Source organism: Sorghum bicolor, chromosome 1, assembly GCF_000003195.3.
Source record: "Sorghum bicolor cultivar BTx623 chromosome 1, Sorghum_bicolor_NCBIv3, whole genome shotgun sequence".
NCBI classification, from domain to species: Eukaryota; Viridiplantae; Streptophyta; class Magnoliopsida; order Poales; family Poaceae; genus Sorghum; species Sorghum bicolor.
Genome location: NC_012870.2, coordinates 9,220,736 through 9,334,911, shown reverse-complemented (window position 1 = coordinate 9,334,911; position 114,176 = coordinate 9,220,736). Strand labels below are relative to the sequence as shown.

Below are 114,176 nucleotides of genomic sequence, written 5' to 3'. Positions count from 1 at the left end.
TGAAAAATGCACTCCAGCTTACTATACACTTGTTCAAAGTAGCAGAGCCTGGGATCGGAAGAAATTAACATATTTGTCACGCCTGTATATGAGCTGAAAAATAGACTCCAGTTCACTATACCTGAAGAAGCATTTTTGGGCAAATGAGGTTGCGTAGTGTGGGCATTCCCGTGCAAGCCTATAGAATGCATTTGTGTGTTTTAAGCAGGATGTTGGATTTCCTAAACTGTTCATTATTAGGCCTTGTTTAGTTCCGAAAAATTTTGGGAAATCGACACTGTAGCACTTTCGTTTGTATTTGACAAATATTATCCAATTATAGACTAACTAGGCTCAAAAGATTCGTCTCGTCAATTTCGACCAAACTGTGCAATTAATTTTTATTTTCATCTATATTTAATACTTCATGCATGCGTCTAAAGATTCGATGTGACGGGGAATGTGAAAAATTTTGCAAAATTTTCTGGGAACTAAACAAGGCCTTATCTAGATGCGCGCAATGCCGAGTTATGACACAACTCTGTTGATTCGTCATGTTGGATACCTGATTTCTACTCCGCGATAATCGATGGTGAGATCGGCGTACGACTTGGAGTTGTCCTTGTGGGGAGAGTGCCTAGGAGCACACCACAGATTAACCTCTTGACGATGAAATCAACACCTGTAATGGCGTATATTTATTTAGACTAAGCTTAAGCAAAACAGATCTAAAGAATTGCTATAAACAAAAAAAAAATGTCTCCTCACTCTTTTTTTATCACCGACGGATTCACAGAAGAGAAAGGAGAGGGACCCTAAACAACGGCAGCGAGCAGCAAGAAGCGGCAACTGTTCTCTTAGCTCGGCGGCGGCTAGGGCCTCTGTGATTTTAGTTGACTTATTATATTACCCGTGATTTCATAAAATCAATGTGAGGCAAGTAGTAAGTTGATTTTTTGGACCATAGCATTTGAAAATTCGATGTTTGAACTAGACTCTGAATATTACTAGTTTTAAGTAATAAATAACCGCGTTGAAGAGTAACAATAACGAGATTCAAACAGAACCTTTTCCTCCCCACGCCTTTCGCTTTGGGCCAAGCATTTGCATAGCCGGCTCCGCAAGTATTCGCGGTCGCACAAGCTGGTCCAGTCCAACACCGGCCTCCCTGTCTCAATCCTAGCCACAAGCTCTCCCGGGGCTGAGGATGACTCCCCACTCCGGGCTCCTCCGGCGGCTCCGCATCGGCCGTCGACCAAAACCCGCCCTGCTAAATACTCGCTCGCTACAGCTCTCCTCGCAATTACTAAATTAACAGCTCCGTTAGCACGAGCTGCGGGGAGGGAGTTGGGAGGAGAAACAGAGGTGCCGGGGCGATGGGAACCGTGCTCGATTCGCACTTCCTGGCGCTCACCGCCATCGTTACTGTGAGTGCCCCCATTCGCCTCCTCGCTTCTCCCGGTCCTGCGCAAGGCTTCTTCGAGTTCTGACTGTTACGTTCCCTGTGGTTCCCGTAGGTGGGGTACCAGCTGCTGTTCTTCATCATCACAGCTCTCCTCCGGTTCGATAAGGTCACGGATTTCGCAGGTAACAACTAACTCAGCCTGCTCTTGATACCGGAATGAGTTGCCATGACTGCCCCTTGTGCAGTTGTACTAGTAGGGCGCAATTGATAGTAGTGAATGTGAATTTAGTTCATTCCTGCTAATTGCTTAGAGGATAAATTCTTGTCCTTGTTAGTTTTTTTTTTTCTGGAGTTCAGTTTAGGTAACGGTTAGCAAGATCGGTCATTGAGTTCTTTGACTCAGTTTGTGTGGCCGATTGGCCGTTGTTGCTTCAAGACTCCAACAACCCAACATCTCTCCTGAACTGTATTATACTCCCTCCATTCCAAATTATAATTTTTTTTGGCTTTTATAGATAAATGCTCCCTCCATTCCAAATTATAAGTTGCTTTAACTTTTCCATGTATTTAGATATAATAATATGTCTACATACATAGGAAAATAGATGAAGAAAAAAAAAGTCAAAGTGACTTATAATTTGGAACAAAGGGAGTAGTTTTTGATATGTAGTTAGATAATAGATATACATTAGAAACCCTTGCCTCCCCTTTGGTTGGGCCAGTGACAATGAACTGGGTACAAGAAAAACAAAAATAATGACACTCTAGAGTGATAGCATGTGGTGATTGATTAAAGTGGTTTGATAGATTCAGTATATCCAACTTGGGTAGAATTAGTTTCTTATATATAGATTATGTCTAGACATTGTAAAAACAATGTATCTCGAAAAGCCAAAACATCTTATAATTGAGGATTGGGGGAGTAGTTTTCTCGCTTGCTTTGGGGAATCCTCATGCATGGGCTTGCTTGATTACTCCCCAGGCAAGGTTGTCTGGTGCAGGGTGCTTCCTGCCCGATTTTTTTGGGCGCTTAGGAACGAGATCGATGCCTGGCAGGCATTGAACCAAACAATCTTCTTGTCTGTTATAAGATAATTATACACGTGAGCTTACATGCAAACCGCTCCTCATTCTTACAAGGCATCCATGTCTTCTGAACCCACAGTCTGAATGTTTGATAAAATTCCCTATCTGCGCACCAGCCTGTATACTAGCTTTGCTGTATTTTCTGCCCACAATTATTTATTTTATGCTCCTAATTTCAGGCAGTACAAATTTTGTCATAATCGCCATCCTAACATTAGTTTTGAAGGGAGCATGGCATTTTCGTCAGGTAACTAATTTTTTCATTTTAAATCTGTTCACTTTAATGTAAACATAGTCAATGGATTGACTGATGCTCCCTGTCTGTTCAGTGGAAACAAAAGGGTGGAATTTATCAGAACTACTGCTTTCTTTTCTTCTACGCTGGATTGTCAGCTTTTTTCCCGGTGCAAATACCTTAAAAAATCTGTTTGCCAACCGCCCACACCTTTGCTAACGGCAGTTGACTTTGTAGAGAACATAAAGTGGATTTACATTTTTCAGTCTAAGTGAAAATGTGAGTTACAGTTGCTGCAGCATGCTGGCAAGTTGTTTGTTTGAAATGTTGAGTTACATAGATCTCTGAATTTACCACGATTCATTGATTTTTAGTCTGGAAGATGGCATATACTGTGGTGTTGTAGCAATATAGCATGATTAAAACTACCTCTGTCACTTTAAAGCTCACAGAATTGTCTTGTCACTTACATTAATTTAGACACTGCAAATTTAATAATGTTTGTAAAGCTAATAGAATAGCTTCATCATTTACCTTAGACACTGCAAATTTAACAATGTAGAACTAGCAAAATTGCTTCATCACATACAATAAAATTAGACACCGTGAATGCGACCATATTGATCTGATTCCACTGACTACATTGTTATCTGATTCCATTTTCACAGGAAAGACAATTTAGGTATCTTTTTGATTTTTTGTCCCTGTGAAATCTAAAAAATGATAGGAAAGAGACAAGTATAGTCTCTTGAAAAAGGTTTGTTTCTTTTAAAAGGAAATGGAACAAAATGATAGTACCATTCCTTTGGCACTGCATTGATTTGATTTACTTGTGATATACTTTTATAGGAAGAAATCAAGGTTATTTAAAAATATGTGCATTTATAAAGGTCGATCTCTATTTCAGATTGTGCTGACAGTGCTTGTTACCATTTGGGGTCTTCGCCTAGGACTATTTTTATTGATGAGGTACGCTGTTAGCCTGTCACATGAAAAATCGTTAGCTTGACTGAAAATATGTCTATAGTTTTCAATAAATTGCTATTTTTTTTAATTTCTAGGATTCTGCAATGGGGTGAAGACCGACGGTTTGACGAAATGCGTGATAATTTGGGGAAATTAGCATTTTTCTGGATTTTCCAGGTACCTTTTGCAACTTGTGTCTGATATTAAGATCTGACCGTGCCTTTTCTGAAGAAATCCTCAGCAGGCTATCTTTTTCCATTTGGGCAGGCTGTTTGGGTTTGGACTGTCAGCTTGCCTGTCACTGTTGTGAATGCAAGTGACAGAAACCCCTCGATTGAAGCCAGGGACATAATCGGTTGGATAATGTGGTTGGTTGGGATATGTGTAGAAGCAACAGCTGATCAGCAGAAGCTTGTGTTCAAGAATTCTCCAAGTAATAGGGGAAAGTGGTGTAACGTTGGTCTTTGGAAGTATTCTCGCCACCCGAATTACTTTGGGGAGGTTAGTTAATTCAGTTTGTTACTTTGGTCATTGTTGGTAAATATGAAGATTAGCCTTCATGTATACTCGATTTGCTTAAATACTTATATTAGCTAGAGTGAGAACTCACAGTCCTTGAATAGTACCTGTCGCTACTAATTCGTATAGTGTTTTCAATGCATATGTTGTTTACATGCTTATGAGCTGTGATTGCAAGTACAGCATGTTCTACATACAATGTTTATGACACTGATCTGTATGTGAATTGAAATTGATGTAGATGTTCCTTTGGTGGGGAATATTTGTAGCATCAACCCCAGTTCTCTCAGATGCTGAATGGCTTGTGATTCTTGGACCTATATTCCTGACTCTTCTGCTTCTTTTTGTTAGTGGAATCCCACTCCTTGAGGTATGCAACTTTTCTAGTGCCCTCAAACCCAAGCTATATTACTTGCAAAATGCTAACATGCTCTACTCTTCATATTTATATCGTGAAGTCATCTGCTGATAAGCGCTATGGACGAATGGAGGAATACCGTGTATACAAGAACACTACAAGGTAGCATTCTTACACTGGTTATTTTCCTGATCTCTCCCCAGAGTCCAACCACTGGTTTTTACTTTTTAGCAACAAGAGTAAAGTGTTGATTGTTCTCTGCAGCCCTCTTATCCCATTGCCACCAGCCGTGTACGGTTCCCTGCCTGCATGGTTCAAGGTTGCCTTCCTCCTTGAGCTCCCCCTCTACAATCCTGGGCCAGGAGCTGATCCAATCAGTTGAGTGACGCTTGCAAAATTGTTCTGCTGCCCTTCAGTGATAAACATGTATAGAATAGCCCTGCGTATATTTACGGTTTGCTTTGTTTTGTTTTGACAGAACTACGGTGAGCCCATTGATGGGTCAGCCTGATATTTGTGTTGTTATTGTGTACTGGGCAATTGTTTCCCCTTCGATTCCAAGGGTTGACAATGGAGTCTGGCCCCTATTTATCACTCATGAGGCTCAAGCATGTATATTGTTGGTTAAAAGTTAGAATTTCTTTTGTTGCACTCCTTGTCTCCATGTGCAGATCAGTAGTCAGTAGATGATCATGCGAACTGAACTTTGAACCGATACTAGGAGTGTCTCAATTTGGTAGTATTCGTTATGCAGACACGGTATTTTTGTATCTTACATTCTTAGTTAGTACCAGGACTGAACCTTTTAAACTCTTTATCTATGTGCGTGTTAGTTGGGCAGGTGTTCAGGGAAACAAAAGGCAGTAAATTCGAAGAAACAAAATAATTAAGAAAAATGTTTCTGAGAAGCAGAACTCCCCCAAAACAGTCCAGTTCACGAGGTAGCAGTGTGGCAGTGTGCAAGCTCAAAACGAGCTGGGTTTGCAAGCTCCACAAATCTTCACTCCTTTGGGAAATCTTGCTTGAGAAAACGAGAAGAAACTTGTCCATGGCCATGGCCATGGGTCATGGCAACTATAACAACTGTGGTCACGCTACCGGGTGCCAGTATAGAAACATCAGTAGCTCCTCACGCCGGCGCGATGGACACCTTGTCGACCTGCACGACGTACTCGAGCGTGGCGCCGGGCGGGATCTGGACGTGTTCCTCCCCGAAGTCGGCGCCGTCGTCGCCGAACGCGAGGCCCGGCGGGACGACCACCCGCCGCTTGCCGCCGGCCCTCATGGAGCGCAGCACGTACTCGACGCCCTCGCACATGCCCCTGGTGTACGGCCGGGAGCCCATCACCAGCGCCAGCGGCCGCTTGCCGTCGCCGAACGTGTCCACGAACGCCTCCCCGCCGGCCACCCGGCCCTGCAGGTCGATCACCACCAGGTCGCCCGTCCGCGGGACGTCGCCGCCGCCGACGCGCATCTCGTAGTACCTGATCCCGTTGGGCAGGACGACCTCCTGCTCCTGCTCCACGTCCCTGCGGGCGCACACGAGAGACAGAGGAGCGGGCATTGCACGCACCAAAAATCAAGTAATGGCGGTTTTGTAACCGAAAGAATTAACGACCCGCGAGCATGGCGAGAGTGGCACTGACTTGGTGTTGGCCTGCTGCTGCGCGACCTCGAAGCGGGTCTTGAGCTGCTCGGACACGACGCCGACGGCCAGGAAGCCGGCCCACGCCAGCCCCGCGCCGATCCCGAACCGCCGCGTCAGCGACGAGGCCACCCAGTCCGTGGAGTCCGCGCCGCCCGCGCGCTTCGGCCTCGCCGGCGCCGCCACCGGCGCTTGCACGGACTGCTGCTGTGTCTGTGGTTGCGGCTGCTCGCTGGACGGCGGCTGGTTCTGGGCGCTTGGCGGGCGCGGGGTCTGCGTGCAGGAGACGTGCGGCTTGGCGATGGGACGGGCGAGGAGCGCCGGTGAGCTTCCCAGGAAGGTGGCCATTGTGGTTCGGTGCGTCGTGGATGAGCTACGACGAGTCCAGGACGACGGAAGTGGATATTTAGGTTGATTTTGTATGTTTCTGAGATATATTGTTTATTTCGTTCAATTCTCGTGCGCTTTTTGCGAGTGAAATGTGGCCACAGGTGTATGAGTGCTTGAAGGCTTATCCGACTGCACCACACTGGCTATCCACCGACCGTCCCCGCCGACTCTAACCATGTCTTCTCTTTTTTTTCATCGAGAAGAAAAAAGCGGAATAGGTGAAGGGGTATCCACAAAGAGGGGTATCAATCCAGATCACACAGCAAAGAGATTAATACCGTGAACATATAGCCGGTTAAAATGACACTCAAAGAGGGGCATCCACTATCCAAGTATCCAGATCACACAGCAAAGATATAGATACATGAACAAGCAGCCGGTAAAAATGACACTCAATTTCAGATTCCTCATACAAACAGTGCCCATCTTCTTACTATTGCTTGAGTTCACAGTTCGAAAATTGAATGATACCAAGTAGAACCGCTTAAAAAATTGAAATCAAAATACATATCCAACGTGCCGTAGAATTTATCCAAGATTGATAATGTACTTGATATACGAGTAAATTACAAAATAAAATAGAGGTGATTACAGCCCATGTTCAGATAAAGGTAAGTAATAGTAAGCAAGGTAACAGCTCAGACAAAAAAACAGATTCCTTACCACTTATCCACACCATACACAACCCCTGTCCAAGCGTATAGATTTTTTCTCTAAGATTTCAACAGTTGACAAGAATCAACAACCACAAACATACTTCACTACTTCAGCGAGATCTCAAAATCGGATTCATATAAACACAAATCAAACTGCAAATATAAAGAAGATCCCAGGGAACATATCAGTGCAAAATGAGTAAAATTATTTAATACAACACATTAACTGCAATCTGAAAAATGGGTATATCTGTGTGACACCATCCTTCCCTAAAATTCGGATGGCAGGTGTCTCAGACTATCAAAATATATTCCCTACCATCAATTATTCTGCCTAAAAGTTCTATGACTACAATGCCTGAGCTCCAATGCAACACCACAGATAAGATATACTTTCATAATGGTGTATTTTATTTTATAGTACAAGCATATGACCGACACACAGATCATCTAATTAGAAAAGCATAATAAACAGTTTAGACACTATGAACCTTAAACAGAATATGTGCGACACTATCTACAAATATCATATTAGGTTATTCTGCATTCCGTCTTGTTCAGTTCCCTAGAACAGATGACAAGTTGATGGTCAATTACTCACTGGCCAAAGCACAGCCCTCTAATTTTGAGTTCTGAAGAAAATGCACCTTTTTGCTACATGGTTCTACCGTAAGCCAGAATGAACTGTGACTAGTAATTCAAGTGCCTTTAGGCTTTAGCACCAACAACATTTTTTTTTTTGATCCAGCACCAACAACATTGACACTACTACTTTAGCACCAACAACACTGACACAACTTAAGCTCATAAGCTTAATGCACATAGCTTAACCATATTATTCTGAACACACAAGATCCATTTTAAGAAACCTAAACAATAGGGGGGCCCATGATACCAAACAAGATGAAGCTATAAAACCAAACATTAAACCACATAACAGGGACACAAAAGGTAATAATATGAAATTAAACAGCACCTCTTCGGACTAAAATGATAATGATATGTGAACCACAGTTGATAAATCTCCATAATGAAGATCTGATACAATATATGCCCTCTGCAAAAAATGATAAAAGAATGACTCTGGAGCAATATGCTACCAAATATAAAACAGCATTTATAGAACATGCACGAGATACTAAAATCCAGCCATGTCAAATATTGCAGAATAGCACAAAAATTATGATATGATACACATGTCCACAGCTAAGCCACCACCAAAACATACTAAGGTTACGACAATGAGGCCAGTTTCCAAACATAAATAAAACCAAGTCTAATGATCATAGTTTTTGCCTTTTTGGACCTCATAAGTACATATTTCTAACCATAAAAAGTTTTATACCTCATAAATACTAATCTAGATCCCTCCCTCTATGGTAGAAGTTGAGCTCAGTCCAAAAGATCTTCAGTCCCTTCTGAGGTAGATTGCTTCAATGATTTGCAAAGACTGTATCATTTCGCCTTGGAGGTCTATCAGGAATCGAGCCTGGCTTAAATTTTGATGCCTCATGCCTTGCAAGTTCAGGTGGCACAGGACTGTTGCTCTGTATAAGCATCTGTTTCAGATCAAAGAAAATATCAGTGTTCTCCAGAGTTAAAAATGAAGTTGCCACTCCCTTCTTTCCAGCACGACCTGTCCTTCCAATGCGATGTGTGTATGTGTCGACTGAACTAGGCATCTCATAGTTAATCACGTGTGCAACATCAGGAATATCAATACCACGCCCTGCAACATCAGTAGCCACAAGAACATTGAACCGACGGTTTCTAAATCCATCAAGGCTGATCTCTCTCTGGTCTTGTGACTTCCCACCATGCAGGGTTGTGACGCGGAAGCCTGCCTTGTCCAGATCCTTAGCGCGCATGTCCGCTGTCTTCTTAGTATTGCAGAACACAATGGCTGTCTTGTCTCCGAGATCTGTGAGTATCTTCTGGAGCCGTGGCATCTTCTCAGACTCCTTCACCATGATCACATTCTGGGTGATCAGATCAGTGGCCTTGCCAGCTGTACCAATTGTCACAACAACTGGGTTTCGGAGATACTTCCTAGCAAGACGCTCCACAGCAGGAGGCATGGTGGCACTGAACATATAAGTAGTCCTGTAAATCCTCTTCTCATCAAGTTCCTCATCCTCATTTTCAGGTTTCAAGTTACTCGATGGCATGGCGTCAAGGACACCAACAACTTGTGGCTCAAAACCCATATCAATCATCCTATCAGCCTCATCGAGCACAACATAGTTGCACTGGTTGAGAACAGCATACCTCCTTTCCAAGCAATCAAGAAGCCGACCAGGTGTAGCAATTACAATCTCACAGCCCTGCCTAATCTTGAAACCCTGCTCCTCAATTGACTGACCACCAACAATCGACACAACTTTAATGCCTAGATAGGTTGCAAATTTCACAGTCTCCTCCTCAATTTGTTGAGCAAGCTCACGAGTAGGTGCCATCACAACAGCATAGGGACCCTCGGCCTCATTCTCCTCGCTTATGGGTGGCAATCGGGTAATGTAAGACAACATGGGGAGTACAAAAGCTGCAGTCTTTCCGGAACCTGTCTCAGCAATACCAATAACATCACGCTGCTGTAGACCTAGCGGAATGGCAGCCATCTGGATTGGTGATGGTTTTTCATATCCAGCCTTGTCAATAGCGCGAAGCAACTCGGTGCCAAGCTTGCTTTCACTCCACTTCCGCATTGGCCGGGGTATGCGAGAACCCTTATAGGAGATATTGAAATCCTCACGGAAAATACGCCAATCTCGCTCAGTCATCTCCTCAAGCGCCTTCTCAGACCAGTGCCTGTCCACGCGCATATCAAAAGCATCATACATTTCAGCAGCAGCAGCCTTCTTCTTATCTACAGCATCATCCTCTGGACGGTCCTCCACACCGGCCTTGCGCCGCAGCTCTGCACGGGTCTCCTTCTCATGCGCAGCTGCCGCCTTCTTCTGCTCACGTCGGTCAATACCAGCAAGGAAGCCCCGGCCAAAGAGCAGCCTGGCCTCGTGCGGCGACTGGTAGAGCGCATTCATGTCGCGGCTGGTGTCCTCGGTGTTCTCCCAGTCAAAGGAGAAGCGGAACTTCTCCGAGGGCTTGATAACCCTCTTCTTGGGCTTCTTGGACCCAAGGTACTGCTCCTTGATCGCGTCGAGCTCCTTCTCTCGCTCCCGCTCCGCCATCTTCTCCAGCCGGTCCCTCTCCCGCTCCCCGCGATCCCCACGCTCCCTGTCACGGTCTCGCTCCCGCTCCCGCTCCCGCTCCCGCTCCCGATCCCTGTCACGGTCGCGGTCGCGGTCGCGACGGTCTCGGTCCCTGTCGCGGCGGGAGGAGTCATCTCGGTCGCGGTCCCTATCTCGATCCCGATCTCGGTCGCGGCGGGAGTCGTCGTCGCGGCGGCGTTCCCGGTCTCTGTCTCTGTCTCTGTCTCGGTCCCTGTCGGAGGAGTCACGATGGGAGTTGGAGGAGTCGCGAGGAGCGAGGTTGGAGCCGGACGGGGGAGCGCCGCCGGCAGGCGGCGGCGGAGGGGGCCGGGGCAGGGACTGGAGGAGGTCGAGCGCGGTGCGGCGCTGGTCGGAGACGGCGGCCTGGCGGCGCTCGAGCGCGAGGCGCTCCCGCTCCGCCTTGGTGAGGAACACAGGCTTCGCCGGCTCCGTCAGCGCGTCGGCCGAGCGCTTCATCGCGGCGGCGCGGGTGCTGCAAGGGGGGGAAGGAGGGTTTGCGCTTGTGGGGCGGACGACGGTTTGGGTGAACAGGGGCGCAGCGTCGCTATTCACCTCTGGAGCTACCGACTTGCTCCGGTTTGGGCCGTGTTTATCCGGGCCGGGAGAAGACATCGTCACCGACGTAGACATGGGCCTGATTTTGCGCTGGAAACGGAGATGCGCATAGGTCTGGCCTGACTTTGATACTAAAGTTGCTGTTTTCAGTTTCAGCGGAAGCGAAGCAGGGAAAAAAAATCTCTCTCCGTTCTTAATTTAAGACGCTTTGTTTTTTTGTTTAGATTCGTATAGTGATGTATAGTAAAAACAATTGTATCTACAAGAGGCAAAATATTTTTTTAATTTAGAATGGGGAAGTAATTTATTTTCAAAAATAAAGATTATAATATACGGAGTAGCCAGAGCTAGAGGTAAAACTCAAAATGATTGATCTCCCTCGAACAGGACGACAGGTTCTAATAGCTGCGTCGGAGCCCTCTAAAGAAACTCTAACGGATAGGGTCATAGGGATGAAACATGAAAATACATAGCTAAGATGTCTTCTAGATAAGCTTCGTTTACATTCCTACCTATTTTAACTATGTGTCTTGGTATTTTAGTCCATTTAGAAAGTGTTGGATCGAATTAAACTGAAAACAGTTGATCTTTTAACGCTACATACACGTCATAACTTTTTTTTATTTTTTTTACATAAAAAAAACTTGTGACCTACTAAGCATTAAGAGAAATGACAACCAAAACTGCCGGCAATCCTAAACAGCAAACAGCATGAGACCTAAGCGCAGTCCACCGTCCGAAATGAGCACAAGTGAGCTCTTTGATTCATTGTTTGGTTCGGCAAAACACACACAGTAAATACCCAAAGTAGATCTGATCAAACGTCTGCTTGATCGAAAATCATGGCATGAACCCAACCCAACGTACTGTCGGGTCAGATTTTTTTTTTCGAGCAGGTCAAATCGGGTTGGTCAGGTCAATTGGCTCATGAACAGGTCTAAACCAGAGCCACCAATATATTCTACAGTCAGTACCAATAGCCAAATTAGCAACTCCAAGACCAATCCTTCCTAGTCCCTCCCAGAAGAAACGATTGTGATCTCTAGCAAATAGAATCGGATCGGAACTCGAATAGTACTATCACAAAAGTCTATTTGCTAGGCTGATAAGTCATGACTGAAAATACTGTTCGTTAATTTATTGTGAGAGAAAAATAGTGTTGAATGGCCGACAGATTCGGTGGATAATGTCAAGTGAACAAGCTGAAAATCATAACTATTAGAATTGTAAAATTGTAGGTTCTACTTAACAGAACCGTAGAATCAATTTGATAAACTGTAATCACAAAGTCATTCAAAATAACACCATATAATCATGATTTTAACAACTATGCTAACAGCATCAGCACGTGGCACTTGCTTTCCCACACTGAAGAAGCATTACAACACTACCGCTGGAGAAGGGACAGGAGGCAACCGAGCTTGATGCAGTCGGGCGTGCGCGAGCCGGCGACTGTGTCCCTGTCACATCTCACATCCCAATAGGTGAACATAACCCTTCTGCCTGATCCATGCTTAGAGGTAAAGCAATCGTCATCTTTGCACCTTCACTCACTGGATGCAATCAGGGCATCTCGCGGGCTTCTCCCTCACCTCGCGCCCCGGTCCAAACCGGTACGGCTACTGACTGCTCTACTCCACAGTCCACACTCTCTGCACTAGCTGAGCCGAGCTTGTCAACAAAGCAGAGCTAGGAGGTCGATCAGAGCTTCAATTAAGGAGGCAAGGAGCAACAGGACCGATCACCCCTACTAGCTTGTCGACAGATCAAGATCGGCTGTTGCTGACAGCTTACAACCTAGTAGGGGTAGTACCAGTACTGGAACAGAGAAGATATTGCATGCACAGGACCAACGAGCTCATGCGTTGCATTGGTGATGAGCAGCACTAGAACATGGTAGGGGCAGGTCCACCCCACCCAACAGACTGTTTGGTGACCTGCATCCATGCTCTGGCGACCAACTGGGTCATCTCATGATTCTTGACAGCTAAACCAATCATACATACATCGGTGCATGACGCCGGTTCCTTTCAGAGTTTAATAACTAAACAGCACTTGCATCAAAAAAGATTGTATGCCCAAAATAAAAAAAAGAGCGAAAAGAACAAAAGGGAAAGACTGTCACGGCGATGCGCTCCATCAAACAACAGTCATGCTATGCACACACCCAACACCTCATCATTCCAGAAGCCGAAAGCACATTACATACAGCTAGAAGATTTACAGGAAAAGAATTTATAGAAAAAAGAAAACAAAAACTAGTGAAGCCCACTCGTACTACCCTCTTTTTATACTCACTCACTCTATCTGGCAGCAAAGCTGGCATCGGCATGTTTTCAGGTTAATGAATTCTAAAGCTTGCACAAGGCCATGACCATGATTGCCGCCACAACCCACAAACACACCCCACGGGCGGCTCACCAACCAACCCTCTTGCCCTTGGGCAAAAGTTTGGAACCCCCCCGGGAAAACTAAACCAACACAAAAAGAGAACGTGGGAAGTGGTCCACAAAAATCCTGGACCTTGGAAGGCAGAATTGCTCCATGATCTGCCCTCCAAATGCCATTGCCGAACCGACTGTGACGTGTTCCAGGAGGAGCTCCTTCCTCTCCGGGAACCAACAAAACTTCTCCAATGACAATACTAGTTAGTCGGCAATCCTTTTTTTTCCTTATCATTATTGGCTGGACATAGGCACCAGGCTTTGCAGCTGATCTGGAACCAACAAGCAAGAATTAGTTTCTCTCAAATCATTTAGAATAGAACGTGGTATTTTAGGTAGTACTGTGCGAAGGACATGTGGGGATGCATGACTTCTTTAGGAAAGTAGAATTTTGTTTATTCATCGTGTATGTAACGGATAGAAGATAGAGAACAATCATCCTGTCACCATCCATGTTGAGAAAAAAAAATCAGCAAACTATCAATACTAGTTGTAGCATGTTACCTTCAGTCCGTGTAAAGATGTAGGTAATGAGGCGAAAGCTCCCCAGAGTTCCTTGCACGCTGCTCAATCCTTCTTAGGTCCCGGAGATGCTGTAATATCTCCTGAAGAAGATCAAACCCTTTGCCTCCTTTTTTCAAAGTCCTCACACACTGTTTTATATATTCCTTATCTGTCTCAAGAGCGTGCAGCCTCTCATTTACTTGATCGATTTCATTGGCAATTGCAAGCTTATGTTGCTCTCTAGCAAGGTCCAGTGTTACCTCTGTTGAATGATGTGCCTCATCACCTTGGGGGATGTTGCCAGCTTCCACAGTAGCATCGTCAAACAATGGAAGGAGCTTCTTTCCTCTGTAGGTTACACTTTTTCTTTTGTCATGAAGTTTAAAGCAGCTATCATCATCAGAGAAACCATTTGAGGCTCCACTTAAATGGTTTTCTTCTGACAAATGCTTCATGCTATCGGATTCTTCATCATCAAGATCAAAAAGTTTATCCTCTAGCACTTTAAGCTGTTCCAGTATGGAGAGTCTCTCTTCCTCAAAATCAGGTAGTGAACCATCAAGGGTAACAAGATGCCTGGCAGTTTCTTGTAGCACAACATCTGTAGGAATACTCCCATTGCTTCCATTAAGACCATGGGACGATTCATCACCTTCATAGAAACTTTGCGAAAGGTCATCACTGTCCTCAGCACTCGATGAAGTTGACGATGATCCATTCTGGTCATCAGCCTTGTGCCTTGACATTTTCCTCATCTTTACCTCATAGAGATGAACCTTGTGGCGATACAGCTCCAGTTCTCTCTCCAGATCTTGCTTCTCCTTCTCTCTCTTAACAACTAGTTCATTCAGCCTCTGCAGTGCTTCTTGGTCATACTCTGACTGTTCCTCCATAAGCCGCTGGTACTGGATCGCCTCCATCTGCATTGCAGCTTTCTGTTCTTGCAAGCGGTTTATCATTGCCATGGTTTCATCAGCAGCTATAGCAGCAGCGTTCCTCTCATTTTCAAGTTCAGAATATAGGGTCTTCAATGACTTGCGGGTGGAAGCCAAAGCAGATTTTAGTTGATCGACGCTCACCAATTCAGTGCTTTCCAGATCAGTAGACAAAGTAGCAACACTTGAATCTACAGATTTAGCATCAGAAGCAGCTGCTTTAGAATCCAACAGTTCCTGTGAATCACATATACCTTCAATATGAGTCGGTGTATCAGGCTCTCTGTCTTCTTCAGAGACACTATGATCCGGAGAGAACTTGTCTAAGCTTGTCAAAGGTTCATAAGAAATTTGATGTATGGCCGTTAGAGCAGCTTCAGTTGGATCCTCTTCAATATCTTCTGTTTAATATTTAATAATCAGTTTCAAAGTTTACACAATAATAATAGAAGTAACAATCTTGGGAAATAAACAAAGCGTTCTTGTGATCTCAGCATCTTACCTTTCCATGTGTTTGTGTTAACATTAAAATTGTCTGCTGCATACTGTAGAACATCTGCTGTTACAGAAGTGACTTTCTGCTTCACCTCAGCTTGCTCATCATCAGTATGAGCATATGAAGTTAGGCAACCATGTTCCCCAGAATCAATTGGCACAGAGTCACACTCTTGTTCCAACCCAGCCTGTGCGGTTCTCTCTCCTTCAAGTTCTTCATCAACATCCTCCCCGGAATGTACTGGTATTGAATCCAACTCCTGATTTACCTCAGCTTGTTGAACCTGCTTCTCCTCAGTCTTAGTTACAGCAACATGCTCAGAGGCTTCCACTGGCATAGAGTTCATTTTATCCTTTGACTCAGCCCGTGGAAAATGCTCCAACTCGATACTTCTTTCTAACCTCTCAACAAATTCATGGTCACTAGGATCTGTTGGCATGGCACACAATTCTTGTTGTGGAGTAGCCTGTTCAGCTTGCTCATCCTCAGATATCTCATCTTCAAATGATATTTTCTGATCCTTCTCCTCGATCTGAGTTACAGTGACATGCTCAGAAGCTTCCATTGGCATAGAGTTCATTTTATGCTTTGACTCAGCCCATGGAAAACGCTCCAACTCAATACTTCTGTCTAACCTCTCAACAAATTCATGGTCACTAGGATCTGTTGGCATGGCACACAATTCCTGTTGTGGAGTAGCTTGTTCAGCTTGCTCATCCTCAGATATCTCATCTTCAAATGATATTTTCTGATCCTTATCTTTCAATCCACTGTCATCCTCAGGAGCTGCATTTAATATTTTGAAAATAAGGTGTATGACTAACTAGCTTGAAAGAATCAGAAAAACATCACGGAACAACTTCAAGGACAGTAAATTATATGTTTTGTCTTCTATTCTGTTGAGAGGTCCATTTCATCCTATCAATTTTTTTTCTTAGGTTACTTTGCCTTCTTTTTTTTTTCCTTCCAGTTCAAGTGTTCAGCTATAGGTTCACCAGATATGCCCAGTGCTATTCAAAATATAGAATGACTAAAGGGGTACAACTACAATAGCACAGCCCAGTGAAAACACGAGCAGAACCATGACTTGATTTGGTAGATAGAAATAACTAAATTCTGATTCAGCACTAAAGGTGAGCAGAATAAACAGAAATGCATTAAAAGCACAAAACACAATAAAAGTGATATTCAGAGCTATAGTCAGCATGGCTAAACTAGAATAACAGAAAAGGTAATTTATCAAAGGAGGAATGACTTACACTGATGATCAGCAAAGGCCTCCGTGGTTTTGCCTGCATTTATCCCATCATCAAGTGTAGCTTCTATACAAGCTGGCGCAAAGACTAGGGCAGCAATCTGTTCATCAATCAGCCGATCAACCACACCATCAACCTTGTCATCATCAGATGTCATGACAATTTTCTCCTCATTGGTACTAACTGTGTTCTCCATGTCCACGTTGCTCTGCCTTACATCACCATGATCAACTGCTTCCTTTCCTTTACCACCAGATTGAGATGACACAGTGCCCATAGTGACCACCAAGGAATCATCAATTGATTCAAGAGGCACCATCCGCTCAACATTGGCAGCAACCTCGGCACCATAAGCCAAGACGCCAATTGAGTCATCCTCAACAAATGGCTTCTCGTCGAAGAGCTCGATCACAGGGCCTTTCTCGGAGACAAAGACCACGTTTTCATTTGGCCTCGCTGCCTCTTCCTCTTCCTTGTGCGCACAATCCGAGCCACGCGGCGCCGACGCGGTGAGCAAGAACGGCGGCGAGTAGAAGCCGCTCTCGAGCGCGACGCCGCAGCAGGCACAGGCGAGGTCCCGCTCTCCAAGCTCGCTCCGGCCCATCCACGACAGCATCGCCTTCTCAGGCGCCGCCGCGGCGGCGCAGTCCTCGCACATGTCCCCGGCATCCGCGAGCCGGCGGTGCGCGCTGCAGTAGCCGAGTCGCGACAGCTCGGCGGCGTGCACGTCGCACAGCAGGCGGCGCAGGGGCTCGGCGCCCCCGCCCCGGTGGTGCGGGTGCGGGTGGGAGTGGGCCTCGAAGAGGCTGTCGACGCCGAGGCGGGAGCAGAGCGCACACGGCGGCGCGAGGCCGAAGAAGGCGGCGAACCGGGAGATGAGGTAGGAGAAGACGCCGTTGGCGAGGAGCAGCGCGATGAGGATCCACTCGAGCAGCGCGTACGCGAGCACCCGCGCCACGCGGTTGCTCCTCTTGCACAGCGCCGCGGTGAGGGTGGCGCCCACGCCCGCCCCCGCCCCCGCCATGGGAGCCTGCGACACCATCGTCCCCGCAGCAAGGTTACTTGGGAACCCGCCGGAATGCGATGGATGCAGACGACGCCGACCTCGCAGCCCGGGGTTTGCCGTGGAATCCAAGGAAGCACAAAAACTAGTGCCTTCCTTCCCGAATCCTTCCCAGGCGGCCCCGAATTAGATTGGAGCGGAACGGAGCGGAGGACGCAATCCGAACGTGATTCGTTAGTGGCAAGCAACCACTGACGGACTCGGCTTCTCCGGATCAAAAAAAAAAGAGAAGAAAAAAGAAAAGAAGGAAAGGGAACTCTGCACAAACTCCTCCCTGCTACTGCTACTTATTGCAGCAAAGACGAGATTTTTCACAGGTGGAATCGGGGACGGAGAACGAGATCAGAAATCCGAGAGACGAACGAACGAAATCTTTACAGGGAGAGGAGCTGGGGCGGGACTAGGGCCTAGTGATAGTGACAGGAATGCGAACAGGCAGGAGAAGGAGAAGAGAGGGAGAAGGGGAAAGAGGCCGTTTGGTCGGAAGCGGATGGCCTAATAGAGAGGGGAATGACGGATGATGCGCGACCTGGAAGCCGAGAAATATCGCGAAAAAGAAGAAAAGTTGGGCGCTTTGAGCCAGTAATTCGCATTAGTGGGGCCTAATGACCGTGATTAAGTCGCTCTAACTACGTACCGGAGGTGAACGTTGGGGGTGAGTCGGCGGTAATTAGCCCGCCGGTGAGGCGGTGACTGAAGAAAGGGTCAGTAAAAGCAAGCAGAGCCTCGAGGCTAGTAGACTGGCAGTAGTATGGCAGGCTGCAGGACTCGGCCGGCGTAGGAACAACGGCATGATTTGTTATTGAGCACGTAATTACGGTTCCTTTTTTCTTCCCGTTGGAAAGGCTAGTGAGTTCCGATGAATACGCGGCGGCAGCATATAGATGAGTCGCGTCACTGGCCGATCGAGCATCTCTGAAGGTGAACACGAAAGCGACGATGATGTCTACGGCGTCAGTACTCAGTAGTAGGACAGTACGTGTGGCCAGTAGTACCACAGTACTACGCACTACGCAGTGTCCAGTAGCGAGCAGCAGGGCCGTTCTGGCTCGTTCCGTTTCCGCAGCAGTGGTGGGTTTCTTTCTACGCGCCGGTCGTTTTCCGTGGACCGGCGTTGCGTTGCGTTGCGTTGCGTCACCTGGACGGCGAGCCGGCGAGGCTTTGGTCGGTCGGTCACCGTCGCGTTGCGGCTTGGACATTGGACGGACGGGCTCGTTTCTTCCCCCGAATCCGCGACGCAACCGCGGGCAGCAGAGCGGAGAGGAAATCGGCACGGCAAAGTGGACGGACCCGGCAGTCCTGTCACTTTTGTTTATTTCGTGCCGCGGAGACGAGACGACTGGATCAGAGACATATTCATACGGGACGGGGACCGTTGGTGGTTGGGTTCGGGTCTCGCCAGCGCCGCCGCCGCCGCCAACGCCTCACGATCTGGAACGGGGAACCGGAGCAAACGTGGCGGCACTGTTTGATCCAGAACCTGGTGCTGTGCTGGTGGCGCCTTTGACCCGGCCAAGTTTCGCCAGCTTTTTTTGTTTGCTCACAGTCGCAGACTGTGCGTGTCGTCGGCGCGTGCGATGAATGAGGCCATGAGGGGCTGCGCTGCGCTGCGCGGCGTGTTCTCAAACGGCAGGCGTTCAGCAACTGTGTGCCGTGAGTCGACCAATGGAGAGATTTGGACTCTTTACTCGTGTATTAGATGCATATATAGGATATGATGGATTAGGCCTTGTTTAACAAAAACTTTTCAAAATTCTCCGTCACATCAAATCTTGGAGCACATGCATAAAACATTAGATATAGACAAAAATAAAAACTAATTGCACAGTTTGCCTATAAATCATGAGATGAATCTTTTGAGCATAGTTAGTCTATAATTGGATAATATTTGTCAAATAAAAAAGAAAATACTACATTGCCGAAATCCGAAATTTTTTCAGCACGCTTCTTTTTTGTATATCAGTATATCCTATCTATCTATATACTCCATCGTGCCGGTTTATAAGACATCTTCTGATATGACACAACCTTTTACATTATATTTTATTTTGTAATTTTTATTATGAGTATAAGCCTAGATAGTATATTTAATTACAAATATACCGTGTTCATATGAGTTAGGGTGTGTTTAGATCCATTTTTTTAATTTTTACATTGTACCATTTCGTTTTTATTTGGTAATCATTGTCCAATCATGAACTAACTAGGCTCAAAAAATTTGTCTTGCGATTTACAGATAAATTATACAAATAATTATTTTTTTATGTATATTTAATACTCTATGCATGTGCCGCAAGATTCTATGTGACGGATAAATTTGAAATTTTTTAGGAACTAAACAAGGCCTAAATAGGCCCTTAGAATCACAGGCATTCATATGTCCAACAACAGTGTGGAGTCTTATTCCATATATTAGAATATATGACACAACCGCTACATAAATCTCTAAGCCACAAGTTGTTCAAGTGATCGTGTAATGAGGTTTGTGTTTACTTTCACAATGTTTAGTTGCTTTCACAATACTTCATCCATACCTGCGTATGCAATAATCCTATGAATATGTTTGGTGTCTGTATGGATGGATAAGAATGTAGACCAACACACGAGGCACCGCATCCATGAATCCACTAGTCAGGATGGCCAATGAAACTCATTGTCATTGTGTGTCTTTCCATTTGGTCAGCATGAGGATGTAATTTTGTATCCGCTTATACTGATGCTATTTATACTCAGTAGGCAACTAAATAGGGTTCTCTCATATTATACACTCAGTTAAAATAAGGGTCTTGTTTAGTTGTAAATTTTTTTGTAAAATAGTTACGTTCATATTTGAATCTTTTCGGTCTTGAATAGTGTTTCGGATTTTTCTGATGGCGAGACGAATGTTGGCTTGTTTGTTGGTCGTCAGATATTGTAAGCATGCGTGCCTGGTTACACGAGGAGGAGCATAGGGAATTATTATTTTTCTGCAAAACTAACGTTATATTCAAGCATCAACAACATGGTACTACAAACAAACTCAGGGCACCCCTGTTTGGATCAGTTTGTGTATGGTTTTCGGTTGCCAATACCCGTTTGCTGAACTGAAGTAGTACTGAACTGCCGAAAGATTCCCTCGCGTGTGCCCAAGGAGGATGAGCAAATACGATATACCCGTTTGCAGATGGCAGTGCTGATAGAATAGATGCCCTGGGCATTGTCTGCAATTGCACGCTTAGGGCGACGTAGCTAACTGATATCACTATTCATTCAATGTGCACTACACCACAACCTTTAAACAGCGACTAACTTGGGGTTGCTAAAAAGGGTCTAAAGCAATGGACAGTCCGTTGCTATAAGTTACAGCAACGGACCCCTGCAGATGCTAATGAAGCCGTTGTTGTATATATACAGCAACGGATCTGACATTTAGCAACGGACAGTTCGATGAAGCAATTTTTAGCAACGAACAAGCTGTAAGTGCTTTCAGCAACAGACAGTTCATTGCAATAATAACTTTTAGCAACTGATAGTCTATCGAGCTAAATTTAATAGGTACAAAAAAATGCATATGTAATTAACACTGAAGCACATTAAGTTCCAATACAATATTAAATTGCAACACACAAATGGCCACATTAATCATGTCATTTATGTCAAAGGAGTACATCCATAATCATGTCACAGTTTAAGCTTGTTGCCATCAAGCCAAAATACAAAGACATTGTAGCTGACAGCAGCCAGTAGCACCATCAGGTTTGTGTACAGCTAGTTGTTTTATCAAAAGCCATCAAGCAAAAGATAGCACCATCAGGTTCAAGTCCAAAACAAGCACTACAGTAGTGTAGCCCAAAAGAAATCATATTTGCTCTAAATTAACAGCCAATAGCCTAGCAGCCTAGCTCCATTTATCATCTCTGAGATGATCCGACAGCCGCTTGAGATCTTTGAGAACCAGCAGCACCATGAGAAGATCTTGGTTGCTGACTGCAAACCTTCAGCTGTCAAGTACCATACCATTAGTTAGAAACTGTAGATACCAACCACATATCAATTAAAATAGAATAGCTAGAAGTGGACATTACTCGATTAAATGGCCAAGCAATCGGCATCTGTACAGCATCGCCTAGTGTCTTAATTTTAGCATAAGGGCGTGGCACTAATGTTTCACGTCTAAGAACAACATTCACAACAACTTCACAAAATTTTGTTCCAAGAGCCACACCTGCTAGCTTGTTGTTTGGATTAACTGAAACAACAGTTGCCTTACCCACTTTTTCGTTACTCAACATGGCAAATAAGATGACCTCACTTCCAGCCTGTAGTAGATGATGAACAAATGAGAAATTTATAAATGGTAGGTTGAGCAGCTATTAACTCACAAGTAGAAATTTGCACAAGGTTGAGAAGATTACAAGTCCATCATGTGTAAACTTTTGGACATTGTTCCTTGGTGGTGATGTTGTCTTGTTCATGGCAGCTGAGGCTGCATGGACTGCAGCATGCTGATTGGCTTCATGTTCAGGTTCCTCATCATAAGGTTCCTCATTGCAGTTGCCACCCCCTATGTAGTCATCATCTTCTTCACCTTCAACATATTGATTGGCCTCATCGAATCCCTCACATCTTGGGCTCTACATCAAGCATAAGAACATATTAGTATATGGCAAACATTTAGATTTGTATATTAGAGCCATGCTGTGAAAAGTCATTTTGAAGTACTTCACCATTTGTTGTCTTGAGTTAGAACCATGCTGTGAGAGTGTTTCGACATTTCAAAGTTCTAGCGCCATCCTTTGCGCTTCCCTTTCTTGCATTTCCAAGATACGTTGTTCTAGCACTCTAAGGTCACTTTCAGCCTTTTGACGTGCCAAAACTTGTATTTGGAGCTTTGTCGATGTGTATGCCTTAAGTCCTGGGGTACCAATGTCTTGAGGAGTTGGTCCCAAACCCAAACAACGGACTCGCCCCCTTGGCTCCTTTACTCCACAAACAGCAACAAAAGCATCACCTTGCTGAATCGTTCTATCCATCAACTCCGGACGGGCTTGAACAACTTCTTTCAGCTCGTTCTAAGAATATATAACAAGAATATATAACACAATAAGAGAAGTACAGGTGGAGAAAGATAAAGGCTTTTTGTGGCTGTGAAATTGGAACATTTCATTTCATAAGTGCAACAGGCACTGCAACTTGAGAATATGATTGTCACTACAATATGATTGACTAGGAAGAGAGACTTTGAAAATGGAATACATACAAGTGCTTATCTAATAGTGTGAAAAACATCTAAAGACCACTATGTCTTTATTTATTTCAAATAGTGTAAAAAACTACTCACAATTGCTGCATAAACTTACAATTGTTGTTGCTGCTTGGCTTAAAGGCACACCGTTTTTTCTTGTATGTGTTTTTGTATAGACTTCATATCTTCGAGGAGGGCGCCCAAGTTGCTGACCCTACAAGATATTAAATTTGCACATGTCAAAATAACCCAAAAATGATCCATTCAAATGAGACGAGAATGATATGTTTCTGTACCAGTTTATATGCAGCAGAAGCGTAGCTCACACTACCAGACGTGTGCATAAACTTCACCTTTGCACGATTGTCTTTTCCTCTTGCCGCTAGAGCCTATGACAAAAAGTGTTACATTACATATGCATGTTGTTGAAAAAAAACAAGTCCAATTGGTAATTGACAAAACAGATATATATTACTTAGTGCTTACTTGAGACTCGGGAGACCTCCAATATTTGAGAAGAGATTCCAATTCATGATCATCTATTCTATGACCATGTAAGTTCTTGAGTTCCTCATCAGTCAATGTTTCATCAAAAATTTGTTGCTTAAGTTTTGCCTTAAACTGCTTCCATTTCGCTCCAGCACTAGACATAACCCAGTCCAAGGCTTTGTCATCTATATCAAATCGTTTCTAGGAAGTAAAGAATAATATGTCAATCAGCAGAGAAGCTCATCAATTTTCAAGCCTACTCTGTGAATCTGCAAGGTTGTGTTTACAAAAGAGAAACAACAATATATATTCAATATCCAATTACTGCTGAAATACAATAACGAGAAACACAGCAAGCTACTTCTAATGCTGACGAAATGAATAGCAGAAGCTCCTAACTATTGGTGGTGGGGCAATCCAGGGCAATCTGGTGTACCACAGTTCCTATTCATCTCAGTGCAAAGAATTAATCTAGACATTAGTTGTACTGCAGTTAATCTAGACATTTAAAGCATAACCTGGACAAGTAATTAATCAAGACAGTACCTTGATTTCTTTCCAAAGTGTTATTTTCTTTTCACCATCCACAAGCCTCCAATCAGAGCATCCAAGTGGCAACGTTTTCCTAGCTTGAACTCCAATAACACTAGAAAGCTTCCTATAATTTTCTCCAATAGGCTGCCCTTTGTCATTTAGTTCTATTTTAATTTTAGACATGCTGCCAGGTTCCTTTGATAATATATCATCCATTCTAGTGATACTCCTTCCTCCTTTCCTCTTCTTTTTTGTACTACTATGCATATCTGCAACTCTAAGGGTCATTAGGAATCACAACTAAAAGATCTCAAATAGGGTTAGTTACAATACATACCTTCATTCTCACTTAAGAAGTCTCCAGTTACTCCATAGCTAGCATTTTCCTCATTTGTAATTGCAATATCAGAATTTGGTCTTTCAGGCCTTGGCCGCAAATTATGATTGGTAGCTGTTGCTTCCCTTGTCTCCTGAGTTTTCTGCACAACATCATGTGAACATGAACTAACCATCTACAAATCTATACCATGATAATTCATTGCAGCAAGATTAGGCTGACCTTCAATCTTTTCCTTGGTTGAATTGGCTGTTGTAAGGCCCTTGTACATTGTCCAAGTTTCAACTCAGTGAACTTCTTTTGGTTCCTTGCACATTGTGCCATTCTCTGCAGCTCATATGGATTGATAAAAGCTTCCCTATTGTTTCCTCTTGCGCTTGACATTTGTACTCCTAAAAAGGAACAAACAAGTTAGCCAAATTTGTTTATACAAACATAAATGCAAGTATTTTGCAAGTAAATAATAACAAAAACATGATAGCCACATTGTGCCAACAAGACTTACTTCTTTCTAGACTTTTTTCGATCAACAATTATACCATCTATATCTGTCCTAACAGCAGGGATAATCCCATTAACAACATCCACAGTAACACCAACATTTAAATCAGGTAATGGCACAACTAGTCCATTGCCATTTTCGATATGCTCAATCTCCAAATTATCAAGGTCATAGTAGTCTCTTGGTTTTGATTGAGAAACAGAAAACCAGTCTGAATCGGTTCCCTCAGGAACATAGAAGACCTGAATGGCTTGTGATGCTAGAATGAAAGGCTCATCTGAAATTTTTTCACCGGTATTGAATAAATGCTTAAAGTTGACAATGGTGACCCCGAATTGATCGGTCTTAACCCACTTATCTTCCACACGGTTGTCAACCCAATCACATTTGAAAAGAACAACATTACCTTCGTGTGCATAGTTCAGTTCAACAATATCCTTTACAACTCCATAATAAGTTTTCTTTCCCATGATAAAGTTATTGTTATTTCCACTTTCAAAGCATGTTGTCTCTGCAACTAGAGCAACCCCACTATTTTGAATAGACCTGCCTACATCATAGGAATATGTGTGGAAATCAAATCCATTTATTCTATAGCTACTGTACTTTCGTGCAACCATCATTGGCATCTTAGCTAAAATTTTAATCTCATTCGGTGCTTCCTCAAACATTTCTTCTACCTGGAGTTAAACAAAATACTTTGGTTAATTACTAAGCTTGACATGAAGTAGGTTATAACATGTGTCAAGTTTTTTTCCTACTTACATGTGATTTAAACCACTCATGGAAGCATTCATGCTTCATGCGGCTGATATCTCGTTGATTTCGAACTCCAATTGAGGTTAGATAATGAGTATACTTGCTGCAAATGTTAGTTGGTAAGTTTACTGTCCATGGGAAAGTAAACATGTGTTACCAAGTGAATTAGGAAACTTACTCCAAGTAAGGTTCTATATTAGCATAGTTGAATAGGACATATCTATGAGCTTGAAGCCATGTCTTGTGCTCTAAAGTCACCGTGCTCTTCCCAGCCAGACCATGCCCAGTACTATGAAATATAGTTGTACTTGATGGTTCTATGTGCAGCCCCTCATTAGTTGTAACTTGTCGGTAAAATTGATTCGATCCATGTAAATAATGAGCACAAAGTGTAAGGCTGTTGTAAAACAAAGAACCCTCCATGATTGATCCCTCAGGATGGCTTTTTGTTCGAACACTAACCTTAAGTCTCATTATAAACCTATAAAGACATATAATAGCCTCATCATGCTGTAAATTAATATGTATTTAGTTTGTTTCTAAGTTCAAATATGCCAAAGAAAGTACCTCTCAACAGGCCACATGCTACGAAAATGTACTGGACCAGCCATTCTTGCTTGGGCAGGAAGATGGACCATCAAATGTACCATCATGTCAAAGAAGGACGGAAGAAATATGGTCTCCAGAAGGCTCAAGGTTTCAGATATATCAGCCTCTAGATTATTCATGTCACTTTCTCTAAAAACAGGTGCAGAAATTTTCTTAAAAAAATGACTAACACGAGCAACAGCAGCACTAACTACCTCTGGCAATATTTTTCGTACAGCCAGCGGTAGTAAGTCTTGTAGAACAATGTGGCACTCATGACTCTTTAACCCAAACACTTTTTTCTCATTGACATGAACGTTGTGTCGAATATCAGACGCGTAACCAGCAGGGAACTTTACCCCTTTTAGTATTTCACAAAATAATTTCTTCTCATCAGGACTCATTGAATATGGTGCAGGTGGTATATAAAATTGATCTTCAATTTCAATAGTGTGAAGGTCACTTCTAATACCAAGAGCTTGAAGGTCCAAGCGAGAATTCAGATTGTCCTTAGATTTCCCATCGGTGCCCAGGAATGTATTAACCAAGTTCTCATAAACATTTTTCCCTATGTGCATGACATCAAAGTTATGGCGCATCATCAAATCTTTCCAATATGGAAGTTTGAACCAAATTGATCTCCTCTTGAAAATGACCAGCGGCTCCCCTTCTTTGCGTCTCTTGGTAGCTGGTTTCTTATCCTTGCCATAAACTGTGACAAGATCTTTAGTACACTCTAAAATTTCCTCTCCAGAAAGTAGAGTTGGTGCCAATCTAAGCTCGGTTGAACCAAATTTCTGCTCATCATACCTAAATGGGTGCTCTCCATGTAAGAACCTACGATGACCCATATAGCAAGTCTTGCTGCCATTACCAAGTCTAAATGAGCATATATAAGAGTGACAATCAGGACATGCTGCTTCACCAGATGTAACACAACCAGACACATATCCTAAACCTGGGAAATCTGTAATAGTCCACAGTACTGCAGCACGCAACTGGAAATATTCTCCCTTAGAAGGATCATAAGTTCTAACTCCTTTGACAAACAGATCTAACAAATCCTCAATAAGTGGCTGAAAATACACATCCATATTATGACCAGGAGCACGCTTCCCAGGAATCAAAAAGGAAAGGATGAAGTTTGATTGCTTCATGCACATTGAAGGTGGAAAATTTAATGGTATACATATACCCGGCCAAATGCTATAACTAACATTCTGGCTCCTATACGGATTAAATCCATCTATGGCAAATGCCAAACGGATATTGCGGTTCTCCTTAGCAAACTCTGGATGTTTGTCATCAAAGTCTTTCCAAAGAGGAGAATCTGCAGGATGCCTAAGAAAATCATTTCTTGTTCGCTCCTCATCATGCCATCTTGTAAGAGCCGCTGTTTTTGATGATAGAAACAGCCTTTGGAGACACTTCTTTATTGGAAAATAGCGAAGAATCTTCTTAGCAACTTTATAAACATGCTTCCCATCTAGACTGTTTCTAACTGATTTCCACCGTGAAACCTCACACTTTGGACATGAATTAGAATCCTTATGGTCCTTCCAGTAGAGAATACAATCGTTTTCACAGGAATGGATACTAATGTACCCAAGACCTATGGATTTAATCAATTTTTTAGATTCATGGAAGTTTCTAGGTAGTGCTGAACCCTCTGGTAATGCATCATTAAGAAGATCTAGTAGTAGGTCAAAACTTCTATCAGTCCATCCTCCGAGAAGTTTTATGTGAAGCAATCTGATCAAGAAACGTAGTTTCTTATATTTCTTGCAAGTAGGGTACAACTCTTGGCTATTGGCTTCTACCAATTTCTGGAGGGCTTGTAGGTCATCACTAGGATTGAAATCAGAATTATCATCTTCAAAATCCCCTCCATCATCTAGACCACCAGCTATGTCCCTAAGCAACTCAGATATTTCATCATCTTCAATCTCTTCAATAGGGACAGCACCATCAGTGTTCCCAGAATTCACATCGGATGAACTAGCTTTTCCATGGAAGTTCCAAGTTGTGTACCCCCTTAAAAACCCGTCACATATCAAGTGTTCACGTACATCATACGCCTCTCTCCAAAATGAATTAGCACACTTTCTGCAAGGGCATAATATCTTGTTTCCTATCGCTGAATTTCTAAACGCATAAGCTATGAAACCATTCACACCCTGTATATATACCTTGCTGTGCCTACATGGGATTCATTATGTCAAATTCCATGTTAACTACATTAAGTCTAAAAAGTTAAGAAATGGTTCTTGTGTGTACCTAGGCTCATTCTCAATCCATGTTTTATCCATAGACCTTGGTGGGGAGATCAAGGGGTTTTCTTTATGTATATTTGGACACTACAACATCACACATCAACAGAAAAACCACAAGACAATTTGTAGCTTAGAACAAGGCAATCTGGTAGTGATGCATAGAACAAGGCAATCTGGTAGTAATCAACGAGATCGAAAACTAGATAAATAGAACCTTACCGTTTCACAGAAGCTCCTTCAACCAACAATTTCTCAGCAATGAAGGTCGGCTGCTATGATTGTTCTGAAAATATAGAAATCCTTGCAAGGTATTCACCACCTCCTTTACCCAAAAAAACAAGGAAATATAAAATGCACTGTTGGTATGTGCAAGAGCATAGGAAAATTCGAATTCGAGTAGTGCAGGCAGCTACAACTACTAATTTGAGCATATATTCACTGAGACTATAAACAAGCTCACATGCTCAAACTACTGATGTCGGAAATAAAGATAATATCATTGGAGCTAATTTTCTGAAATAAAGATGAGATCTGAGATTGTTTTCATTCCTTCTGAGCATCTGTACCATGTTTCCTACTACGAGCAAGTCTGCAACTGAGGATACTACATATAGAAACTATAAAATAAACAAAATTGCAGAAGTAGTTTGAGCATGTGAGCTATCGACACACAATATGCAGGTTACATTTTCTACCAAATTTGCTCATTCTCAACCAAATTTGCATCAGCAGGCGATCAGATTGTACTACTAAACAGCACACACGATTCACCAATTGAAGCAATGCGACAAAGGTAAATGCTCACTGGTTTTAGTACCTCGACACCAAGAATTTGGCAACCAGCTCCTCCAAGTTCACCTGCAATGAACCTCACGCACCGGCCTGGAACCAGAAATTCCCCAATCCAGCACCTCAGCGACAGGGCACCAAAGCGGAAACACAGCAAACGTACGGGGAAGAGGGTAATGACTGCAGTTACCTCAAGGCCGACCTCGGACTGGAGGGCGACGAGCGTGCGCGGACTCGAGGAAGGTGGCGACGGAGGCAACCACCAGCCAGCGAGAGGGCAAGGGTGTGGAGGCGGCGGCAGCAGTCCCCGGCAGCGGCGGCGGCAATCCCTGGCAGCGGCGGCGGCAGTCCCTGGCGGCGTCCGTGGGCGGGTGGCAGCGAGGATGATGGGGGCGGAGCTGAGGAGGCGAGGATGATGGGGGCGGGGCTGAGAGGCGAGGATGGGGGTGCGGTGGTGGCGGCGCGGCAGTGAAGAGCGTGAGCGCGGGAGCTGAGCGCGAGCGGCGGCAGGAAAAGTGACGGCGGTGGGTTGGGGCTGGGGTGACTTAGGGTTTCATATTACTTTGGGCCAAAATTTTTGTGGGACGGGCCGAAAACATGTCATCACTAGAAATTTTATTCAGCAACGGACGATCCAACTCAAATGTTACTATATAGCGACGGACCATCCAATACAAAATTAAAATAATTATAGCAACGGACCATCCATTGAAGTACACAAATTTAGCAACGGAGGATCCATAAAGAACCTTCAGCAACTGACCGTTCAATGCTAAATTTCGTCTTTAGCAACTGACATCCGATGCTATTTAAGTGTTGTGGTGTAGTGGTGGAAGAAAAATACTTATCAGCCACTACTTTAAATCATTATTTTTCAGCTATAGAATAATATTTTTCTCTCAAAATAAATATCAACGTAAGCAGGAGCCACAGATTCTCATGCGCTCGTAGCCAGCATTCACGACACTCATCGGTATGCATGCTCAGCTTTTGATTTTTTTTTTTTATCTTTTCATGGTGCCATGTCAGTCGATGAAATCGTCGGTCCGTTCGGTACGCGCTTACATTAGCATTAAGAAACATCAACGTCCGCCTAAGCGCAATTAACATGAACATTTTTTTCATTTACTTATACATACGCGGTCGTTTCAGATCATATTTTTTAGTTTCCATGTGCTGCACAATCAGCTTGGAAAATATAATCACGAAACAAACCGTTGCCGATGGATCACATATTCTTTTCTATCGTTTTCTTCTAGTTTCTAGCTCTAATTTTCTATTGCTGCAAACTTTTACAGGGGTTATGTATTATATTCCCAGCATCAGTAGGAAGTCTCTATCTCCATGCGATGTAGAAACTTGAAAGTTGAAAGTACTAGAACAACAATGGGACAGTTGCGATCCATCTCATCAACTTTCAACGATATGTTCGAATATAAAAATCGCTTTAAAACCCTTGTTCATCAACACGCGGCCGTGCCGTGCACACGACGTGCTATGTAAATTTGCTCGGTCGCTATCAGGCTCGATCGGCGTGTAATTACGGATCATCTCATCTGGGATATTCTCTAGTATTTATTATGAAAAACAAAATCAACCGAATCGCAAACATCGCATGCATTTTCATATATACATGACGATATTGACAGTCAGATACCTTCAAAATCTTCAATTCCAGTGCCTATTTAGTTGGCCAGTTCTGGCTGAAAGGTTCCAGAGAATTTTCCAATATAATGCAACGCAGACAGCTCAAGGAGCCACTGGTCAGGCGGCGTATGCGGCCGAAAGGCAACTAAAAAGTAGGTTGGCAGCTGGAATCAAACGGCCTTTTTTCTTTCTTGAATGAACCGGCACGGGACAGTGTCAATTTCTATTAATAAAGAAAAGGGGAATCAAACAAACAGCAGATGCAAACAGATTAGATACGATGTCATATTATTTTTTTTTCTTCAGATTCAGATTCTAATACGAATAGCTGTCAGATATATGTATGAATATGGCTTATCTCGGATTTATGAATAGAAATAAATACATATCAAATACGGGATAAGTCAGACGCGAAAAGTGTCGGTTATGAATATTTCTTTGGATATTTGAGTAAAAGCGACATATATATAATATAATAACATGTTCTGCAGCCATTTAACCACTCTATGAGTCCTAATTACAACTAGATTGTACGTGTAGAATCAAAGCAAATTATCAATAGTTCATTTGCAGATCACATTGTCATATTCGATATCTGGTGGATCGTCAAGATATTGATGAAATTGTATTTGTATGTGTCGTTCGTGTAAAGTATTCAGATATCCGATATCAAAGCAGATATTGATAAGAAGATATTTGTATTCATCATCCGCGGTACCGCGTAAAGTATCCAAATTTGTATTCAGATGTCCAAGAAATCATCAAGATATTTAAATAAAATGACTGTATCAATATTTGAGTCCCGGACTAAAGTACGGTCGGATAATATTCGTGTCATTGCATCGTGTTGGGTGTCGGCACAAACAAAAACAGCGGGAAAATGTTGTGGGGCCTGGATTTTGTGCAAGGTACACGCATCCTATATTCATCGGATGCTTTTGTCCCTTTTATTTCCTTTTTTTTCTTTTGGCTCTACCTTGCTTATTACTCCTAAGTATGCTCCTTAAAATAAAGTGGAACTTATTCTGTATAATTTGGTTAGCAAAAGTATTAGACACAAGAAAATCTTATGATACCACCCTTCGGAACGTAGAAATTTCGCACGAATTACATAAGAATTTCATAGGATTTAATTTATTTTCATGTAAAAAAACTAAGAAAACAGGATTTTTTTTCTCTATTTTATAAAGGAGCCTAGCTAAATGGGAAATATTAGTACACAAATAATTGGTCAGAGAGACAGAGCCAGACTTGCACGAAACGGATGTTTGTGCGCGCGCGCGTGAGCCTGAATGAGCTCAGCTTCTCCTTTCGGCTATTCATCTAGGTGGGCACGACGAGTGTTTATATACTATATACGTGGCTTATAAGTTGTAGCTGTGCAATTGCAACGTTAAAAAACTTTCTAAAGCTCATTTTTCCTTTGGTCGCACGTACCACGGCTTTAAACAGAATGATCAAAGCATGATCACAGAAGAATCTTGTATTAACTTGCATATTCTTTTGGTTTTTTTACGGGCAGATTCGGAGAAAGATGTCGTGATACATGATTACAACGGTAGTGCACGTGTTGGGCCAAACATAAAGGACGTCTAATATTAAAAAAAGGTATGATTCCAACAAACAATCATGTCAAAACCCGCATCAGTCTAACCAAGCCACCCAGATTTTTTTTTGTTTTATTATTGGCTCAACCTATCATGTCAAAACCCGCGTCACCCCTTTAGACATCGATTCGGTCCTTTCATTAACCTTGTTCTATTTTGATTTTTTTTCGTTATTTAACCTTTGATCTGCATGCCTCACTTCTTTTAACACCCAATTTTTGCCTTTTAAAATATAACTCTTGAGGCTATCAAATATTTTAATTTGAGGTTTTCCTCTCCCTTTTCTCTTTTCCTCATTCTTTCTCCTCCTTTTCTTTTACAAGGCATTTGGGGAGAACAAAATACCTCTAGCCATAATTATCCACCTTTCCTTGACTCCACCTTTGATCCTCGACACCGGCGCCATGTCTACCGATGCCATCTACCCCGACTTTGATCTGGCGCCTCACACTCGAGTCTAGCATCACCTGCCTGACTTGGCTGCCTGTTCTGCACATGTGGTGGGCTGGCGGCATTGGGCATGGGACGCCATCGCGCCAGACAACCAGAGTTCGGTGTAGGGCTCCTGGCTCCTGAGGGCTTCCCCAACGCAGGGACGTGGCGTGTTGCACATGAATCAGCCAATAACATAACAATAGGAAACCATGCGAACAACAATGCTAATGAAGTAATCGTAGGACTGCTCAATTTATAATACTCAACAATAATAGCCCAAGGCAGATATAGTAGTCTCTGTAGACCAAAAAGCGAAAAGGCAAGAGCAAAACTGAGGAAGACATTACAAAGCATAGCACACAGCAACCTGGGCAAAGGAGACTTCTCAAAAAAAAAAAAGGCGAAGGGTGGCAGCACATCACCAAAAACTCTTCTTCATTGCCCAGCCCCTGCAGCATCCTCGACTAGATGACGAGCAACCTCGGCCTCCTGCTTAAGATATCAAGATCATCCATCCTCGACGACCTCAACCTCCGGCTTAAGACGTCAAGATCATCCATCATTTGCACTCTTCACTGCTTGGCAAGCTCGCTTTCCTCAGCACCTCCATCCACATCGCTTCCACTGATAATCCTGTTAACCTTCCTCAGGCACTCCTCGAACACATCCAGCACAACATTTGCCATGTGGTACCATTGCTGCATGGAACCACCATTTTACAGTCCACATTCATCTCATTGCCAATTCCATTGTTCCAATTGGGGAGAGCAGCCACGGCCTCAGGTTGCTCCTGCAACACCAAATCTGATGTGTTATAAGAGCTGTACCTTCGTGATCGCCCAGTTGCCTGCTTTCCTGTTCAAGGTAGAACATATTAGTGAAAACAAGCTGGGAGCAGAGGAGCTAATCACATTTTAGTCATAGGACAAATTGCATTTCTTCTCAATTTTCTTGATATGTTTCCTCAGAGCACGAGGGACAAAATTCTGCTATGCTGTGCTTGCCCCTTTACAAAAATGTCAAAATTTTCATCTTTAGATAGGCTCTTAAAGTCCATTGCCAACAGTGCAGCTGTGCTAAATTAGATTGGCATATCTTACTACTTGCACAAATTATTGTTTAACCAACAATGAATAGTGGAATGCTACTTTTTCCTTTCCCTGATCTTATATATACTGTAAACATTGTATGAAAAAACAATTAAAACTCCAATTCTGAAATGAACATGTCATTATTTTCACCTTTTGCAAGTACGAAAAATTGATATTGGTCTCAACCATAGCAACTCAGCCAGTGAATGCATTTGCATGGTACTCCTACCAGTACAATTATCACACTTTTTTTTTGACAACACACGTTTCATGGTTGATTATATATAGAAACATACAAGTGCCTGCAGTCTTAATCTTAATCTGTAGAACATGCATCGTATCCTTCTACATTGGCTCTGTGGAGCTCAACTCTCAAGGCTAGTGTACTCGATCAAACAACACTGGTATTGATCGGTTGGACTCCCAAGCAAAATCCACAAGCTGCAATAATCCCATCCATTCCAAGAAACAGATTGAAACTTCGAGTGCAATCTGGATCTAAGTGAACACTACCAAACTGAACATACTCTCACCTCAGGTGGTAGCGATGTCCACGGTTTCTCTTCAGCTCCCAATGTTACGTCAGGGACGTCTCACGCTCCAGCATCTCATTCTGGATATCTACCAAGCCACACCTGCAGCCTGCCTCTTCCTATCACAGCATAAATGGGTATGAACAAAACAGAGAGAACAAAACTAATTGGATGAAAACTATCGCAGTGGCGGCAGGTTAGAGATACTGCCATACCAGCGAAATGGACAGAGATGGAGGTGGTGATGATCTTGCCTCTCCCGCGCTAGGTGATGCCACACCTGCTCCTCCATGGATTCCTAGGGCCAATGCCGTGGTGACACTAAGCCCGCACAACCAAAACCTTGTATTGCATGCAAGGAGGAGACCAGCCCTGGCAGCATCGCGTAGAGGAGACCCGAGACTGTCACCTCCTTGGAGCTTGCTCCCACATGCAGCCGCCAGGAGAAAGGGGAAGGGCGCTATGCCACCACTCATATCTGCCAGCCCAAGCAGATCCATCGTCCTCTGGCAGAGCTCTGTTGAGCCTGGAGGGAAGGCGGCTGCAGACAGTCAGAGTGAGGGGAAGCCATTGGAGCAGGCAGGCGCTGCGGGTGGGCGTGGTAGGGTGGAAGCATGGATGCGCTGCTAACATGGGAGCAATGGCTTGCAAATAATTCATGCTCAGTGTAGCAGGCCAAATGTAGACATTGTAGTGAAGCTATAAGATAAGCAATAAGAGATAACAAGCGGTTAACTAGGAAACATAATATTATTCTCTCACTGCTTACAAGTTACAAGTACAACAGCTTCTAATTGGAATGCGAAAGCCTGAAGCTACATTAACAGAGCTATCATCTATATCAACAGCAGGAAGCCATGCGAATAACAGTGAGAGAATTATGCTGCTCAAATTATTAAACTCGAGGGTACATAGGCAAATATAGTAGGCTTTCTAAAGGCAAGGGTCCAGCTGAGGAAGACATTACAAAGCATAGCACAATAACCTAGCTTCTATACAGATGGGGCAAAGGGTGGGAGGCACATCACCAAAACCACCAAAATCTCTGCTTCACTGCCCAGTCGCTGCAGCATACTCAACGAGCAACCTCAGCCTCCGGCTTAAGACATCAAGCTCATCCATCCTCTGCGCTCTCCACCGCTTGGCAAGCTCAGTTTCCTCAGCTCTCCCGTCCACATTCCCACCATTAATAATCCCGTTACTCTTTGCCTCCCTCAGGCATTCCTCAAACACATCTAGGACAGCATTTGCCATTCGATGCTCATTGCTGCACGGCACCACCATTTTACACTCCACATTCATCTCATTGCCAACTCCATTGTTTCCATTGGGAAGAGTAACCACGGCCTCAGGCTGCTGCTCCTGCACAACAACACCAAATCTGCTATCTGCTACCAGAGCAGCACCTTCATGGTCGCCTAGGTGCCCGCTTTCTTGCTCAAGGTAAAACATATACTCGCCATTGGAACCATCCGGAAACAAGCCGGGAGCAGAGGAACCAACCCCATTGTAGTCATGGGAGTTGCTATCCCCAGACGCATCTGGGGGCAGGAGCGGCGTGCCCCGCGGGTTGGCGCGGCGGCGCTTGTTCCCGGACGCTCCGGCGCTGGCCGCGAAGGGCGACGTGGCGGCGTTGGCGGGGTCCCACAGCCTGGAGCAGAGGTGGAGCACGTCGCGGTCGTGCGGCGCGAGGCGGGCCGGGTCTAGGCCCCCCGCGACGCGCGCGGACATGCTGCGGAACTTGTTCTTGAGGCGGCGGAGCTTCTCGGAGAGCTGGGCGCGGGTGTAGGGCTGGGGCATGGACTCGGAGAAGCGGTCGTAGAAGACGTTGAGGTCGCGCGGGAAGACGAGGCCCTGCGCGCCGCAGCCGAGGAGGCCCTGCAGGAAGCGGAGCTCGTCGGACTCGGACCAGATGCGCTGGAACTTGAAGGGCGGCTGCTGCTGGTCGGATCCGCCGCCGCCGCCGCCGCCGCCGGGCGCGGGCGCGCGGAGCGGGTCGGAGGAGGTCGGGGAGGAGGAGGATGGGGGCGAGGACGACGGCCGCGGGGAGCGGCGCTTGATGGGGAGCTTGCGCGCGGCGGAGGCCGAGGGCGGGGTCGGGTCGGCTGGTGCGGTCGGGTTAGGGTTGGGCGGGACGGGGACCGGGACCGGGACCGGGAGGGCCTGTTGGTCCGAGGCCATGGCGCTGGCTGGCGCGCACGGATCGAGCGAGCGCGCGCCCCCTCTCTCTGCGGTCTGCGGGCGGGGCGAGGTGCGACGAGAACGAGACTGGACGGGAGGGAAGTGGCGTGGTGGATTGGGTCGCGCACGGCGCGGCCGGACGGACGGACGGGGGGAGAGAGGTGGTGGGATGGAGACGGCTAGGGCGAGACGGGACGGGGATAGGGGCGGGAGAGGGCGGCCGATTGGGGTTAGGTTTGGGGGGATTGGTTGGCTCGCCCGGAAACCGTGGGCTCTGTCTGTCGCCTCCTCTGGGGCTCTGGCCGTGTGGCCGGTGGGCGATGCCGTGCCGCCGGGCGTGCTTGCGAGTCGTTTGGTGCGGCGCGGGGAGCGTTGCGCGGTGGGAGTCTTTGCGCGCGTACAGTACAGCGGTTGATGAGCCGGGTCCTCGGTGGTGGTAAACTGACTGGAACGCCTGATTTTTTTTTTGCTGACCTGTATTGTCCCCGTAAAAAAACTAATTTCGATGAAACTTTTGCATTGTTGTGAAATTCCTGCGTTCAAAACAGATCGTGAATGATAGTGAGGCTGTTTAGGCAACGTTTGGTTTGGCTGGAAAGTGCTTCTACCGGTAAAAGTCGAACGTTAATTAAATCAGTAGAACATGAACCTATTCTTTAGTATAATTTACATAGCATTTTGGACACTGCTTTTGCCTTTTGGTTTCAGTTTTTTTTTTCAAATAGGTGGAAATAGAGAGTTTATTTATAATGGCTCCAAGAGAGATAAAGAGAGATATTAGATTTTATAGTTGTGTTTAACCAAATACTATGTTACAACTTTTTCACAATACACGAGTCACAACTGTCTTTTCATGGCTCACAACCGAACCATTTTGTTGAGACTTGCTTCACCTTGGATTGGAAGTCATATGAGAAACTATTTGGATTCTAGACAAACTTGCATAAGGCAATTCTGCTCACACGCGTTGGCAAGGCTGGTCTTGCTTGGTTAAGCGAGGTGAGCAAGTTAGGCAAACATACGAAACTACTCTCTCTATTCCAATTTATATAAGTTATTTTAACTTTTTAGATATACATATCTCGTTATTATATATCTAGATATATATTATATCTAGATACATGACAAAATCAATATACTTATAAAAAAATTTCATATAGGAAAAACTCTAAACAAAAAAGTTGTAGATCTCGTCGGGATCTACAATTATCATATAAAATTTATTTTTATTCAATATCACAAAAAATATGTTTTTTCTAAGATATATATTAACCATATCAAAACATATTTTTTTGCGAAATTAAATGAAAATATTTTTTATATGAAAAATTGTAGATCTCGATGAGATCTACAACTTTATAGTCCTGAGTTTTTTCATTTGAAGTCGTTAAGATGCTCAAAAAAATTAATAGCATATTTACACCTAAAGAGTATTTTTGACTTTTCACACCCACAGTTTGACACCGTCAAAGCCTAATTTATTTAACGGTAGTGGCATGAAAGGCAAAAAAAAAAAGAATAATAGCTTTGAAATCCGTTGAACTTTTTCAATGACTCACCAGGAATCACGATTTTTATAGTATCTCACAAGAAATTCTCTTTTTTTTTTTGACGAGGCAGTATCTTTGGCACTGTTTTTTCGTCGATTGAGATTGTCAAAGAGGGTTAGCAACGATCAGTAAGCCACAGAGTCTCAAAACCTCTTAAACCCTAATCCTCTCCATCCATTCCCCTGCCCCCTACATGTTCGCCTGACCTTCACGGCCGCCGCTTCTCGTCCGCCATGACTGCCTCCTCCTCCAGGCTCCTAAAGCTCACTCTGAGCTCCTATTTCCTCCGCTCCTGCCGCATCGCTTCCAGCTCCCTACTCCCCACCACCTTCCGCGGCCACCCGGGGCCGCTCCACTCCCTCCGCTTCTGCTCCGCGGTCCCCGCGGTTGTCGATGTCGCCGCCGACCCTGCCGTGGCGGCTGTATCCGCCGGCCACCCGTGGCCGGAGTGGGGCGACTTCCTCGATAAGCTGCGGGCCAAGGGGTACTTCGAGCAAGGCGTGCCCTCCTCCGGCGTGAGTTCTGGCGAGGGAGCCGCCGGAGTTAGGGATGCTGCGGTTGCAGCTGCATCTGAGGACGCAGCAGCGGCTGCTTCCGGTAACACTGTGGTGGCTGCGGTGGATAGCGCGGTGTCCTTGGAAGACATTTATCGTTTCAGGGACGAGAACAGGGTGAAGAATGCTTGCCTCAAATTTGCGCGCGATCGCTTCGATCTCCTCAGGTGGAAGAAACCTTGCGACTCTTTTGCCCTTTGCATCTATGCAGGAATCAAATCTCCAAATTTCTTTATGTCGCGTACTTATGTAGTAATTAGGATACATGGATCTCGGAATTCAGTTTTTCGGATGCTGCACAAATAATCATGCCACTGATTTAGTGGGGATGCAGCCGCAAATTACTAATTGGGCCTTTTGGTGTGCTTATGAAACATGATCGAAAGAGTGATAACCAATAAATCTCCACTTGCATGCGTTGCATTAAATCAATGCTTCCTGCATTTGTTTGTTAGTAGGCTGAAGAATATCTACTAATTGTTGCATGCCTTCCATTAAATCAACGCGGCCTGCATTTGTTAGTTAGTCGGCTGAAGAATATCTACTAAATTTCATCCGTACATATGAGCATGTTTGGTAGAGTACTCACTGACTATGCCCTCAAATAACTGCCAACCCTCTGATTAACATGGGATTAAAAGTTACGCATATAAACTGTGACATTATTTAAAATATAAACATTGGGGTCATGGTTGTCATCAGTGCTTCTGTCAGGAACCGAGTCTTCACGCCCATGACCTGGCAGCAAACATTATATATCTTCTGGCTAAACTGAATTTTTATTTGAGTGCTTTACCGCTGCAGCTCGCTTCCGAAGCAGGATATTCAAGCTATTGTCAAGTGTGGCTGTCCTAATAAAAATCGGAAGCCCGTCAATTCTGCAAAAAGGTTGAGAGAGTTTGTGCAGGTCAAAGAAGAAGATGTAAGCTTAGTTGTCATTTCTAAATATATAATAGCTTTCCCACTTCAGTTTTTATTTTGACTACACAATTATCATTGTATTGTGCCCTAATACCAGGCATGCAGCATTTGCAAATTTCGTGAATCCTGTGATAAAGCTTTTATCACTCCAGATGCCGAGGCTGAAGTTAAGACTGTTGATGTTGTTCGCATACTGCTAAGTTATGCAATGGATAAAAACCTTTCAGGAGAAAACTCAGTTATCGAAAGCGTGCAAGAATCTGCAAAAAAGCTTCTCTCAAAGCTTACTGAACTTAGCGACACAAAAATCGACGAGTCTCTTCCGAAACCTGCATCTCAAGCTCCTAGGAAGGCTCAGGGCTCAGATGGGAAGGGGAGAGAAACGACGGCAGTTGAAATGAAGAAGGGCGACTGGTTGTGCACTAAGTAAGTTATTTATGCTACGCGAGTCTTATGACACATTCATGGGAGGGAAGGAATGAGGGTTTATTTTTATAATGTTTATGATTTCTCTCGGCCTATAGAAAGTAAAAGCTAGCACCATGGGCACGAGTTATTTTTGCATGGATTAAATCTGTTGTTGAGCTGTTGTTGTGCACTATGTGTCTGCAATAGTTAGAACTTAGAAGATCATGGCATTTTACTTCACCACAGCATTCTTCAGAAGGCCATCTTTATAGCCATCATTTTTTACGTTGGTCATTGACTACTGATTTCCATCGGGATTTCTCCAAGATGCATTAAAACTATTAGTTTCATCTTCCATGGAAGTGGTTTGACTGGTTTATATGCTTATTCATTACTTCATCACTTGCAATGTTTTAGATTGTTGATATCCATGACTCCATAAGGAAGTGTTGACCATTTTAATGGCTGTGGCTAATCCAATCAAGATTGATTCACCCAGTTTTTTTAGCATTCTCATCGTTCTTTTCTGTTGGTTCCTATATCTTTCCTTTTGGTTTCGAAAAAAAGGAGAGCATACCTTTGGTGACAGATTTTGCACAGCTGAAATGCACACTAACATATTGATGTGTTGGACCTTTTCATTAACGGCATAAGCTATTTCTAGGTCATCTTATATAATTTCATCCTGAAGCATTCTGGCACAGCATTCTTAGATATTTTGCTGAACATCACTTTCACCAAATTATGTTTTCTTGTAAGGTAACTGTATATGTGTAGAGGTTTGAACCAAGTTTTGGAAGTTTCATCCATGTTGGAATTATGTGTGCTAACCATGTCTAGTATGAGAGAATTTTTGACCTCCTAATGTCCATAGATGATGCGGAAATCTCAGGAGGTGAAGTACATAACCAAAACTGTTTCCAGTCAACTTAAAATCCGTGTGCGATATCTTGATGTGTAAATCCTCATTGTACATGATGACAGTATCTTCGAAACCAATCTTTATGTTACTTTTTTGTATGATCATTCTACATACTTTTCTTTAATACTGTCATACCATTAGTTCACATCAGTAAGATGGTTGTGCCATTTGTGGGCTGTTGTCATGTTCACTTCATTGTTTCTCTTTTCATTTGTTCATTCTATATTCTTTGGAACAACTGTTGATAGCATTATGTTCTTAAACTCCCCTCATCTTTGGCAGCTGTAACTTCTTAAATTTTGCTCGCAATGTTCGCTGTCGTGAATGCAAAGCAGATGGACCAAAGAAGATAGAAGTAGCCATGGCTGAAATGAAAATGGGCGATTGGATCTGCACACAGTAACTTCCATCTTACATTATTACCTTTTTCTTCCATTTCTTTCCAGCACCGATTCATTTGCATCACCCTGTCTGTGCCTCCTAGGTGTCAGTTTATGAACTTCTCTCGCAACAATATTTGTTTTAAATGTGAAGAACCTCGCCCGAAGAGGCAACTCAATCCTGGAGAGTGGGAGTGCCCCTCGTATGTGGCAGTTTAATCTTCTCTGTCACTTTCTCAACATTTTGCAGGCTAATCAGACATTGCCTCCCTTTACAGATGTGACTATGTTAACTTCCGACGCAACATTTTGTGCAAGAAGTGCAATCAGGACCGGCCTGAGGATGATACCCAGGATAGTCAGCTGGGATTGAGAAAAACGAGAGGGGCTGGCAAGAGTAGAAGATTCGACTATATTGATCAGAAGAGTGACAATGATTATGATGCCTCTCCCTATGAAGGGTTCCGCAAGCGTGGGGCAAGCATGAGGAAACCGGACCAGAGAAGAACCACTGCCAGGAGCAGAGGCTTTGACGATCTGGAGGATGATTACAATGCCTCTCCCTATGAAGGGTTCCGCAAGCGTGGGGCAAGCATGAGGAAACCGGACCAGAGAAGAACCACTGCCAAGAGCAGTGGCTTTGACGATCTGGAGGATGGTCTCCTTACTGCCAAGAGTAGAAGGGCTAAGGAAGACGAGGATGACGAAGTCTTGCCGTACGAAGGTGTGCGCAAGCATGTTGTGAGCAGAAGGGCAACGCCTTCTCAGAGGAGGTTCACGGCTGCCCGTAACCAGTAATAATACCCGAACTTGGAGCTTTGATGACTCCGTTCTGTAACATATTTCACGGTTGCATACTTGGTTGAGCAACCATAATTTCATTATTCAGGCCATTACCATAACAATTGGATATATCTTTCTCAGAAGTATGACATTTGTAATCTAGAAAGAATTTTGACAGCGTCGCTCGCTCTGCTGTGGTGCAGATGAGGGACACAAGCATGTTCGATTTGTAGTGTTATTATACAGATTATTAGGGAAACCACATTGATACAACTAGCTTTTTACAAGGATTTGTTTGTCGTCACTTCTGTGTGACGAGATATATGATGATCATGTTGAACTTGTTTTGCTTTACACAGTTGAAATTTCCGCAGATTCTTGGCATCAGCTATGCACAAAAAGTGTTACTCACTCCATACTTATCTAGAAAACACAAAACGTCTTACTATTTGGAATGGAACGGATAGAATTCAGTTAAGAGCATCTCCAACAGTTTTGCATATCGCTTTTGCGTTCTTCATTTTTGTCAAAATTCACAAAAACATCTCTTCAACAATTTTGCATATTGGTTTTGCATTTTTGAAAACTTGGCAAATTCTAGGGGAGACTGTTAGAGATGTCAGATTTGGTAAACTCGTGCCCAATATGCAAAACTGTTTTGGTAAATGGCAAGTCAGATTTGCAAAACTCTTAGAGATATCTTATTTTTCTCCTTTCCATTTGCTTTCTAGAGTTAGCAAACTCCAACAAATGGCAAAGAAAAAATGCCAAACTGTTGGATATGCTCAGAGAAAAAAATAGAAACGTTGCAGATGGTAAGAGGAACTAGGATCATGTATTTATGGCAGAACAGATGTAGACAGGCATCACTTTCTTTTAACACTGATACTAAAGAAAATAACATTCGTGGTACAATCCTTCACAGTGAAAGCAGGAATGAACTTTTTTATTTTATTTTGGTAAAGCAAGAATGAACTTTATTCCATAAGAGAAGATAACTAGGAACAGGAACTGTATAATCCACTACTGTCCACATGCGTGAAGCCCCCTTGAACTACTCCAGAGTCCAGCCCACAAAGATCTTGAAGCTTGAGAGAATTCAGAGCATCTCCCTGACGATCAGGTTGATGCCGAACAATGCCGTGCAGATGATCAGCCCACCCCCCGCCGGAATGATCAGCCTCCTGCAGTGTGCACCACCAACGTTATGGGCTTTATGGCTTTATGCAATCTCACGGATCACGGCGAGCTTTTTTTTTTTCCTAAGGTCTTGTTAAGGCCTTGTTTAGTTCTCGAAAAATTTTGTAAAATTTTTCAGCCTGTCACATCGAATCTTTAGACGTATGCATAGAGTATTAAATATGGATGAAAATAAAAACTAATTACACAGTTTGGTCGGAATTGACGAGACGAATCTTTTGAGTCTAGTTAGTCCATAATTGGACAATATTTGTCAAATACAAACGAAAGTGCTACTATTCTTATTTTGTAAAATTTTTTGGAAGTAAACAAGATGTGAATTTTTTTTGGATTTCGCTATTGTAGCACTTTCGTTTGTTTGTGATAAATATTGTTCAATCATAGACTAACTAGGGTCAAAAGATTCGTCTCGTGATTTACCGTCAAACTGTGTGATTAGTTTTTGTTTTCGTCTATATTTAATGCTTCATACATGTGTCGCAAGATTCGATGTGACAGAGAATCTTGAAAACTTTTTGAATTTTGGGGGTGAACTAAGGCCACTCTCAATGCATAGTTTCATGACATAGTTATCAAGACTATAAAATAGGTAACCGAGCCATAAGAGTTTCATAAGAATGAAACTTCTCTCTCATCTGATGAAACTCCTTCATTTAATGACTCTGCCAAGTCAGCAATTTTGACACCCTATTTAACGTGCATGCATTAACACTCGCCTAACAAGCCTTGTACGCACGCACCCAATCTTCGTCCGGTTAGCCGGCACGCCGGTGGCATATCCCGTGAAGTAGAAGAACCTCGCCACCGTGTAGAGGGCCCCGAGCCCGGCGGCGACGACCGGGTGCTGCAGGCCGCCCAGCAGCAGCACGACGAAGAAGAGCGGCATCATCTCCAGCGAGTTCTGGTGCCCTCTCTGCTCTCACAAGCAGTCAGGCACGCAGGAAAATAGACAGGAAATTCGATGAGGATTGGCCGGACCGGACAGCGGAGTGCTGGGCGCACGAAGACGAAGCAAACCTGCACGCAGTTGAAGAGCTTGGCGTCCTTGTTCTCCGACTCGACGGCGTACATGGTCGGGTAGAACACCTTGTACTTCCTGCGGGCCTTGCCCACCTGGAAGCTCATCCAGAAGTTGAGCACGGCGTACGCCACGAGCACCAGCACCACGTAGCCGTACTCGTTGTTCACCTCGATCGACGCCGCCATGGCTACTTCCTCCCACTGTTCTGCTTCTCCTGCTATCCTTTTATCTTTTTTTTGGTTGCTGCTTGAACAAGAGGTTTGACTCCGAGAAGTTGCTGGGTAGATGTGAAATTTGCTAGAGTCAAAGTCAACGATAGAAATTAATACTAGGCCTTTTAGTTCGCTCTAAAATCCAAAAACTCTTCAAGATTTTCTATCGTATCAAATCTTATGTCACATGCATTGAACATTAAATATAAATAAAAAATAACTAATTACACAGTTTGCTTGTAATTTGCGAGATGAATCTTTTAAGCCTAGTTAGTCCATGGTTGAACAATAATTGCCAAATAAAACAAAAATATACAATACCTAATTTTTTTATCTCCTCAACCAAACAAGGCCTAAGCTTCGTGGATTTGTACATCGTCATGCGTGATGTCTGCCAAGTGTCAACCACTCTCCCCGGGAAAAAAAGTGTCAACCACTCTACCTAGACTATTCAGAGCGCCATACAAAGTTATTTCAGAGACCATTTCGCCATTGAACCTTCAGAGACCATTTCGCCATTGAAATTTTGTTCGGTTCGAAGAGACCAAGGCCATAGAGAAGTCGATGTCGTTTGTTTGGAAATCGTTGGTAGTGTTCTCATGGGTTCCTCCTCAAGTTGCCTTTAGGAATTTCGTGAGCATAGGAATTCTCTAAAACAATGCACCAGCTCAGAATTTATAAAACAACCTTTTCAACTATTTTAACTTTTAGCACATACTCCCTCTATCCTAAAAAGAAAGTTGTTATAGAATACGTGTAGATCAAACTTTCTCAACTTTGATTAGGTTTGTAAAAATTGTATGTAACATTTATATCTTCAAATAAATTTGTTATAAAAGTATATTCAATGATCTATCTAATGATAGAGTTGGTCATTTATATCCTCAAATATATAGTTGGTTAAAGTTTTAAAAAGTTGACTTTTCAGGAAGCGAGAATGACTCTATTTTAAGACTGAAGAAGTAATTTGTAATGTAAATAGCCTCACGTGATACATGAGACTAAGGGGTGTTTGATTAGGGTGATAAAATTTAACAAACACGGTAGCATTTTCATTTTATTTGACAATTAGTGTCCAACTATGGACTAATTAGGTTCAAAAGATTCGTCTCGCAAATTATCCTCTAACTTTTATTTTAGTTTTGCAAATAGTATATATTTCATGCATGTGTCCAAACATTAGATGTGCTGGGTGATAAAAAATAACATGGAACTAATAAATAAATAATTTAATGATATTTTTATTTAGTATCTTAACTATTAATATTTTCATATAAATTTAATTAAATTCAATATATTTTAAATTAGGATAAATTAGAATGACTCCTCTATAGGATGGAGTTTATCATAAATGTTAGTGGGCCCGTGGAACTGCACTTCAACATAGTGCTGCTACACCTGTTGTGACTTGTGAGCGTAACAATGTAGGATAGCTGACGCTGATTGCAGCCTCCAGTATTTTTTTTAGATTTATTTGATCTTCAATTTTAGAAAGCGATAAGTGTTCATTTTAGAGTAACTTTAAGAGACTCTCTAAATTCTTGCTAAATGTTAGGAATAGAGATTTTGGTAAAAAATTATCCTCCAACAGCTTGTCTAAATGATTATATACATATAACCATTTTCTATTCTGGTTTTTGGCTAGCCAAAATTAAAAGACAAGATAGCTCTCTAGAGTGCACACCAGAAATAGAAAACCTGTTGGAGAGTGAAGAAATATAGAATATGATTTTTACAAAAATAATTCTCTAAATAATGATTTAGAGAATAAGATTTACAAAAGACTCTTGGATCCTTATGGCGTTTTCTCGAAAATCTTATTCGCATACGGCATAGCCGGTCGGCGGTTGCTCCCCTAGTAATCTTTGTATATAAAGAAGTCCAAGAACTGTTACCAGCCGATTAGGGTTGCTGTGCCGTTAATGCAGAACGGTTGGCAGCCGGTACCCCGCATACAGTGGATAAACATAATCCCAACCAGAGTAATTGAGTATCAGGATGAAGGAGAAGGATCAGGAGCTCTTCCTCCAGGTAAAGTCTACAATCATGAACTGGCTAAAGGACTTCAAGCCTTCTGACATTCTGATGTTTGATATGTATGAGATTCGCTGTTTTTAGTCTCTTAGCGAATGAGAGTTTTGGCACTTTAAGAGTCTATTCGCTGATCTAAAAAGTTATGACTAAAAGTACTGTTTACTGATTTATTGTGACAGAAAAACAATGCTGACTGATAAAAAAAAGTACATACTATAAGACAAGAAAGGATTCTAAATCTGTTCACTGGTTTCCCCAGTTTTTTAGTCTATAGGGTGGGAGAGTTCTGGCTCTAAATCCTGTACACTGGTATCCCAAGTTTTATGTTCTGACTGTTGCTTTCAATAAAAGCAGAGGTTTCTCGTTTTTTCTTTAAAAAAATCAGACTGTTACAGGCCAGTTTTAGATCGGTAAAAATTAAGGATCGTGCCTCAAACACAAACCATCAACAACCATCTCATCTACAACGAAACCAGAGAGTGACAAGCAGCAAGAACTGTAGGATTCATGCTTCAAGCCATCTGTCTCCTCTTATTCCGGCACAGCCAAAAGTGAGACGCAGACGCAGTCACTACTTTGCTAATCAACACACACACACAAAGAAAGAAACGAGCATACGACTATGCAAACCCAACTGACTCATGTCACACAAAGTTACGTTGCTCAGGCCTCAAGTAACTTGTTCCATTAATCAAGTCTGCAGCAGCTCACACGTAAACCTGAAGTTTAGAGTGTCTCCCTGATGACCAAGTTTATGCCGAAAGATGCCGTGCAGATGATCAGCCCAATCACCGCCAAGAAGTTGAGCCCCCTGCAGCACGCACCACAAGCAACTCAATCAAGTAAGAACATGTAACCACTACTAATAATAGATGGCATGAATTACTAGCAACAATGTGAGCTTTGATCTAACAGATGTCATTTGATACAACTTCAGATAACAATCTCGTTCAAATGATCCTTCATGCTGCCCATATATCAGAGGGCATCGTGATAGTCGCTAATAAAGGCTGTCAGGTGGAATTAGAATTTGCAATGCCTAACCATGGCCAACTCCACAGAAAATTATGAGCAAAACTTAAAAATCAAGGTCGTTGACACTGGGCAGAAAGTAAGCAGTGTGTTAGTACAAATGATGAAATTAATACTCCAGAGAAAGGGACTACCATAACATAGACCAGTGTCAACAAACTAGACCTACCAACCAAGGTTTATGCTATTGGTAGTTAATTATTTTGCAATGCCTAACCATGGCCGACTCCACAGAAAATTGTGAGCAAAACTTAACAACCCAAGGTCTTTGACACTGGGCAGAAAGTAAGCAGTGTGTTAGCTACAAATGATGAAATTAATACTCCAGAGCAAGGGACTACCATAACATAAACCAGTGTGAACAAACCAGGCCTGCCAACCAAGGTCTATGCTAATGGTAGTTAATTATTTTGCAATGCCTAATCATGGCCGACTCCACAGAAAATTGTGAGCAAAACTTAACAATCAAGGTATTTGATACTAGGCCGAAAGTAAGCGGTCGGTTAGGTACAAATGATGAAATTAATACTCCAGAGCAAGGGACTACTATTAACATAGACCAGTGTGAATAACCAGACCTGCCAACCAAGGTCTATGCTTATGGTAGTCAATTATTTGAACACTAGAAATTTTGGTCAAAGTTGTGCGGAAGGTAGCTGATGGTGTAGCTACAGAGACTCAACTTGGAAGTGCAAGTGTGCAATAAATTCAACGAACACTTAGTTAAGGCTACTCCACGCCATTAGGTGAGAGCCAACCACAAGCTTTCAGAGGAACCTTTAGCACTTTATTACTCATTTTGAGAACATTCTATTCTAAACCAAAAGTGGTTAGGATCAGAACAAACCACTACAGGACTACAATTTGTCATTCCTACTGACCATGCTGAACAGCAGTTGACTGACCCCATAGCAAATCTGCTGTGATCCAAACAATGACTTGTGTGAACATTGAGAAGGTGGACGATTTGGGAAAAAAAAAGGTCGCTGTGGTGCAGAAATCCAGCTAAAAGCCTCATTTAAAATCCTAAAAAGCATGCACCATTTCAACAGTCACTTGACTCGATAAAGTAAGGCCTTGTTTGGTTCACGCTAAAAACCAAAAACTTTTCAAGATTCCGCATCATATCAAATCTTATGGCACATGGATGGAGGATTAAATATAGATAAAAACAAAAATTAATTGCACAATTTGCCTGTAAATCGCGAGATGAATCTTTTAAGCTTAGTTAGTCCATAATTGGATAATATTTGCTAAATAAAAATAAAAGTGCTACGGTACCCAAAAACAAAAAATGATCCGGCTTCATCCCTTACAAACGCACCAACAAATGCACTTCATAAACCTTAGGCCCTGTTTAGTTCCCCACCAAAAAATTTTTCATCCATACCATCGAATCTTTGGACACATGCATGGAACATTAAATGTAGATAAAAAAATAAACTAATTACACAGTTTAGTTGAGAATCGCGAGACGAATCTTTTAAGCCTAGTTACTCCATAATTAGCCTTAAGTGCTACAGTAACCCACATATGCTAATGACAGATTAATTATGCTTAATAAATTTGTCTTGCAGTTTCGTGACGAGCTATGTAATTTGTTTTTTTATTAGTTTCTAAAAATCCCTCCCGACATCCTTCCGACACATCCGATGTGACATCTAAAAAATTTTCGTTCCCGATCTAAACAGACCCTTAACGGGGTTAGGCTATCCTTGACTACTGTTGCCGACAACCGAGCACTGGCTACCTACGGCCTACCCACTACCAGCATTCAGGAATCCATAGAATATAGCAGAAGCTTTGAACCACATAAATAAAGCAGATAAAAAAAATCTGTGATATCGTGGCTCAATTTTAAAGATGTGGAGCATTTATTGCAATTGGTGGGGATCACTTGTACGAGTATACGACTACGTAAAGTTTCATGGAGACTGATAAACCGAAACATAGAAATCAAGTTGAACTCTGCTAATTCTCCCTTATATGATTTATGTTTTCTGTAAGTGCGTGGAAATTTCATCATTTTATAAGCGTCTTCTGCATCTGACGCAAGCCTCACTGGTCACTACGGAAGCAAACTTACCCAATCTTGAGACGGTTGTCCGGAACGCCGGTAGCGTATCCCTTGAAGTAGAAGAACCTCGCGACGACGTAGAGGACGCCCAGCCCGGCGGCGATGGTCGGGTGCTGCAGGCCGCCCAGCAGCAGCATGACGAAGAACAGGGGCATCATCTCCAGAGAGTTCTGGTGCCCCCTCTGCACTCAAAACAACACAAGAACCAGCAGGAATTCAGATGCCACTCGTCCTCTACTCCTCTCCCTCCCTCCCTCACGAGCAATTGTTAATCACACGGGGAGAGGATGGCTGAATCTTGGCGCACCTGCACGCAGTTGAAGAGCTTGGCGTCTTTGTTCTCCGACTCGATGGCGTACATGGTGGGGTAGAACACCTTGTACCTAAAGAAGAATCACCGCGGAAACCATCAAATATTCCGCTGACGAAATGGGCGGAGACGAACAAAGACAGCAATGGCGACGAGCGATTCAGATTTCGGAAGGCTTACTTCTTGCGGGCCTTGCCGACCTGGAAGCTCATCCAGAAGTTGAGGAAGGCATAGGCCACCAGCACCAGCACGACGTAGCCGTACTCCTTGGTGAGCTCGATCGACACCGCCATGTCTGCCGCCTCGGTTTCTTCTCCTTCGTTCTATTGGAAATGGAGATCGGGAACGAGTCGAGGATGGAGGGCGGCTGCAGGCTATGGTCTGAAGACTTGCTCATAGTGGATAGACACGTCTTATAGGGGCTGGAGGCGTCTAGAAGGTTCTAGAATCTACACTTGCCCCCGGCCCAAGAAAGCTTTGACCCAGCTGGGCCGCTTTACTCTATTCCGCTGCCAGGAACTAGAAACTGTAGGAGTAACCCAAGGTTTATTCAGCTGTCATGCGCAAAGAAAAGAATCGTTTTTCTTCAAGAAAAAGAAACAGAGAGGACTCGACGAATTGCTGGTAGAGATGTAAAAGTTTAGAAAAGTCAACGTTAGAGATTCATTAGCTAAATACGTCATGCGTGATGCCAGTCTACTGGTCCTTAATATTGACATTGTCAATAGAAAAAAAGAAGTCTGGAAAGTACACATGGGATGTTATACAGAAGATACAAATTGGAGAAACAAACAATATGAGAGCCACTAATGTTACAACTTTCTTTCGTGCTTTGTGGACTGTGGTCTGTTGAGCATACAATCGGTAAGCTGTTAGCAGGCTCTCCTAGGGTGAAATCTCCTAGGGTACACTTATGATTCTCCTAGGGTACACTCATGCTTATATCCCGAGAACCTCGATGTCACCCTCGGTGAGGAACATCTTCCCTCTGTTTGCGTTGTTGGCTCTTCGTTGGGCAGGCGGTTGCCCTCGCTGTGAAAGGAGAATGTGTTAGCCAAAAATTGGCATCCAGTTCTGATGCTAACAGAATAAAAAACACATGAGTTGTGCAGTACCTTCCGCAGGACAAATGCAAGATAGAGATAGGAAACCTCCCACTCATCTTGTGACAGTGTACCTGCATTTTATGTGTCATAGCTTTGAGGTGAGGGAAAGCTGACGGCATTCAGGGGTACAAAATCTATAATGTTGGCAGGGACATTACTTTGGTCCTGCCTTCCATCACCAAGGGCACCAAGCCTACGCATCAGCTCGGTAAACTCTGGTTTTTGCAGGTACTCGTGTACAAATTCATGGAAGTTCTTCATCAGAACCAGCTCGAGATCATACTGCGAAACGTTGGCAAACAATATGTAACAAGCATTGTTGAAGCATAGGTTGCACAGAAGACTGTTAAAAAAAGAGAACCCTCCAATACCTCCTCTGCCAATAATTTGAAGAGATGGAATGGAACAACCCATTCTGGGCAATCAACAGCATCCTGCATGTCGCAGAAGAATTTCATTCAGCACTTTTTTTCTTTCTTTCAGAATTTATAAATACAAAAGAAACTCCAAAGGACGCCAATCTGGGAAACTACTAGTTTGAGACAACAGAAACAACTTCAGTACATACCCAAACTAGGCTATAGATATTTAAGTCCAAAAGACTATTCAGAAATTAGTGCCAAGATCAACAATCCTTAGAAGCATGTTGAACTAAAAGAAATATGAGAAATATATTAACGAAGAACTAGTCCCACTGTTACCTCTAAGTGAAACTTGTACTTGATACCAAAGGGTCTGGATGCAGGGAATTTCTACACCATCATCAAAACAAACAAATGGATCAGTTACTGTACAAAAAAAAGGGAAGCTACTATAAATATCTTACCAAAATTTACCTTTTCAGCATACTCCTCACCAAAGCTAATCCAGTAAACACTGTTTCCAAATTCCAACCCTTCAGCTGACCATAGCAGAAGAGTTTATATACTTGTCACACAGCTTCCAGCAAATACAGTGACAAAGTTAACCAATGTAAAAGATGACAATGGTTGTTTACAGCAACATACATTCTCGAAGCCTTTTGATAATGACATTGGCATCAGGCATTGTCCCAATAAAAATGCCTCCAGGACGAAGTAATGCAGACACATTTGCCAAGGCTTGTCTAGCGCGTGCTTCAGTTGACCATGAATAATGTAAAGCGAACTGAAATATACAGAGAGTGATTGAAAATGGAGCATGTATGATCAAATAGAAGTCCTTGTTCTGACATAAGGAAAGATTTTTTACAACTTTACTCATTAGTAACTACTACATAAATTAGAAGATTTGATGATGCATTACCAATTAAAAGGGCATTTTAGACATCCTAGACACATTTTGTTTTAGGAACATCAGAGTTGCATTTCTTTTCTTGTGCAAAGCGATGATACAAAATGTTTAACTACCTTGTTACGAAACATTTTTACAACTTTCATGATAACTGTCTACCATGCATTCATGACCATTTAGATCTAGACAAGGTTCAAAAATACAAAGCTGCACTAACAAGAAGGAAGGATACAGTTGGACCCACATAACAACAACAGTGGACCAATGAAAGCTCAAGGGATAGAAGTACAAGGGAAGATGACTCACCTGACAGCTACATATATCAAATGGAGCATCCTCATATAAATATTCATCCAGACGAGCCTAAGGAAGAAAGAAAAGAAATTGATCGGTCATGTAATTCATTCATCATTCTCATCTGAACTAGTAATGTGTGGTGGGTTGTTTTTCTTTCATTTGGGCAGTTAGGCTTCATATTTGACATGGTAATGTCTGCATGCACTATACTATGAGGTACACTTGGTATTTTTTGTGCCAAGGGTGCAGCTGTACTCCCATGCACCTACAGTAGATCCGCCCCTTATAAGCATGTGATATTTTCACAGGCAATGAAACTATGAGGTGCACTATATTCTGCTTAGTGATGTGAAGAATAAGACAATACTATCATCTTTTCAGTAGAGTATGAATAAGTCCAGGAGTGCTCTATGCAAGGTGCCATGCTAGCATATGATCTGACATAACAACGGTTCGAAACAGCCTGTGGCTCTATGCCTAGTAACATGTTCATTCTATTAGTGGGTTTGCGAATGCAAAAGCAAACCATCAAGTTAGTCATGGCTAATCAAGTAGCTTCCATCTCTTTACCTCATAGCAATCAGTACAAATAAGCCGTGCAGGGAAACTGAACTTTTTCCTTCTTTGTTGATCTGTGTCACCATTATAGCGAGTCATGCAATCTTTTATCTGAAAGTCAGAAAGTGTAAGGCCATTATATGTCCGTGCTCAAAAGTGATGCAGAAACACAAAATATATTGCACATCGGATAATATTACAACATAAACTGTTCAATTGATTAGTTCATACTGAGAATCCATAAGTCATCAATGATAAGAATTCAAAAATGGTGAAGCTAATGCATAACAATTCCTGGTGTACTTGTGCAAATGTACACACAGAATAAAAATAATCTCATGTGACAGGAAACTAACCGAGCCTTCAGCAATATCAACTCCTACATAGTAGCCAACCTTGGCTTTATCCCACTTTATCAAATCACCTCCCTGCATTACAAACAAATAAGCATAGCTTAATGGTTAATGCTACCTTCGAGCCCAGGAACCATTTCTCTTTCTACTATGCAAAACAACCATAACATGCCGCTAACCTTCCCGCAAGCAAGATCAAGAACACAGTCGCCCGGGCGTGCATACAGCTGGATTAAAACACTCTTGATCTGCCCAAACACACAGATTAAACAGTTACTTGGTCGGCGTGGTTACTGGCAGTCATGGGTTCCCCATTTTATCAAGAATCCAGGGATGGCCAGGTAGGGCAGTAAACTGAATTGAGACCCACCCAGTTGTTAAGCTTCTTGAGGTGGATGATGGGGCTGTTCTCGCGTTCCTCGAGCGTCTGGTTGGACCTCGCGCTGTAGTGGTCGGCCACCCGCCGCGCGCTGTTCCGCTCCTCCGAGTACCCCTGCTGCGCGCCATACCCTCCGCCTGCCACCCAAGCCCCAAACCCTAGTTAGCCACCCAACCCGACCGCGGCAGCTAGCCTCCGCCCCGACGCTGACCGGGGCAGCTGGTGAGCAAGAGAGGAAGGGGATGAGACGGAGAGGGGATACCTGCGCCGTACTGGCGCTTGGGCGCGGAGGCGAAGGAGGAGTGGTCGTCGCGGGGCCGCTTATTCATGCCGCCGCCAACGGATGTTTTCCCGGCGATTCACAATTCTACTGCACGTCCACGTCGTCGTGCTTTCCTTACCACGGATCTTTGTGCGGCCTGGACGAAAAAAACCGAATCTGGGGTTAGGAGAGAAAATTGCTTTGTGGATTGAGCTAGAGAGAAGGGGTGTGTAAGAGCTCACCGGCGATGAGGCGGCTTATGGTCGTCGGCGCAGACAGTTGCGCGCGGGGAGGGACGGGCCGGGCGAGCAGACGAGGCGGTCGAGTCTTCGAGCGGAGGCGGCGGCGGACCGGCGGTATGATAGTCGGTAGTCAGGGTGGATCAGCCCTCAATCGGCTGCTATTTTTTTTTCCCCTTTCCTCTTAACAATCCGATCCCTCTCGCGCTCTCTTTCGATGAAAACAATTCACAGCTCCATTGAGCACATGCATCTAGCCAGATCGCCATAAGCCAGATCGCTTATGTTACATTTTTTAGTAAAATGGATTCTTCGTAAGTTTCATAAAAAAAATTCTAGGTTTTATTCCATCATTTACATAAGGAAATTAAACACCATATAATTTTTTTTACAAAATAGTTGTCATTCTTCATTTTGAATTTTGACTTCAAGAGTAAAAAAACCAAAAAAGCCTTAAAAGGCCATAATAAGAACAATAAATTATGTATTTTAGACGAAACTAAACATCACTATGAAATTTTTGGTATTTTGCATTTTATTATTCTAAAGTAGTTGGTATTTTATATTTTGCATTCCATAGAAAACTAAACAGGCCCTAAAAACATTTTACATCATTTTCTCTAAGATCGTTTCTCTATCGAATTAAAGTTACTTCATAAAAACCAGTTGGCTAGTTTACTAGTTCTTGATGTTAATTAAAACTAAAACAAAGAGAAACCAGCTCTAAATTGCGGGTGCAAACCACTTGCTAGTCCTTCGTTTTCTAAAAAATTTTTGGTAAAATAAGCACTGTAGCACTTTCGTTTGTATGTGATAAATATTGTCTAATCATAGACTAACTAGGCTCAAAAGGTTTGTCTCGCAAATTATAGGTAAATTGTGTAATTAGTTATTTCTTTTATCTATATTTAATAATTCATGCATATACCGCAAGATTCGATGTGACGAGAATCTGAAAAATTTTGCAATATTTTTTGAGAACCAAAGAAGGGTCTACACTGCAATGCATCAATAGTACCTTAGGACACTAAGATGGAGGGCATGATAAGGGGGTAGTGCTTGTCAAGACTCAAGACAGATTTAACAAGCTGCTTTTAACCACTTAGAGTGAGAAACTTCCGCCACCATGATACACAGTGAGCTACAAGTCATGGGTGAAGCTTGTGGACAGTTCGAGGAACAGGAGGAGGGCAAGTAGTTCTTAAAGTAGGTGAAAATTTAGCATATGAAGATAGCAGCACGAGAAACAACATTCGAATGATACGTGCTCATAGGAACAAATGTATTTTTGTCGAAGTTGATGTGGAACCGTGTTATTGTTGAAAACATATCCAACACTTGCTTGAGCTCTTTCCGGTTAGTCTTGACAATGTTTAGTGTGCCATTCGCGTACTGTAAAATAGGGACAAGCTCGGTTAGGCCAGTCTCAGTGGCCCGTTTCAATGCACTATTTCCAAAACAAATCTGCTGACAGAGCATCAATGAAACCAGCAATGAAACAACCTCCACAATGCATGAGTTTCACCTTGAAGTTTCCTAGGCTGTGCAAAGCATTTAATTACTGCAAAATGATTGGATCATATGCAAGATGGTGAAACGATTTAGTCCTCAGTGGGGATTTCATCCCGTTTCACCGTGTGGGAAACAACGCCCGTGGAGTTTCACCATGGTGAAACTACTTCCTTCTCTCTCCTCTTCGTTTCATGTAAAAAGTGCAGTTTTGCTGACATGGCGCTCTAATAAATGTGCATGACATCCTGGTGAAACCCCCACTAAGACTGGCCTTATGCTGAGAGTGTCTTGGAGGTCACCTTCAAAAGTTTCAAGATAGAGGGGGGGGGGGTTTCTCCCTAGCGAAGGCCTTTTTTTCATTCAATGCTCGCATCTTGTGGGAGTGATGGATAAGTTCAGCCACATAAATGAAGTTTTGAAAGATACATCTTCCTTATGACTTTGTTTAGTTGAGCCTTGTTTACTTTCAAAAAATTTTGCAAAATAGGAATAGTAGCACTTTCGTTTGTATTTGACAAATATTGTCCAATTATGGACTAATTAGGCTCAAAAGATTTGTCTCGTCAATTTCGACCAAACTGTGCAATTAGTTTTTATTTTTATCTATATTTAATACTCCATGCATACGTCTAAAGATTCGATGTGACGGGGAATCTGAAAAATTTTGCAAAATTTTTAGGGAAAAATTTAGGTTTGCCTACTGTAGCACTTTCATTTGTATTTGACAATTATTGTCCAATTATAGACTAACTAGGCTCAAAAGATTTATCTCGCAAATTGCGGACAAACTATACAATTAGTTACTTTTTTGTTTATATTTAATATTTCACACATGCGTCTAAAGATTTGATGTGACGGAGAAATTTTTTTCCAACTAAACAGGACCTTAGAGAAGCCATTTTGGGCGAGTTGAACAATTAGAAATAAGGCCTTGTTTAGTTTTAATTTTTTTTTGGTTTTCGGTACTGTAGCATTTTAGTTTTTACTTGACAACTATTATCGAATCATAGACTAACTAAACTCAAAAGATTCATCTCATGATTTATAGGCAAACTGTGGAATTATTTTTTGTTTTCGTTTATATTTAATACTTCATGCATGTGCCACAAGATTTAATGTGACGAGAAATCTTGAAAAGTTTTTGGTTTTAGGATGAACTAAACAATGCATGAACCTAAAGTTCCTTAAAGGGTCTGGGTTTGGTAAGACCGTAACAGCTGGCATTTCTATTAGTCTTGTTGATTACATGGACAAACTAATTATCCAATAATTCCTAAATAAAACTAATGATCCAATATTGTACACCTGCTAATAGTACTTTAGCAATACTTTTCAATAAACAGACAATATTTTTCTCGCATATCATTTTAGTGTAAGCATTAGCATAAGTCAAATTTTAGCAACATGAAATAATTTTTGTGGCACCAGCCGATTTTATCACGCACAAAAGAAAAGGTATGGGTCTGCATAAGCCGAAACCTCGCAGTCCACACACAAAATGTCCTTTCTGATAAACAAGCTGCAAGAAAGCAGAGAAATGAAACGTGGGCCTTGTTTAGTTTCAAAAAATTTTGCAAAATTTTCCAGATTCTCCGTCACATTGAATCTTTAGACGTATGCATGGAGTATTAAATATAGATAAAAATAAAAACTAATTGCACAGTTTGGTCGGAATTGACGAGACGAATCTTTTGAGACTAGTTAGTCTATAATTGGATAATATTTGTCAAATACAAACGAAATAGCTACAGTGCTCATTTTGCCAAAAATTTTGGAACTAAACAAGGCCGTGGTGGTTCGCCCTCGACCGATACATATCTCAAACGATTTGTCATGGAAAGCAAATGTTCAAACACGCGCCCATTAACAACGGTTCTTACATGAAATAGCAGAAATCAAATCAACTAGCTCACTCCAGAGCAAGCACCTGCACATCCACGCCCACAGTCAGTCAACACAGACAGAGTGACACCAAACCTCCTAGCCAAGAACCGAAGAAACACCCACCCAACTGAACTGGCTCCCCAATTTTAATGGAAGGCAGGCAAACGATCGAATATGCTACTAGTCGCTAGCTTTGACAGATCATGGCCGCCGCCGCCGCCGCCGCCGCCGCGGCTGTGCTCACGCGGCATAGACGACGAGCTTCATGCCGAGGTTGCAGTGGCCAAACCGGGTGCAGATGAAGAAGTTGTCCCCCTTGGCGAGCGTGACGCTGTCGGCGCCGGACGTGTAGGTCCGCGACCCCGGCGGCGTCGTGCAGCCGTTGTACCCGTCCTCGCTCACGGCCACCACGTTGTGGATCCAGGGGATGTACCTGAACACTGCAGCCAGTACATACGCGCACCCCGAAAAAAGAAAGCATGAGCCATTTTCAGTGGTGAACAGCCGGCCAATTGGCCAAATGCAGCATTGCGCACGGGGGCATGAAGAGTGCTGGTTTTATGGAGACGTACCGAGAGTGTCTCCGGCGCGGAAGTGCTTGCCGTTGGGCCAGCTGGGGCTGCTGAAGGACCAGCCGTTGCTGTCCCCGACGTAGTAGGTGGTGGCTGCGTCGGCGATGACGACGCAGCAGCAGCAGGCAACGGCGGCGAACGCCATGGCGCCGATGGCTCGCCCTGCGCTTGCACCGCCTCTTCCCTGAGCCATCTCGGTATCTCACGGACGCACTCGTCGGCCGGCTCGCTGCACTCAAGGGGAGAAATGCCCGCACCTGCTAGCTGGTGGTGGCTCAATGGGCTCGGGGAACGGCAGTGTGGAACTAGTGAAATGCAGATCGGCTGGCAAGGAGAGTGTAGTGCACTCGGAAAGGAGTAGCTCCTAGCTGGCTGCTGGATGGTTGCTTGGGGTCGGGGAGCACGGTGTCCGAGGAAATCAATACTGCGCAGAAAGGCAGAGGCAGTGACGAGCAGAGCGAGAGGGACCGCTAAGACTGTGCTGCTTCAATGCTGCATGAGACGCCAGTCCGTGATCACATGACGGGCCACTAGGCCAGACGAGAGCATCACGGTGCAGGCCAGGCAACAGATTCTACTAGGACAATACTGAACTAACGTTTAGGAGTATTTAGGCCTTGTTTAGTTCATCCCGAAAATAAAAAAGTTTTCAAGATTCCCTATCACATCGAATCTTTCAACATATGCATGAAGCATTAAATATAGATGAAAAATAAAAACTAATTGCGCAGTTTACCTGTAAATCACGAGACGAATTTTTTGATCCTAATTAGTCTATAATTAGATAATATTTGCCACAAACAAACGAAAGTTCTACAGTAGCGAAATCTAAAATCTTTTCGCGTTTAAACAAGGCCTTATCAAAGTAAATCACAGAAGTTCAGAACTACAGGAAGATGGTTGAAGGCTCGGCCTTCTTCAATGCTCACTCCTCATTCATACGACCATGATCTTGTTGGCTTGTGGCTTGCCTCTGTCTATGGTGACTGGCGAGGCGAATTCCCTCTCGCAAGGAGAAACCTTGCCAGCGTAAACACCAAGATTAAGCTCGTTTGGCATCCATCTAACCGCTCACTTCGGTTTCATTTCTAGTCGAGCAAGGTTGAGCGAGCGCTCGCCTAGAAACGAAATCAATCTCCGATCTAATTTATGCTCATTAGCAACTGCTTTACCTATTGGAACATAGAGCAAGGAAGGCACCGATTTCATGACGGTGAAATCAGTACAATGGTAGTGAAGGCCCAAAATTCAGCTGTGGCAACTGGCAAGCAATACTACGCCGGCTGCTATGAGTAGCAGAGGAGTAGGACATCTAGGAATTCAATCCTCTGCCATTGCTGCCATCCCACGCATCACTTGGCAGACCATCGCTGTAGGCTGTAGCAGGTTAGCAGTGAGCAGTGGCGCATCCCAGGGTACCCTGCTGTAGAGCTGGTGCTGTATCTTCCTCTTCTCGCTGGAAAAAAAAAAGTCCAGCAATAACTAGATGGTCCATGGACACACACATCTGCCGCCTTCAGTTCAGAATTCATGTTTCTTGGTCCTCTGATTCTCTTCTCGTACTCGCTCAAGATCAACGCAGCTGGCAAAGGAACAAAGATTCACCGTATTGGCCTTGGCAAAGTTCAGCTATTGCCTCTTGTATCTCATGATGAAACGAGGGAAGAGGCGAAGAGCCATGCAGGGGCCAGAGCCGCAGAGGTGGTGTTTGTGCATGTTTCGCCTCTTCGTCTTCCCTCGTGTTGGGCTGCTCTGCTTCTCTTGCAGCGGAGGAAACCAGCAAAACGGGAGGTAACCACGGGCCGACCGCCCGCCTGCGCTTATTACTTACAGCCCTGATTCCTCAGCGCGAGAGAACCTGGGCCGAAATGATGAAATGGGCTCCCAAACAAGCACCTGCTGACTGACGCATACACATCGACTGAATGCAGGATGCAGCTGAAACTAACGCAGCTGTATATGCCTTCTTATTCGGTTGCATACATATACATCAACATTCAACACACACGCCAGTACATAACATTGCTCTATATGTAGTCCCAATCCGACAACACGACATTATTGAACAACGACGAGCTACTACGTACACACACGCTTTACTTTGGATTTGGAGAAGAAAAAATAATAGAGCCAGAAGATAGCCGCCGGCCGATCGGTGGCGGCCTCATCACGCGGCGGTGACGGCGACCTTCATGCCGGCCTGGCAGTGGCCGGGGAAGCTGCAGATGAAGTAGTTGGTGCCGCGCTTGAGCGTGACGCGGTCGTTGCCGGTGGTGAGCGCCCTGACGCCCCTGGGCGCGCTGCACGAGTTGTACCCCGCCGCGCTCACGGGCACCACGTTGTGCGCCTTGGGGTTGTACTTGAACACTGCATGCATATATATGGACATGATGGAGGAGTACTCGTGCATTAGTAGTATATTTCAGTGAGGGATTCATTCATACGCGGAAGTAATTAAAGAGCCTGACCTAGCACGTCGCCGGCGCGGAAGCGCTTGCCCTTGGGCCAGTTGGCGGTGTTGAAGCTCCACCCACCACGGTCGCCGACGGTGTACACCGCCGACTCGGCGAACTCGCCGTGGAGGAGCACGCAGAGGAGGACCAGCGCCAGCACGGTGGCGCCGCTGCTGCCACGAGCACTGCCCATTCCCTTAGCCATATATATGTTTTGCCGCTCTCAAACAAGACGATGAGCTCAGGAAAAGGGGAAGTGCTCGAGCGAAGGCGAGTGATGATGAGTGTGAGTTGAGATGCCGTTCTCGGTGCACCCGGGGGCTCGTTTTATAGGCAAACGAACCGAGTTGGCAGTCGAATTTGTGGCTACCGTACGTTGCCATTACACGGTCAGATGGTCTACGCTGCCATGCATGTGATGAACTCAGTGCGCGGCAAACTTTCTCCAGGACCAGCGGCGGTGGCAATGGGAGAGAAAGAGATCGAAGTGGCGCACCATGGCGATGTGGAAGCTCGCACTGGCCGTCGCAGACGAGTTATTTCGTGGAGGTACCCTTTCTAGAAAGAATTACTGCTCCTAGTACGCAAACGCATGGAATGGCTAGAGACGCCATAACTTTTGGACCCTGACCCGCGGCGGGGCGCGTGTGTGCGAAGCGAGTCAGCGGCGAGCGGAAAGCGACGAGTGGGCACCGCCGAGACCCCGAGATGGGAACACCAGCTGTGTGAGCTGTGGATGGATGCGGGAGCAAGAGGCTGCGGGGCTGCTTCGCTGTCTGCCGGAGCCCGGCGGTCGGCGGCGTTTGGTGTGTGCCCATTTCAGAGTCGGTTTATCGGCCACTGAGGGACCGGTTCAAAGTGCGTGCAGCGCCAAACCCGGCCGCCAACTGGGTCAAAGACGGATGTTTCTTGCATTGATGACTGATGAGCCGATGCAAGTTGGGGGCTATTTAGTTGGTGAAAATTTTTAATTTTAGCTATTGTTGTATTTTTGTTTGTTTTTATTTTATAATTATTATTTAATTATAGATTAACTAGGATCAGAAGATTCATCTCATAAATTACAGTCGAACTATGCAATTAGTTATTTTTATCTATATTTAACCCCTGGTCACTAAGCCTCACATCATCATCCATGCCTTGTTTGTTCGGGGGTTGATCTATAGTTTTCCAAATGGGCCAAGTCGGCTGGACTGACACGGACACGGGACGATTTGGCCCGGTACGAAAACGGTCTGGCCTGGCCCGGCCTCTCCCGTGCCAATGCCAAGCACAGCACGACCCCGTGCCAGTGCCTGGGCCACGATGCCAGCACGATGGCACGGCACGGGCACGACCTGCTCCAGCGGCCGGCACAGAGGCGACACGACTTATAGCCGTTGTATCGGCCTCCACTTGCTCATGACCGTTGGATCTGCGCGATGGGAGGGGGGCTATATAAGCCGGCCGTCGCTCGTCACTCCCCGAGACCTAGAACCCTAGCTCATTCGCGTCTTCACCCTCTCTCTCCTCACTCGCTGCGACTCCTCAGCTCCTACGCTCTCTGTTCTCAAGTGGAAACCCTAGCTCCTCTCCACTCTTCTCGCTTTTCGGCGAACAACACGGGCACACAGCACAACCTACTTCTTGGTAGCCGTCGAGGGACCGGAGGCGAGCGACAGCGAGATGTCAGATGAGCAAGAGAACATCGATCACTCCATGACTCTTAACAATGAGCTGTACCTCTGCGGGATGGAAGACGACGAGGACGATGTTCTTTTGATTCTGATCTTTTGAAGTGGTGATGTGGTTTTAGTGCCAAGGCACGGCACGGCACGGCCACTGTGTCTGATAGTGTCGTGCATAATAGTGTTGTGCCGTATAGTGCTAGTGTGTTTAGTGTCAATGCCGCTCGTTTAAAAAATTATAGGTCGATCGAGTGCTGTAGCCGCCATTGGGCAAAGCAGAGCTTGCCAAGAATGGGTCTTTGGGTTTGGGCAGCACGAACACATAAGTGTGAATTGGGTCGTTGATATTGATATCTTATATCTCTTTGATTAATTAGAGCTAATAGGAAAAAAAAGTTGAAACAAGAAAAAAAATCTAGTTGGTTCAAACCGTATGGTTCACTAGTTTTTTTTTCTGAATATATAAAAAATTTACATATCATTGCACTAAACAAAAGGATGAGTTACAATACGTTGCCACCACATAACACACACATAGAGAGAGAGAGCTGAAATAAACGATCTAGAGGTGAGCTTACACTCTCCTGATCATATTACTCGCCAAAATAAGCAACCTAAGCAAAATGGTGGCGTAACTTTATATCCATGGTGGGATATGATAACACACTTATTTGACGCTACGATTCAAGTGCGTGCCATGTGGCTACTCTGTGTGAATCCACACACTTCTTGGCGTTCCACTTCGATGCAAATAACTCTTTGATCGCCCTGGCATGGTTGGGCTTGAACACCTCGCCATAGATGTCGTCATAGCAATCCTTCAATGTTCATGCACCCAGCGCCGTGATGTCCCTATGCAAAGTTCCCATGCTGCATAGGAGAAGCACTTCCCCATGGGCAATGCTCTGCGGTGGCCAGGCACCTAGGGTAACAACCAACTAGATACGAGTTTACTCCCTCTATTCCAAAATAAATTAACTTTTGGCTTATATTAGTGAATGGAGGGAGTAGTAGCTAGCTTCCTGTGGCTCTACACAATTTAAATGAGTTGGTTTAGAACTTGTTTGAATCCGTGCAGCTTTTTAAGCTGTAAATTTAAGAGTAGCCAAAGGAGCTTTTTATAAGACGCATGTTTGGAAACTATAATTCGTATAGTTAGACAACCGGCTCTTCTATGTAACCTTTTGCCATTCTATTGGGTTATTATTTGTCTGCCTGAGGTTGTCTCATGATTTAGCACGTACCACCGCCCTTTGTGACACCACCGCCCTATATTTTTCTTTATTATTTTGTACGTAGCTCAAACAAGCACGCCCAGCCAGTGGCGAAGCTAGAGTAAATTCGAGAGGGGTGTGGCTGTCTTATAGATGCATAGATTTGAATCATAACTATAGTGGAATTTCAATCCTATTCAGTGATATTCAAAATTTTTGTGGGTGCATCCGCATCCACGAGCATACACGTAGCTTCGCCACTGCGCTCAGCATATATCACTCATCAATTCTCAATACAGGATATACATAGCACACAAACGCCGTATGCCTTTATTGTTCTTCACATAAACACACAAATACACGCATCAGTAGTACATCACTCGATCTGACCCTTCTCTATAGTGCCAGTCTCCAAACACCTAACAACACTCCTAACACGCAGGTTAAGTACGCGACGACACGACACGGGTATTATTGAACAACAGAGATACAGAGCGGCACCGTCTAGTTAGCTACGTGCTTTACTTTGAAGAGAGGAAATTAATAGTAGTAGTAAGCTGGCCACCGATCGAGCCCGTGTCCATGCGCGCGGCGCGGCGCGGTCGCCGGCCGCCGGCTGACCTGATCGGCCGGCCGCGTGCCTCGATCACCACGCCTCACGCGGCGGTGACGGCGATCTTCATGCCGCCCTGGCAGTGGCCTGGGAAGCTGCAGATGAAGTAGTTGGCGCCGCGCTTAAGCGTGACGCGGTCGTTGCCTGTGGTGAGCGCCCTCACGCCCCTCGGCGCGCTGCACGACCTGTACCCCGCCGCGCTCACGGGCACCACGTTGTGCGCCTTGGCGTTGTACTTGAACACTGCACGAACGCGTAAACGAACACCGTTAAATAACCCAGCAAGGAGAGATTAAGCTGAGGTACTGACCGCCGATAACATGAAAGTATTATTCACTGATTCGTCGTCAGACAAAAACCCTTGTGAATGGGTGGCAGATTCAGCAGATAATAATCTTAGTAGTAGCACTGACCGAGCACGTCGCCGGCGCGGAAGCGCTTGCCCTTGGGCCAGTTGGCGGTGTTGAAGCTCCACCCGCTGCGGTCGCCGACGGTGTACACCGCCGACTCGGCGAACTCGCCGTGGAGGAGCACGCAGAGGAGGACCAGCGCCAGCACGACGGCGTTGCTGCCACGAGCACTGCCCCTTCCCTGAGCCATGGCAGTTCTACTGTACTGTCTCTCTCACAAGCAAGGGGAAAGGAGGCTAGCTAGCACTGGCTTGGAGTGTGAAGTGATGAGAGCGAGTGAGTTGGCTGTAGTGCTCAGTGCACCAAGAACCCCTTTTTATAGGCAACCCACACAAGCTGCCCGAGTACCCGGCACACGCCAATAAGGCAATAATCAAACTCGTGTCTAGCGTGTAGTGACATTGACACGGTCAAATGGCCCAGGGGCAAGCACTTACGCCGTGTAAACTACGCTTAACGCTACTGAATACTGATGTTCTACTAGCTAGCCCGTGCGTAAGAGGAGTCCGGAGCCACCGACCCACTGACCCACAAGGACGAGAAGACGGGGGTGCCGCCGGAGTGGGGAGGCACAGCCTTTGGAACCGTCCGAGATGGGAAATGGAGAAACCCTTGGTCCGGCAGAGGGTCAGGGCCCTCACCACCGGCAAAGTGGTGAAATTACTGAAGAACGTGGACTGCAATAAACACAACAAGAGCAAGTTTTTCCACGTCCACCAACTGACTGTCTTTGAAGACATGTCCGTTCCAGGAAATTTACTACATGTTCTTTATGCATACTGCACATAGCGTAGGACTTGTGCTATTTATCTCCTCTGAGGGCAAATACTACATTCGTCCAAAAAGAATGACATTCTAATTTTGCAATAAGTTAAACTATTTTAAGTTTGGTAAATTTTGTAGAGAACATCATAAGCATTTACGACACCAAATACATATCTTATGATAAGTCTAATGTTAATTATTTAGTGTGTGACATGGCTTCCCCATCGGCTCTTGCACCTGTTTATCCATAAGCCTTGCCTAACGTATGGTCTCGTCGGCTTCTAAAGGCAAAATGCATGAAAGCAAAAGTTGTTTCAAGGTACAAGTATGTAATTTAAGAACATATATGCCGTACTTTACATTATGTATATAGGAGTTATTTTAAATTATTTTTTATAATGACATAAGGAGTAGTTTAGATACAACTTTAGGGATTGTTTCATGCATTTTATATAATGCAGATGTGGCTAATTTTTTAGAATGGATCCATTGGCTATTATTGGTGATTTCTGATTTGATAGGCCGTCAGAGACACCTCTAAGTAGTAAGATTAACACTGAAATTAAAGTGTCTGGTGTATGTACAATGCCAAGGTGACCGAAGAAAGCTGGTCAACTCGAGCCCCCAAAGTCTAATCTTTTGGAGTGCTGCAATCTTCCAAATCTCATTGAAGACAAACGGTTGCCGGTTGGGCGCGCTTCCATTGTAGGAGTGTACTCCGTATTACTCAAGTTGATTGGTCCAACCTTGACAAAAGTTTGGCTATCTTGAAAAAAAAACAGATAGAAAAACTCGGCCATGTCCGAACTTTTGGAGCCCTATCCCCTGCTATCATGCGCAAGAACCGAACCACTTCATTTTCAAAAGGAACCCGTATAATTATTTCCGTATATAGAGAGCTGATAGTGAGAACAAGACCAGACGCGGAGTCGTCGTCGGTCATCGCGGTGAGACGTACACGGCCGGTCGTTTCAGGCGGCAACGAAAATCTTACAAGGTCTTGTTTAGTTGGCAAAAATTTTGAATTTTAGGCACTGTAGCATTTTCGTTTGTTTATGTTAAATATTATCCAATCATAGACTAATTAGAATTAAAAGATTCATCTCGCGATTTACAGAGAAACTGTGTAATTAGTTTTTATTTTTATCTAAATTTAATACTCTATGCATGTGCCGTAAGATTCGATGTGACGAGAAATCTTAAAATTTTTTGGAACTAAACAAGGCTCAAGTTTAACTTGTCCGGGGCCGGCCTACCTGGCTACCAATTTCAAAGACAGGCATATTATCACTGTGTTTGAATATCTCTACTTTCTTCTATTAGTGCTAAATTTAGGTTGACCAGTGTGTTAGAGAGGCTTCCACTTGCACGTACGTACGGCTCAAGCAGATGAATCCAAAAATTTCACCAGCGAGATGTGTGTTTTGGAATTCAAAACTGGTCGACGCTGAAGAAATGCACTGCACATCGGCATGTCGTCTGCCTGATGAATCATCAGTACATGAAATCAGGTAGGCAGGCAGGACATGCTCCTGTATGCAACTATATATGCATGCCCACTACCCAAATGAATTCCAGATGTATGGCTACAATGTTCTAGACATTTTTTTCGTGGGTTATTGAACTCATTATCAAAGCTCCAATCTACATTATTATACGTGTATGCTCGTCTATAATTTGATCCACAAGCTAAAGTACTGTAAATATGAGAGGCTACACTCATGGTCGTGGACCTAACTCCCAAAGCAATAAGGCACTCATTAGCGTCCCTGACACTGTGATCCTTATGTAGGCAGTATTTAGTAGCCTGTGTACAAGTGTGGATAAGATAAGCCCATGAGGGCATTCCTTGTTTTGTAAAATCACATAGCCCCCAGCGGCCCTACAGTATTTCCTACTACACCTGCTCCCAGCTAGCTGCAAACCAAGCGCGGCTCAATTCCTCGAGCCCAACCCCAACTTACTTGACCTCTGCGTAGCTAAGATGTGATTCGACGGGGCTCACCTACCGCCGCACGTCCAGCAGCGGCAACGCGATGTGTAGACGCTTCCTGACGTGCCGGCGTGGGCGTGCCGGCCCCCTGATGAGTGATGATCGAGACGTGCCTTCGCCGCACTAGCCAGCATGCTGGAAAGTATGCAATGGAACGAGCTCGCGCGCCACGCCGGACGCCCGCGCGCGCTGCCGGTGCCGGACACGTTGAGGCTCGCTCGACGACGCTAATGTGCATGGGAATGGGACGCCGCCGAAACGTCAAAACCTCACCGAACACCACGTGATCTCCCGGACCCGGAGCAAGTACATGCGCCACTGTCCACACTCTGACCCGTGGCTGTATGTGCCCCCCGCGCACTACCCGGAAGAGGAACTCCCGGTGGCTGTCGTCGTCGTCGTCATCAGCTACTACTTTGCCCCTGAGGAAACGGAGAAAAAGGCGCGGGCGTAGTGAAAGCCTGCCCATTGTTAATTTCGTGCGTGCACTGCAGCGCAATGGCAACGCCGCGCGCCGAGACATGCATGTGGCGTGCACGTTGGGTCGCCATGGCAGTGGCAGGAGGCGGGCGCCGGGCGAGCGTTCGTGATGATGGCCGCCATGCGTCATGATCACGTGCGCGACCCAAACGCGAGACGTACGTGGAAATTAAAATAAAAATAAAAATAAAACACACACGACTATAGTAGGGCCTTATTTAGTTCCGAAAAGTGAAAACTTTTCGAAACTGTAGCACTTTCGTTTGTTTGTGACAAATATTATCCAATCATGTACTAACTAGGATCAAAAGATTTGTCTCGTGATTTCCAGCTAAACTGTGTAATTAGTTTTTGTTTTCGTCTATATTTAATATTTCATGCATGTGTCACAAGATTCGATGTGACGGGAAATCTTGAAAACTTTTTGGTTTTCAGAGTGAACTAAACAAGGCCTAGGTCCAGCAACATCCTCACAAAAGAAGGCAGGTTCAGCAAAATGCGCCATGCACGCACAGATGAGAAAGAATTCTTGCAGGAGAAATATAATGCATGGAACTCAGCCTGTAATGGGATTCTATTATATTCGATCGCTAGTAAGGTAAAGAAGGAAAGGAAGTAGAGCTCGGGATTATGTATGGTACTGTTCATGGTGGTGGTTCAGGTTTTCAGCCCCAAATGCAGGCGTTTTTTTTTTTTTGACAACAGGACGCAGGCGCTTTGGTCCGAGCCCTCTCGAGTCTCAACGTGATGCGTGGTTTGGTCACACAGGAGCCCAGAAGAAATTCCTATGGAAAACGAACGACGATGCGCCCGGCTGGTGCTACAAGCATGCAATGGATTTAGCCCATTTTGAACAGTAGCGAACAACCCAGTGAAGCCCTTTTTGAGTGACCGGACTGAGGGCCGCACAGCCTGAATTTAACCCATAGGGGCAAAGAGACCCCTTCTGTACTTGTAAAATCCGTCCTTGAGGTCATTCCTTCCATTTTTTTTCTCTAGAGTGAAACATTCCGGTACCTGTTCATACCGAGAATGAGCCATTTCAGAATTTATTAAATTTATTATATGAATAAATAATCATTGTAATATCATGTTTAAGATAGCATAGTTTAACAAATTCATAGAATTGCACATCAAATGATATATTATTTGAATTTTATCCAATATCGGTATGACCGGTATTGGCTGGAATGACCTGTATTTATCGGTATCCGTTGCTATCGACTACTGATGTAGGATACTGTTATGAAACTGGTACATTTTTTTTAATCGAGGAGGAATTGTTCCAAGTCTATCAAAATATGTTACAGTTTCGACAAAAAAAATAATCATAAAAATGTTGTAGCTTCATGATAATTTTTCCAAGAAAAAAATGTTCCATATTCAGGGCCCCTGCTTAGCTATGATCTGGGCTGCGAAACATCTTGGTATGCGCAAGACTGTGTCATCTCATGGGCTACAAAATAAAAAGGATATATATGGGCCGGGCTGCATATACTGAAATAAATGCACCACAGCTGGTGATGAAGTTTGCCGCACCAAATTAGGCCTTGTTTAGATACACCCAAAAATCCAAAACTTTACAAGATTCCCCATCACATCTAATCTTACGACACATGAATAGAACATTAAATATAGATAAAAAAGATAACTAATTACACAGTTTACCTGTAAATCACGATACAAATCTTTTAAGCCTAGTTACTCCATGATTGGACAATGTTTGTCAAATAAAAACGAAAGTGCTACAGTGTCAAAATTCAAAATGTTTTTGGATCTAAACAAGGCCTTAGAGTCACTCTCTAAATTCTCATTTTTATTAAATGTCACTTGAATAAAAAGATTGCTCTCTATATTTTTTATCACCCTTTAATATTTTTATATCTTTGTGCATACTTTGGAGAGCTGGCCTCATTCTATATTTTTGGCTAACGAGAAATTAGGAATAGAGGGCGACAATATCTAGAGTTCTCATTGAAGAAGTTGTTGGAGAGCTTTTTCCACCAAAAATCTCTATTTCTATTAATATATAAGGATAATAAGAGATTTTTGGAGTTATTCTAACCATCCCTCGTTTGCTCTCAAGAGAAAAAAGAGGAAAACAAAAAGGTATAAGCAAGTATTTTTTTAAAGGAAGTATAAGCAAGTTGATGACCACATCTGAATGTATTATTGTAGAATGCAGCCCTAGAAAAAGGAAAAGGAACAGAAAGATTGTGCCTCAAAGAAATGATCTGAGGAAAAAAAAGGATTGCATTATTGTCTCTTCGTGAACCCATGCAATTTTCTAACAACCATTGTAAAAAATCTCTATTTGCTATACTTTGCATAAACAAACTATGAACTTCCTACACTTTTTCCCTCTTGAAGTAATCAACTTTCCCTTTTGATTTTACCTTTAATTCTACCCTGTCTATTTTTGCAGTGGGTCTCGCAGTCTCGCTTCGTATACCTTCGCATGGTTGGTTGTCCATAGTAGTATATACTGTAATATTTATGCTAGTTCAGGTGGATCTTTAACCGAAGGCACACGGATTAGTACTGCCAATTAGTACTCCACAACGATCAATTCGCCCATTAGCTGGCAGCAACTGATTTTCAGGAGACGTCCAAGGCACAAAAGGTACGCCGAGCTCTGACCGCGCAATCACTGGTTTGCCACTTTGCCCGTTCCCGCAGGTAGCTTGCGAGCGCGAATGCGTGCACCGCGGTCCGCAGGAATGCAGGAGGTTCTAATAGAAAAAAAAAAACGCAGGAGGTGATCGTCATAGTCATAGTCATAGACCGCCATTTCCCAAAGTGTCACGTACGCAGCCGCGCTGGATATACACATGCTACACGCAGTTGACGTACTAAAGCGACGCGTTCAGGAACAGGCGACAGCCCGGGCCGGCGGCGTTGAGCGATGAATCTCACAGTAGTCTACGCAAGTCTTGTCTTGCGCTGACTCTGGACCGTCACCTTGGGCAAATGGCGAACGATCACGTCCGTACGTCCAGATGAACAGAGGGAGAAAAAACGCAAACGATTCTGTCAGTGGTTTTCTGCCACTGCCCACTGCATTTGGGGTACTTTGAACCGATTTTACGCGGAAAAATCTTATTTTGCTAGGAGTAGTTTCCTCCAATAATACAAATTCAGAAATTTGGCCTCCTCAATTTTGAATCTGTTATTTTTTCTTCGTTCTAATTCAACTTTGGTTTTGACTGCGTGGCATTTTGTTTGATGTGCTAGTGATATGGTAGTAGTTTAACTAATATTTTTATATAGGTATCCATAGATTCTCTTGTTAATCACGTGTTTTTCACATGTTCTGTTTGAATTCTCTAGTCTAAAGTTTTTTGTTTGTCTAATCTAAATTTAAGGACTAAAACTTTGGTTTAGACTATGTGGCGTTTTGTCTTATATGCTGGTGATGGTAGTAGTTCAACCGATGTTTTTATAGGTAGCCATGGATTCTCTTGTTAGTCATGTGTTTTCGCATGTTCTGTTTGAATTCTCTAGTGTCTAAAGTATTTTTGTTGAATGTTTGTCTAAAGCTAAGGACTAAAATTTTAGACCGTTTTAACTCACTTTTGTAGTCTAAATTTTTTATGAAGTTGTATAAACTTTATATATCATATTTGGAGCTTCAAAGGCTAAAGTGGTCTAAAGTTTAGCTACTAAATTTTAGACCATAAAATCCAAACAGGACCTTTCTATTTGCTATCTTACACATACGTTTGGGAACATTCTCAAATAAGTCAATGTACACTAGAATTGTCCATAAGGACATCATTGACAACCGTATGGTGTTGTGCCGAGGCACGTAGGTTCTACTCCTAGTGCTTTGACCTACTCCTAGGGATGGCACTGGATACGAAATCTGGCCTAAAGTTGCACACACAAAAGATAAACACAAGAGTGACGAAGAGGTGCAATTGAGCGCATTGACCTACTCCACCACCACCACCTCCCGCACCTTGGCAAGGGCAATCAACCGACCAAACACAAGAGCAGTGAAGAGGGGGCAACAACAGTTGCGCACGGGTAGTTGGAGTGAGCAAGCGATACACAAGAGCGACGAAGAGGTGCAACGGAGCGCATTGACCTACTCCAGCACCACCACCTCCCGCACCTTGGCAAGGGCAATCAACCGATCAAACACAAGAGCAGTGAAGAGGGGGCAACAACAGTTGTGCATGGGTAGTTGGAGTGAGCAAGCGATACACAAGAGCGACAAAGAGGTGCAATTGAGCGCATATATTGACCTACTCCACCACCACCACACCTCCCGCACCTTGGCAAGGGCAATCAACCGACCAAACACAAGAGCAGTGAAGAGGGGGCAACAACAATTGCGCACGGGTAGTTGGAGTGAGCAAGCGATAGCGCGACAACAATGGGTGGTCAAAGTGAGCAAGGATGAGAAGGGCACCCAAGGAAAATTTGGTCGTGGTGGGAAAACATGAGCCAAGCTTGCGATATATGATTCACCCCTTCCACTTGCTCGAGGCGAACGAGGAGTCTGACACTTGGTGGGGCTCACTTGTGTGGATTCTTGTGCTAGCTGCTATCATCACAATTAGCGATGATCTTTTCTTTCCTTTCTCTCTTGCATGGACTTATTATAGAGAGCTTGTTAATATCGTTGCGGTTGTCCTTAGGATGACTAACCTAAGTAGTCAGACTAGCCACAATGGTGTGTATTGACATTCAGAGTCATTCAGTATCGATGGGGCAAGATGTAGTGGATGAACAGAAAAGAAAACAACGATATCGGGCTTTCCTCTCTCTTCGGGGTCAATGCAGCTAGACTAGATTGAGGCCTTGTTTAGTTCGCAAAAATTTTCAAGATTCCGTGTCACATCGAATCTTTGATCGCATGCATAGAGCATTAAATATAGACAAAAATAAAAACTAATTGCATAGTTTACTTGTAATTTGTGAGATAAATCTTTTGAGCCTACGTGATTGAACAATGTTTGTCAAATAAAAAACGAAAGTGCTACAGTTACCAAAAAGTAAAATTTTTGCAAACTAAACAAGGGCCTTGTTTAGTTCCGAAAACTTTTTGGTTTTCGGGACTGTAGCACTTTCGTTTTTATTTGACAAACATTATTCAATCATGGAGTAACTAGGCTTAAAAGATTCATCTCATGATTTACAGGTAAACTGTGTAATTAGTTTTTATTTTCGTCTATATTTAGTGCCTTATGTATTGCCGCAAGATTCGATGTGACAGGGAATCTTGAAAAGTTTTTGGTTTTTGGAGGGAACTAAACAAGGCCAAGGCCTGAGCATTGAGGAATCAATAGTCACTGATGGGATGCCGACATATTCTAAATATCGATATTTTGCCATGGTGGGGCTAGTGAAGAAGGTAAATACACCTTCCATACCTAGATTAGATGACGGTTAGGACAAGATTGTGCTTACCAAGAAGTTATTGATTAGAGGGTATTTTTTCACTGTTTGCCCCTACTAAATAGGGTTGCAGATGCATTATATATATGAGAAAGTTCTCTAGTTTAGACGGCTAGTGCATCACGACATTGGCCATGAGGAACAAATGTGAAAACAGCTTAACATGTTAGAACGTCATCTAATATAGGTATGGAGGGAGTATTTCCTATCTAAGCTGAAGTGATTGTGCGGAGGCTAATGGCTAAATTAGCGCACCCTGGTCCCCATGGTGTGCACGGTTTAAGAGCAACATCAATGTGCTGCAAAAATGGTCCATAAGCCTTTAAATATTCTCTATAGACTAGTTGATACACTGTGGGAGTAGTCAATAGGGTAGTCCATAGCATCAACTATCCATACGTTTATGGGTTGGCCATAGGAATAGAAAAACAACTCTCTCTCTCTTGTCTCCTACTTTGCTGTATCCGCCGGTCGGACGGTTGGTTGTCTTTTTTTTTATGTGTTAATGGACTTCATCTTATGGTTGAACATTGTGATAAGAGGAGATAGTTATGGACTACAGATGCTAGATTTATTGTAAAAAAAAACACTACTAAATGACTGGCTGATTCGGCTGATAAACACAAGCGAACAATTGCCATATATATTGAGCTTGCTCTACGGTTGGGCTGGACCAGGAGTGGTGCATGCGCATCGCGAGCCTGCCACTGCCAGTGCCAGGTGCCCAGGTCGGCAACTCGGCGAGCGTGGTCCGGGATGCGCACGAGACAAGCTGACCTGTACTCGGAATCTCATCAGATGCCGTGCCCGTGCAAATCGTTTGACGCGTCCAGCCTTGAACGCCGTTTTCCAAGTCGCGCCGCTGGAAGCGTAGCAGAACCTTCCTGAGATATTATGCCTGGTGGAGGCTCGGCCATTCTTGTATCGTGTGGTGCACGGATCCGCGATCCATATCGACATATCGTGCCTTGGGTGCTCTCGTCTTGACGTACGTACGTACTAGTATCAATCAATCCCTAGCAAAATGTTAATTCACCACTCCAAGTCGCATTCAACGTTATGTTGTTGGTTCGGTTTTCTTCTTCGAAGGTGACTTGAAGCAGTCTTTCGCTGTTCGTTCTCTTAGTGCAGGAGAAGCAGGTCGTTATTATCCGTACATCTAATGCAGTTTTCCGTTCGTTTTTTTCTTCACATAAAAGGCCACGGTTGAAGTTCCTATCTTTGTCTATTATTATTACTCCTAGTTACTCCTAGACAACAAATTGGACACAATCACATACTCCCTCCATATCATAGACGTTTTAAGCTTTAGTGTTGATTTCACATTAGCTGGCGTTCTGAGTGCTCGAGGTAAAAACCGGACTTGTTTGCCTCTGGAGGTTCGAACTGGGAACACCAGCCTCAGGCTGCACAGTGCAGGACAACTAAGCTAGGATAGTTTACTGTTTAGATAGCACGCACACTGCGGGTTCGAACTGGGAACACCAGCCTCAGGCTGCACAATGCAGGACAACTAAGCTAGGATAGTTTGCTGTTTAGATAGCACGCACACTGCTATTTAATAAGAGTAAAGATGGAAAGTTAACCTCTAATTAATCATTCCTTGGTTACCACAATAATATCTTAAATATCTACCTTCATGATATGGAGGGAGTAAGTGGTGCAGTAGTTACTTTGCTTTTCGCCATGCCAAGCAAGGATAATGCGTGAGTCTAGGCGTTTGGTTGTTTTCCCTAAGTGACTAGCTTAGGGAGCTGTATAAGCGAGATTTAGCTTGCTCGTACGAGAGAGTGAAATTGGTTCGCTGAGCTGGGTAAGCTCCTTGTTCAAAAATAGTGTCACGGACGTGGCTAGAACTAAAAGGTATCCTTCACCTAAGAATATCTTCCACCATTCAAGAAACCCAAGAAATGGCACAAACGTTCCAACAGGGATTTAGTACATCTTATATTAGGTCAAGTTAGTAGATGAACTATTCGCATTTCGTGAGTTCCCGGCCGGTCCTCAAACTTGTAGCGATATGTCATCCCGGTCCATAAACTAAAAAAGTGTGTTATTACAGTCCTTGAATTTTGTTTGGGTCTCATATTCATCAAACGGGTATAGATTCACGTGTCAGATGTATCTTCCATCCCGCATCGGGAGCCGGCAGCACAGAACGGCGAAAGGAAGGGGAAGGAACCGGTGGCAGCGTGGTTGCAGCGGCGTAGCTGCATCCTCCCCCTCGGGCCTCGGCGGCACGCCTCAGTCGCTCGGCGCTGCGCGAGCATGACCTGCGCTCAGCCCCAGGCCCCAGCGACCGGCAACCGGCCCCGACGGTGGCGGCGACGCAGCGAGCCCAGCGCCCCGGCAGCGCAAGGCCGCGAGTCCGCGACGGCCACGGTTCGAGAGCCGGGTCGCCTGCTGCGTGGCTAAGGAGGCGGCGCGTGCTTGTGCCCTGTGCGGCTGCTCATGCATGCTGCTCGCCCGTGACCATGTGCATGCTGCTCGTCCGTAGCCCGTGCGGCTGCTCGTGCATGCTGCTCGCTGCGAGGTGGCTGATCGTGCATGCTGCTCGCTCGTGGTCCTGTGGGGCGATGGCAGCGGCTCGCTTGCGGCCTGTGTGCAGCGCCGGCGGCCGTGATGAGGAACAAGACGAGTGTTTTCAAAATAGTCCCTAATGAAGTTTGTAAATATTATGTAATTTATGTGTTTGAGCGATTTTGTTATTAAACCCGCTAATCTACTAATTTAAACAATTAGGTCTCGTCTATGCTTGCGGGTATAAATCTGAATCCATTTGGATAAATATGAGACCCAGACAGAGTTTAAGGACCTGAATGACACACTTTTTAAGTTTAAGGACCGGAATGACACAACCTCACAAGTTCGAGGACCGGCCATGCACTTTACTCTATCATATATATACTCCGACATACTTGATGAAGATTGTAGAAGAACATGTTTCAGTTAACAAATGTCCTTTTACGTTAAAAAGAATAGTGTAAGGCACTAAAAACAAAAAAAATATATTATATTCAGTCTCGAGTGTTGCTCGACCAAGTGTCTGGTCAAGCGTGTGTGCTTAGACAATTTGTTGTGAACACTTCCTATTGAAGCGTAGGTTTTCAAGGAAAAGAAATCAGATCTAGAGTAATCGACACTCGCAAATGACAAAAATGTCACCCGAGGTACTGTGGTAGAAAAGGGGAAGGCGCGTTTGACACAGTAAGCGAGCCTCTGTCGCTACCAGGACGAACCCCTCATCACTCCATCGTGACAGCATCGATGGCGACAGAACGAGCCACAGTCATGTAGACCAGGCCGTACGAAATGCGGTTACACACGGACGCACATTTCCGCAAACGAGGTTGCTAGTAGACACTCTCACCCAACCTACCACAGAGAGTCCGCGGCCGCAGGGGCCCGGCGCCGGCAGCACGGCACGGCACAGATATTTGGCGCGACTGTTCCCTCCTCGTCCCCGGCTCACCGCGCCGCTGCACCATCGTTTTCGACCCCCTCAAATAAAAGTCTCCCAACCAGGCACCCACCCCGTGAAACCACCCCCGCTTGCCCAGTCAAAGCGAAGACGAAGAAAACCGGCGCCACCACTCGCCGACGTGGCGATCAGCACTCCCGACTTCCCGAGTCCCGACGCCGTAGCCACCCGCGCGCCCACGACCCGGTTCGGCCCCCAGCAGCCAGCCGCGAGGACAACCCCAGTCGGGCGGGCAAAACCCGCGTGCCGCGCCCGCGCGGCTTGTACTGCCCGGCCGGAACGCGAGCCGGCTGAACCCGCCACACGGCCTACTCAGCGGCGGCTCGGCCCACCACGCGTCCGCGGTCCGCTCAGACGTTTAAAAGCCCGTCGCCCTCGCTCGCCTTCGCCACAAAGCAAACCCACCACCACAAGGAAAGGGAAGCGTATCACCAGTCACCACCCTCGGATCCTTCGCCTTAATTGCCCGCGTCGTCCATCTCACGCTCGCTCTCCCAAAAACTTCCCATTTTCACACCCCAAGCGCACGACCCCGGCCCCGGCCTGGTATAAAACACCAGGGCGAAACCGCGCCACGACTCGATCGGCACGGCAGTCGGCGCAGCAGCCAGAGGGCTCGGGAGAGCGAGCGCGCGGTTGCTAGCTAGCTACTGTACGAGCTCGGTGCTGCCGTGTGCGAGGCGAGGCGATGGGGAGGAGGCTGGACGTGCTGCTGGGGCGGACGACGAAGCAGACGGCGCGGCTCAAGTCGCTGCTGGGGCTGGCGGTGACGCGCCTCGGCGTGGTGCGGGGCCACCGCCAGGTGCGGTGCGGGCAGGCGCGCGGGGACGTGGAGCAGCTGCTCCGCCTCGGCCACACGGACCGCGCGCTGGCGCGCGCCGAGCACGTCGTCCGGGAGCAGAACGCGCTCGACGTGCTCGCCGAGCTCGAGGCCTACTGCGCCCTCATCGTCGAGAGGGCCGCGCTCGTCGACGCGCACAGGGAGTGTCCCGAGGAGCTGCGGGAGGCGGCGGCGGGGATCGTCTACGCCGCCGCCAGGTGCGGGGACCTCCCGGAGCTGCAGGAGGTCCGGGGCATCCTCGCCGCCAAGTTCGGCAGGGAGTTCGTCTCCGCCGCCTCCAACCTCCGCAGCGGATGCGGGATCAACGCCAAGGTGAGTGCCGCCGCCGGCGACCCGCGCATGCACTCTGGCTGGCCGACTTCTGATTCTGAACCTTCGAATTCTAACTAGACTTGTGTTCTGAACAGATCGTGCAGAAGCTGTCGACCAAGCAGCCGAGCCTGGAGAGCCGACAGTTGGTGCTACAGGAGATCGCCGCCGAGAAAGGGATCACCGTGCGCATCTACGAGCCTCCCTGCGATGACTCGGGGCGTTCCAACCACAACCACAGGAAGACGAAGCACGGTGACGAGAGGATCAGCAGGACGGCACCAGTTGATGACCGGGACGAGGACATTTCCGGCGACTCGGCGCAGAGGTACAAGGACGTGGAAGCGGCAGCTCAGGCCGCGTTCGAGTCGGCCGCCTCGGCAGCCGCCGCCGCGAAGGCCGCCATGGAGCTCTCGCGAGGGGAGCCCAGGGGGCCCGGTGACAGGAGGAGGATGCAGATGGATCCTGAGATCGAGAAACAAGATGAGGTGCTTGATGGAAGGAGATCTGAGAAGATTGGGCTTGATCGGAATTGCAGCTCAGAGGTTGAGATCGTGCCGGAGGACGAGGCAAATCATGGCAACGTTGCAGTGAACGAACTGAAACAGCAGGAGCCTGCAAAGGGAAAGCCGGCATCGGTCAGAACGAAGTGGGGATTTTAGCGGCATCCAGATGGCAACACAGGAGATGGTTTTCTTGATTGATTTTGTCAGTATATATTGGAAGTTAATTTTTCACTGATGCATGTAGTTAGATCTTATGGTATATGCTCATACCATATAGGAGTATATAGTTAATGGTGGCCAAAAAGGAAAAAAAAAAGATTTGAGATTTGATTTATTTCCTATATTATTCCTATACTATGTCGTTGAGGACATATGTCCTCCTCTTATTCATTGGATTCACATTAAGAACACACTTCTCAATGCGAACCCAATAGACACGAAGATAAGAGCATTTGCCCTTAAGAGTAGAAAAAACTTTACTATACGTTAATATGCAACGTTACTTGTAGTGCATGTTTTTATACAAAGATAACATGTTTTTGATAATAAATGCAAATCAAATAATCTGTTTGGGCAGGATGGGATTGTTTTAATATAAGGAAGTAGCAACAATGAAGCAAGGGCCTTGTTTAGTTCCAAAATTTTTTGGAAAATCGACACTGTAGCACTTTCGTTTGTATTTGACAAATATTATCCGATCATGGACTAACTAGGCTCAAAAGATTCGTCTCGTCAATTCCGACCAAACTGTGCAATTAGTTTTTATTTTCGTCTATATTTAATACTTCATGCATACGTCTAAAGATTCGATGTGACGAGGAATCTGAAAAAATTTGCAAATTTTTTTGGAAACTAAACAAGGCCATGTATCCTTGCTAGAATTCTTGACTGAAACCAAACCCTAGCCGCTCGCCGCGCTGCGTGAAGGGAAATGAGGGAGGGGGGGGGGGAGCGCTAGGGGTCGGGTGGGGTGGGGGAGCTTAATACCAGCCGAACGGTTGGGCTGAGAAGCCTAGCCTAGCCAGCCAATTCAGGCCTGCCGAATAGGGTGTTTATTGTCTAGTTCCAAACTCTGATTGCTTTCGTTTGTTGGTGCGCAAGGATCTTTTGATCCTCCTTCACTAGACCAATTTCACAAATCTGCCTTGCTGTTTTTTCGCTGTTTAACGCCATGTATAGTGGCTGTAGTATCTCTGCCTTGCTCTTGTTTCGCTGAGATTTTGGTTATGCTGATTCGTTATGAGAAAAAATTAATTTTGCTTATAATATTGCTGCTTAGCACTACTTCAACAATACTTTTCAGCAAACAAATAATATTTTTCTCTCACAACAAATTAGTATAAGCAAAATTGTTTTGCTTGCCTCCAGAGCCCAAAAGACTTAGATGGTGATTTTAATATTCTCCCAGCCATCCACGGACTCTTTGAGCATGATTTCACGACCCCAAGTCTTCTCAATCTGTCTCTTCTCTGGGATCACCGATTATCACTTTTTTATTAGTAGATTCGGCTTGATTAAGCCGAACCAAAACAGTCGGATTCTTCAACTCCAAAGCATTAACCTGGAAAGGCATTGTATCTACCTGCATCTCAGATAAACTCACTCGACCTTCATTAATAACAGATTAGACTTGCTGCCAAAAGATATTGCAATCATTAGTAGCATGGAAAGCCGAATTATGCCATTTACAATATGCACAACGCTTCAATTTATCAAGTGGTGGCAATGGATGTGACAATTTAATGTATCCATTCTCAACATCTCATCAAAAAATGCGATCACACGTGGACACATCAAATGTAAATTTTCATCTCCTCTTGTCGATTTTTGTGAATCGGCTTGAGGGAAGAGCAAGGAACTGATCTAGCTTGTGCTGACCAAATAAATTTAGCAATAAAACAATTTAAAGTTTCATTGTTCGAGCCTAAATGGCATTCAATAGTGTGCATGTTGGGACAATATGACTTCTTAGGCTAGTCTCAATACATGTTTTATGAGAGTGTCATACACATTAAATAGGGCGTCACATAACCAAAATTGCTGACATGGCAGGGTCATTAAATGAAGGAGTTTCATCAGATGAGAGAGGAGTTTCATCCCCATAAAACTCATATGGATCGATTACCTAGTTTATAGTCTTAGTAACTGTGCCATGAAACTATGCATTGAGACTAACCCTAGGTTCTACAAAATCACTTTGGCTCTCAACCGCTGAAGCTTTTTTACAACAATTGATTAATAAAGACAAACTCAAAGTACTCTAACTTTTCTTTAATATCAGAGCGTAAGCCAACAAAAACTAAATCAGCAAGATTTTTTTTCTGAAATTATCAAATTAGAACATCGACTTTTAATCTCTCTAAATCTTTTAACAAAATCAAGGACCGATATCAAATTAGATAATTTAAGGTCATTAATTCTATTAAAAAAAGTGTTCATGCAACTTTTCTTCTAGTTGTGCCCAAGAACCAACAGAGCAAGATTGTAGTGACAAATACCATGAAAAAGCAATACCAGTAAGAGATAACGATAAGTTACAAATCCTCATATGTTCCATGATACCATGTTCACCCAATTGAGCAATAAACATGCTAATCTTTACGACTAAATTTATAAAAGTCTAGCACTTCCCAACCATGGGGAGCTTTCATATAATCAAATATGGGATATGGTTTAGTATAGCTTTTGGTTACTTTAAGGGCTTGTTTGGTAGCTCACAACAACAACTTCATGAGTTATTATGAGTTGTTTTTTTTTTGCTAAACACTTATTTCTAAAATGGTTTCATAGGTAAAGCTATGAAGCTGTTTTTTTTTTCTCTTCTCAGAAAGACATGAGTTAAGATGAAGTTAAGAAAAATAGCTTGTTGCAGCTTTCTCACTCATTTCTCACTCCCATCTATGCAAGAAGTAGTTGGTGAAGATATTTTACCTAATATTTTTTTTTTCAAAACAGCTCAGTTTTACATAGAAATTTTGCTTATAAAGCTATTTTCTAAAAAAATAACTTTAAGTTGAGCTATGCCAAACAAATCCCTAAAATGCACGCCCAGACTGTATCTGGTTGGTTCTGTTCCCGTGCGCCGTTTCCCTCTTGCTTCCCGCGTGCGGCACAACATTCGGAGACGTCGGAGTCATAGAAGTGTGGGAAAAAACTGATGATGCCAAGAAACGAAGTGATCCACAGCACAACAGAGCTCTGATGATCATAAATCTCTTCATTTGGATCCACATGCAAGATGCAACAAGCTCGTGCAATTGTGAATTTGTGATCAGCAGCTTGTGCGATAAGAAATTGAAGGGGCATAAAAAGTTTGGCACAAATTTCAAAATTGTTGCTCCAAAAAATTTCGAAATTACAGATGATGCCACCCACCTCTAGTTAAATTAAATTTGATTAGTGCAACAACGTAAGGAATTAATTGACCGAGTACTCAAATAAAGGGAATGTGATTAGCGGCTAACAACTGTGGAAGGTATAGCTCAAAGCTGGAGAGTGAAAGGCCATCACCCATCAGAGGCGACTCAGGCAAGTATAGTGCAAGGCCATCAGATGTGAAGACAGTGCAAGGCCACGGCGCGAGAAAAACGCTGACATTCAGCAGTGTTTTAACTTATCAGCCAAACGAATAAGGCGTGCACATAGTGAAGATTGAATATTTTAGAGTGCACTTCTCACGAGATTATAATTGTAGCAGGTCCAGGTGCATAGGATGGCATGCACATAGTGAAGATTGAATATTTTAGAGTGCACTTCTCCTTTAGAGTGAGGACATATTTTGGTGGCCATAGCAACAAAAAAAAAAACAGTACAATATATAGCAGTATACAGAACTATAGATACAATGAAGAGGACGCAGGATTTGCTGTAACTCAACAGTTACAAAGCTTATATTAAACTCACTGCTGCCAGGGTAAACTCACTCGCTATGGTCTGAACCTACCGACTAGAATACTCATTAGCCAATAAATATTAACAGAAGACAAGATTATCTATCTGGAACATCTCAGCTACAGAAAGCGTAGGAACCAGTAGAACCACGAATGCATAGCTGGTGAAAGTGTGAAAGGGTTGTAGCCTACTTTCAACTTGAGATGCTCATGCTACATCAGCGGGAAATTTTTCGCCTTTTGTTTAGACTTGCTAGCATATCAGAGTAAGACTGCAGGTTCACATCAACATCTTCGTCATACTCGAGACCAAGTTCTTCCTGCAGTACATATTGTTCATCAGCGTATCAGCGTCATGTGGTCGTCACAAACAGAAAACAATAGAAAATGAAAATGAAAATGAAAAGAAACGGTGACAGCTAAAAGAACTAGTAGCAGTTAAAGTCTACCATCGATGTGGTAAATGCTTGATCAAAGCATATACTAGGTCTTAAGTGCAGTCAAAAGCATTTGTGTGTGTGTGTTGGGGTCGGGGTGTGGGGGTAGTGGTGGGGGCATGCAGTAAAAACCTTAAATTCCTTCTGATCCTTTGGGCTATTCTCAGTAATATTATCCCAAAGCTCCTTGAACATCCTCTTCCGCTTTTTCCATTGGTTAACTTTCTCAGCAAAGGAATTCTCAATGATCTTCCTGTCTTCAGGTTTCACCAAGGTAACACCACTCCGCAATTTATTTAGTTTCTCTTCCATTTCCTGGACCTGAACAAACATGGGTCCTGCAATTAAAACCAGTCCAAAGGAACAAAGACACACAATAATGTGCAGAAGGGAACAAATTTTTAAACAAGATGAGTCTGCTTATATTGAAAACAAATAAGCTTCGTTGAAGAGAACATTTTTTATGCACCTACTTCGCTTTGTAATTTAGTCTCCTTTGACGTAATCTCTGCCAGCGTCAAGTTTGACTGCAGACCTCGTACCTCTGTAGAAGATTTATATTTAGATGTTTTTGAAATACGATCTTGTATACTGCATTTGGTAGACCACTATAGCAAGACCATGGTACCAGTTTGAAGTTTGGAACTCACCAGATTCAACCTCACTAATTGCTTTCTTTTGATCCGCGAGTTCTTCCTGTAACTTGGCATTTCTTTTCTTCATCTCCTCAAGTTCTTCACCATTTGGAATCTCAAATTGATCTTGCCGAGCAATGTAAATTTTCTGCTTGCCATACTCCTTGAAGGAAATCTGTCCACTGTCAGCCAATGCATCCAGTGCCTTTTGTACTGCAGTCTTCTTAAGATTAAACTTCTGTAGTGCATCAGCTGCATTCTGTGAATTCAATGGCCTGTTTTGCTGCAGAGTCATGGTAAAGTCAACTATATGTTGTACAATAGAACAAAATACTCAAAGCTGAGCAAACAGTGTGGTACTTCCCCCAATTCCAAAATGTAATATATTAGTTTTGCACAAGTCAAACTTCTCTAGCTTTGACCTAATTTATTGAAACCGTATTAACCTATACAAACCAAACAACCGCAATATCAGGTATTTCTTGGTGGATTTAATGAAGCTAATTTCATGCTGTAGATATTGGTTCATTTTTCTATAAACTTGGTCAAAGTTAGATAAGTTTGACAAAGGATAAAACTAAAACATTTTATATTTTGGAATAGAGGGAGTAAATTTTTTTATCCAGCATAAAGTTGAAGAACTGTGTACAAAACCCTTTCTGAATAACCTCATTTCATAGTGACAGTCACATATACTATTTAGGTACATCAGTATACTGAGTTAAAATTTCACCTAAATTCAGTATCTGAAGGAAAAAGATAGTATACTTCCTCCCCATCTTATTGGAATTCAGAAGGAGACTGCACTTAGTTAACTGGGAAATTCATGTCCTAGAAACATAAATAAAACTCTTAAAGGGGAAAAAACAACCTGCAGTAATATCTCTGGCAGGGAAGCAAATACTACACTGAACAGAAAAAGCCAAAACTGCTCTGCAAAAGCATTGTACTTTATGCATTTGTAAGCTCTTGTGCATCATAAACTCTTAGCTCAGAGAGTACAGTTGAAATAGAGCCTGATTAATTATCTTACACAAAGAGCAGACTCAAACGGTAGTTAAAGTAGCACCGAGAGGAGTCAACATTCAACTGAAATTAATCTAAACTTTTGTTCTATTCTAGGGATTAGCCTACAGTTCTTATTCTGGCCAGATAATGGACTGCAATTACGATCATTCAGAATAATGATCCAACACAAAGTGATGCCAGTTGCAACTAACATACACCGATTAATCAGAATGGTGACCAGGGTTTTCATATGATACTAATTAACTCCACCTGAACCTACAGAAAGGCAGTATGGAAAATGGCCAGTGTTCATCAAACAGCATGATGCCATCAAGCACAATCAATACACCTTGCCTATTTACTCCAGTCAATTTTGTCGCATCCATACAATCCTAACGATTTCTGAATAATTCTTATACAGCGCAACACTCCATAAGTACCACACGGAGGGAGAATCGAATCCTAATCGCGCAAGCAGGGGTTTAGGGTTTAGGGTAGGATTTAGGGGAGAGAGACACCGCACCTCATTGACGAAACCCAGGACGATTCCTGCAAAAAAAAAAAGAAGAAACGGCACCGTAAAATCATCAGAAACACTGAGTACACCGAGCTAAGGATTGAATCGGTAAGTTTTTCAGACAAAAAAGTAAAACAAAAAAGAAGAAGAAAAAAGGGGACCATTTCGGTTCGGAGGCGTAGAAGTGAATACCTTCAACGCTATCGGATTTAGGCGGCATGCCTCCTCAACCACCCGCCACGCCGGCGCGGCTTTGCTTGCTGCTGCTCGGCCTTGGCGATTTGAACGAGACGAAGGGGAAAAGTTGGGGCGGAGGCGAGCGCCGGCGGGTAGATGGATTGTTCGGGAAGCGGAAGGGGGCAGCTGTCTTGGGCTTGGCGTGGCCTCTCTGTGTGCGAGTCACTGACAACGCGGGACCGCCTTGGTTGGTGACGCGGGAGATTTCCCGCCCAAACCGACCACGCGTGGCATAAGCGCGCACGACCCTCTTGGGCTAGCTGATGAAGCCCATGGAAGCCCATTGATGCGGAGAATTTGAACCCAGGCACGTTCGTGAAAAAAAGCTAGAATTCTAGTGCAGGACAATATGTTGTGCTCATGCTGGCAACTGCGCTCAACTATAATAACGTACTAGGCCTTTCAAAAAAATTAATATAACATTATTAGAAGGAGGCAGTTCGCCAGCCACCAGCTCACCACACTTTAACACGAAAAACAGCTCAAAATGCTATGTAAGCTTTTTTACAAGCAGGCAAACCGAGGAGATTCAAATTTTGTGTAAACAAATCATAAATATGTTTATTTTTTTCTCGAATTCAAATTCAGGTACAAACATCATAGATATCAATTTTGATTAAGGCCTTGTTTAGATACACTCAAAAACCCAAAACTTTACAAGATTCCCCATCACATCAAATCTTACGGCACATGCATGGAACATTAAATATATATATAAAAAAGATAACTAATTACACAGTTTATCCGTAAATCACAAGACGAATCTTTTAAGTCTAGTTGCTCCATGATTGGATAATGTTTGTCAAATAAAAACGAAAGTGCTACAATATCAAAATCCAAAAAGTTTTTGCATCTAAACAAGGCCTAAGGAAGGCCTAAGGGTATTGAACGGTCAAATTCCGATACGGATTAAAAATTTACTACATGTGTCTCTTCAGTCAGACAGTCGGTCAAAAGGTATCCGTACCATTTAAACAACTTTAAAATCCTTGGGACAGAAACATTCATGGTAGAGGAAGAGGTCAGAGCTCACAACAAAACTCTCATCCATTACAAACACGAGTGCAACTTTATTCATGACCATACTTCATTCTTCGTGACAATTATTCATGGTGTCAGGTTTACAAATATATGTTTCGTGGGCTTTTCAAATCAAACCTTATAGAAAGAAAACAACCATTCGGCACCGAACCAACTGAATTCGAAATAGTTATATATTAATTATATATACTAGCCCACGGCTGAAAAACTCACTAGTCACTACTAAGCCAAAACTCTGACAGGAAGAAATGCTGTCGCCTCGTGTACAGAATACACAAGTGTCAGCCTAAGTGATGCCGGAACAGAGAGGCCATCTCAATCTGCAGGGAATTTGAGCTTGTCACATGATAATAAATCTATGTTTATTTGAAATTAAGATTGCCGACGGAAGGTTTACTTACGGCAGTAAGAGCAGCTTCAGCACCCTTGTTTCCAGCCTTGCCACCAGCACGGTTTAGCGCCTGCAGTATTCGATTTAGCATTCTCAGCAGGAGTTTCATGAGGAAAACAGTGCACATGTTTTGAAAAGTAGTCAGATAATCAACAAAACTGGGTCACACTATTAACATGAAACTTTCTCATCACAAGGGAATACTTGAGTGAAACCTCTGTTTTGCTAATGTGACCAATCTGGATTAAAGATGTCACTACTTTACAGGTCATGGAAATGTAATGATAGCGCCTGTAGCATGCACAAATAGTGGGCACTCAAAATAAGTTAGCATATGGCTTGGGAACTTGAACAAAAGCATTTTGTCCAGCAACAAAAATGACTCTTGGCTGTTTACAGGTTTCTACTGGTCGGAATCTTTCAAACTAGAAAATATTCAAAAAGGCATCAAATGAACATAACTCAAACAGCAATTCATTTTTCAAAATAAAACTCTGAACTACCCCAGAAACTGATTGATTTCTACACATATGGGATGTGGGCCAGAAATCCAGTAACAATCGAGAACTACCCCTGCTTTGGGTTGCCAAACAGGCAAACATGATCAGGTGGCATGTAACAATTGATAGGATGTATACATGTACATAATCAAATCACACGAAATACCTGATCCATGTCTTCACACGTTAGAACACCAAATACACAAGGAACACCTGCATCACCATTAAAATTCAAATAATCTGAATGCCTCATTATTAACTGAATTAACCACCATAAAGAAAAAACAAGCCGAGCACACTGCAAAGTTTCACTTAATGTTGCAAAGTACTTTTATAGCACCAACTATACAGCTATCTCATATTATCATATAACCAAAACCATCCAGTCCCACACTAGTTGCTCACATTAACTATTGTAGATGTCTGTAAGCTGTACTTGCCTCTGAGTCACTTGACATGCAAAAATTTAGTCTACGCCAACTTGATTTGCTTGGGACTTTTTTTTGGTACTTATATATGCATATTCGCTGAGAAACAATTAAACATATAAAAAAAGTCTCAATACCTGCAGAACATGTTTAAGAGCTCAATATTTCAACTTGCTAGCTAGACAACCTTTTTAACACCAAAAAGCTAGATGAAAAATAATATACTTAGAATTACCCCAGATGAGACAGGAAGCACTCTACTGCATGACACATGAGAGGAAGAACTGAAAACAACATACCAGCAGATAATCCAGCATTGAGTACACCTGATGCAGCTGAGTTTGCAACAGCATCATAATGGGTTGTGTCACCTCTAATCTGCAAACCATTTTTAGGAACACTTCCAAAATTAAAATGAACCAGCTACTGCTAAATGTTGATCTTGTAAAGTATAGGTTCAATTTGATATTACTACACGAGCATCATGATAAGTGCGAATAAAAGGGGCCACATAATAATACAATTAGGTAGACAATATTGTTATTGTTACCTAAACCTATGCTATTTGATACAACCATTCACAGATGTTATAAACTTCATATGGATAAGACATGTTAAGAACAAGATATCCCCAGAAGCCATGCACTATCAAAGGGTTTCACAAGTAAAAAAAGATTGAAACATTAAATGGCTTCTAGAGTTCCTTGTTTTTTTCTCAGTTCTAATTGACAGGTGCATGTAACATTTCGTAGCTCAATGTAAAATTAAAGATTGATCAGTTCCAAAAAGATGTTCAGAGGATAGTTTACAAAAGCACAGACCCATTAATCTTCTTTGTAATTCCTCATGTGCACGATTCATGGGGACGCATAATGTAACATGTGAGACGATATATCTAAATTTTTATATTATTAGGAAATTAACCCTTAAATGGTCAATACTCAACATGCTAAAACATCAAATGAGAAGTAGAAAGCGATAAAAATTCAAATGTGTAATGTAGAAGTGCCATTAAACTAATCAAGCAATCAACTCACCACAGCTCCAATGCACAGAATCGCATCAAATTTTCCAGATTTCCCAAGCTTTTGTGCTGTTATAGGAACTTCAAAGCTTCCAGGAACAATAACAACCTAAAGAAGAATTTGAATCCGAGTAAAATTGCGTTTTCCAGAAGTTTCTGAAACATTTTAGAAGTGTATAGAACTGTGTAGCTCATCACTGACGTTGTTTGAAGTCATGCTTGCAGATGAAGAGTAAAATTCTACATGGTGCAGTTTTCTTTATGCTTTTTGTAACAAAGATTTTATATGGTAGCAGCTTTCCTATTCAAGTGCATATTATGCTACAGATTTTAAGACATTTTTTAATAATTCAAGGAAATTAATACTACTAGTGATTACCTAACATTAAATATACAATTCTATATGTCATTCATCAAATGTAAATAAGAATAATTCAGAGACAAAATCATGAAATGAACTAGATATCTGTCAGTCATTATCATAGCGGCAATAAGAATTGAGGTTGGTAGTAAGGAAATAACTAAAGATATGTATTGGCCCTGACAAACTACATTTCCTACTATTCCAGAATATTTAGTGTGCACAATTGAATAAACAAAGGACAAGGCTTTAGAAGTTAAAAAATCAACCCTATCAAGTACATTAACCATTCAAAGATAGTTCTTTGTATGGCTCATGGGTCCTTATAAAAAAGAACCATCAGGATGGAGCGTAAGTATACAAGTATACTCAATAGGCCCACTAGTTTTTCAAAGTTGTGATAAAGCAATGAGGTCAAAATTACTTGCAAGAAATTCCTTAACATCAGTATGACACTGGACAACTTCAACCAACCAGAAGAAAGAAGATGCATACTGTTATATTTTCTGCTTTAACAGAGTATCGCTCAAAAGTTTCAAGGGCACCCTGCAGTAACAAGTTTGTCACAACCTCGTTGAACCGTGCCACAACCTACAATTAGATAAGGAACCAAACAGTCATTGGATTGTGCATTCAGAATCAGAGGTAAAAGGTATGAAAGTGCAGGAAAGCACTGTTTTTCCAAAGAAAAGCATATCAGTAAGTAATGGTTTTTGTTCACTAAGGTTCCATCGATTCCATCAATTCTATAGCAAAGGATAGGTGCTTTTCGGTTAAGTAATGCTCAACAAACCACCCCAAACCTGAGGCCCTCGTTGCTGGTCAAAGATCCCATCAACTTCTGGTGCCCTGCGGCGGCAACCACGTCAGAGCGCCGCAACAATCCAGTGCATGAGGTTAGTGCGGCTGACCATGCTGCACGAAGCAAAAACAAGAGGAATAAATTAAAATAAGTAGAGCAGAGATGGTTAAGGAATTGAGGCAAGAATGGACGCGTACAACGAGAGGGGAAGGAGATGGTGGCCGGTGCAAGCCTCAGGGGCATGCTAGGCAACCGCATGCAAGCAGAGTTCGCGGTAGCGGAGGATGTCACAGGAGCAGTTGCCATCACCGGCCTGTGGGTTCAGACGGCTGCTCTACTGAACTACTGTGGTGCAGGTGGATATGTCAGCGAAGTTTCCCAGCCTGAGAAAACAAGATAACCAGCAGGAGTCACATCTCAAGGTTCGTTCCAGCCTTTCAGGTTGCACACAAAGTACTAATTGACCAAAATATGGAAAAACAAAAAACAAAAAACTTCAAAATTTAAGAATTCATTTGGAACACAGGAATTTTGTTTTAGTCATATTGCATCAAATTATTTCCTGTAAATGCCCGCATTCCTAATAGGAATTCAGTTTTTGGTCTGAGAGTTTCAGAAACGTTGTTCATTCAGTGTTGTTTTTGGATTCACGACAGTGAAACTGTAACCCGTATTCTTGGACAACTTCATCTTTTGCGATTTAACTGCTCTGATGATCGATCAAACGAGTAGCTTTCTGAAGCAGGGAGCGGATCCAGTAAAGGGACATGGTCACATGTACACCCAATATTTTACATTTCCAGATAGCTAAATAGCTTTAGGTTAGCGTTTCGGTGCTCAGCTTCGCACAGCATGAAGGGGTGAGAAGGGAGTACCTGGTGGGTGCTCGTCGCCGGCGAAGAGACCAACGAAAGCCTCAGCACCTGGCTTAGGGCGGCGGTCCACCAGTCGTCGGAGAGCGAGCGAGAGAGAGAGAGAGACAGAACGCACGCGTTGGAATACAGGGTTGTTGGGGCGGCGGAAGGGGATGCAGCGACGGCCGGCCCAGTCGGGGTTGTTGGCCGCAGCGAGAGCGCATCCGCACGGAAGGGCCTTCTTCTGGGCCGTTTTTTTTACATATTTATCTAGAAATTTTCTTTATTATTATTATTATTATTATTATTATTATTATTATTATTATTATCTTTCTCTCCCTTTTTATATGTGTTCTTCTTGATTTCATATCCCTCTTCATAGGACACTGTCAATGGATAGTACAAAATTGGTTTAAAATAATAGAAATAATAATGGTATTTATGAGTATATAGTGCATTGTAAATAAAATAATAGGTGGAACTTTTATATTTTATGAAGGTTGAACATTTTTCTATTGAAGCTATATAAGCCATTTTCATAAGAAGTATAACAATTTCACAAAGCAAAACATTTATTTTGTGTAAATCTATAAAGACATTTTTCTTAAATATATAGTAACAGTTTTCTCTTTGTGACACCTATTATTGTGGCCTGTCCAGCTGGTCTGAAAAGTTAAGGCTGAAATTACTGTTGACTGATTTATTGTGAGAGGAAAACACTGCTGAGAAAAATTTTGACTGAAAAGAAAAAAGAAAAGAGAATGTAGTACAGGCCATTCTGAAACGTAGTTGGGTGAGCAAATGCAGTTATAAGTAAAATATCATTCAAACTGAGTCTCTGAAACTGAGCTGAGGGCTCACAGGGGACTTTGCAGCAAACTGATTTGGAGCTCCGGCCACCCGACCGGCTCCAGTTCTTGCATGCACAGTAGAGCCGGAACTGTACAAAGCCGTACTAACGTACCATGCTCTTAACAGTTGGTCCTGAATGCATTCTGAATTTCTGACGGAACAGGGATGCTCTTAGAACTATTAAAAAAAACTGAATCTGATAATGCCACATGTTCCTTTGAATTATGGATTGTGCTGGCACAGAATGTAATTTGCGCAAATCATTTGAATTATACATTTCCCTTGCACTATGTCTATGTGCCAGAAAAACCATCATAGGGGCAGGGCGAATGCAAAATACAGGAAAGACATCAATGCTTTTGAGTATAAAATACAGTTGAATCCAACTAGCAATCTTTATTTGATTCTAAGAGAAAATTCAGTACCCAATAGTTACTGCAAACGCAAAGCCCTATAGGCTATAGCTTGAATACAGAGACAAGTCTTCTCTATATACTCATCAGCGCTTCTCTGTATACTCATCAGCGCTTCATGATTAAGTCGGATTGCCTTCAAACACATCAGCGCTTGATGATTCTGAGTTTCTGACTCCTCAGGGAACTACTGTGATAGGGATTCCTTTTAAGCAAGCAGGCGCAGGAGTGTGTCTGAAATCTGTTGCCCCATCGTTGTAGGTAGCCACAGCGACACCACAAGCAACGAGCTGCACAAGTAATAACCAACGTCAATCGGCAAGTGAGAACTCGCAAAAGGTGTGAATTCTAATGGAATGGACCAAAACACATGCTAGTCGAGGAATTGTATCAGTAAATTGTCCGTTTTCGACCTTGTTTGTTTGGGTGTTATTAGATTCACAACATATGTTGCGGTGGATTTGGGTGTAGTTTAGTCTAAGTTCTACTCTAATCCACCGCAATATATGTGGATTGATGTGAATCCGACTACATAAAAAATGTAGAGCTGCTGCTAATTACCAAAAACCAGGATCGTTTAAGGCTTATTTTGTTCCACCAAAAAAACTCAAAATTTTTCAAGATTCTCTGTCACATCGAATGTTTGCACGCATGTATGAAGCATTAAATATAAATGAAAACAAAAACTAATTATACAGTTTGTCTGTAATTTACGAGACAAATCTTTTAAGCCTAATTAGTCCATATTAAATAATGTTTGTCAAATACAAACGAAAATGCTACAGTAGCGAAAACAAAAAAAAATTCTATAACTAAACAAGGCCTAATCCAACACAGTGAAAAAATTGCTCACCCAGCCCATCGATTTGTTCACCGTGGCCCAAATGTCCGGACTTCATTAGCCAATTCTGTACCAAAACCAGCCTGGCTGAAAAAACAAAAAAACTAGCCCCGTCGCTTAGCGGCTAGCGCACCAGCGTGGAGATCACGACCCCGAACGTTCTGGCCTGATCGAAGTAAACTGATCGCACCGCGACCCAGCTACGTGGCGACGCGGCATTGGGTATCTCACGTGGACCGTCTTTTACGGTGCCCAATGAGGTGGAGGTCCGGCACGGGCCAGAACACTCTGGCGACTACCACGCTCATCGCGTCCGCGGCCAGAACCTATATAATTCCAGCGCCTGCCATTGCAGAATCACATCACAGATGATAATAATCCATCAACCAAGGCACTGAGCTCGCAAGCGACAAGACGAGTTGAGCATCGATCCAGTCGAGGAAAAAACTCATCCGGCGGTGACGGCGATGAGGACGACGAAACCAACAATTCTAGCTCTCGTTCTGCTCTCTCTTCTTTGCTCAGGGTACTTGACCGGGCTGGCTGATGGCGCGGAGGCGCGGAAGGGGAAGAAAGCGTCGGGACCGGGGCCGGGGCCGGTGATCGGCATCGACCTGGGCACCACGTACTCGTGCGTCGGGGTGTACCGGAACGGGCACGTGGACATCGTCGCCAACGACCAGGGCAACCGGATCACGCCGTCGTGGGTGGCATTCACCGACGAGGAGCGCCTCGTCGGCGAGGCCGCCAAGAACCAGGCGCCGCTCAACCCGCAGCGGACCATCTTCGACATCAAGCGCCTCATCGGCCGGAGGTTCGACGACGAGGAGGTGCAGCGGGACGTCAGGTACCTCCCCTACAAGGTGGTGAACAAGGGCGGCAAGCCGTACGTGGAGGTGCCCATGAAGGGCGGCGAGAGGAAGACGTTCAGCCCCGAGGAGATCAGCGCCATGATCCTGTCCAAGATGCGGGAGACGGCCGAGTCCTACCTCGGCCACCGCGTCGCCGACGCCGTCGTCACCGTGCCGGCCTACTTCAACGACGCGCAGCGGCAGGCGACCAAGGACGCCGGCACCATCGCGGGGCTCAACGTGCCGCGGATCATCAACGAGCCCACGGCGGCGGCCATCGCGTACGGGCTGGACAAGAAGGGCGCGGAGATGATGAACGTGCTCGTCTACGACCTCGGCGGCGGCACCTTCGACGTCAGCGTGCTCAGCCTCGACCACGGCGTCTTCGAGGTGCTCGCCACCAGCGGCGACACGCACCTCGGCGGCGAGGACTTCGACCAGCGCGTCATGGACCACTTCATCCGCCTCGTCAAGCGGAAGCACGGCAAGGACATCAGCAAGGACGGCCGCGCCATGGGCAAGCTGCGGCGCGAGTGCGAGCGTGCCAAGCGCGCGCTCAGCAGCCAGCACCAGGTGCGCGTCGAGATCGAGTCCCTGTTCGACGGCGTCGACTTCTCGGAGCAGCTGACGAGGGCTAAGTTCGAGGAGCTCAACATGGACCTGTTCAAGAAGACGCTGGGCCCCGTCAAGAAGGCCATCGCAGACGCCAAGCTCAAGAAGTCCGACATCCACGAGATTGTGCTCGTCGGCGGCAGCACCAGGATCCCCAAGGTGCAGGAGCTCCTTACAGAGATGTTCGACGGCAAGGAGCCCACCAAGGGGATCAACCCCGACGAGGCCGTGGCCTATGGAGCCGCCATCCAGGCCAGCATCATCAGCGGCGAGGGCGGCGCCGAGACCAAAGGTACAGTAATAATGCTTTCACTTGCTTGTGTAATCAATCGATTATGTAATGCTACGACGCTGACAAGCAATTCTCGCTCTGTTCTTGACTGATGGCCAGACATCTTGCTGCTCGACGTGACGCCGCTGACGCTGGGGATCGAGACGGCCGGCGGCGTGATGACGAAGCTGATCCCGCGGAACACGAGGATCCCCGTGAAGAAGTCGCAGGTGTTCACGACCTACGAGGACCACCAGACGACGGTGTCGATCAAGGTGTTCGAGGGGGAGCGGAGCCTGACCAAGGACTGCCGCGAGCTGGGGCGGTTCGACCTGACGGGCATCCCGCCGGCGCCCCGCGGCGTGCCGCAGATCGAGGTGACCTTCGAGGTGGACGAGAACGGCATCCTCCACGTGACCGCGGCGGACAAGGCCGGCGGGCGGTCCAAGTCGATCACCATCACCAACGACAAGGGCCGGCTCAGCCAGGAGGAGATCGACCGGATGGTGCGCGAGGCCGAGGAGTTCGCGGAGGAGGACCGCCGCGTCCGGGAGCGTGTCGACGCGCGGAACCGTCTGGAGAACTACGTGTACCGCGTCCGCGCCACGGTGCGGGACGCCGGCGGCATGGCGAGGAAGATCGGCGACGAGGACCGGGAGCGGATGGAGGCTGCCCTGGCGGAAGCGCTGGAGTGGCTGGAGGAGCAGGACGGCGCCGCGGGGCGGACGGCGGAGAAGGAGGAGTACGAGGAGAAGCTCAGGGAGGTGGAGGAGGTGTGCGGCCCGATCATCAAGCAGGTGTACGAGAAGTCGGCCGGGTCGGACGCCGCCGCGGACGAGGAGGATGACGTGAACGAGCTGTAGAGTGTTCGCGACGAGCTCCACGTAGAGCATTCCGGCTGACGAGCTGTAGAGCTCTCTGGGTGTTCGACTGTTCGCAGGGGGATCATGATGCGTTGTAAATAACTTGTCGCTGTAAAGTGAAGACCTTGCTATTGGTAGCAGTAATAGTAAGAATCAATCATTTCCCTTTTTTCAGATAATGCATCGATTAACAAATGGTACATACATTAGCACACTAGGCACACACTAGAAATCAATAGAATAGACACTTGCAACGACCTTGAATAGTTGGATCTATAATATTTGATCCGTGTAGACGAGATGGATTGGACGCATCGTCATCTACCACCTGGATGGATGGAACACGTGAAAAAACAGAGGAAAAGACTGCGTTGTACGCGACAGGCTACCGTGAGGAGTATAGCTCAGCCGTGCTCCCCTTGGCGCGCCACCGGGAGTGGGCTCGGCGGGGCGGACTCCACGGCCTCCGGCTCCGAGCCGAACACGTAGTGCGCCCACTCCCTGGCTTGCACGTCCACCTGCGCCTCGGCCCCGCGCATTCCCCCGTCCGCCCACGCCGACGCGATCACCGCGGCGACGAGCGCCACGACGAGCAGAGGCGCCAGCAGGGTCACCAGCCGCGCCGCGTCCTCCACCGCGATCACCGCGTACGCAGCCATTGGTCGTCACTCGTCGACAGAAAGGGGGGGGGGGGGGGGGGGGCGCCTGATGCGTGCGTACGCGTACGTCTTTTCTGATGCCGGGGAATGGCAAGCGGGCAGCAAAGAATATGTAGAGGACGGACGGGGCGGCCGTCGTGTAGCTTTCTCGTGCGCAACCACCAGCGCCATGGATCGTGTGAGCGAGCTCTGCAAAGCGGCCGACAGGCCGGCCTCGTACTCTTTTTGTCTCGGATCATGAAAAGTTATGCCATTGCTCAAGAACAGCAGCGTGTACTAATGGCTAACGCGTACATTTGTCTGTTCACTTTTTAACGATGGTTCCCCGTCTGCCTGGGAATTCCGTTCCGGCAATGGCTCTTTCGTGTGCTCCGGTGCTCGTCCCGTGGGTACTGGGTTGGTTGGGCCTTCAGCGGTTGAGCCAACTCAGCCAAGCCTTTTACTAGCTTCGTACAGCAGTGCCTCCCCTTGGGGTAACTTTGGGTGCTCACTAGCAGCTGAGATATACAAAGATGATGTGAAATAAAGCCAGACTATTTAGAGGTTACAGGCCATTCTGTAGCGATAGATGGGTGAGCAAATGCTGTTATAGGTAAACGATCATCCAAACTGACTGAATCTGATAATGCATTCTGAGAGTTTGAAACTGAACTGAGCTCCAGCCATCCCCCTAGAACTCTAAAAAAAAACTGAATCTGATAATGCCACATGTTCCTTTGAATTATGGATTGTGCCGGTACAGAATGTAATTTGTGAAACTTATTTGAAATTATACATTTCCCTTGGACTTATATGTGCCAGAAAAGCCATTGTAGAGGCAGGATGAATCAAAATACAGGGAAGACAGCAATGCTTGCTCTCTTTCGTTTCCCCCAACTTTTGGTAATAAAGTACAGTTGAATCCTATCACCACTAGCCATCTATATTCGATTCTAAGGGAAAATTCAGTACACAATATTAACCAGCCAATTTTCTTGGCATCAAGATTTCAACCAAGGCTTTTACATGTCTTATTGCCTATTGCAAACGCAAAGCCCTATAGGCTATAGCTTGAATAGAGACACAAGTTTTCTCCCCCGTGCCTCCTACTCAAGAGCTGGTGCTACCTCAGTTGGATTGCCTTCAAACACATCGGCGCTTGATGATTCTGCCTCCTCAGGGAACTCCTGTGATTGGGATTCCTTGTAAGCAGGCGTGTCTCTGAAATCTGTTGCTCCATCGTTGTAGGTAGCCACAGCGACACCACAAGCAATGAGCTGCACAAGTAAGCAACATTAATCGGCGAGCGAAAACTTGCAAGAGGTGTGAATACTATTGAAATGGAGTAATGGAGCAAAAAAACATGCTAGTCGAGGAATTGTGACTGTAAATCGTTCTTTTTTTTTTTGGAAATTCGCTGGCAGTTTCGATGACAATCAAGTTCAGGCTTCAGCAGGGATGTATGGCTGCTGCTAATTACCAAAAATCAGGATCGTTTAATTCAACACACTGAACAAAGACATTACTGATTAGTTCTCGTTAAGCAGTACACGAATGAACAACTTAATGAATGTTTTCGGTAATACATTCTTTCCCAGCCTATAGCCAACCGGAAAGGAACTCATTTAGTAATGATATTGCAAATACACAAACAAACGGTGAAACCAAGCAATAGCTGCCTGCCACTTCAAGGACTCTGTTGATTCTGCAATACTTAATTCTATAGTCAAAAGTTCTCCGCTAACGTTTAAAACGTGTAGAATGGATTGTTTCATGGTGTCAAATTGACGTTTCTAAATGCAGGGCAGTTCTACATAGAGACAATGGAGTCATGGACGTGTCCAATTAGCGTGATATGCTTACACTACTGGACACCCAGCTAGTGGTGTAGGATAATGGAGAGGAGGCACTCACGCCGAAGACGACGCCGAACGCCCACATGTACTGCACGAAGAAGCCGAGGGCCTCCCACTGAGGTCCCTCCCAGAAGTCGGGCGTCTCCGGGTCCGGCAGCTGTGGCATGGGCTCCGTCGACACCTCGAACCCCAGCGGCTCCCCTTCCCAAGCCGCCGCCCCCGCCTCCGCCGCGTCCTCGTCCACGTCGGGCGCCGCGACCCCGCCGCGGCGCTTCTTGCCTCCGCGTTCCTCGAGGCGCCGCTGCGTGCGGGACGAGACCCCGCCGCGGCGCGCGAGGGCCACGTGCAGCGCGGCGCGACCGCCTGCAGGGAGGAGAGGAAGCGGCGCGACGCGGCGGCGGACGGCGGCCGCGCCGAACGGCGTGGGGGAGGCGAGGAGAGACATGGGAGGCTGAGGCTTCGGGGCAGCGAGGCACTGTGAATGTGTGAGGTCACGTGGAGAAGCTGCAGCGTGGAGGCGGGGAGAGCTCCTGGCTGTGGCTGTCTCGAGCTGGGAGGGCGGGGAGAGAGATGAGATAAGATATTTTCTCCTTTTTTGTTCTTGGTATATATAATTTGGGGTTTTTCATTTCCATGTATATTTCATTTTTTTCAGGTAAAAGGGGATCTCATCTCTTTCTTGTCAAGAACTTTGAGTCATGCGAATCGCCCTATGAAAGAAATAGAAATAAATATCTTCTTCCTCCTATGAACTACGTGTGGAGGTATAAAAGGCATATTTGTTTGTTTACCTTTAGGACACTATCAATATAGACTAACACTCTTAATGGTTTTAGTATAAATAAAATGATCCATATAGATTAAATATTAAGATTACTACTCACAAAAACTTCTTTTTCTTTCGTCATGTCTCACCTTTATTTCTCTCTTCAAACATATTTAGGTTCTGCAAGCCATTATGACAAGTGCAGAACAATTACTATTTTATTCAATCCTACATGACACTTGAGAGAAGAAGACCTTAGGCCTTATTTAGTTTTAAAAAAATTTTGCAAAATAGAAATAGTACAACTTTTGTTTGTATTTGACAAATATTATCCAATCATGGACTAACTAGACTCAAAATACTCGTCTCGTCAATTCCGATCAAACTGTGCAATTAGTTTTTATTTTCGTCTATATTTAATACTTTATGCATGCGTCTAAAGATTTGATGTGACGGAGAATCTGAAAAATTTTGCTACTCATGCTGAGCTAAATAAGATTTTTTTTTTTTGACAAGGCTGAGCTAAATAAGTTGAGCAGCTAACTTGTTTGGTTATTATGTCTGTGGGAGCAAAGATTATCCTTGCTAAAGCACCACTGCCCTCCGCCACAAATAAGGCTAGGCGAGCAGGCAAATCTACAAAGCACACACAAAACATTGAAAATATGATATCTAAATTTATAGATATCATATAGTTTATCAAAAGAATAAAACTTGGTACACCTATACTTCATGTTAGATATAAATCCATGAAGAAAATTAAGTTAAGACTTGGTGCCCGCAACTTATGATTTTTTTTTAGTTTAAAGTGACTTTAAACTTTTTAAGTTTTGCTTCAATCTCAAATATAGATATACCAAATTTCAGAACAGCAACATGGTAACAGCAAGGTTTATTTGCCACAGAGATTCATAATAGTATTCTACTAGTAATCAAAGCTAATAGCCGGAAGTCCAATTATTGCTCCAAAAAAAACTCAATGGTTTTTAGTTTTTTACCTAGTATCATCTTTCTATATGCTTTGCTATTTCTATTGTACTGTGATATAATACAAAAATAATGAGGCAATAATCCTTTTCTCACAAAGTTACAGGCAAATCTTGAGGCTTTAAGGGAACATGTAGGGTGTGTTTGGTTACACTCTATATGTGGCCAAGGCTGACTTGGGCAAAAAAATAGGTCCGTCTCTGAAAGTTTCAACTCATAGAATCTGTGGCAGTTAAACTTTTTTAACTGTGACCAATTTTATAGAAAAGAGCATCAATATCTATGATATAAAATGAATATTTATGAAAATATATTCTATGATAAATCTAATGGTATTAATTTGGTACTATAAATCTTAGTGTTTTTTTCTATAAATTTGGTCAAAGTTTTAAAAGTTTGATTTAGGACAACTCTAAAAGTTGCGGCTTTCAGAGACAAAGGAAGTATTTGGTTAGTTCAAAAAGACTTAGGACATGGTTAACTTAGGCCAACCTTACAAACATAGCCTGACCAGCTTTGAAAGGCCAAATCAACCTTCAAGCCAGGCTCTGGCCCTAGCGATCTCGTCACCTACGCCCTCGTTCCTCTGGGAGTGCGCCCAGTCCGCGCCCCTCCGCTGCAGCTGTAGCGCCGCCGTCTCGCGCACCAGCATCGAGGGCCCGCGCCGCGCGTTCGATGAGCGCCACCAGGCGGCTTGGCCTGGCCCCGGAGGGAGAAGGAGAAGGTGCCTTACCAGAGCTGGCGTCGGAGCTGGGATGGGGGCCGGAGCAGCGGCGGCTCCGGCGACAGTGACGTGGCGGCCGCCTCCATTTGGGACGTCACGCGGAGGGTCGAGGCTGGGGATGTATGAGGGCCGGCGCTGCAGGCACTCCTCGTGCTCGAGGCCGGCGCCGACGAGATCCAAGCGGCGTAGGGAGACGAGACGGCGGCAGGGCGGACGCGGCGTGCGCGCTCCTCACGGAGCTTGAGGCTGCTCGGGCGGTTTGACCCGTGGCTCCAACGCGAGCTGCTTCGCCACGGCGTGTTCCCGGCGGTGGTGGCCGGGATCGGGGACCCCGCCGTGTTCAGATGCGGTCGCGGTGCTGGCTGCGTCCAGCGATGCCAGCTGCGTGATCTGCTCCAAGCCGCGATGCTGGCTGCGTCCAGCGATGCCAGCTGCATGATCTGCTCCAAGTAGAAGTTGGCGCGGTCGAAGGTGCCCGCCGCCGTCTATGCCGCGCACTCGTACACCTGGTTGCTACTCCGCCGCGCACTGGTACATCATTGTTGGGCTTGGATCTTGATATGGCAACAAATGTTGCAATGCAAGCCTGCTGCATGGTCTCGAGTTCATCGTGTGAGCTTGCTTCTCATGTTTGTGCGGAACCTGCGCGAGTAGCAGCAGGTAGGCAAATCATGCAGTAGACTCAAATCAGCCGGAAGGAAGACAGGCAGCCAAAAGCGCTTACTACCTGTTCGATGAAATTCTCCAAAGGCCTAGTTGCTCTATGATTAAATAATGTTTGTCAAATAAAAACGAAAGTGCTACAGTATCAAAATCCAAAAAAATTTTGAATCTAAACAAGGCCTTACCCAACTAGAGAAGAGGTGACTATGATCAAAACAAATCAGGCAATCAAACACGATGTGGAGCTAGCCAGACTTAGACAGTACAGACAACCAAACAACTCCATAAACTCCATGTTGGCTTGTTGGAACCAGGTTTAGCCTAACCAGGCTACAATCCTAACTAGGCTACAATTAAGCTAGAAAACCAAACACACCCGTAGTGCTGTTGCTAGTTCAAGACTAAGTCTCTGGCCTGTGTGTCCTTATCAGTTAACTCTGCAGATAATGTATTGTGGGACATTGACTAATGTTTCCTTGATGATGTTCCTACAGTAACGTGAAGAAAGGGAGCTGCTTCTTCCCCATCCATCCCTCGGGCAGCAAAATGCATTCTGCGAACCATTCAGAAAGCTAACACACCTGTGATATACGGAGTACTTGTCCCCCGATGCTGCTGAGAGCGAAACCAATCTCCTGCAGTCCTTGGTCGTATTCAATCACACGCAGGTCCCTCTTGTGAAGACATCTTCCGGCGAGACAATCTGCACGATTAATGTGATTCTTTGTTCATATTCAGTGACGGCAAGACAATCTGTGCAGCTGTTGAACGTGTTCATAGGATCATCAGGTTCCACATTCCGGCTGCCAAGGGGCAGGGGTTCAGCGTCCCACTGCGACGAGTGTACCTCTGCCAGGGTGAGCTGCCCTGTTAGAAATATTCAGCATTTGACTAGTATTAGTGGTAGGCCTCTTCATACGTGATCATGCATATGTATTTGACTAGTATTAGTGGTTGGCCTCTTCATACGTGATCATGCATATGTGTTGTACTAAACATAGAGCATTAGTCATAGACTAGATCCTTGTCTTTGGGCTTTGTACGGTTGTAACAACTCATCTCCTGTAAGCCACGGTGGGGGCTTTTCCCACCTTTACTTAACACGCAACCGTGAGCCTCAACAGGCATCACGTTACCACCATTCATTCATTCTAACATGGTATCAGAGCTTAGGTAAACCAATCCACGAAATACTAAGCCAATTCGCAAGAATCTCCAATGGCCTCTTCCTCCATTCAGCCCACGGCCTTTTCCTTGATCGGCTGCCCAGTTACAGAGAAACTTGCCAAGAACAACTACTCCACATGGAGCACCCACGTCCTATCTGCCATTTGCGGTGCGTGATTGGCACATTTCCTCGACGTCAAGACCGCAGTTATGCCGGCCAGGATGGTGGCTAAAGCTGCGGACAAGCCAGAAGAGTTGATCCCTAATTCTGACTATGATGAATGGGTTTGTAAGGATCAGACAATATTCAATTATCTCTACTCATCTGTGTCCAAGGATGTGCAAGTACAGGTGTCCAACTGCAAAACCTCTGCCGAGATGTGGAAGGTCATTCAAGACATGAACGCCGCTCAATCCCGCGGCAGGGTAATCAATACCCGCATGGCGCTAGCACATGCGCAGAAGGGATCGTCCACTGTTGCTGAATTTTTCAGCAAGATGAAAGGTCTCGCCGACGACATGGCGGCGGCCGGGAAGAAACTTGACGACGAGGAGGTGGCTTCGTACATTCTCGCCGGGCTAGACACGGATTTTGATCCGGTTGTCTCGTCCATGTCGTCGCGTGTGGAGTCTCTCACCCTCGGAGAGCTCTACACGCATCTCGTCAGCTGGGAACAAAGGATGGATCTGCGCCAACCCAACAACTCAGGCACCTCCGTGAACACCGCCACTCGAGGTGGTCGCGGAGGCTCCCAGCGCGGCGGCGGAGGCGGTCGCGGTGGCGGCTTCCAGCGAGGAGGTGGCCGTAACCGCGGCCGTGGCAACCACAACAACAACCGCGACAACCACGGCAACCGTGACTACATCACTACATGTCAACTCTGCGGAGACGGCGGACACAGCGCCTACCGGTGCTACAAGCGTTTTGAAACCTCCTTCAGGCCACCACCGGAGCGACGCTCGGCCTCAGCTGCAACCACATCTTATGGCATCGACACAAATTGGTACACCGACACCGGTGCTACCGATCATATCACAGGCGAGTTGGACAAACTCACTGTGAGGGACAAGTATCATGGCAATGATCAAGTACACACGGCCAGCAGTGCAGGTATGAGAATCAACCAAATAGGTCAAAGTATTTTTAAAACCACAAAATGCAATCTTATCTTAAACAATGTTCTTTATGTCACTGAGGCTAACAAAAATTTGGCCTCAGTTCATCGCCTTACATCTGATAACAATGCTTTTATTGAATATCATCCAAATTATTTCTTGATCAAGGATCAGGTCACGAAGAACATACTGCTTAGAGGGGAATGCAAGGGTGGATTGTATCCACTAAAGTTGCCATCCACATCCGGTCCATCTTCAACAAATAAAACAATACATGCTGCCATCAAGCCGTCATCATCTAGGTGGCACAACCGCCTTGGCCATCCATCCTCTACAGTAGTACATCAGGTCCTTAGCAAGAATCAAATTTCCTTTATTTCTGAGCCAAATAAACCTTCTATTTGTGATGCTTGTCAAAAGGGAAAAAGCCACCAGTTACCATATCCAAAATCGACAAGCATTTCAGCATCTTCTTTTGAACTTGTATTTTCAGATGTATGGGGACCAGCTCCCACCTCTGTTGGAAGAAACAATTATTATGTCAGTTTCATCGATGATTTCAGTAAATTTACATGGGTTTACTTGTTGAAACACAAATCTGAAGTCTTTCAAAAATTTCATGATTTTCAATCCATGGTAGAACGCCAATTTAACAAAAAAATTCTTGCTATCCAAACCGATTGGGGAGGAGAATATCATAAACTAAATACATTCTTCCAACGTATAGGATTATCTCATCATGTTTCATGTCCTTATGCACATCAGCAAAATGGATCTGTTGAAAGAAAACATCGTCATGTAGTAGAAGTTGGTTTGTCCTTACTTGCACATGCCTCTATGCCGCTGAAATTTTGGGACGAGGCGTTCCTTACTGCCACATACTTAATCAATAGACTCCCTAGCAAAGTCATACAAGAGCAAACCCCACTTGAACGTCTTTTCCAACAAAAACCAGACTATCTTACACTTAGAACTTTTGGTTGTGCATGTTGGCCTAACCTACGTCCATATAATACTCACAAACTACAATTTCGCTCAAAAGAATGTGTCTTCCTTGGTTATAGCAATATGCACAAAGGGTTCAAGTGTCTTGATATAGCTGAGGGTCGCATCTACATATCAAGAGATGTTGTCTTTGATGAGGATGTCTATCCTTTTGCCAAGCTCCACCCAAATGCAGGAGCTCGATTGAGATCAGAAATACTTCTCCTTCCTACCTCACTTCGAAATCCTTGTTCTACTTTTGGGGATAACAATACTGTTGATACTAATGGCATTGATTCTATGCACACTAATATGGCTGATGAGAATACAGGAGCTGCTGAAAACCAGACACAAAATGGTGGAAATATCATCCAAAATGCTCCCTCCGTCTTTCCATTTTTGGCAACGACAGGTGCAGATCCTGGAGGTGATCACCCAGCGCACGCAGCAGAACCTGCAGGCGGATCAGCATCATATCAGCAGCACGCGTCCACTCTGCCTCCACTTTCGCCAGGTGGTGCGTTGCAGATGGGGGAGCAGGGCGCTGTTGAATCTGCTGCTGAATTGGGCGCTACTGCTGGTGCTCCCGACCAACCTCTGTCACCACAAGAGGCTAGATCTGCTACCCCTACAGATCATGTAGGTCCTACACATCAACGTGTCACTCGCCTACAACATGGAATACGAAAACCAAAGGTATACACTGATGGCACAATTCGATATGGTCAGTTAGCTGTCTCACCTGAGGAACCACCAACGTTGAAATATGCTTTAGCTGATAAAAATTGGAAACATGCCATGGACACTGAGTTTGATGCATTACATAAGAACAAAACTTGGCACCTAGTACCTCCTCAAAAGAATAGGAATGTAATAGATTGCAAATGGGTCTATAAAATAAAAAGAAGATCAGATGGTACGATTGATAGATATAAGGCTCGATTAGTGGCAAAAGGCTTCAAGCAAAGGTATGGTATTGATTATGAAAAAACCTTCAGTCCTGTTGTCAAGGCAGCTACAATTAGGCTTGTGCTATCTCTTGCCATGTCACGAAGTTGGTGTTTAAGGCAATTAGATGTTACAAATGCCTTCCTACACGGTCATCTTGAAGAAGAAGTATATATGAAACAACCTCCAGGATATGAAGACAAAACCAAACCTCACTACTTGTGTAAACTTGATAAAGCCCTATATGGATTGAAACAAGCACCCCGGGCATGGTACTCTCGGCTATGTAAGAAATTGCAGAGTCTCAGTTTTGTTCCTTCCAAAGCTGACACATCACTATTCTTTTATAAAAAAAGGGAATTATGTGATCTTTATGCTTGTGTATGTTGATGACATTATAGTGGCTAGTTCTTCTCAGGAAGCCTTGGATGCACTTCTTTGAGACCTAGAGAAGGAGTTTGCAATCAAAGATCTTGGTAAGTTGCACTACTTCTTGGGTATTCAAGTTCAAAGAAAAAATGATGAATTGCTAATGACACAAGAACGGTATGCATCTGAAATTTTGCAAAGAGTCAATATGCAACTATGTAAACCTGTGAAGACACCATTATGTACAACTGAAAAGTTGTCTATCACAAGTGGCACTAGATTGGGAGTTGAAGACTCCACAAGGTATAGAAGCATTGTTGGTGCACTTCAATACCTTACACTCACACGACCAGACTTATCATTCGCAGTCAACAAAGTGTGCCAGTTTCTTCACTCTCCAACCATAGTACACTGGGAGGCAGTTAAAAGAATTTTGAGATATGTCCAAGGTACTATCAGTCTAGGCATAAAAATCACAAAATCTAACTCTATGTTAGTCAGTGCTTTCTCAGATGCAGATTGGGCTGGCTGTCCTGATGATAGAAGGTCCACAGGAGGATTTGCCGTATTTCTTGGTGGCAACTTGATCTCTTGGTGTGCAAGGAAACAAGCTACGGTGTCACGTTCGAGTACAGAAGCAGAATACAAGTCATTGGCTAATGCGACAGCTGAAGTTATGTGGGTACGTAAACTATTGGATGAACTAGGTATTCCACATCCTCGAGCTGCGTGTCTGTGGTGTGATAACATTGGTGCCACATACTTGTCAGCAAATCCAGTATTCCATGCTCGAACAAAACATATCGAAATTGACTATCATTTTGTGAGAGAACAAGTTGCAGCAAAACTACTTGACATCAGATTTATTAGCACTACGGATCAACTTGCTGACGGTTTCACTAAGGCACTTCCAGAAAATTTGATGATTAAATTCAGGAACAATCTCAACTTGTCAAGACAGTTGTGATTGACGGTGGGTGTTAGAAATATTCAGCATTTGACTAGTATTAGTGGTAGGCCTCTTCATACGTGATCATGCATATGCATTTGACTAGTATTAGTGGTAGGCTTCTTCATACGTGATCATGCATATGTGTTGTACTAAACATAGAGCATTAGTCATAGACTAGATCCTTGTCTTTGGGCTTTGTACGGTTGTAACAACTCATCTCCTGTAAGCCACGGTGGGGGCTTTTCCCACCTTTACTTAACACGCAACCGTGAGCCTCAACAGGCATCACGTTACCACCATTCATTCATTCTAACATGCCCAACTAGATAGCAGAGCAAGACTGACATCCTAGGAGGAAAGATCGATAGTTGTATTTTTCTCAGTCATGTTGTTAGGAGGAAAGATCGCTAGTTGTATTTTTCTCCGCCATGTTGTAAGTTCTGTAAATTGGGGGCTCTAGTGTGATTCCTGGTAGAGTGGTCTCTGATTCGGGAGACGTCCATTGATTTGTTCGGTGTTATATCGTCCTTACACGGTTAGGTACTACAAAAGGGCTTTGGGAGATTTTGTTGTTTCTGTGCAGTGTTTAGCCATTGAGACGACGCTGGTGCAGCGCTCTAGATCAGTGCTAATTCTTCTAGGTGAAAACCATTTTCGTTTTAGGCACCTAGTAGGAGCTTCAACTTGAAGTAGGTGAAGAAGCTGGAGCCAATTGTAAGCCTTTTTAACTCATCTTTCCGTTTCTTCATAAATTCATTGTCACGTCATGAGTCATGACCCTAAGACTAGTCTCAATGCATGTTTCATGAGTGTCATGCGCATTAAATAGAGTGCTATATAAGCAAAATTGCTGACTTGGCAGGGTCATTAAATGAGAGTTTCATCAGATGAGAGAGAAGTTTCATCCCCATGAAACTTATGTGGCTCGATTACCTAATTTATAGTCTTCGTAACTGTGTATGAAATTATGCATTGAGACTGACCTAACAACTGACTGTATATCTGATACAGAAACAATATTGAAGGCCCCCTGTAAATTTCAGACCTCAAATCTCTTGCAGCATTTCGAATTCTAAGGTATAATTAGACGAGAACCAAAACCGAGGTCAGCTGGATTAGGGAGAGAACTCTTGCATATCTCAATAGTCGATTGCATTATCCATCAATTTCTATATGGACAGGCGGCAAGAATATCAATGGCCATGCTAGAATTATCATGCAGTTGTACAACACATGCACGAGACCGTGCGTGCAACAAAGGAAGAAAAGGGAGCATCCATCCACCACCCAACAAGGCTGAATAATAAGTAACTACCAACAGAATAAATCGATGGCACCAACAACAGCTTGTGAACAAGCTGCAGACTTGATCTTCAGTCCAGTTCAGATCAGTTCACCAATCTAGGCTAATGTTCCTCGAGAGGAAAAGGTTATCGATGTACTCTATGATAGGACTAGAAGCATCAATGTATCTCCTCATCTCCTTCTGCACCGAGAAATCTGCGTCAACAATCAATAAAGGACACTGTTAACACTTAACTGAAATGAAGAGTTAGCAGAATATCTGCATCTGAGACGAGGCATCTCAGATGCCTAACAATTGATAATAGATCATCTGCAAAGCCTTTGAGGAATAAATCAAAGGCATTTTCTTTCGAAGTTCCAAGATTGGTAAACTTGTAATCCTTCAAAACGTGGTGCGTGTTCATGTTTGCTTACCAGTTTCGTTCAGCCGCACTATCAACTGCTCCCTGGTTGGAAGGGTGTACATGCCAGCACCAACAGCCTTCCTGATTGCCCAGCTATGAAACGGCGCGCAGACCTGCCCGTAAGCTGTCGTAGCAGCATCATACAATGAACCCCTGAAAAACCAAGTGCCAAAGAACCAGAGCGACCTGTCAGTATATATATTTTGAAACAAAACAACTACCTGTCAATCATAGCACTTGACAGTTATTATTATACATGCAATGGCTTACGGCCGGGCACCAGTTGGCAATTGGTAAATAATATATTTATTATCCGTAACCGTAACAACCAGGTCTGAATCATGCAGTTGTCATCACACAAAAGGACACATCAGTCGTTGTACACAGGACAAAAAGACGCCTTGAGATTCAGTCAAAGCGGCCTATCTGGCCTGAAATGTTCAGAGTTTCGTGATGAGATGTTTGCGTTTGATCAGGAGACGTACTCGGTGGCGAGGAACTGCTCGAAGAGGGCCTTGATGAGGCCGAGGCCGAGGCGGACCCTGCGCAGGTTCCGGGAGTGGCTCCCCTGCTTCTTCACGCAGTCATTCTGGATGTCCTTGTCGAGGATGTCGCTCAGCGTGCGGTACGACTTGCCGGCGCCGATGAGATCGTTCACCTGGAAGGATGAATGGGTGATATGAGTATTCAGTATCCACACGGTGAAGCGCCGGTACGTTCCTTTGCCGGGAGTACGCGTGAGCAATTTTGATTTTTGTACTAATAACGCCGACCATTGAAAATTTGAAAGAGTCTGCACGCAATCGACTGCGAGTCAAATGAACGCGGCAGCGTTCTTTCCTGGAGCTTCCTTGAAGGAAAAGAATAAAAAGTTTCGATTTGAATAAAAAGTTTCTATTTTTTTGTGGTGACGTACTTTCTTTTCTATAGAAAGAAGGAAAAGATAGAATAATCCAATCTATTTTTTTTCGGGCAACGTCGGTGGACGCTGCAAGATCCGATGAAAGTCAAAAACAGCATATGGAGCCATGTTATCTCGTCAGCCGTGTAAAATATTGGACTGATCCTGACACGGAGATCGCAACAACGGTACAAGCGAAGCAAATGATCCAGTAGGGGAAGGGAAAAAAAAGGAAAGATCGCGCTGAACAATCGCGAAGGGGATCGATCGGCGGGACGGGATCGGCGGGCGCGCTCTCACCTTGGTGACGTACTCGATCTCGGCGAACCTGAAGGCCATCCCGAGGCTGCTGAAGAGCACGGAGACGAGGGCACAGGTGTCGCTGAAGGGCGCGAGGCGGAGCTCCCCGCCGTCGGCCTCCATCCCGCGCGCCAGCTCCTCGAACGCCTCGGCCACCGCCGTCAGCGGCGTCTCCATCCCCTGGCGCGCTGCCACGACGGCCGCCGCCCCTTCGCAAAGCTGCTCCGACGGCGCCTGCGCCTGCGCCGACGACGACCACGCCATCTGCCTGAACCCGAGCATCCTGTCCCGTCCTCTCCCTTCCTCCTCCCTCCCTCTCTCTCTCTCTCTCTGCCCCCCGGAAACGCGCGACCGTTGGCGGGCGCAACGGAGGGAGGCGAAGGACGCGCGGCGAGGTGTGCGATCGCCCCACCTCCGCGCGCGGCTTGCTGGGCTGTGTGGGGGGTGCCTGGGGGGAGGGGAGAGGGTGAATGAAAGGCTGGCTGCCTATGTATAGGAGGCGGCCGGAAACGGAATTCTGCCGTGGGGGAGAAAGAGGACTCGCGGTTTGGTGAATCGGTTCCTATTCCTACTTTATATAGCCATCTCGTGGGGAATTGTCGAATTGAGAAGACGATGGATGGAGAAAGGAGGTGGTGGAGTCCTAACCGAACGGGCAGTGACTGGGAGTCAGGGCGTGGCAGGCTACCAGAGAGGGTTGCAAAAATACGTCTTTTTTTCCATTTTCATTTTCGTGATGTTGAATTTTCGGGGTGCAGTAGCGTCCTAATTTTGGAACGCACAGGCTACGGTAATTTAACACATCCCTCGCAGTCCGAGTCTTTTTTTTTGCCACACTATAACTGTTTATGAATTTGTCTTTTGAATTATTTTCACCTAAGGAAAACACATGCAAACACCATGACATCACGGGAGTCCCTCAATCTTTCACACTAAGACCTTATTTGTACGGGCGAAATTTGAGCTAAGATTACCGTATGTATGTGTAGACTTTTATTCGTGAAAATATAAATATGGTGAACATTTAACCAATAATTATTATTTTTTTGTTCTTGCATGGTTGCGTCAACTCAATCTCTACTTCCTTCATATCCGAAATTCTTCATGTTTAGGACATGATTGTAGTAACCAAGGAGTGATTAATTAGGAGTATTTTTTCTCCTTTGACCTTATTAAATTATTGGTCTACAGGTGCATTCTTTTGTAAGAAAGTTTCATAGCTCAGGTGGCTAGTGCGTGGTGGTGTTGGTTGTGAGGTTCGAGGCCTCGTGGGATGACTTTTTTTTTTCAGCGCCTAGTTTTGTCCAGGGGCAATCATGTCAAATTTTCTTCTCCTAGCCCAGAACATCAATCTTTGTAAAAACGGCAATGTTACCCAAAACGGGAAGTACGTAGATCTGTCCCTGCTTGTTTGTTTTAACTTAAAGAACATGAATTACATCTTGCAAATTGTTGCAATCTACAGACCAAGGGAAGTAACATGTTTGGATTGAATATGTATATTACAATCTAGGACCTTTTGTTTCAGCTTGCATTTTATAACAACCTACAAGCTAGAAACATGCCCTAACTACTCACTCTGTTCCATACAAAATATTGTTCTTATACTTTCTGAAAAATCAAATATTTTTAACTTTAACCAAAATATAAGAAAATATTGATATTTTTACACATAATTAGTATCATGAGATAGATCGTTGAATATATTTTTCATAGTAAACTTATTTAGAGATAGAAATGATGTTAAATTTACTATAAATCTAATCGAACTTTAGAAAATTTAACCAGCACAAATCCTATGACGACTCTTTCATGGGACGGAGGGAATATACTTGAAGTATAAAGCAAAGACTCGAGGTCCAACTATAAATATAAATCCTTTGAACTCAAATATAAACGGTGGTTTATCACTTTTTTTTTGTAAAAAAGGTGATTTTTAGCCAACTGATCTCCTGGCTAGTTGTTGTAAAGGGGTTCTAGAATGAATTAATGCAGTGTATATATCAATCCAATTTCATCGAAAAAGCAAGTGGATGGCCATTTTTATTTCGAACAAACTCCCGGGGCCCAGGCACTCGTTTCCCTTATCATTATGCGTTTCTTCGTGCTCTGCGTTAGTTATTTGTTGTATGTATCATGTATGCCAACGGAGCGTGTGCCCAGTTGAGCACGCACGGAGCTGTTCCCACGTCAGACGACTGATGCGAGCTGCATGCACCAGTGGACACAGTCTGGACTCTGAACCTACCACCCCAACGTATGGTGGTATATATGAAGATGAAGGAATATATCAGCAGTCGAGCGCCGCCGCATCCTGAAAGCGATCACTGTCGTCTTAAAGAAATGCTCCATCATCATCACAACTCGAACGCCATACTTGTTAAGCAGCGAGTGTTGGAAAGGCATAGGCAACACCCAGCCAACCTGGCCGGCAACCTCCGCCATCGCCACCTCGTCTGCGCATGCGGCCGGACACGGCCCCGCGCCGGCCGCAGGCCGGCCCCGGGACAACTCGAAAGCCCCAGCCGCCAGAGCTGGTGGCACACACACAGCCGGAGATTAGCTGCACATGATGCGCATTATTGCGGAAGGGTATTCCTTCTTGTCCAGGCTGCTCAGCTGTTGCACCCCCAGAATATTCACAGGATTCCCGTTTCATGCCTTTTATCCACAAAACACCCCCCCCCCTCTCTCTCTCTCTCTCTCTCTCTCTCTCTCTTAGCCCTCCTATCCTATCCTAGTACAATAGTACTCAAAATCCTAAATAAAGTCGTTTAAGATAACGATACGGTCTTTAAAGTCTAACTTTGACTCTTTATTTTTTATAAAAAAAAATATTTATAAAAAAGTGGTATAGGTATATTTTTATGAAAGTAATTTTCAAGATAAATCTATTTATATGGTTTTCATATTTCTAAACTCAATAATTTAAAAGTTATTCATGATTTATATTTTCAATATTTGACTCAAATCTTATCTAAAACGATTTTCTTTATAGATATGGAGGGAGTACAATTCTTATATTTTTAAAAATTCAAACAATTTAAATTTTAATTAAAATAATATGAAAAGGTGCTAAAACAGTAATAAGACAAAATAAATATTATTAAATTAGCTACAGAGGAAAATCCGAAAATATCATTTCTTGTTTTTTTTTGGAAAAAATGTCATTTCTTCGCCCTACCAGCACCATAGTCTAAAGCAGAGGTCACGTATCAGATAAATTCATTTATGTTCCTAAAAAAGACATAAATTTATTTACAATTTACGAAGTAAAAAAACATTTACGAGTACTTTGATTTTGAAATTAGTTCAAACTTATTTTTAAATAAAAGAGGATATATTAAAAATCTAGGTAGAATAACCCGTTAAGACCTTGTTTGGACGTAGTCGGATTTGCATCAATCCACATGTGTTGGGGTGGATTGGAGTGGAACTTGAACTAAATTATATCCCAATCCATTCTAACACATGTGGATTGAGGTGAATCCGACAACATCCAAACAAGGCGAAATACCCACCAAAGTCCATAGGAGCTAACCGTTAGCCGCATGGATTCACACAAACCCTAGATCTGACAAACAACTTCGAATCAAATAAAGTATAATATTTTTCTTTGTCTTTGAAATAATCGATTTTTAAATCCATGTTAGTTAAACTCTTTTACAAACTTTATAGAAAAAATTTATCAATATCTATGACACAAAATGAGCATTTCATGAAAATATATTCTATGATAAATTTAAAATGATTTTAATATCATAAATCTTAGCATTTTTTTCTAGAAATTTGGTTAAAGTTAAAACTATGACTGGATTCTTTCAAGGACAGAGGGAGTATATATTGTGGCATAAAGGGTGTATTTTTACACCATTTCGTCATTACAAGCGTTTACCTTTTGAACCTTCACCAACCAAATACTCCATCTGTCTGTGAATAAATAGTTTTTTAAAGTTGTCTTAAGTCAATGTTTTAAAAAAATGACCAGATTTCTAGAAATTTTGTCAAGATTTATGACATCAATATGGATTTAAATAGCAGCCTATAACAACGCTATGGCGCCGCTATTGCTTCTAGAGAGATCCCGTGCTAAGTTATTCCTATTTTTTTTTCTGCTATATCATTTATGACCGCTATCTACGGTCGGTTTAGCATTGCTAAATTGCTTAGTTGTAGCTTTAAAATAGCGATTGTTATTTTAATTTTAGCTTTTAGAGTGACAGTTTAGTTATTGTATACCTATCTTTTGCTATTAAGTTGGTCTTTTGAGAAATTGAAACTTCACAAAATCATGCTATAATTCCATATCAAATAATATTCCCTGGTCTCCTAAAGCCTTGGAAACATATTTATATTCACTAATTTTCACTATTTCTGTGTTTTTATGAATCAATTACTTGATTTTTTTTTATAATTTTCTTAAAACCGCTATCTAACATAGCCCCACTATAGTTGCACTGTAGTTTTATAGCTTCTGAAAAAGATGCTGCTATTTCTAATAGCCCACAATTTTAAACAAATACCATTAGATATATTGTAGAATATTTTTTTATAATGTGCTTATTTTATATTATAGATGTT

At 44.2% G+C, this 114,176-nt stretch overlaps 19 protein-coding genes and 2 long non-coding RNA genes across 25 annotated transcripts; 6 read left to right on the top strand and 15 right to left on the bottom strand.

Moving 5' to 3' along the window:
• LOC110433930 (uncharacterized protein C594.04c-like) lies at nt 1,153-5,358 on the top strand. Its single transcript, XM_021457094.1, has 10 exons — nt 1,153-1,406; nt 1,497-1,566; nt 2,650-2,717; nt 3,613-3,674; nt 3,767-3,848; nt 3,939-4,172; nt 4,432-4,560; nt 4,649-4,710; nt 4,813-4,925; nt 5,027-5,358. The coding sequence occupies exons 1-10, from the start codon at nt 1,356-1,358 to the stop codon at nt 5,035-5,037; spliced, it is 882 nt and encodes a 293-aa protein (XP_021312769.1). The 5' UTR covers nt 1,153-1,355; the 3' UTR covers nt 5,038-5,358.
• On the bottom strand, nt 5,432-6,614 carry LOC8062926 (peptidyl-prolyl cis-trans isomerase FKBP17-2, chloroplastic). Its single transcript, XM_002463972.2, has 2 exons — nt 6,195-6,614; nt 5,432-6,077 (listed from the first exon to the last, which is right to left on the bottom strand). Exons 1-2 carry the CDS (start codon nt 6,539-6,541, stop codon nt 5,678-5,680), a joined length of 747 nt encoding a protein of 248 aa, XP_002464017.1. The 5' UTR covers nt 6,542-6,614; the 3' UTR covers nt 5,432-5,677.
• Nucleotides 8,331-10,998, bottom strand: LOC8062925 (DEAD-box ATP-dependent RNA helicase 21). Its single transcript, XM_002463971.2, has one exon. The coding sequence runs from the start codon at nt 10,923-10,925 to the stop codon at nt 8,673-8,675; it is 2,253 nt and encodes a 750-aa protein (XP_002464016.1). The 5' UTR covers nt 10,926-10,998; the 3' UTR covers nt 8,331-8,672.
• Nucleotides 13,127-18,243, bottom strand: LOC8062924 (myosin-binding protein 3). 2 transcript variants are annotated; one of them, XM_021447226.1, is made up of 4 exons: nt 16,663-18,243; nt 15,410-16,189; nt 13,973-15,308; nt 13,127-13,740 (listed from the first exon to the last, which is right to left on the bottom strand). In XM_021447226.1, the coding sequence occupies exons 1-3, from the start codon at nt 17,699-17,701 to the stop codon at nt 13,975-13,977; spliced, it is 3,153 nt and encodes a 1,050-aa protein (XP_021302901.1). In that variant the 5' UTR covers nt 17,702-18,243; the 3' UTR covers nt 13,127-13,740; nt 13,973-13,974. The 2 variants fall into 2 exon arrangements, with proteins under 2 accessions (XP_021302901.1, XP_021302904.1); XM_021447229.1 differs by having other exon boundaries at nt 13,973-15,305.
• LOC110431921 lies at nt 21,318-29,493 on the bottom strand. Of its 3 annotated transcripts, XM_021451738.1 has the most exons (13): nt 29,408-29,493; nt 29,246-29,310; nt 28,648-28,750; nt 24,529-24,698; nt 24,307-24,448; nt 23,982-24,238; nt 23,433-23,636; nt 23,243-23,335; nt 23,062-23,160; nt 22,429-22,773; nt 22,117-22,335; nt 21,787-22,020; nt 21,318-21,702 (listed from the first exon to the last, which is right to left on the bottom strand). In XM_021451738.1, exons 4-10 carry the CDS (start codon nt 24,688-24,690, stop codon nt 22,477-22,479), a joined length of 1,254 nt encoding a protein of 417 aa, XP_021307413.1. In that variant the 5' UTR covers nt 24,691-24,698; nt 28,648-28,750; nt 29,246-29,310; nt 29,408-29,493; the 3' UTR covers nt 21,318-21,702; nt 21,787-22,020; nt 22,117-22,335; nt 22,429-22,476. The 3 variants fall into 3 exon arrangements, with proteins under 3 accessions (XP_021307413.1, XP_021307414.1, XP_021307415.1); XM_021451739.1 differs by lacking the exons at nt 29,246-29,310; nt 29,408-29,493 and having other exon boundaries at nt 28,648-28,755; XM_021451740.1 differs by lacking the exons at nt 28,648-28,750; nt 29,246-29,310; nt 29,408-29,493 and adding an exon at nt 24,812-25,127.
• Nucleotides 33,135-36,908, bottom strand: LOC8063399 (probable transcription factor At3g04930). 2 transcript variants are annotated; one of them, XM_002463968.2, is made up of 3 exons: nt 34,746-36,908; nt 34,531-34,649; nt 33,135-33,761 (listed from the first exon to the last, which is right to left on the bottom strand). In XM_002463968.2, exon 1 carries the CDS (start codon nt 36,709-36,711, stop codon nt 35,581-35,583), a length of 1,131 nt encoding a protein of 376 aa, XP_002464013.1. In that variant the 5' UTR covers nt 36,712-36,908; the 3' UTR covers nt 33,135-33,761; nt 34,531-34,649; nt 34,746-35,580. The 2 variants fall into 2 exon arrangements, with proteins under 2 accessions (XP_002464013.1, XP_021307245.1); XM_021451570.1 differs by having other exon boundaries at nt 33,135-33,753.
• Nucleotides 38,384-42,583, top strand: LOC8062922 (zinc finger protein VAR3, chloroplastic). The gene is made up of 6 exons (XM_002466546.2): nt 38,384-38,982; nt 39,620-39,737; nt 39,834-40,162; nt 41,349-41,465; nt 41,551-41,649; nt 41,725-42,583. Exons 1-6 carry the CDS (start codon nt 38,495-38,497, stop codon nt 42,242-42,244), a joined length of 1,671 nt encoding a protein of 556 aa, XP_002466591.1. The 5' UTR covers nt 38,384-38,494; the 3' UTR covers nt 42,245-42,583.
• Nucleotides 43,110-44,908, bottom strand: LOC8062921 (microsomal glutathione S-transferase 3). Its single transcript, XM_002463967.2, has 3 exons — nt 44,447-44,908; nt 44,170-44,342; nt 43,110-43,413 (listed from the first exon to the last, which is right to left on the bottom strand). Exons 1-3 carry the CDS (start codon nt 44,633-44,635, stop codon nt 43,329-43,331), a joined length of 447 nt encoding a protein of 148 aa, XP_002464012.1. The 5' UTR covers nt 44,636-44,908; the 3' UTR covers nt 43,110-43,328.
• LOC8062920 (microsomal glutathione S-transferase 3) lies at nt 47,036-50,510 on the bottom strand. The gene is made up of 4 exons (XM_002463966.2): nt 50,296-50,510; nt 50,113-50,188; nt 49,815-49,987; nt 47,036-47,507 (listed from the first exon to the last, which is right to left on the bottom strand). The coding sequence occupies exons 1-4, from the start codon at nt 50,406-50,408 to the stop codon at nt 47,423-47,425; spliced, it is 447 nt and encodes a 148-aa protein (XP_002464011.1). The 5' UTR covers nt 50,409-50,510; the 3' UTR covers nt 47,036-47,422.
• Nucleotides 50,778-54,806, bottom strand: LOC8062919 (mRNA cap guanine-N7 methyltransferase 1). The gene is made up of 14 exons (XM_002463965.2): nt 54,585-54,806; nt 54,343-54,499; nt 54,072-54,217; nt 53,881-53,949; nt 53,705-53,776; nt 53,361-53,459; nt 52,800-52,856; nt 52,229-52,367; nt 52,058-52,122; nt 51,923-51,973; nt 51,593-51,655; nt 51,380-51,503; nt 51,231-51,292; nt 50,778-51,147 (listed from the first exon to the last, which is right to left on the bottom strand). The coding sequence occupies exons 2-14, from the start codon at nt 54,407-54,409 to the stop codon at nt 51,055-51,057; spliced, it is 1,107 nt and encodes a 368-aa protein (XP_002464010.1). The 5' UTR covers nt 54,410-54,499; nt 54,585-54,806; the 3' UTR covers nt 50,778-51,054.
• On the bottom strand, nt 57,890-58,948 carry LOC8062918 (basic blue protein). The gene is made up of 2 exons (XM_002463964.2): nt 58,550-58,948; nt 57,890-58,417 (listed from the first exon to the last, which is right to left on the bottom strand). Exons 1-2 carry the CDS (start codon nt 58,740-58,742, stop codon nt 58,218-58,220), a joined length of 393 nt encoding a protein of 130 aa, XP_002464009.1. The 5' UTR covers nt 58,743-58,948; the 3' UTR covers nt 57,890-58,217.
• On the bottom strand, nt 60,472-61,305 carry LOC8062917 (basic blue protein). The gene is made up of 2 exons (XM_002463963.2): nt 61,018-61,305; nt 60,472-60,916 (listed from the first exon to the last, which is right to left on the bottom strand). The coding sequence occupies exons 1-2, from the start codon at nt 61,205-61,207 to the stop codon at nt 60,717-60,719; spliced, it is 390 nt and encodes a 129-aa protein (XP_002464008.1). The 5' UTR covers nt 61,208-61,305; the 3' UTR covers nt 60,472-60,716.
• LOC8063398 (chemocyanin) lies at nt 64,187-65,198 on the bottom strand. The gene is made up of 2 exons (XM_002463962.2): nt 64,910-65,198; nt 64,187-64,739 (listed from the first exon to the last, which is right to left on the bottom strand). Exons 1-2 carry the CDS (start codon nt 65,094-65,096, stop codon nt 64,540-64,542), a joined length of 387 nt encoding a protein of 128 aa, XP_002464007.1. The 5' UTR covers nt 65,097-65,198; the 3' UTR covers nt 64,187-64,539.
• On the top strand, nt 77,423-79,033 carry LOC8062916. Its single transcript, XM_002466545.2, has 2 exons — nt 77,423-78,184; nt 78,280-79,033. Exons 1-2 carry the CDS (start codon nt 77,720-77,722, stop codon nt 78,841-78,843), a joined length of 1,029 nt encoding a protein of 342 aa, XP_002466590.1. The 5' UTR covers nt 77,423-77,719; the 3' UTR covers nt 78,844-79,033.
• Nucleotides 82,470-85,566, bottom strand: LOC8062915 (homologous-pairing protein 2 homolog). The gene is made up of 6 exons (XM_002463961.2): nt 85,367-85,566; nt 85,181-85,206; nt 83,665-83,932; nt 83,488-83,558; nt 83,147-83,335; nt 82,470-82,897 (listed from the first exon to the last, which is right to left on the bottom strand). The coding sequence occupies exons 1-6, from the start codon at nt 85,392-85,394 to the stop codon at nt 82,796-82,798; spliced, it is 684 nt and encodes a 227-aa protein (XP_002464006.1). The 5' UTR covers nt 85,395-85,566; the 3' UTR covers nt 82,470-82,795.
• On the bottom strand, nt 86,462-90,971 carry LOC8063397 (6,7-dimethyl-8-ribityllumazine synthase, chloroplastic). The gene is made up of 9 exons (XM_002463960.2): nt 90,834-90,971; nt 90,156-90,341; nt 89,950-90,071; nt 89,652-89,747; nt 88,809-88,904; nt 88,071-88,149; nt 87,510-87,556; nt 86,854-86,913; nt 86,462-86,772 (listed from the first exon to the last, which is right to left on the bottom strand). The coding sequence occupies exons 2-9, from the start codon at nt 90,262-90,264 to the stop codon at nt 86,734-86,736; spliced, it is 648 nt and encodes a 215-aa protein (XP_002464005.1). The 5' UTR covers nt 90,265-90,341; nt 90,834-90,971; the 3' UTR covers nt 86,462-86,733.
• LOC8062914 (heat shock 70 kDa protein BIP2) lies at nt 92,905-95,686 on the top strand. Its single transcript, XM_002466544.2, has 2 exons — nt 92,905-94,673; nt 94,773-95,686. The coding sequence occupies exons 1-2, from the start codon at nt 93,386-93,388 to the stop codon at nt 95,513-95,515; spliced, it is 2,031 nt and encodes a 676-aa protein (XP_002466589.1). The 5' UTR covers nt 92,905-93,385; the 3' UTR covers nt 95,516-95,686.
• Nucleotides 96,865-98,585, bottom strand: LOC8062913. Its single transcript, XM_002463959.2, has 2 exons — nt 98,068-98,585; nt 96,865-97,430 (listed from the first exon to the last, which is right to left on the bottom strand). Exons 1-2 carry the CDS (start codon nt 98,452-98,454, stop codon nt 97,260-97,262), a joined length of 558 nt encoding a protein of 185 aa, XP_002464004.1. The 5' UTR covers nt 98,455-98,585; the 3' UTR covers nt 96,865-97,259.
• On the top strand, nt 98,653-102,290 carry LOC110432857. The gene is made up of 2 exons (XR_002450133.1): nt 98,653-98,773; nt 101,644-102,290. It is a non-coding gene; the product is annotated as an uncharacterized LOC110432857 (long non-coding RNA).
• On the bottom strand, nt 107,801-110,145 carry LOC8063396 (ACD11 homolog protein). Its single transcript, XM_002463958.2, has 4 exons — nt 109,596-110,145; nt 108,880-109,052; nt 108,405-108,547; nt 107,801-108,185 (listed from the first exon to the last, which is right to left on the bottom strand). Exons 1-4 carry the CDS (start codon nt 109,875-109,877, stop codon nt 108,079-108,081), a joined length of 705 nt encoding a protein of 234 aa, XP_002464003.1. The 5' UTR covers nt 109,878-110,145; the 3' UTR covers nt 107,801-108,078.
• LOC110432367 lies at nt 109,030-111,089 on the top strand. The gene is made up of 2 exons (XR_002449796.1): nt 109,030-109,106; nt 110,787-111,089. It is a non-coding gene; the product is annotated as an uncharacterized LOC110432367 (long non-coding RNA).

What these genes read in the sequence shown, in the direction of transcription:
- LOC110433930 (XM_021457094.1), top strand. Translation starts at nt 1,356, where the DNA reads ATGGGAACCGTGCTCGATTCGCACTTCCTGGCGCTCACCGCCATCGTT. An exon ending in GTGGAATCCCACTCCTTGAG is followed by an intron (nt 4,561 to 4,648) that starts GTATGCAACTTT and finishes TATATCGTGAAG; the next exon opens with TCATCTGCTGATAAGCGCTA. An exon ending in GTATACAAGAACACTACAAG is followed by an intron (nt 4,711 to 4,812) that starts GTAGCATTCTTA and finishes TGTTCTCTGCAG; the next exon opens with CCCTCTTATCCCATTGCCAC.
- LOC8062926 (XM_002463972.2), bottom strand. Translation starts at nt 6,541, where the DNA reads ATGGCCACCTTCCTGGGAAGCTCACCGGCGCTCCTCGCCCGTCCCATC. An exon ending in CAGCAGCAGGCCAACACCAA is followed by an intron (nt 6,078 to 6,194) that starts GTCAGTGCCACT and finishes GTGCGCCCGCAG; the next exon opens with GGACGTGGAGCAGGAGCAGG.
- LOC8062925 (XM_002463971.2), bottom strand. Translation starts at nt 10,925, where the DNA reads ATGAAGCGCTCGGCCGACGCGCTGACGGAGCCGGCGAAGCCTGTGTTC.
- LOC8062924 (XM_021447226.1), bottom strand. Translation starts at nt 17,701, where the DNA reads ATGGTGTCGCAGGCTCCCATGGCGGGGGCGGGGGCGGGCGTGGGCGCC. An exon ending in GGCCTTTGCTGATCATCAGT is followed by an intron (nt 16,190 to 16,662) that starts GTAAGTCATTCC and finishes TATTAAATGCAG; the next exon opens with CTCCTGAGGATGACAGTGGA. An exon ending in TAACACAAACACATGGAAAG is followed by an intron (nt 15,309 to 15,409) that starts GTAAGATGCTGA and finishes AATATTAAACAG; the next exon opens with AAGATATTGAAGAGGATCCA.
- LOC110431921 (XM_021451738.1), bottom strand. Translation starts at nt 24,690, where the DNA reads ATGTCAAGCGCAAGAGGAAACAATAGGGAAGCTTTTATCAATCCATAT. An exon ending in AACCAAGGAAAAGATTGAAG is followed by an intron (nt 24,449 to 24,528) that starts GTCAGCCTAATC and finishes GATGTTGTGCAG; the next exon opens with AAAACTCAGGAGACAAGGGA. An exon ending in GCCAAGCAGCAACAACAATT is followed by an intron (nt 22,774 to 23,061) that starts GTAAGTTTATGC and finishes ATATATTCTTAG; the next exon opens with AACGAGCTGAAAGAAGTTGT.
- LOC8063399 (XM_002463968.2), bottom strand. Translation starts at nt 36,711, where the DNA reads ATGGCCTCGGACCAACAGGCCCTCCCGGTCCCGGTCCCGGTCCCCGTC.
- LOC8062922 (XM_002466546.2), top strand. Translation starts at nt 38,495, where the DNA reads ATGACTGCCTCCTCCTCCAGGCTCCTAAAGCTCACTCTGAGCTCCTAT. An exon ending in GATCGCTTCGATCTCCTCAG is followed by an intron (nt 38,983 to 39,619) that starts GTGGAAGAAACC and finishes TTACCGCTGCAG; the next exon opens with CTCGCTTCCGAAGCAGGATA. An exon ending in GGAGAGTGGGAGTGCCCCTC is followed by an intron (nt 41,650 to 41,724) that starts GTATGTGGCAGT and finishes CTCCCTTTACAG; the next exon opens with ATGTGACTATGTTAACTTCC.
- LOC8062921 (XM_002463967.2), bottom strand. Translation starts at nt 44,635, where the DNA reads ATGGCGGCGTCGATCGAGGTGAACAACGAGTACGGCTACGTGGTGCTG. An exon ending in AGCTCTTCAACTGCGTGCAG is followed by an intron (nt 44,343 to 44,446) that starts GTTTGCTTCGTC and finishes TTGTGAGAGCAG; the next exon opens with AGAGGGCACCAGAACTCGCT. An exon ending in GCTAACCGGACGAAGATTGG is followed by an intron (nt 43,414 to 44,169) that starts GTGCGTGCGTAC and finishes TGCACACTGCAG; the next exon opens with GAGGCTGATCATTCCGGCGG.
- LOC8062920 (XM_002463966.2), bottom strand. Translation starts at nt 50,408, where the DNA reads ATGGCGGTGTCGATCGAGCTCACCAAGGAGTACGGCTACGTCGTGCTG. An exon ending in GTCGGCAAGGCCCGCAAGAA is followed by an intron (nt 50,189 to 50,295) that starts GTAAGCCTTCCG and finishes ATTCTTCTTTAG; the next exon opens with GTACAAGGTGTTCTACCCCA. An exon ending in AGCTCTTCAACTGCGTGCAG is followed by an intron (nt 49,988 to 50,112) that starts GTGCGCCAAGAT and finishes TTTTGAGTGCAG; the next exon opens with AGGGGGCACCAGAACTCTCT.
- LOC8062919 (XM_002463965.2), bottom strand. Translation starts at nt 54,409, where the DNA reads ATGAATAAGCGGCCCCGCGACGACCACTCCTCCTTCGCCTCCGCGCCC. An exon ending in TTGATATATGTAGCTGTCAG is followed by an intron (nt 52,368 to 52,799) that starts GTGAGTCATCTT and finishes TGTATATTTCAG; the next exon opens with TTCGCTTTACATTATTCATG. An exon ending in TCAAATTATTGGCAGAGGAG is followed by an intron (nt 51,504 to 51,592) that starts GTATTGGAGGGT and finishes AACGTTTCGCAG; the next exon opens with TATGATCTCGAGCTGGTTCT.
- LOC8062918 (XM_002463964.2), bottom strand. Translation starts at nt 58,742, where the DNA reads ATGGCTCAGGGAAGAGGCGGTGCAAGCGCAGGGCGAGCCATCGGCGCC. An exon ending in CCGCGCCGGAGACACTCTCG is followed by an intron (nt 58,418 to 58,549) that starts GTACGTCTCCAT and finishes TACTGGCTGCAG; the next exon opens with TGTTCAGGTACATCCCCTGG.
- LOC8062917 (XM_002463963.2), bottom strand. Translation starts at nt 61,207, where the DNA reads ATGGCTAAGGGAATGGGCAGTGCTCGTGGCAGCAGCGGCGCCACCGTG. An exon ending in CCGCGCCGGCGACGTGCTAG is followed by an intron (nt 60,917 to 61,017) that starts GTCAGGCTCTTT and finishes ATATGCATGCAG; the next exon opens with TGTTCAAGTACAACCCCAAG.
- LOC8063398 (XM_002463962.2), bottom strand. Translation starts at nt 65,096, where the DNA reads ATGGCTCAGGGAAGGGGCAGTGCTCGTGGCAGCAACGCCGTCGTGCTG. An exon ending in CCGCGCCGGCGACGTGCTCG is followed by an intron (nt 64,740 to 64,909) that starts GTCAGTGCTACT and finishes GCGTTCGTGCAG; the next exon opens with TGTTCAAGTACAACGCCAAG.
- LOC8062916 (XM_002466545.2), top strand. Translation starts at nt 77,720, where the DNA reads ATGGGGAGGAGGCTGGACGTGCTGCTGGGGCGGACGACGAAGCAGACG. An exon ending in GATGCGGGATCAACGCCAAG is followed by an intron (nt 78,185 to 78,279) that starts GTGAGTGCCGCC and finishes TGTTCTGAACAG; the next exon opens with ATCGTGCAGAAGCTGTCGAC.
- LOC8062915 (XM_002463961.2), bottom strand. Translation starts at nt 85,394, where the DNA reads ATGCCGCCTAAATCCGATAGCGTTGAAG. An exon ending in TAAATCCGATAGCGTTGAAG is followed by an intron (nt 85,207 to 85,366) that starts GTATTCACTTCT and finishes TTTTTTTTGCAG; the next exon opens with GAATCGTCCTGGGTTTCGTC. An exon ending in AATTAGTGAGGTTGAATCTG is followed by an intron (nt 83,559 to 83,664) that starts GTGAGTTCCAAA and finishes AATCTTCTACAG; the next exon opens with AGGTACGAGGTCTGCAGTCA.
- LOC8063397 (XM_002463960.2), bottom strand. Translation starts at nt 90,264, where the DNA reads ATGGCAACTGCTCCTGTGACATCCTCCGCTACCGCGAACTCTGCTTGC. An exon ending in CGTGTGAAGACATGGATCAG is followed by an intron (nt 86,914 to 87,509) that starts GTATTTCGTGTG and finishes CGAATACTGCAG; the next exon opens with GCGCTAAACCGTGCTGGTGG. An exon ending in CTGAAGCTGCTCTTACTGCC is followed by an intron (nt 86,773 to 86,853) that starts GTAAGTAAACCT and finishes AATTCCCTGCAG; the next exon opens with ATTGAGATGGCCTCTCTGTT.
- LOC8062914 (XM_002466544.2), top strand. Translation starts at nt 93,386, where the DNA reads ATGAGGACGACGAAACCAACAATTCTAGCTCTCGTTCTGCTCTCTCTT. An exon ending in GGGCGGCGCCGAGACCAAAG is followed by an intron (nt 94,674 to 94,772) that starts GTACAGTAATAA and finishes ACTGATGGCCAG; the next exon opens with ACATCTTGCTGCTCGACGTG.
- LOC8062913 (XM_002463959.2), bottom strand. Translation starts at nt 98,454, where the DNA reads ATGTCTCTCCTCGCCTCCCCCACGCCGTTCGGCGCGGCCGCCGTCCGC. An exon ending in CGTTCGGCGTCGTCTTCGGC is followed by an intron (nt 97,431 to 98,067) that starts GTGAGTGCCTCC and finishes TTACTTGTGCAG; the next exon opens with CTCATTGCTTGTGGTGTCGC.
- LOC8063396 (XM_002463958.2), bottom strand. Translation starts at nt 109,877, where the DNA reads ATGCTCGGGTTCAGGCAGATGGCGTGGTCGTCGTCGGCGCAGGCGCAG. An exon ending in AGATCGAGTACGTCACCAAG is followed by an intron (nt 109,053 to 109,595) that starts GTGAGAGCGCGC and finishes TCATCCTTCCAG; the next exon opens with GTGAACGATCTCATCGGCGC. An exon ending in AGTGCGGCTGAACGAAACTG is followed by an intron (nt 108,186 to 108,404) that starts GTAAGCAAACAT and finishes TTGTTGACGCAG; the next exon opens with ATTTCTCGGTGCAGAAGGAG.